We start from the raw sequence: 132,311 nt of genomic DNA, 5'->3' as shown, positions 1-132,311 counted from the left end.
ATCTCGTCAAATGGAGAACTGTCCGTCACATTCCAGTTTTGACTCTGATCGCTCCACACCTGTGCCTTCAGTGATGCCTGTTAACGGACGACTACAGCGACTATTGAAAAAACGCCTGGCAACTGTAAGGGCTCTTACATCTGGAAAACGGTCGCACAAGTGATGAAATGGTAATGACAGATGCACCAGTTTATGAACCAAATGTTATATAGATTCCAATATTTAAATAAAAGTGTTAATCATTTTGTGATTAACAAAATTTCAAATGTTAAAAAAGGGCTATACAAATAAATTTTGATTTGATTTTGATTTCATGCTCTCTACCCCTTTTTCACAATTTCAACACATTGCCCATTTTGTTTGTCCACATTGCTGTTGTGACATTTGTTATCAGACATGCTGAAACTGCAGTAGGCCTATCATTTAGCATATCTCGTCAGTCACTTTTTTACAAAACAGTGAACCTTTGTCCGGGAGACCTCATTAATCATACATCCTTACTGATTTGATCCTAATGACCACTTTGCTGGAGTGGTAACAACATGAAATAAATTACTTTTAATGGTTGAATTATCATGTGTTCAAAATGTATTGACCAGATAATTTTTTTAGAGGGTAGGCTAAATCTGGAGATTTCCAACGGACAAAAAGGGACGCGATTGTCTTGGTCGACCACTCTGTGGTAGAGGGTGGCTGGTCATTCAAAGCCAAAACTGGTCCGACTGGCAATCTGAGTGAGACTGCATCCCGTTACACTGTTTTGACGTTAGCCTCAGTCAGACTCGCTCACTGGCAGTGTGCACAATGTTGTATTTCACTCCACTCTTCACCAGAAACGTCAGGGAGGACTGAGTTTTGTAGATACGAGCCTGCTGAAGATAGCCAGCATCTCGGATTTCTTTAACCAAGCCTGTTTCATTTGTCAATTGCCTGAGAAAGCGACCTCCGTTAGCCAGGCTGGTTTTGCCTAATCACTTTGTCAGGCTATTCAAGGGTATCGGGGTCAAGTGACTGCGCATAGACAAGTGAAATGTAAATGTATTTGTCCAAAGGCCAATAGCCTCAAAAGGCTAATGTCAAGTCCTGCAATCCAGTGGCCAGAGATATATGATGACCTGATTGACACTCCAAGTGTAATAGACCGGGGAGAAGTTGGTCTTTTGCAACCGACATGCGCAGTTGAGCCTGCTTGACAGTTGTGTGACGTAGGGTGATAATTGGCGGGGCAAAACCCAACCTTTCTACATCACAGCCACCTATCTGTCAGATTACAGACAGTTGCATTCTGTTACTCAGCTAGTATGATGCAAAGACAAAGTAATTAACACATAAAACACTCAGAGACTGCAGGTAGGTCTGTTCTGATATCTGCAATAGATTTAGCTAGTGTTGCTGTTGTTGCTAAATTCAATAAATTTGAGGGGGCGGAGCTTTAGCACCTTGGATCTGCCCAGAGCCATAGAAAATGGCTATGGCTCTGGATCTGCCTAGAGCCACTCTGATCTGCCATAACCAATCGCTAGCGTTCCCCTTAACCAATTTGTTCACCACTACTGTAACAGAGCTAGCTGCCGTAGCTGAAAAATCAAACTGTTCCCGAACCCCGGGGAGGAAGGCCACAACATCATGGCTACCAACCAAACTCAGCAAAACTTGTTCTTTCTCCGGCTTTAGCTTATGGATATTTGGCAGCGTTGCCACACAGACCTAATGTGGCTTCGGTCGCATCTTTCTCAGGTAGAAAGTTAACCTGAGACATCTGACTTATGTACCTCATGCCCAAAAGCAGTACAAAGCAAAATCAAAATTGAGCGGAAGTACGTAGCAGGGCGGAACCAGGCCATCTTTAATACACTTTCAAATATAATACGTGGGGCGATAAGGACGTATAGGCTACTTTGTATAAACCAAGCCCCCACCCCTCGCCCCTTAGCTTGAAGCAACTGCCATGGTGGATGTAGGTGGTATTGCATTACGGTTAGGTTTCCGACTCTTCCGGTCGTTTTTATTCTATTAACTCGAGTCAACATTTACAGAACTATCTCCCCCAATATTTTGGGGGGGATTCTCGAACCTGGCTCATACTACTAACTTTTTCATAGAATAATTTTTAAGTAAGTTTGAGACCAATCCGAAATGGGTAAACTAGCACCCCATTTATTTGCTTACATCAATAAAAGTTGCCTGCAAACGCCCTCGCGGATACTAACAGGGCACGAGCACAAAAGTTCACATTGGCCGATAGCCGATTTACATGGAGCTGAATGAGCCATAGACTTATATTGAAAGAGCACAGGGAGAAATGGCTTGAGTTGCCTGCCTTTTTGTAGCAAGTTTAGCAAATCGTTGTGACACATAGGCCTACATGAAATGTTGTAAATATAGTTTATTCCCGTTATTTTCAAACAGATTTGATTTTTCGTAAAAACGTTCATGACATGATGGCAAATATATTGTGTTAAGCACGAGCATAGATTGTTGACATGTCTATCTGGAGCAAAGACGAAGATTACTTTAACTGTTACCACAATAGGAAATTATACATATTTAAATAATAGTCTTGCCTTCAGAAGCTTTTGTTAAACACACCCATTATTCTTTTTTTGATCGTGTCATCGAGCCAGACTGCTTTTGTGGGACAATGTTTCACCCCCACTTACATCTGATGGAAACGTCTTGTAGCCTATATGGTTCTATGAACATGCCCCTTTCAAAGGCAAATGTTCAATAAAGTATATTTTAGACACACTTCTCGAGCTTTTATTTATTACATTATTAACATGTCTTGTTAGATCACGTTATATCCATTTCTAGGTTGAGCATGTAAAACACAAGTCTCATTTCGACACTGATGTGAAATTAAAGGCAGTGTGAATTTTGTGGCATTTCGTTTGTATATAAAGTTGACAGTAAGCTATGGTAAGTCTGCATTATGGAAGATTTCAGTTACCAAAATAACTATTACGTTTTCTTTGCCTGGCGAGAACAACGACGGAGCTGTTCATGTTAACAGTTTATTTCATCCGATACAATGCGTTGTAAATCATACTCATATCACGAAGAAAAAAAGCAACATATGTGATGAGTTTCATCTAGAATAGCCCTATATTTAGCCATATAGCCTAAAAAAACAAGTGAAAGGAATACTATACAGTGACAGAATACATTTCCGTTAAGTTTGCATCATGTGTCTGATCCTTATCGGACTTGCACCCCATTCTGCCCATAGATTCTGCAACTGCAATGCCCACACGCTTGTAACCATATAAATCTATGCTCGCGACTGGTTGTCGCAAAGTATGACGTGTACAGCTAGTTGCAAGCGTGCACGAGGTCTCGGAGCTCGAGAAAAAAAGAGCCACTGTTTAAAGCTAGACCGGAAGACACGGAAGTGGAAAGATGGCTGCGTCCAGTCTCGCGCTCTCGCTTGCCTCACTGCGCCACTGAGCACTTTTCATAGAAATGAATGGGGACGCCATCTTGCAAGACAGAAGTAGCTGTCTCTAGTTATATTCAAGGGCGTAGGTTTGGTCTCAGACTTGGTGGGGACATCCACCCATCCGCGCAAATCGAGATGCCATTCTGTATACTATCCCTAAAGAACTAGTATAACTGTATAATCTAAAAATGCACTCTCCAAAAAAAGAGGCTGTGATAATGAGACTGTAATGCTGAATAACAACATGTTTTATTATCATAAACCTCACCTGAAGCCCTGATGCTGTTTCCTCATCCTGCTCTACATCTGGAGTGTTTTCATGCTGTCTTTCCTGCATACAAAATGCTTCATTCATTTTGTAGCCTATCCTATGGCTGGCAAGTTTAACCCTCCTACCATATTGTATACAGTTATTTGGACATTAATAATCAAATAATGATTCATTATATTTGAATAACCAACAGTGTTAACTTATTCACATTGCCAACTGTTTTTTCCAGCACCTGTCTAGCAATGCAGTGACAGTCCATCAACTGTGAATTTGTCCTAGGCTAGACTCCTAACCTTGGTTGAAAGATTAGCTACAGAAGCTAGGTTTAGCTGTAACAATATCCTGGGTAACATATAATATCACCAGTTAATACTTTTCCACAGTAGAATTTGCAGTTGAAAGCCTGGTCACTACCACTGCTAGTGAGGCTAGTTATTTAGCCTGACTTAGGCTACACTGCTTTTTCAAAAAGCTTCGTATGTCCCCTTTCTTCTTCTTGGGTGGAGGCATATCTAATCTACAAAGCACAAAAAGCGGCAAACATGTAGGCCTACATGCTGAAGGGAATATTAAAATGTGTTACTCTGGCCTTTTATGTATGTATTGTTGGCAGACAGCCCTGGTAAGTTAGCTGTACCGTTGTCGCCGACACACCCGCTAACTTGTCTGCGACTGCCAGTGCAAGCAAGCAAAGTAGCATATGCTTCTTCCCGTGCGTGTCACGTGTAAGATAACCCTCCCCTTCGGGTTTTCAGCCAATCAAATTATGGCGTTTCTTGTATTGTCGCGTCCTGGCCGTCGGAATCGATCCAAATAGAAACACAATTCGCTAAAATATTGGTGGGGACAATTTTGTCATTTTCAAATGTTGGTGGGGACAAGTAGACTACCTAGCGTCCCCCCCTAAATCTACGCCCATGGTTATATTAACTCTATGGTATAAACGAATAGCCTCTATAGACAAATAGTCTACACTCGAGAAAACTGCACATTATAGGTGTTGGCCACGCCAACAAACCACAATTCATTTCTATAACAAAACAACAACTAAGGCTGCGTGTCTGTCCACACTAGCCTACAGCAGAGCGGGCGGCGCGTCGGTTTCGAATTCACTTTCAATTAAACCGGGCGTTGACGCCCTCTCTGCTGTGGTGGACACGCAGGGTTAGGGCCTAATGTTATCTTAAATGACTCCAATAAATACAATTCATTCTGTAAGAACAGCAAAACATAGGCTAAATTGATTACGAAGTGAATAGCAAAGTCTACAAGTAGCCAGTTGCAACAATGCAGCAACGCGTTCACGAGCTGGGGGGTTAGATTTCGGCAAGGGGTGTGAATTCGGCATAACACCTGTTCTATCATTTAGTGAGACGAGAAGTGAAGACTGAAGCTTGACAAGAGGTTACCCATAGTGTCGGATTTACTGCTTCAAAAAAGTGAAAAATTAAGTGGTCCTTCGATTAAAGTAAGGTTCCTGAATATCTGTTGACAATTTTGTCAATTAAAAGTTGTAAATAATCAAGAAGTTTCACCTTATGGCCACTCGATTTTACTTTGTAACTATAAATTTAAGCCTTCAGCAAACTGTGCAACTGGCTGGCTTGGCAATGTTGTGATATGAATTGGGCATTTGTTTTCGTATTATTTATTGGAGTCTTCTGTTACATGGTTGTGTGTAGCCTTATACATATTTCGAATGAGAAATATTGACATATTTATTTAATGCGTTCTATCTTAATAAAAGTATGCCCGAATGCTACACATGATGTGACGTACAAAAACGTCATAATGGTGTATATTCATACTTAAATGAAACATTACAGAGCTACATCACATTTCTTCTGAACAGGTAGGTGAATAACTTGAAGCCTATTGTAAGCTTTCTCAGAAGATTTTCTCAGGCTATCCAGACAATTTTGTGGTTTTTGGTGAGTAATTCTTATTTACACATAATGTTTTCCATTTTTATTGTAATACACGTAAAACATAATTTTATGCTAAATTTAATCCACAATTTCGTTATTCAGTTACCGTAAATATTATGGCTGTACAACTAAGAAAATGTCCTTCAGATTCAAAATTCAAATACATTTAAAGCAAGTTTTGATAATAAATCAATCAATAAAGCTTAATAATAATTTAATGGCTCTGGTCGGTACCTATACAGACAAGAAATATGTTGCCAGTTTAAAGGACTGCTGGGCTGTATGGATTTCAAAATCAAATCTGTCCTACATGACGGAACGTGTAGTGCAGATGGGCCAAGTAACAATTATCGCATACTGTTGTAGTATAGTGGGCATTTGTTTCCGTATTATTTATTGGAGTCATCTGAGCTATGCTTGTGTGTATTACACATTTCTAATGAAGAATATTGACGTATATGTATTTTACGGACATACGTTCTGTAGAAAATTATGTCCGAATGCTACACATGATGACGTACAAAAACGTCATAATGGTGCATATTCATACTTAAGTGAGACATTACAGAGCTACATCACATTCTTCTGAACAGGTAGGTGAATAGTAACTTGAAGACTCGTATTGGAAGCTTTCTCAGAAGATCAGGCTAATCAGATTAGGCTAATTTTTGGTGAGTAATTCTTTTTTACACATTAATGTTTCCCCTACTTATTGTAATCTTACACGTAAAACATAATTGAATTCTAAATGTAATCTACACTTTCATTATGCAGTTACCGTCAATACCATCAAATACATTTAAAGCAAGTTTTGATATATGGATTTATTTTTGTATATTGTTGTAACTGACCACATCAGTGAAAAGAGACTCAAGGGTCAGTCCACAAATGGCCTGTAAATCAAACCTCAAAAGCATTGCAGTTACAAATGTTTAACGTTTTCTCTCTCTCAATTGCTTCAAAGCCAATCATTGTGACATGCCGAAACTAAACTCTTCCAGTCAGGTCAGCTCTTCTCTGATAACACTTTCCCATAATCATTGTTATTGGCCATAGCCTAATGCAGTGGTTTTCAGAGATTTGATTTATAAAAACTAATGATCTATCTGTGTCTCTAATGTAGGGAGGTGAACTTGATGGGACCACTATGCAGTCCAATGAAAAGGATTGGCAAAATGGGGACCATCTTTCTCTCCAATCATTTAATGATGAAGATTTTCTGGTAAGTCTTTGCATAGTAATAAGAGAAATGGATGTAACATATGATGGATGTAACATACGATGAGTTTGTATGAACTTAAACTTAAATGGTTAAACATAAAACATTGTCAAATACCTCTGAGTGACTGTGTCTATAATATAGGAAGTGGAACGTGGTGGAAACACTCACCGACCGACCGTAGATTATGATGACCTCTCTTTACGCTCAGTCAGCGAGACACATTTTCTGGTCAGTTTGTGCATCAAAAGCATCAAGGTACATTACATTTTGAAGATAGACTTTGTGAACAATATGTTCCCATCTGACTCACAGTCTGATGAGGACCGTGACCACCAGGAGAATCCACTTCCGGATAAACGCCTGGTATGTGTATGTGTGTGACAAAAGGTCAATTAATTGGCCTGTTTTTCTGTTAGTGCTGAATCAGCTTTTCCCCTCACCATATGGATCTTCACATTTTAACATGTTTCTCTCTGCCCTGTTCCTGCACATTGTACTTTACTTTTGGTCTCCCTAGAATCATGTTATGGATTTTGAAGCCCAGGCCCATCTTTCTTCCTCTGCGAGAGCTGTGACCAAGCCTTGCATCACTAATGATGTGCACCCCACCATGCTACACGATCAGAAGGAGCGCAACAGGCAGTTCCGTGTCGCAAGAGTGATGAAAAGGTTCCAAAAATCCCTGGTTTCCCTGGAACAGGACCTTAAGAAAACCAAGGCGGAGATCTTGAACACCAACGAGTACTTCAAAGAGATGTCTCGTGTGAAGAGCCAGGGACAAGGCCTGATGGGTGCGTCTCTAAGAAGACTCGTTTATAATGTCAGAGGGAGAAGGCTCCAGAGGATTCAGGCACAGAAGTATATGCGGGTCAGCCAAGATTTCAATGCACTGATCCAAGTGATCCAGAACGACTGCAGAGATGAAATCAATCTGTCGGGCCTGAAGGACTGGCAAAGAGAGGTTGAGAAGCTGCGCATGGCCTGCAGGGCCTGCACTGAGAGGGTCCAACCACCTGAGGTATGTAGTTCCCCACTACAGGTCCAACCCTCCCAGGAACAGAAGTCATCCATCCAACCCTTTGTAAGTAGTCAATACAGAGACTGTACATATTCATTTATTCAGCTATTGTTTGATCCAAGGTATGGCATGGCACTGTTTGTTGATTATCATCCTATAGAGCCATGGAAAGATCCCAGGTCCCACATGCCAAAAGGTGATGTCTTCTCTTGTCTCCCCAGGATCTTGCTGAGACAGAGCCCACTCCTGTGGTCCCCTTCACTATCGAGGATGCCATCGAATCCCCCCCTCAGACTCCCCCTACTCCCGAGGCCCTCCTCTTGAAACAGCAGCTTCCCCGGGCTTTGACTCCCCTCAACCATGTCACCGTCATAGTTGTGAGTCCTGCAAGGCCTGAGACTCTGCCTGCTGTGGGGTATTTACCCCCCCCTCGTCTGGCACCAATCCAAAACTTGAGCGCCGATGCAAAGAAGCTGCTCCAAGGAGGATTGGAAGAGCTCGAGCAAGTGAGTCATTATCATCATATGCATAAAGCATAAATACCAATTTGCACAATAATTGACCATAAATTGCGGACTAATGAGGCTGGAAAAGAACCATGATTTCATTGGTTCAATTTTTTCTCTGCTCAGTGAGTCGTCCATGTAAGCTTTTGTTCTGCTTTCAGGATGTGACAGAAAAGAAGAAGACTTGCAAAGGCAAGAAGACAACCAAAACCCAGTCGTTCGTTAAACCACTGACTGTGTTGGAAGTCAGTAACAAACAGCCAGAGGAATACTCTGAAAACAAGGTGGAGGAGGAGAAAAAGAAAAAGAAGAATGTGGGAAAGAGGTGAGGACAGATAGCAGAAAGGCTAAATGGAGGGGGTGGTAGAATGTGGGTAAAGACAGCAAGACCCTCATTGTAAGGATGTGAGAATGCGTACTGGTATGGTAGATCACATTTTATGTTTTTTCTTATGATTGACAGGTTTCTCCAGTGGCTGTCCAGCAAACTCTTGTGCGGCTGTTGTTCAGATGTTTAACAAACATCATGCATGCATATCCATGCTCTTTCTCTCTCTGTGTCTTTCACTACACAGAGATCATGTAGACATACACACTTATGATGTCAGCAGTTACACAACACTCTTACACACACACACACACACATACACTCTCGCTTTTTCTCTCTCTCTCTCTCTCTCTCTCTCTCTCTCTCTCTCTCTCTCTCTCTCTCTCACACACACACACACACACACACATAAACACACTCTCTCTTTATCTCTCTCTTTCTCTCTCTCTCTCTCTCTCTCTCTCTCTTTTTCACTACACAGAAATCATAGTCATAGACACTTATGACATCATCAGTTACACACCAGACCTTTTTTTCATATCACAGATGCTTGACTTAATATTGTTCTCAATAAAGTTATCATTTTGTGTTTCATTTGGTTTTGGTTTTTCATGGTTACTTGATCATTATTACTGCATTGCTTCATGTGGGCTTGCTGTAGTGGAGATGGGCTACTAGTGTTTTCTTCTGGGAGTCTCATAGCCTACTATGATATCCTGCTCCATAATATTCAAATCTCACTCAAACATACCTCAGATACTTAAGCAACCACAGATTGACCTTAATATTGAACAAGACAGTTTGTATTTTGTTGAACCCAGTCAGCTGCTCGCTTCTTTTGCAAGTGTTGTCTGCCATTTGTTAGAGGAGCAAACGCTGTTGCTGCTACTGCTACAGTGCTAACACTGCTGCAGCTGTGGTGTAGGCTGGGGGTACTCCGGTGATAACTAAACTCAGCCTGACAATCAGTACACACAGCCTTAGTTCAATTTAATTACGTTTAACACGCAATTTATACTTTTGCATTTAATTACTTGCTACATGCTTCGATAGCCAAACAACTGTCCTGGTGCACGTAACCAGGGGCGGTTCTACACGGGGGCCTACAGGGGCCAGTGCCCCTGTAAAAATGTCCCCGCCCCCTTCCCCCGTGGCCCCCCTGAGCTGACTGAATAATATATACATATTTTTACACGTTTTTCTTCTTCTAGTAGTCATCATGAAACTAAGAAGGGACATTGAAGCCTTTTTTCCCAAGTAAATAAAAAAGTTAGAGAAACATATCAAGGTATTTAGAGAGCTGAGGAGCTGCAAGAGGGAGAGCCAGAGCCGTTTGTATGATTTTAATGTAAAGCAAAATTAAAGTATTTAATGTTTAAATATCATTTGTTTCAGTTTTTTTATGTGCTCCTCTGATTAAACACTGCCCCCCCAGTAAAATTAGTCTAGAACCGCCACTGCACGTAACTCTGTCTTATTTCATACTTCTGTCGATCAATTTCTTATTTCCTGAAAGCCTATTGTGCATCCATTCAGCGACGAAAGTGTACCAATCTCCGTTTTTAGTTAATGTAATGTCGTTTTGGGTTAATGTTCTGTAGTTTTGAGTTAATGTAATGTCGTTTTGAGTTAATGTAATGTTGTTCCCATTCGGGGGAGGGTGAGCAAGTCATCCGAGATGGGTATGGCTGCAGCCCGCACCTTCCCGTCTCATGCCCTCCCGTCTCATGCCCAAGCTGTCCAACTGTTAAGTCTGAGGGTCAAAAATACTAAATCGCTAATTATTTTACGGATGGAGTTAAAGGCAAGTTCGTGAGCACGTTTGTTACAATAAATTGAACAACTTTTTATTTATTTATTATCAATATATTATTTGCTGACTTCTGGATGTTATTGTTCTGTCCCTGATGTTAACGCATATTTGATGAAACCTACGATGACCTTAATTTAAAACTGCATCATGTCCCCCCGAATATGTATTATGATTACGGCCTTGCTACTTCATACATTTCCTCTCCTGCACTGAATCTCTTCTCCAGCAGGAACAGTTCACTTGGATTGGAGCAGCTGGCGGCCGGGGCCCACCAGGGATGGTGTCATGCAAAGTATAATCTATCAAAAATGTTTTCGAGGGAAACGTGAGCAGTCGTACTAATTTTCTTTAAAAAAATAAAAGCCTACTAATAATAATTAAATGGCTCTGAGCGTACCTATATTATACATTCTCTGCGTATCAGACCGCAGACCGGCGATGAGGTCAATACACGGCTAGCATGACTACCCACTAGCCAATCAGAACGCTGGTACCGTCGTTGCAAATAATAAATAAATTGTAAGTTTACTTGCTGTGCCAACTACAATGAATCCAATTCTTGTATGTCACTTTTTAATAAAAGTGTCTGCTAATCTCAAAAAATACAATGTCTAAGAGTCTTATGATACATTTTTCATTAAAATATGACAATTCTATGAAGGTACATCTACCTCCTGGGGACCCAGACTAAGATCAAGAGCCATCTAACATGGAACACAATACCCAAACCCAAATATTCTAATTCATGTAATTCTTCAATATTAAATCAAACCACTATAACCACTCCCAAATTGTTTCAGTTTTTTACATTCAAATAATGATGCCTACACATTTCAGTAATTGTATAAATGCTATTATTGTATATTCTAAAAGCAACAACAAATCAACAATAACAATTGTTAATGACAAAAATAGTCTGATTTTAACCTTTTTATATTTAACTGAGACATCTTCAACCTCTCCTTCAGCCTGTCTGTACTCCCCACCTGCTTCAAGAAGACCACCACTGTCCCTGTGCCCAAGAACGCCCGATAGCACTGACTAGTCAAATCATTAATTTGCTCCTTGCTGCCTCCCACCCTGGACCCTATGCAGTTTGCGTACCGGTAAACAGGTCTACATACGATGCCATCGCCCTGACCATGCACACCACTCTCTCCCACCTGGACAAAGGAAAACGTCTGTGAGGAAGCTGTTCCTTGACTACAGCTCAGCATTCAACACCATCATCCCCTCCAGACTCGTCTCCAAGCTTGTGGACCTGGGACTAAGCATCTCCCTATGCAAGTTGACGGAGAGGCCACAGGTGGTGAGAATTGGTGACCGCACCTCCTCCACACTGATGACCAACACAGGCACCCCCCAGGGCTGTGTGCTCAGTCCTCTCCTGTTCTCCTTGCAACGCACAGTTCAAACCTCCTTGTTAAGTTTGCTGACGACACAACCATTGTGGGCCTCATCTTTGACAGTGACGAGTCAGCCTACAGAGAGGAGGTTGATACCCTGACATCCTACATTCCCATAAATGTCCATGTAATTGAGCCTTAACAGTGAGGTCCCCCCCAAAACATTTTTTTTGCTTTGACTAAAAGTGCCTTAAGTCATTGCTATGTCGGGATCATAACCAGTTTTGTAACTGAAATTTATAAAATCATAGTTATAGCACAATGTACATTCAACTCATTAGAAGTGAATTATGAGGAGGTTTGATGCAACAATGGAATAAATATGTTACACACATACTCAAGATGGCACACATGGTGAGTTGGATGAGCACAAGGGACATTCAATGCTCAAAACAACATGCCTCTATGTCCAAAATGCAATGAAATACAGTTGTAAAAGCCAAAGCATTAGTCAGGATTCTAAGAGACTGTTACTACCCATCCTTCAGTCTTTTTACCCCGTTGCCTTCTGGCCGGCAATACCGAAGCATTCGGTCTCAGTCTTTGCTGGAGAATAGTTTCTTTGTATTGTATTTTGTATTTATTTATTTGCACAAAATATTATTTAAAAAAAATAATGATATATCAACAATGGGTAAAAAAGGTGCAGGAGGAGGGAAGAAGCGTAGAAATCTTACACGAGGCCCTCTTCTAAACTAAACAACATTTATAATAATCAATAAGTACTAAAGAAAAATAGTTTATTTCCAAGGGCCATCAGGTTTCTGAAGGGACATTGATACACTCTCACCACTTTCTCACTAGCCACTTTACACACTGTCACTTTCAGCTACTGGCTGCACTACCAACAATATTGCACTAATTGTTACCCCACTTGTCTTTAGGTTAGGGTAGGTTAATACGGTTTATATAGGTTATTATGTGTAGTAGAAGTTTTGTATACTTTATTGTATATTATTTTGTATACGTAGGAGTTTTTATTTTATTATCATAGGTGTAATCAATGTTCAGAGTACTTATATGTTATGCCAGGTTGCTTTGCTTTTACACATGCAAATAGACAACACAAGCAAATTAAGAAAACATCTTCATTAATTTGACAACACATGCACATCATTCAAGGAAAGGTGCTGCAAATACATAGCCTAACGTTGTCATACTCAATTCTAGTCAGAATATGAGTCTGAAAACTGTTACGGTGTGGTACAGAGTGGACCCAAACGCAGTACAAATACGATTTAGTTAATTTATTCGGTGTTGTAGGGCTGTTTTGGCAGCCCCTTTGTCACTGGTCACCCAGACACTCGTCTGGGACAGTTGTTGATTTGCATGAATGCTAAAATGACAATCACACCTTGATGACACACCTCTGGAGAGGTGGTCTCAACAGTTGAAGAGGAAGGTGGACAGAGGAAGACTCTGAAATTATCATTAAAAGTTGTGTTCTTGAAAATAAGGTTCTAAACAGCTTTAAATGTCATGTTTGATATGCTTTTGTTTCTTATTTTGTGTGTTACATTCTAGTAACAATTTTAACACTGTAACATGTACATGTACAGGGTTTACAGAGTTTGTGCCTGCAGCAGACCAACATATGTTTAACATATTCCCTTGTCTTGCAAGGGCACCACTTGGTCTACTGCAGTCTTGATTAATGATCCAATTTGAATTTGTATGCGTTCGACAACTTTTCTGTCACATGACCGGTGTCCCCATTTTAGTCAGGTTTGGGTGTATATAGGAAGAAGTTTTTACCAATCACTTCGAGTTCTGTTTACGATACAGCTCCGGTGCGTTAGGCGCCTAGTCCTCATTGTGAATACCTTCGTTAACCATTGCTCTGAAGGTATGTTTTGTACTTGATGATATTTCATTATCATTGTATTGATTATCTTGCTATTTAGATAATAAACTATTAATGTGTGCATTTTAAAGTTACTTGTTCTCCTTGAAACGTATCTATCAAGCTACGGCGGTGAAAACTTTGATCTAGCCTGGTTGATGCGGCTAACTGATTATAAACATAGACTTTTGGAGTAGGTTTTAACTTAAGGCCTCTGAGTCACTTACAGTGGATCTCCACGCTCCGAAGGAATTTACCGGAGCCTCTGAGTGATTGATTACATATCCTACTAGGTCTACTATGGTTAAAATCCATATTATAGTAGAGATAAACGACTGTTTAGTGAACACGCATACTTTAGGGTCGGTGCTCTGATCAAGCAGACGATTTTTACCTACGTCAGAGTTTCATGTCATTAACTGTTTAGCGCTCAAGGTTACATGTAACGCACTTGTGCACATTGTCAAAAATTGGAGTCAGATATTAACGAGTCAATTATCTCCCTGAGAATCTAACTAAAGGTGACTTGTGGTTCCCAAGCCAGGGACAAACACCAAGCGCGTCTCTGGCCTTTCGATTCACAGCCTACAGTGTAGTCCTGAGTTGTGGTCTTGTTTGGTGAATCAGCGGGTCGGCAGGCAGACAGGGATTGGGTTCTCGGATGACGATCCTGGGCACAAAGAAAACAGGTTTACAGAAGGCAAGTGAATCAAGCAATGCTTGCGGTTTAAAAGCGCATACTACCACAGTAGCTGTGACAACGATCTGACGAGGAGTGGTTGGAAAGCCGGGTTGAAGTAGGCAGGATGATGAGGTAATGGGCAGCAGGTGTGTAGAGTCTTGGCAGGATAATCCAGGTGAACCAGCAGGGGGTGAAAAAGGGACAGGAACCAGGCCGTGGCCGTAACAAAAACTCTCAGTTGGGCTGTGACTATGGGGCGTGTGTCAACCGAGCTCGTAAAACAAATGCCTCTTCGCTCAATTGGATAGACCTGCAACCAATCAGCGCAACGTAATATGTTGTTTGTTGAAAACAAATTCAACCCAAGCGCTCTTTGGTGACGTTGTTGATTAAGTTACTGTTGATCATCTGTCCATCATGTATAAATCCCGCCCTAGCAATTTAATTGGTCCGCCCAGATCCTGGTTTTATGTAGTTGATCCCAATATGAGACCCTCCAGACCCAACTTCCCGACCAAATCTTTTTGTGGGCGGAGAGAAGTTGGGCTGGCAGCCAGGCTAGGATGAACCCCTAACTCAAGTCACATTAGTATTGGTACTGTGTATTGTCAGACACTCCCTAAGCCCTCCCCTTTTGCGTTCCCGCTCTCGCACCATTAACGGAGAGACTCATAAACCGTGTTAAGGTCAAGATGTTGATGTGATTGATGCCAAATAAGTGGCTTAGATCAGAGACCTCTGGCTTAGATGAAACATAGAACGTTTTACCACAGACTACAATTAGAGACTGACTACAGGAAGATTTCGTAGAAGAACTGTTGGTTTATTTTGAACTTATCCTGGCTGGTTTTCCCCCCACCCCTGAATGCCGTGCATCGACAGCTAAAGGGAAGGATCGAGGTGTGCCATTTTGCTGCGCAAGCCTGTGTTCCATGGACTGACTGATTCCCGCTAAACAGTAGAACGTTCTCCTCTGGACCATCTCACACAGGAGCGTGGTAGGACGGGACTTTGCGATCAGACAGATTTTTCCCCTCTCCTTTTTGATATTGACATCAGCTCGAGCTTTATTTTTATTTTTTTATGAGATCTCAGGTTTAAAGACATTAAATTTGTTTTGGTGTTGGATCCAACATAGGGTGATTGTTTGTATATTTCATGTGTATTGTATGGAAAAGTTGTCATTGATTTTCTGCATTGAATAGCATATGCCACCTGTTTTATTAGTGGTAGTTAAAGTATTCATTGATATTTCATATTACAAGCCATAAATTCAATTGATGATGATTTAAGATTCCTGTTGCCATTTCACTCACGGACACTACAGCACTACATTATATATTTTAACCGTTACTATACCACACTGAATGTTCTAGATAATTGAACTTAACCATTAAACTTGACACAACATATCCTTATCAGCATCCCCCCAGACTACGCAATACATTTAAAATTTGAACCTATAGTTAAATATAACCCACACACTTGCATATTACACACTTTTATTATTTTCTTTACATTTATCCTGAAATGATATATGATGTATTGATACTTTTTTAAATATAACTTCATACCTTTTGAAACATTATCTGATTGGTTTGCTGTTGTTATCGTGGGTTTGGGTGGATATTTTGATATAATTAAGCACTACTGCAGTCCTCCTATATGAGCCTAGAGATAACATACCCCTGAGTGAATCTAGTGACTGATATTTTAGAGTTCCTTAATAATAGTGTCTACCCAGAGTCTCTTTGTAGACACAGGGTTACACCATCTAAAAGTTGAGTGTTCTGGCATTATCTGTATGAAAAATATTATAGAACAAAATAAAAATGCCACAGGTGAAAATAATGTATGTGAAAAGAGGGACCGAAGTGCTATATTTTCATATATGTAATCTACCACATATTTATAATTACAAATATATCCTGAATCAATGCATATGTCTGTAATAGGGTTTACCCAACAACCAAAACATTTTGAAGAAAATAAAACATAATAAATGATAGATTTACACAGCCTCAGATGGCACGATTCAGTTTATTGTCACTGTCAGCTGTCTTTTGTCTAAAGCAATGCATAAAGCTATGACTTAAGTTAATTTAGATCCCCCCCCCTTTTTTATGCACTTTTATGCACATCACATTTTGATTACTACAAACAGCCTGGTCAGCCCCAATACCATTGATTTAGATTGTTAATAGCTTTGTATCGTTTCTCCCGTCTAATGTAGTCACATGATCGACATGCATGTTCTAGTCCAAAATACCATCCCTTAACTTTATAGTTTTTCCTCCAGCTGTGGTACTTCATGTACTCTTCATCATTCTTGTCAAGGAAAAGCAGCCGATCTGCCAGTTCCTTTTGATTGGGGAAGTCATCCACATGAAGAAAAGAGTCCACTGGAATGAATTCCTCATAGTTTTGCCTGGATGGACCCAAAACTACTGGGACAGCTCCCAAACTCATGGCATTGTACAACTTCTCAGTGATGTAGTCTTTAAAGACAGAATTTTCAAAGGACAAGTAAAACTTGCATCCAGAAATGATTTTTGTATAGTCTTCGTTGTTTACGTATGTTCCAAAGTGTCGTCCGTAGGTCTCTACTTTGACATGCTTACTCAGCTCATTGTAGACCTGAACTCTTCTGAATGATGGGTGCCAGTTGCTCACAATCCAGCACACTAATTTATTCTTCGTTGACAGCTCAAAGTGTTTGTCCACAGCTGTTACCTCGACTAAGGATCCATAAGGAACAGGTACAGAAGAATCCTGTCGATAATTTGAAGTCATATTAAACAGGTTATCCAATTTGGGCCATCTTTTAGAGTTGGCAGGTGATTCAGCATTGAACCACACCCATTTCTGAAACCAGGGACGTGGATTTTGTGGCATGTTTCCCAGATCTTCATGGATGTCCCGGTGATGAAAGAGGACTCCATGTGCATTCTTATAAAGGCTCTTGTTGTCTGTCAAGCGACAACCTTGAACATTGAAATCAGCACATGAATGAAGGTCAAAAGATTGTCCAAATGGCCACATCCAGATCAGGAGAATAGTGTTCGGCCCTGGATTGTCATCTCTGAGAATTACTTGGGAGTTCTGCTTGCCTGTCTTCTGGGGTTGTGGTGTGGTTTGGTCTGGGACCTCAGTCTGACTCCCCTCTCGATTCAGCCCATCTTGGCAGACACAGATAGCTTTCTCATTTGGTTCTCTGTCCGTGCACAACAGTGAGTTGATGTTGGGTTTGTAGTACGTAAAAAATACAACTAAGGAGCACACCACCACAAAGCTACAAATCAATGCAGGCTGTAGTACTGTCCTTTGGGAAGTTGACTTGATCATGTCTGTGTGTCAGAAAATACAGCCATTATAATACATCAATTACTTTAAACAAAACATCACAATATTGGTTAATATTTGTGCAGACGGTGAGTGATATGGAGAAATTAAGACTGATGCTATGTATTTGGAGTCAATTATGTAATCAAGTAGGCCTAAGGATCAGTATCCTTGGGTTTTTGACATTAAGAACTACACTGTTTACCACTAAGTGGCTTGATATAATACTACTTTTGATTATCAACAGATATATTATAGCATTGAAAAAAATGTGTGGTACAAACATTTATTTTTGATTGTTAGTCTATGGTTTGAAATGGAAGGCTTTCTACTTTATCTGGACTCACATAGACATTTCTCTGACATGCTATACTTAGGAGGAGTCAGGTTTATAGTGTAATAGAAAATTACTATTCTTTAAGATGTCTATAATATTCTTTGGCCTAGAACAATTATTGCTGAGGTTTTAACTTCTGTAAAAATAGCATAACCTTTTAGCCCAAGACAGTATTGCTTAAGTTTCCGTATGCTGAACAAATGCCTAACAATTTGACTGTTTGACCCTGGTTATTTTGCCCATACTCCAGGGGTTTTTGCTAACAATTTCTGCTTCTGTTGTCTCAAGCACTGTTTTTTAATATTGAGCATCTGTATCCAGTTCTGCAACCTATTTCCCTTTTAACTTTCTGTTATTGAACAGTTCCTCTTTTGATAGACATGAACTATTGAACTAATGATGTAACTGTCTGGAATTACTGTATAAAAGAGTGTTCAGATCATCTGCAATCCTGCTGCTCGACAACGCCAATTGATGAAGAAAGTGTTTTGTCCGTCTCTTCATAAACGGAGTGACTAAGTTCAGTTGAGTTCTGGATTTTAATAAGTATTTATCAATCTGCAGATTGGGAGAGAAAACCAGACCTCTGACAACCAATGACAACACAACACCAGGCTTAGGTCTCAATCATGTCTCTCTCGGCTCTTTTATAGGGCACAAGAATGTAAATATAGATAGTGACAGTCAGGCAGTAATGACATTACAACAGTCTCAGAGAAAGAGATTCACTGCTCCACAACACATGACCACTCAGACTAGAGAGTTCATAGTTGGAGCTCTCCTTGTAGTCATGACAAGGAACATTTAGCCAGTACTTTCTCCTGATCCGGAACATCTATTAACCCTGACACAATCTATTCTTATTAATAGCAAGCTTACATGACAACATACTAACTAGTATCCATGACTAGTTCTATTGATTAGTGAATAATGTAAGCACACAGGAAATCGCAATTTCTTCCACAACACCTTTAGTGAGCCCTTCTACTCCAGACATCATTTATGATCCTGTTTTAGAACTACTCCTTCTTGCTTGCAAAAATAAACAGATAAAGACCAATTCTTCTGACTTCAGACATTCAATCATAGAAAATTCGACCTCAATAGTTATGGACTTATATTGAGTCTTGGACAGAGATAGTATCTCACATCCCAACCAGCGGCGTAACAATGACTTGCCCGAGTGCAGATCTCACCAACGGGCCCCTTAACTGACCTATCGTCAGACGAAATTATCGAGTGTTGATCTTAGCGAGGCGCATAGAAATGTACTTATTATCAGTGTTGCTTCTGAACACGTTCATGAACTCGCTCATAATTTTTGTGAACGTGAACTGAACGTAGTATTACTGCCTGATGGACGATACTGCAGTGGACGCATTCATTCTGGTGTCTGTGAATGGCACGTTCACTCTTTTTAATTTCGTTTAATAAGGTGCCAGATTTCTAGAGACTTCCAGGCAAAAAATACACCGTTATCAGTCTTGGGTCCAGGGTTACCCAACCTGTCATTCGCTTTCTTTCTTTTCCTTCCTTCCTTCCTTCCTTCCTTCCTTCCTTCCTTCCTTCCTTCCTTCCTTCCTTCCTTCCTTCCTTCCTTCCTTCCTTCCTTCCTTCCTTCCTTCCTTCCTTCCTTCCTTCCTTCCTTCCTTCCTTCCTTCCTTCTATTGTCTATGCATGGCAAGTGCGAGAACGCCGAATTGCGTAGAGGCTGAGAGCGGTATTGCAGACGGCAGCCACATATTGAAAAAAAGAACTGAACTAACCTAGTTCATTATTTGGAGCTTTCAACTTAGTTCAACATTTTGAATTATGAACTATGAACTGAAGTAGTTAGTTCGTGTAGAAAGTGAACTTTCCTAACACTGCTTATTACAATACACTTTGTGAATTGATTGGTGGATGTTTGATTATATTTTTGTTCGCTAGATATGCTGGCTTAATATTTAGGGTTAGGGATATAGCCTATCTAGCTTTAGCTATTCCAACAATATCCTGCACATTGTTTTCAATATCTAACCTGGCTGCTGCCTTATGCATATACGTGCATTTAATTACGTTTAATAGACATGTCTAAATGCATTCAATAAGCTATACCAGACAGTAAATTAGCCTACCCTGGTGGCTGAGTTTCACTCATTGCTGTTGGGCTGGGGGTCAGAGGTAGCGTCCTCTTAAACACCTCGCCACAAATCCAAATGAAGATAATTTTGCCAGTTTTGCCACCCTTTCATCCTGCTCTTAGTGTTCGTGCCGCTTCCTGCAGCCCCTTTTGTGTGTTGAATGAAGGGCATGGGGTATACCCCATGGCTATAGCCCACTGCAATTACTCAACATGCAACGCAATGCAACACAACAGGATGGCAAACGATCACAACAACATGTGGGTGGGCTATAGAATCTTTGACAACATATTACCCAGACAATATTAGGCTACTTAATAAAAACGAGATTTGTTTCATTCAGCAAAAGGCAAATGAGGCTAAATGAATTATTTGCTGTTGTTAAGACTGACTATTGTTAAAATGTGTATTGGACAGGTGAGAATAACTGACACCATAATGGAGAAATGTTTGCGAATTGATCGGACTGGATCATATCTTAACCTTTCTGTGATTTACGCGGAGAGTTCTCTCTCGAGATCGAGGACGGGCCCCCTTTCGCCACGGGCCCTAGTGCAGCTGCACTCCCTGCACTCCTACTCCACTGATCCCAACCTACATAAATGACATAAAGTTCATTCATGCATGACATTAAGTTCATTTTGCATCAACAAAACAAAACCTTGTAGTTGCAATCAAATAATTTCAATTGATCCTTTTGTATAGTCCGCTCTATTATCTCAGCTGAATATATATCTATGGGCTTTTGTGAACCCCTTTGTGACATGATTGCTTGTAAAAAGGGCTATGCAAATACATTTGATTTGACTTGATTTGAATAGAAGTTCCTCGATGAGTTGTAAATCAGTTGCTATGATGGTAATGATGTACTTTGTACCCACAATGTAGGCCTACTTTTAAAAGTTATGGATGGTACTGTCACATAATGGAACGTGTGATGATCAAGCTATCTTGAAATGGCTAAATAATAACACAAAACTGGTCATTCAGTCATTTAAAATGCATGGTGAACACAAACTATTCTAAAAAAAAGTCTGACTCCTATCGCTCCTATCAAAGTCGGGCCCATTATGCAGAACAAAAAGGAAGTTGATGTTGACATAGAAAAAACGTGAACCTTGGTTACAGTTTTCCAGGTGTTTAGTTATTTAGATAACTGAATTAATACAATAACAATGTTTGACATAAAAACATTTAATCATAAAGCCCAACATTTGAAGTTCCTGACCTACTTAAAATATACAGTATATCAAATCAAATAACTCTACCAAGTCATTAACTCACCTTACCAGGAAGTGTAGAATTGAAAATTAGGGTGTCACACATTATTTCAGTAATGCGTTAAGAGCACAAGAGATGGGAATATTCTCACTTCCTCCTGAACAACAGAGAGGTGTGGCCTGAATTTATTCAATTGCATCACCAGGAGAACAATGTAGAGTGGAATTTTACATACAACTTATTTGGCTAGTAAAGCATTGTTTGTCTTTCAAACCACCAGCTCCCTTTCATTTAATCCTGTCGGAACTAGTAACACATGAAGAAAAGTAACCCAGACTGCCAGGAATCAAGCCCACAGAAAAGGGAAATTGCTTACCTGGTGTACTTTCCTAGGGTATACAAATCAAACAATGAGGCCACTGCTTTTTTTTGGAATGACATTGTTTATCCCTGTTCTGTATATCATAACCAAATAGATCAATTGTGCCTTTTTGTACATAAAACATATAGTCTAAAATACTTTAAAAATTCAAAGCAAAATATATTTAATTATGGATATGGATGGCTTTAACTCGTGTCTTCCGGCCCTTAAACAGTTAGGCCTACCAGGTGGAGTAGTGAGCTATGACAGCAACGTGTATAGATTAACACTTAATAGAAATGTAATCTCCTCTTAATGTTAATATTGTGTTATCGTGTTCTTTCCCTGACTGATGGTGGTTACTTCAAGCCTGGACACATTGGACTACCTAAGGTAAGTTATACCCCTAGAATAGAGTGCTACAGTGCAATGGAAAGGCTGTAATTTGGCTGTATGTGGTGTAATGGCAATACTGCAGGATAAGTTAATCTTCATTGTGAAGAAGCTCAATGGATGGTATGTTGAAAACTATAGAGCTTATGATCTCAAAACATCGACAGGCAAGGAAGAGGAACTTATTGAGCAAGAACAACTACATGATACATACCCACTGGCTGACAAAATTGGAGAGATGCATTTTGTCACATTGAAAAGATGTCCATGTTTAAAGGGTGAGACCTCTGAATGTATTTTGTTAAATGTGAAAACGAAAGCCAGATGCAGACATTACTATTGTTACAAAACATTTATTTTATACGATAAGCCAGAATGGTGTTTCAATCACAGGTGCTCTTCATGATTTTACCTGCAAATACTCAGAGGGTTAAAAGATGGTCCTCCGGCCTTCGGAGCGGTGAGAGACATGATTGAGACCTAAGCCTGGTGTTGTGTTGTCATTTATTATCAGAGGTCTGGTTTTATCTCCCAATCTACAGATTGATAAATACTTCCAGAACTCAACTGAACTTAATCACTCCATTTATGGAGATGGACAAATGACTTTATCATACTCCTATTGGATTTTCCTAACATGTTGAACCTTACTAACTGCTTGTTATCTCTTCTCAGACAGCCATGGCTGGGTTGACGCCTGCTAGACTGAAGGTGATTTTGGGGGAGAGGAACATTGAAAAACGGACTCTTCCAAATGCCATACTAGAGTCAGTAGAAGACTTGCTCAGAAAGATAAAGACTAACTTTGGGTTGAAGGGCAGCATCAGACTGCAATGCATGGACCAATGACTTTTTCAATCTGTAGATGTGTTTAATATTGTGTCTATGTGTCAGGTTGAATAGATGTTCTGGGTCAGAAGAAAGTACAGGGTGAACGTCCCTGAGAGCTGTAAATTAGTGTGCTCAAGCAACTTCATGTATATTCAATTCACAGCTCCTATGATCACTCTCAAGTTGGTGAGAGTCATCAGAGAGATCATAGGTGGGGCTCTCCCCATAGTCATTACAAGGGACCTTCACCCTGTACTTTCTTCTGACCCAGAACATCTATTCAACCTGACACATATGTAAGACTGGGTGTCAAACCTGCCCCCACCTCTCATGTGCTAAAGTCTGGAGTTACTGGATGGTCTCAACTTGATGGCTCTCACACCCCTTTCAAGATTTGGTCTGATTGGTTGTCCTTGTGTATAAAGGGAATTGTACTGCATTGTTCTGTGGATTCTTCTCCTGAGACCTTCTCCTCAGTTCTCCCTTGTTCTACTGTCCTACTCCTTGCTCACCTCTTGCTTTCTCTCTGATTTACAATGATAATGGTAGAGTAGGTAAGATTTAAAGCCTTCATTTTGTAACGTTTGCCTTGTAATTGATTTCATTCATTTGCACGGTATAAAATGCGTCTGTAATTTTAAGCTTACTTTGACCGTTAAACTTTGATTTAACCCATAGAGTCAAATAACTGTAATTCTATTTGTATTGGAAATATTTGATTCATGCCAATACACTGTTCAGTTTCTCATGTTCCATAGGGAAATTGGTTTTGGTTGTTTGGCCAATATTTAACCCCCTACACAACACAATATACACAATCTAGTCTTATCAATAGCAAACTGGCATGATAGACATACTAACTAGTATCCAATGACTATCCAATCCAATGATTGATTTGTGAAAGTTATATTGATTTGTGAATAATTTAAGTACACAGGAAATCCCAATTTCCTCCACTCTCTACAACAAGTGTGTTACAGCTGATAGTTCAAAACTATTTTTTGTATAAATCTCATTGCCCAACTGTTGGAACTTTCCCCAGTTCTGAAACTTATGGACATTTGTTTTACATTATAAAGATTCTACATTTAAATGCAAAAAACCTGTGTCATGTGTTGGATCGAAAGCTGTGTTGGTGAGAGGTGAATAGACGTCAAGCTTTTTTACATTTATGTAATAAAGTATAAAAAAACTCAGATTTGCAACTACTTCATTTATGTGTTACCAATTGAAGAAATTCAATTAAGTTGGTCCAACAATTCTCTTTTTACAGTGTAGTCATCAGTCCTTTTATATATATAATTGGCAGAGCAAGTTAATGTGTGTTAAGGTAATCTTGTTTTTTGCTCAATTGATATGAACAGAATAGAGTTAATTGTTTTACTGTGTAACGCTACATACATATCAATATAATTCAGTATGTGAGACCAAGCACACATTATGAAGGAAAAACAAAGGAAGAAACTCACACGTATATCATTTTTATTGATTCAAGGAGAAAAAACTTACCATAGGGAAACACATTTAGGACTGACATGTACAATCTGAAATATACATACTTAATCAGTTTGATGCTTCAGTACAAGTGAATACTGCTGGCTTAAAACCTGGTACCACTAAGACCAGTCACTGAGTATCATTACTGTGACCACCAAAACAAGATATGGCACTTCAATGCATCCTATGTAAAAATTCTTCCGTTTATTCAGACATCTTCTATGCCGATACTTCACAAGATTTTAGAAAGTTTATTGTAACATGACACAAAAATAGAAAATTCTGGTGTGCTTTCAGAGTGGTAGACCACTGGAGAAAATGGGATGTGACGTGGCAGAGTCCAATACCAAACTTCTTCTGCCAAAATGTTACCTGATGTAATACAAAGCTAGCACTGCTGTTGTAATGCATTGCAAACCATGATCGTAACTTTTTTTCATTTTGACTACTGTCTTGTTCAGTCACAAATCAGCATTTGTTCATAACTGCTGCCAGTACCAAGTTGCATTTGCAGAGTGTAGAATATATTTGAGTGCAATCTATGTTGAAAACAAGCGTCACCAATTTTAAAGGCAATTATTAAAAACATTTGTTGTGAGAGTAACAATATTAAGTACTGTATAGTGTTGTTGAGGTGGAGTAATATTTTTTTATTTAACCAAAGTGTAGCAATGTAGGTGCATTTTTTTTGCCCATGAAGCCGTGGGAAAATAATGGACGAATAAATGTAATAATGTGTTCTCGTATGACACAATTATAGGCACTCACACTGCAAACACACATCCATGGCATGAACGCACACTTTTTCTTTCTTGCTCCCTTTCCTTTTCCTCCTCCTACTAGATTTCTCACACCCACTCAAATAAACAAATCCAATCTCCAGGCTCATTTAAAGTGGTTAGAGTCTGAGACAAGGCAAAACAATACTACTGTAACTTTACCACAGGAATCAAGTGAAAGTCCTTTACAAGGCTAGAATGGACATACTGTCGATACATATTCAAGTTACATAATGTGAGTAACAGTTTGAAACATCCACAATCACACTACAGTTTTGTGAGTCACAGGGTAAAAAAATAAAACTGTTCTACGGGTGCTGTATCAAATTAACATTACAATTCAAAAAATCTTTAATACAGAAAAGATACGCACTGAACATTTGACACACTCATGATTCCCCAATGGGTGTGAGAGCACAGTTCTTTGATGCTGGGATGTACAATATTCTACGTTTCCAAACTATGTTCATCCTGCTTCATCTTCATGTTCCATGACTGGAGCCTCTGGCTCCATTTATGCTCTCCTTCAACACACTTTGCTCTCTTCCATTTCAACCACTCACACCCCTCCAAATTAGGGTCCTGAGTCCGGGTCTCCCATTCCTTTCCAACCCTCCTTCCCCCCTTCACTCCTGGCCCTTGCTTTCTCCCAGCAGCCAGTACGTGGTCATCTTGCCTTTGCCCTTCATCTCCACGTCTCCCCTCAGCTCGAGCTGGAAACAGTTGAACTCCTGCAAGACGTCCTGCGTGGCCGCTGACACGTGGATCTTCAACGCTGCACAGAGAAGTTACAGTTTCATATCACCGTTCCTCACAAGAAGTTCTTGCTACGAAGCTAGCAACGTTTCCACCCTTCTGGTTTTGCTATTCTTTTAAAAAAGAACAGTCAGGTGGCTGAGCGGTGAGGGAATCAGGCTATTAATCAGAAGGTTGCCAGTTTGATTGTGCCAAATGACGTTGTGTCCTTGGGCAAGACACTTCACCCTACTTGCCACAGGGGGAATGTCCCTGTACACACTATAAGTCGCTCTGGATAAGAGCATCTGCTAAATGACTAAATGGAAATGTAATGTAATAAGGCCTCAAAGTACTACTCTTGCTTTGTACTTTATAAATGTAATCAAACAAATGCTCTCACATTCTACAGGCCTAGTCATCAGTTGACCTTAATGTTGAGTGCTAATGCTCAATCAAGAGAGAAAAAGGATACTGTGTAATAATTTCTGCTTTAAGGAAAAATCATGAAGGGCTCCTTACTGCTAACAGTCTGAAGGACTGCCATATTGGATTGACTAGCACTTAAATAACTAGAGAATATTCCATCGTTTTGAGCGTGTGTGTATGCTTGAGTGTTAGTGTGTGGAATTGAAGGGCAGCGTTATTTGAAGAGGCTGTACCTTCGCCGTTGGACTCCATTCGAGAGGAGGTATTGACTGTGTCCCCAAACAAACAGTATCGGGGCATCTTCAACCCTACTACACCTGCACACACTGGACCTACACACACACATACACACACACACACACACACATACACACACACAAGGAGTCAACAGGAAAGCTGGAAACATTGAATCATTTGAACCTTTCAACAGGTCGACCACGCTTTTGTCTGGACAGTCCGTATTCACGTTGCTGCCAGACGCCCTTACCGCTGTGGATGCCAATTCGCAGTTTGAGTTGCTGGTGAGGCCGGTGGCGGATCTTGAACGTGCGTACGGCGTCCTGCAGCGCCAGGGCCATGCGGGCGATCTCGCGCCCGTGCAGATTCCCGTTCCTCACCGGCAGCCCTGACACCACCATGTAGGCATCTCCGATAGTCTCCACCTGGGGGCGCCAGAGAGTCATACGGACGACAAGGGCGCAACATATCTCAAATGCACTGATGCAGTTTGTTGACAATAAATGGCTTTCAAATCATTTTCTCAGAGAGGTGGACTATATAAATAGTCCTTCTGTTTAATTATATTCAATTACATTAGATTATTGTCTGATCAAACCCCATCAGTGAAGAAGAATCAGAAGATATTCAAGACCACAGGAGAAAATAGATGTTTGTCGAGAAACAGAAGAGAAAGAAAAGCGTGTCTGTTGAGAAAGACTGCTGTTTTACCTTGTAAACATCAAAGTTGTCTATGATGGCATCAAAACACGTGTAGAGATCATTGAGCAAGGTCACAACCTACAAAAAAAAGAACAATTTGAATCCCCAAAATCTTACAAATCAGATATTAGGTGGCTCGACACACAAGGAAGCGCGAGATCAGGCACGCTGAAAGAGAAAGAATGACGATTTCCGTCAAAAGAGACATAGCGGTTGTCACATCAGTGGGTGTCTGTGTGTAATCTTACACGGTAGAGGTGTGCAGTCACTCCAGCTGAGCGTGTCATGTCATGGCCAGTCTCACCTGCATGGGTGTGCTCTCCGCAGAGATGGCTGTGAATCCCACGATGTCGCTGAAGTAGATGGTGACAGAGTCAAAAGCCTCGGCCTGCACTGTCTCCCCTCTCTTAAGCTGCTCCGCCACGGAGCTGCAGGGACCAAATCACAACCGTGTGAGAAGCGTGCGTGCTTGTGATAGCCCAGGTGCAATGCAAGTGCTATATCGCGGAGCCTCTTACTAGCAGCTGTGCGTGAGAATGTGTGCGAGTGTGAGAGTGTGTGTGTGTGGACCTACTGGGGTAGTATCTGGTAGAGCAGGGCCTCAGCCTTGCGCTTTTCCTCATGGTAGGCCTGGGTCCTCTCCTCCACCAGCTCCTCCAGGTTGTTGGCATACTGCTCCATTCGTGACAGCAGGTTGTCCAGGATGTTGGTGCTGCACTCCCTACACACACACACACGACAAAAATCAGCTTTTTATCATCTAGAGCTAAGTTGATGTAACCAAATTATACAATAATCCAAGGTATGATTCTTGTGATATTTGTAGGTTGATATTTCTTAGCAATGCCAGTGGCATTAAACTAAACTTGTACGGTTTGTAACGTGGATTTTGACAAACGCTTTTGAATGAGTCAACCTAGTTTCTAGATGAGTAGCAAAGCAAGAGGTGTTGATGCACCTCCATTCTGTGTAGTAAAGCAAAGCAGACGGTTATGCCATGTGGCAGCACCGGCAGGCGGTGCATCCTGGTACCTGTTCTGCTTCCGGAGCAGCAGTTTGATCTGGTTGAACTCAGGCCTCTCGGAGGGCTCCTCGGCCCAACAGCGCAGCATGAGCTGCCCCAGCTCCTCGCTGTGGCTCTGGGGGTCCACGGTAGGCCGCAGGCACGGCCACTCACCCAACACCACCCGGTCCACGATCTCTGAGAAGGGAGGAGGCAGGTGGAGAGGTAGGGGTTGGCAGGTGTGGGGTGTGTGTGTATGGGGTGGGGTGGAAGAGAGGTAGGGGTTGAAGGATGGATGGTGTGTGTGTGTTTGGGGGAGTGAGAGGAGAAGTGGGGGTTGGAAGAAGAAAGATGGGGTTGGATGGTGGCCAGGGATAAAAGGATTGAAGAGGGGCGGAAGATGGATGGAGGGGTAGGTGGGCAAAAGTTATGTCAGGGGGAGGGAAAAAACAGAATATATTTGGGTTGAAAGGGAGTGAAGATGAGTAATATCTGGTGGGAGTAGGTACATGTTGTAACAGCATCACTTTGCTCTCATCCCCCCATTTGAACATCTGTTGGTTCACTAAGTGGCAAACCATATTTATTCACAGTTCAAATAGATATTGTAGGTATCCAGTGGCTGTCCTTTTCTGAACAAAGTAACAAAAATGTGTTTTTTCACTTTGTACCCTACATCAAATGCACACAATAAATAAATAAATAAAAATGGCCCTGCTCCAGCAAACAATGAAAAGCTCTCTGGAGTTGTGATCTGTCATATGGATCTTTTCTTCCGCTTTCATCATTTCCAAGGAGATTTTGTTATCTTTTGATTGCGCCAGTTTCCTTCCTTTGACCTCCCTCGCTACAAACCACTGCTTGTTAACCTCAGATTCGATTGAAGGACTGTGCTGTTCAGTGTGCGTGCGTGCCTGAAGAGCAAAGTGTGCTTGAGGTTATCCGCTACAAGACGATCAGGAGGATTTCGCGTGGCAAATACGGTTTGCTCTGGTAATAACTCAACCCATTGTCACTTTGTAGCACTAGTGATTCAATCAAGAAACTTCTGAAGACAATGCACACCCACGAGTGAATGTCTGCCTCAGCCTACAACTCATGTCATGTATGCTTGAGTACATACAGTTCTGTCAGCATGAAGCAGTCATTTGTTTATGCATGTATGTGTGTGTGCGTGTCCCCCCACCCCCTCCCCCTTTTCCGGAGTGTGACAGACAAATTCAAATTGCAATCTGAGTCCTGACTGTCTGTCAATCAACGTTCCATTAATCACATGGCCAGGTGTTAAGACAAGCAACTGGTTTGCTCAAATCTATGTGTGTGTGTGTGTGTCGGCGTGTCTGGAAGTCTATGCATTTGACAAAGGTATTGCTTGTGCATGTGTATGAGTGTATGTACTGTATGTATGTACAATGTTATTTGTACTTTAACAACAGATGTGTCAAAGTCCCCTTACCTCAGAGGCAATAAAGTTGATCATATCTTATTGTTTATGTGCGTTCAGTATGTGAGTGTATACATGTGCCTACCGTGGGAACCGTGTGTGTGTTTGAGTGTGTGTTTGAGTGTGTGTTTGAGTGTGTGTTTGAGTGTGTGTGTTTGTGTGAGCGGCGTGCATCACAAAAGCGTGGAAAACAAACAGGTCACCTGATGCGTTAACTACCATAATTGCACAGCAATTGTGCTTCACAGGAACTCCCCGCCACCTCTTTATTTCCCGCAAAATTAGTTTTTGTTGCCTAATTCTGCCAATTTAGCCTGTACATTTATATCTAGACTCACAGTACATTAAGTAATTTCACATTTGGTCTATTAGTGACACCAACTAGGACATCATGTTAACTCCAATAGAACTGTAAGCTCAACACTCTACACTAGCAATGGTGGACCCACTGAACTACCTTGCTCAGGGCATTTTGTAAGCCAGAAGCTTTGCGGAACATGTATTAACATACACAGTTAAGGGTTTGGACTATTCTGTCTTGACTGCCTCTGTAGAAGTGAACAGACGCTTTCCTTCAAAGACTGTGAGTGTGCTACCAGGGGCTTCACCTTTGGGGCTCAGTGGCTCCCCCTCCAGGTAGAAGGCTCCGCGGCGCAGCGCCACCTCCTGGACAACTATGCCGAAGCTGTAGACGTCAGCCTTCTGGGTGCCGGCCGGAGGAGGGCTCTCCAGCCTCAGCAGCTCCGGGGCCATCCACAACCTCCCTGGAGAACGAGAGGAAGAGGGAGAGGGGGAGGGAGGGCATGGTGGGGAGAGGGAGAGGGAGAGGGAGAGGGGGAGAGAGAGAGAGAGAGAGAGAGAGAGGGAGAGGGAGAGGGGGAGGGAGGGCATGGTGGGGAGAGGGAGAGGGAGAGGGAGAGGGAGAGAGAGAGAGAGAGAGAGAGAGAGAGAGAGAGAGAGAGAGAGAGAGAGAAAGAGAGAGAGGGAGAGGGAGAGGGAGAGGGAGAGGGAGAGGGAGAGGGAGAGGGTTGGAAGCTGCTGATGGGGTCATGTTTATCTTTCCGACCAACAAAACAAAACAAAAACAAAAATCCAATCATGTTGCTATTCGTCTATTCGTCACACAGTTAGTGCAACTGCTATCGAGAGAGGGTATGTATGGAAATAGAATCACATCTATCTTTCTATGAAGCTCATGTATAGGAACTGAACTGTCTCTCTGTCTCTCTCTCTGTCTCTCTCTCTCTCTGTCTCTCTCTCTGTCGCTCTCTCTGTCTCTCTCTCTGTCTCTCTCTCTGTCTCTCTCCCTCTCCTCTCTGCCAGCCAGTCTGCCTGTAATGTGTGTAACTCATTCTGTGAAACTATGGCAGCTCTCCTAAGACAGTTGAGAAGCTGCGCTGGAGAGACCTACGGGCGTAATAGGCGTGGGCATCTTCGTTGTCGCTCTCCGTGCGAAAGCTGGACAGGCCGTAATCAGTGATTTTCAGAACAAAGCGGTTATCCACCACGCAGTTAGAGGACTTGAGGTTGCCATTGGAGACTATCACACTGTTGTGGAGGAAGGCCATACCCTGGGGAAGGGAGGGACAGATAGAGGGAAGAAGGTAGAAAGGGAGGTATAGAGAGAGGGAGGGAGGGAGAAAAGAGAGAGAGAGATTGAGAGAGTGATAGAGAGAGAGGAAGCAGAGGAGACAGAGAGCGGTCGCATGAAGAGAGAGGGGGGAGAGAGAAATTAGATAGAAGGATCGAAGAGAGCGGGATTGAAGGACGCATGGTGAAAGAGCAAGGGATAGATATAGCACAAAGGGAGGGGACAGATTCAGAGGTTTAGACTTATAATTCAAAACTGTACAGCCAATGGGAGACGGCCAAGCTATTAGCCTTGAAAAAATGAAAATCTTCTACAAATTACCAATGAAGAAAACATAGTTTTGCTGACAATGTGAAGGATTGATCTGTATTAAGTTTCTGTGGTCTGAGGGAATAAGAAATGTGTGTAAAATACATGTGTACCCAATACTGAACTTTGAAACACAAACAATTCTTGTGCAAGATAGCATTACCTTCAGTGTGTATGCTTGGTTGTGTTTGTGTGTGTGTTTTTGCCTGTGGGGAAAAATACCTTGACAATATCGTTGATTAAGGAGTATCTGAACATCCAATCCAGGGTGATGCTCTCGTTTTCCATGATGTCCTGAAGGAGAACACACATGGAACAATCACCTCTGTCACCTTCCGTTCAACAAGGATGGTCAGAGGTCAGGGGTCAAATACCTGCAGGCTGCCCCGGGGGCAGTACTCCGTGATGATGCACATGTTCGGGGGGTCGATGCAAGCGCCGATGAAGCGGGTCAGGTGCTCATTCTGGACATCACGGATCTGGTGAAGGAAGATGTTGGGTAGAACAGGTCAGGCACACACACACACAATGCTGGTGAATCAAAACAGGTACACACACAGGGATACAGTACAGAACGACAAACACAATTAAACACAATGTAACGCTACATAGCACCCATCATAAAACTCACATGTTTTAATTCAAACAGCACGTTTCTTGTCAGCTCAATCCGTTTCTTGTTGATGTACTTTATGGCTACAATATTGCCCTGCAAAAAGAAAGGACATATTAGATATCAATGATATCAAAAGCTATGGCACACACACACCAAAAGACACACACACACACACACAGGATCTAACCTTGTAGTAGCCTGTTTTGGCAAACACCTGGAAGTTTCCGTCTCCTGTCAGTAGAGAACCATAGTTGGAGCCCCTCTGAAGAGTAAAACACATGGGAACATGGTTGCAGTATGAGTTTGTGTGTATGTGTACCGTTTGTGGATAATCTCGAATGGATGTGTACCACTGTCGGTACAGGACAGAAGTATGTTTATATTGAAAGGAGAGATAATAACTGTATAATGTGTGTGTGTGTGTGTGGGGGGGGGGGTATTCCTGTGAAAGTGCGTGTGTGTGTACTGTTCATGTGAAATTGTGTGTGTGTGCGTGCCGACTCACTAGAGACAGCGTGAGTTTGCTCCCAGCGCTTCGTAGCACCTTCTCTAGGTTGCTCATCTGAATGTCTTCCCAGGAGATTCTCCACAGCTGGGCCACCAGTTCGTTCTCCAGCTTCAACCTCCTGCATGTGTGTGTGTGTGTGTGTATTTGTGTGTGTGTGACAGAAATGTACCAAATACAAATCAACAGGAACGAAGAACATACAATGGGATTTGTCATCAAACCCATCACAGACATCTGTCCGATCTGTGGAAAGATCCTACTCACCTGAAAATGAACACTGTGATCGTGAGGATGATGACAATGATGAAGAACACCACAATAGACACCATCTGGTGGATGGTTATGGTTCCTTGGAGAGAAGAAAACACAGTGACACACTATGCGTGTTCAGTGTCTCAGTCTCATAAAAGAGACTCAAAGTTTCACTTCAACACGAGGCAGGCTTGGGCACTGACTTGTGAGGCAGTCAGGGTTGTCGTTCATGAAGCCGCAGGCAGGTATGTCGCGGGGAACAGCGCCCCCTGGCCACTGGATGACCGTCCCCGGCACAGGCTTCAGCTTCTTCTCAGAGCCGTTGTACACCAGCACGATCTGCCATCAGCACAACCAACATGGTGAGGATTAGACCAACATTAGTGGCTGGCTTTATGGTTACTTTATGGCTAACTTGACTGTGTATACTGTACATTATGGATTGAAAAACAACTGAACTGTAAAAAAAAAAAACTTTGTCTGTAAAACCAAAGCTAACTTTTTTTGTCCACAATACAATATAGGGATAATGATTATTGAGTCTACTGGTGAGCTACTCTCTCTCACACAAACACACACACACACAACCAGCACTCTAACACGCACATGCACACAAAACCGCAAACTCTGTCTCTCTTCCTGACAGATCAATAATTAACTTCAGAGTGTTTGTGTGTGTCTGGGTGAGTGTGTGTGAGATTGTGAGTGTGTTTGTGCAAAAGAGGTTCTTGAGTTGAATGCACTTTATATCATTTAATTGAAAAAACTTCCTGATTCCAGGCACCATTAGAAGCATCAGAGGCCCTTTTTGTCATCTGAGTCATGTCATGTTACGAAATTACTGAAAAACACAGTTTCGGTCCAAATGTTGCAACATTTCTCTTTTGAGAGCAATATCTAATCCGATTTAATTCACAGGAGTGTCTGTCTATGTAGAGAACCTACAGCTAACTGGAAGGCTAAGCTGTCTTCTTGAGTTGACAGATGTAATTATTCCATCTGTGAAGCACAAACAGACTGTGTAGTAAGACTGGCACACGGATGAGTGCTATAACCCTTGACTTATGCTAAGAAAAGAAGTGTGTTTGAGTTTGTGTGTGTGTGTGTGTGCTGTAGGTCTGTGCAGGGTGAGGTACCTGGAAGGTACTGAGGTTTGTGCCTGCCATGTCCCACAAGGCAAAGTTAGTCTCTCTGTCTCCGTTCTCATCAATGTGGACCAGTCCTGTCACACCTGGACAGAGGGGAACAGGTGACAAGAAGAGGCTTAGGGAATGAGAGAGAGACAGAGAGAGAGAGAAGCCGATCGGTCCGAACCAAAAAGCAGAACGCTCACAGATGAAACCTTCCATCCAAGGAGCTACTAGGCACCTATAATTACGGAACATTACCACAGGAGCTCAGATTACCATTTCAAAAGAGTGCTGGGTGGAAGATGTTAGCAGACACGAGAGAGTGAATCACCTTCACCGGCTAATAACACAAAACGCAGCGAGGTGTAAAAGGGACAGCAGCACACGTAAACAAACGCTGTCGTCAATAAAACATCTCTGTAAGTGGCGGTGAATAGGACACGCACCTGTGTTTGAGATCACACAAAGCAAGTAACACACTGTGGAGGCCTTGTGTTATGAGCGCAAACACACACACACACACAGGCACATATCATAGAGATGAGAAGTCTTTTGTCTTGTTGCCAACCCTCCATCTTCCTCCCCTTGGCCCGTTTATCACGTGAAATGGCAGGGTTATAGCTTTCCCATCATGCATATCAAACCTAGGGGCTCAACTATCTAGACACCATTTAATTTCCTACCCGGATAACCATCCGGTCGTGTCCCAGTTAAGGACCACCAGGGCACCAGTAACCTATTGAGCACACACTGCAAGGGGTGTCTTTATGTCGGAGAGAGAAGAAGTGACATTTGCGGAGTTGTGACTAAGCCATTAGCAGTTAGAAAATGTCAGACCTAGATGAGGTTATTGCAGCCATAAATAACTGCTGCAGGTGCTGTGGCTGCCAATGAGGGTGTAGGAGATGAGACGTCAGCGATATGAAGGGCTTGTTTAGACGGACATGGGGGCGGTAGGGAGGTCACACACAGAAACACGGCGGTGCATAAACACACACAACGTGTATTTGAGTGCACACACTCGCTTACAGTGTTTGCACCCACGTTATTATTAGCATTCATGATATCTGCACAAGCAAACACAATCCCCTTGAAGATGAACACACACCTCTGTCATTACACAAGCGACTCAGGTTTAAACCGACACTCATTGGCCATAAAAAAATGAACTGTCTCTCACAGCTGACTTCCCTTTTAGAAGAGGTCTCACACACAGATGGGCAAATGATTAACAATGCTGTTTACGTTTAGGTTGGTTGGTTGGTTGTGTGGTTGGTTGGAGGTGTTTGATCGTCTGGGGTTGTGTGGCAAGTGGAAGTTGCGGTGGTGCCGGGGGGGGGGGGGGCGGCGGGGGTATGGGGGGGGCATGATTTAGCAAATACTTAGCGGATGTAAAACATTTAGCATTGACCAGAGAGTAATGTGTGCGCTATAGTAGGTAGATGATAGATGATTTCCAGGAATACGTGTAGGTGGGGAGGGTGGAGGGGTACTGGATGGGCGTGCACATGTTAACTCAACTAGGACTGAACCCCTCCACGACTGCAAAGTTGCGGAAAACTGCTGCAAAATACGCAACTCAATAATAAATACAAATACTGACGAATACTTACTAATTCCTCCAACCATACAGCCACCGTTAAACCCTCACCGACATGTCAATGATTTACTTTAAGTTTAAATGCATAATCATAATCAATTTGAATAACAATATGGTGGCATTTGTTTCTTTGTGGTTTCCCTGATGTAGATGAACCTAGCTGTGTTAGCTCTCCCTGCTCGGTAAGGGACTTGGGTTACAGCCTTCCTTTGTGCCGCAGAGAAGTGAGCCATAGGGGGCATTCAAAAAATATTCTCGCAATCAGAGCAGGACTTCACCTCTCTGCCTGGAACTAATGCCAGCCCTCAAAAGGTGCTGGAATTGACTGTCTTACACAATAGGTGCTTTCGATTTCATGTCGCCTGCAGCCCGGCTGACTTGAAGCAGCCAATGGCATTCTCGGCTTCAAGTCGGCGCTGCATGAATCAAACACAGCTAATGACAGTACGTCAGGGAGAAAGTGCATGGGGGCAACATGGAGCTAATTGGCAACTGAGCAGGGGATTATTTCAGCCTCAAATCTGATCTGTGATCAAGGAAGTCTTCATTGTAGCATGTTGCTCTGATAACAGACCAACAGTCTCTTTGGACTGCCACCGGCAGAGAAAGGGGCCATTCAGCCTTTTTAAATTTGATTTCAAAAGGACAGGAAGTGAGAAGCAAAGGTGGAGCAGACAATAATTAAGCAGGAGATGAATGAAAACCCCAGTAGTGTGGGTATACATGTGTTTCTCTGAGTGCCGTTTGGCAAAAGGCACCTGAGTCATAGATGCAGTCTTGAACATTTAGCTGACTTCAGTTTAACGATTTACTGGAGAACATGGCTATGCATAACTGTAACTAGGCAGACTGTACTGTATGCTCCATGTATTATAGTGTACACCAGAGAGAACATGCATGATATAAAGTGTACTACAGCACTAGAAGTATGCTCAAAAAATGCAAAGTCACAATCCTAATGAATTTGGGACACTACCCACACTTAATGCTTATATGTATTGCTCACATTTCTATGAAACAGAAGGTTCCTGATTCAATTTGATTCATTATTAGAACCAGGTGTGCTAAATTAGTGCTGGAGCAAAAACCTACATGTATATAGCTCTCCCGGAACAGGGTTAGAGACAGGGTCATCAGAGTTTCCATACCCAGCAGTAACTAATGGAACCACCTCAGATAGTCCTAAACCTTCTAAAATGAGCCTGAGATACGTTCTCATATAGTATAGAGCATATGCAACTCAGCTGTGTGAAGGATTAACAACAGCTTAAAACAATACATTACCACATTTTCAGCTTGCCTGGCTAGCACTGTCTCTCATCAGGAAACATTTTATAGAAACAAATAGTATAGAATAGAAAATGTTTTCCAACACGCAGGCAGACATTTTCCTTTGGCTTTGTCATAAGTGATACCTGCTGGATTTACTTTGAGTTTGAGCCGAGCAGAAACGACTCCATTGCTGACGTAAGGTAAGATGTTATCCATTACTTTGGCATCAAGTCGTTGTACTGAACTAAGCTGAACATAGATCTGTGAAAAGACTGCAGACACATTTACAAGCATCAACACTGGTTACGACCTTCCATTAGTTAATGGACCAGGAGCTAAAGTGAAAAGACCGCCGCTGTAACCTGATCCCTCCACCTCCTCTTTGTGCTCTCTGTCTGATGCATACACTACCAGACTTCGCCATCCATGTCCCTTTCTTATTGTGATTATCAATTCATACTATATAACAACAGAGTGAAAACCAACCTATTTTTCTCTCATAGCGCTCCCTTGCTATGTCAAAACAGGAAGGATGAATGAGTGATAATAACTTAATGCTCTGCTCTGTGGTTATACCTCTCAGAATTCTGATGCACACTTATCATTATCTAGAGGCTACTCTACTCTAAGGCCCCGGAATCATTTAAATGGAAATGGAATTACATTTATATAATGTGTTTACTACTATGCATCATGTAGTTGTCCAGCTCTGTATTCACCCGCTTTACAGAGCTGTTCTAGCCCATCCTTCTAGCCCAGTTCTTTATAAATGATAGAAAATGAATCTCCACAGGACACAAGCTCCACTTCATTTAATCCTGTTGGAAGTAACACATGAAGAAAGGAAAATAAACCCAGACTACCAGGAATCATGCAGTGACAAGCCCACAGAAAACTAAACATTCTGTCATTTTCAGGGGACAAAATGTGAATTTCAATCAAAAGCATCCACTCAACAGTCCCCTCCATAGCTGGGCAGATGTGCTGTATCTCAAATACATTTATACCTGGACCTTGTTAAAAATAAATAAAAGGAAGAATGCTCACAATATGCTGGCTTTAATATTCACTCCACGATCTAATGTAAAATTCCTGGGATGAAAGATAGTTTGGCAGGGTTAAGCAACAACAAAAAACACACTCTTCAAAGGGAGTGTGTACGTGTATGTCTGAGAAGGTATTCTGGAGTTATGAATGGAACGTGCAGGTGGCCTTGTCCCTGTAGGCCAGAAGGTCTTCAAGCTTCATTACATCTGTTCTCTCCTGAAATATCTATTGTTTCGCTTCCTTCGCAACAACAGTGGACAGACTTTCCCCTTCAGAGAAAGTGACTTTATAGCAGCAGATGCAATTCCTCGAAAAATGTGTATGGTCAGTAGACATATTTCAGCAACCAGTGTATCATGGTGTTGGTCTCTGCGAGGGGTGTGGCAAACCATCAGGTCTCATGAGAAGAAGACCCTTTGGGAGAGGGGGTGACATCCTGTCTTCTCACCCTCAGGGGAGGACAGAGCGACGGAACAGTCTTTAGTCAGTGTACTTAATGGATCCTGAAAATATCCTCAACGTTTGCTGAAATGGATCTCAGTGAGAATCCAGATTGGAATCACAGGCAAATGGGCAGGACGCAATATTGAAAGAGTAATTAATCGTCGACTAAGCTCTGGTGAGAACATCAAAAAGGCCTGTAGAAAAACAGGGCCATTTGTTTTGCTGGAGTATGTGTATGCATGGAGAAGCAATGAGATGATTAAATGTCACGGACATTGTCTAACCATCAGAGCTGGTGTTCAGAAGGTGACTGCCAACGGAAGACAAATATACTGCCTTCACACAGACACAATAAGATCATAACATTACTGTATTCATTATTGTTGATGCCAAATACATTCATTCATTCACCCCATACTTTAATGACAATGTACACACTGGCAAAATGTATGTATCATGGCAATGTGACATGAAGAGCATGAGATGGATTGCTAGCTTCACAAAGCAGGTGACTTCATTCACTCCCTGTGTTCTATGGGCGCATCACCGCAGTTACATGTCTTAGGTTGCGTTCAAAAGGATGTCTTTGGTTAAGGTTCGGGTCAGGATGTTTGTGTTAATGTTATCTTTACACAAGAGAAATCATAAATGTTCAAGCCTTTACATCATACAGATAATGTTTGACCAGACACTAAGGAAGAGGCACCAACTAGAGGATGGTATGTTTATGTTATGGTTAGTTGGTTTTAAGTTTAGTTACCATTTATAAATGGGTCTCTTTGTGGTACTGGTTCTATACACGTTGCTGGTAAAAATCTGTATGGTATTTCTGATTTTTTTCTGAATTCAGTCGGGGCGTTATTGTTTCTCTTCAGGCTCTAAGAACGCCGCCGGTTCCTAATGTAGCAAACAGCACAATCCCAGTTATGTACTGTAACTAAGGTTTGTGTCTTACCGTTCAAAATGAACATCCGGCCACATAAGCCAATGATAACCCACAGCTTTTACCACAAGATAAAAGTTGAGACAAGAAGAGATGACAAATTAGATTGTGTAGGCTTACACCTTTTAAAACGTTGTTAAAACGTGTTGACAAGATAGGGAAAGAGAAAGGGAGGGACATCACTGCAATGGCAATCGCAGCAAACTAAAGCTTTAGTTCAGGAGGGATTTGTAGGTTCATTCCAAGGTACAGTATAAATGATTGATTCTTATGACTCCAAATTTAAAACCAGAGACCAAACACCTCCCATCTACTGTCGCCTACAGACCACACAGTAGACTTAAAGTGACAGACAACCATGGTGACAGAGAGCTTAAAGCTTATAGCTCTGATGATGACAAGGCATCGGAAATACAATCCTTCCATTATCAGGCACACCCAGGCCTGGCTACAGAGCAGAGCCGAGAAGAGCAGTCGCCTTCTGGGCAGCAGAACAGCTTGACGCTAAAAAGGACGTACAGTGATGGATAGCAGGGAGCAATGAGAGGGTTGGGGGGGGGGGGAAGCACATTGAGAAAGGGAGATATGGGGGCCAGGGTAGAGGAGAGAGGCTAATGTCAGAGAGAAATTGACAGAACTGGCTCCTGTTCAAATGGCAGAGGGAGCTCTGGTTGCCCCTGATTAGATTTCAACTCTATTTTAGGTGTTTTCCTGCAGACTTTTTGTTATGCAACAGGGAGAAGAGAAATTGGAGATCCTGGTCACTGGTGAGGACAAGAATAGATGGTTTCGGAATGACAGAAAAGCAATAGGAGGAGAGACGGTCCGAGAAAAAGGATGATGGGGGGTGACGAGGGGTCGGGAAGGAGGAATCCCCTGATGACAGGAGAGCAGGTGAGACCAGGCGAGGGAGGACAGATGAGTGAGTCGCCAAATAACTGACATAAACGACAAGGACAGAAAAATAATTAGAAATTGAAGGAGGCTCAGAGTTATAAAAATAGTACAGGACGAAAGGAGGAGAGGAAAAAGAAGAAATGAGAGCAACAATGAATAGCAACGGGGTCAGACAAACAAGGCAGCGGGAATCTGTCAGGAGAAGGAATTAAGAAAAAAACCAAAGTTAAATTGTAAAATAAGAAGTATCAGGAAGCTTCTCTCTCAATGTCTACATTGTCTACCACATTTATACAGATTTCCACCCAGAAAATGTATAACTTTTAAATCAAAATTAAGTTAAAAAAAAAGTTTAAATTCTATAACTACACCCAATTTTGGCATTGGAGTGGTACACAAAACCAAACAGGAAATCCTTTTTGTGTGTGCAATAAAACATGCTAAAAGCCCTTGGCTTGCTATTGGCAACGTTTGGACGGGCTAACCGAATGAGTACCTCTCCATCTGCTTTTGGCTGCAGCGGATCTTGCCCTCCGGCTGTCTCACTGAAGTGTTTACCTCCTCTGTTTGTCTGCTCATGTCCGGCTCGTTGTGATTGAGGACCGACACGTGGTCATTTGAAACTGAGGTCCGCAGATGGGATGGAGAAAAGAAGAGGAGGTGGAGGATCGTAATGGAGAACAGATGGGTGGCATGAAAAAAGACGGCAAAAAAATTAGGTGAAAGGGAAGAAGATGGGGAGAGAGCGGGAGGAGAGCAGGACAAACAGTACAAACCCTCACCTGAGTTCATGTCCCTGTCACTTCTGTTACCTCAAGAATGAACACACAGTGACCACCTGACAAGTGACCTCCCAAACAAGTTTAAGCCATCACCCGTCCCTTCCCAAATCCTTCATACAGTGCAGCCTTCTCCTTCCACCCAAGTGACTTTCAGACCTGGTGCCTCTCTCCACAAAAGATCAACAACCAACCGCTTTCCTAAAACACAAGCACACACGCTCTCAGTCCAGGTCAACAAAAGCTACTGGAGACTGTAGATGGAAAATACAGGCTATGGCGGCTCGCCATGCGCTGGTGACGGCAATCTGGCCAACTCTAGTGAAACTCAAAATGTAGAGTGGTGACCTCATGGTCAAGTGTTTGGCCTATGATCAAGTGAGTTCAAGAAGAGATAGCAAATGAAAAGAACATTTAAAGACAGCAGTCAACTGTATGAAGTGAGACAGGGACAACAGCATGTTGGGTTCTTTATGACTGCATTGATCACCAGAAAGCTGAATGGGATGTGTGCTTTGGAAACGTTACAGAGGTTAGAAGTTAGTTGACATGGGTGGTATTTATCAAGCTTTGAAGCAAAGGCTAAATAGTTACCGTTGCTACTGGACACAGAACCTCATTATAACTCAAAGCACTATTTTCAGGGCTCACAAGCCAAAAATTGCCCAGGGAAATAATATAAATGACATGCCTGCCACACCATTAGAGTTAAACACACACACACACAACCACTCCAAGACATCTTTGAGACAAAACACAGACCACCATAAAGTTGTCAAATATATGCTGTGTAACTGCTGCACAACCAAATGGCTGCACCTCAGATTTTGAGAGCTTCAAAGTCAACAATCATCAGCCATCTCCCTTCTGACGGGAGTGCAGTCCTATGTGAAAAGGCAGATTTTTATTTACCATGAAAATTAGAATAAATGTCTCAAACTAATAGAATTTGAACCAATTATTTAATCTTGTGGGCACAAAGACAGACCTCCTGGGCTGAACACGTCTATTATTTGTGAGTCACACTGCATGGCCTTATTACTGAGGAACCAGAGAATATGAATTAATGACTGTCTCAAATATAACCCGAAGTTCCTTTACAGTTGTATCTTTGACATCAATGCAAGTAGTCCAATTTCACTGTGATAAAAGGCCCTGTCCTCTAGTTATATAAATACAACTTGCTATTTAGTACTATCGTGACTTGCATATCATTTGTTAGAAGTAAAGTCGAATCTTTTAACAAAAACAAATCAAATACTCAAACAGGCTGTCAAAAATGTGACTTCTCAAGTTGAAACAGTGAAGTCTTAACATTGGGTTACAACACATTCAATACAAATTGGGAAAACCACAGTTTATCCATCTAACACGTTGTTCCTCTGAAGCAGAAAGATACTCGAAACAACCACCCATGCCATCACGCAAAGGAACAGACTCAAATACGCACATTGAGGATAAATGCACAGATAGGACTATTTTACCCAAATCAAGCTTGATAAAAACTCTAAATGAGGATGCAGCTCAAAGGACTGACCGTGGTATGTGCGATTCCACATCCGTCTGGTCACAATGCTCCCTACAGGCTTGGCCCCCGAGGCATTCATGGTTTCGGTCAGGGCGTGGATGTACAGCATCAGGCCGTCGTAGAAACCCCCAGAGATGATGTTCATCTGCCAATGAAGGGAGACAAAAGTAGTATCATCTTCTGTCTCAAGACACGCACCTGTCCATGTCCAACTGTCCATGTCTTTCCTCATTTTCTCCTCGACACGTTTGAACGATGTGCTTTCTTGTCCACACCTATACAGTGGATTTATATTCTCATCGTATTGTGTATCACAGGGATGAAACTGGTTTATTCATCTTTCAAACTGTTTCCAAATTTCAAATTTGCTTCCCAACTTGTGTTCTAACGAAGCTCTCCATTTGACCAATACTTACTTATCTTTTCTTTCTTTCTCATTCTCTAGCTGTCTCCTTGTTTAAAGATTTCTTTTTTCTCCATCATGTGTATCTTGTGTCAAGTGCCCTAAATATAATAGAACTGAGCACTCCAATCAGAGAATGGTTGGATTAAGCTCTCAGACAAGATCATCAAATGCTGAGTCAAACATTCTGAAAAATAAACAAATCACTCTGAGAACCCTTGAATATTTAAAGATTGGGCAAGTTTATGTGGTATTGTCTATTTGCCATTGACAATGACATTGAAAAAAAGCTACCTTTGAAGACTTGTATGCCCTTTATATCCTGCAATAGAACACATATTTCTAAACCCTGGGATGATGCGATGACTATCTACGATGTGGAATTAATTGGTTTTGAAGAGGTGTCAAACTGTTTTGTCGGAAAAGTACTATATTGCGTCTTTACTGTCTCATTCTAGTATGAAATTACAACCCAACACGTTTGGATCCGTTTGAGTGTGTGTGTCGAGGGGGGAGAGGGATGGGAAGGATGGGATGACATGGCCTGTCTGGTCTGTCCAATCTCGTCAACACAAGGTCTGTGTTTTTCTTCAGCCTCTTCTCCTGAAGTCTAAATTGCTAGTGACGCCACTTCTCAATTCGCTTTTTGAAGCTGGAAAAGCATGTTTTGAATGGAGAGAGGCTGTTGTGTATGGAACTTTTATTTCCTAATGCCACATTTATTTATTTGAGACTTTTACAGAGTTGCTCTTCCATCTTGAAATTGTCAAACCTAGAAATGTTTACCATGACAAACAGTTGCTACGTTACAAGAAACAAGAAACCAACCCGATTGGCCAACGCTCGCGTTTTCACGCTCCTCATTTACATAAAGTTGAGAAAGTTGAGAAAATCCAACTTTCGATGCCCCGCTCGCCTTCCCACAATACCCTACGCGAGCGTCGACGCCCCGCTCGCCTTCCCACAATGCCCTACCTACACCAGCGCCAATGCCCGGCTTAGTTGAAAATGGATTGGAAGTCGCCGCTCCGCGCCGCTCCGCTGTAGTGGACACGCACCGTCACACAAGCGAAAGCAATGTTTACAAAGGTAACTTTAGCGCTACCTCGTAGCAATCAAAGATCAAGTCCCCACACGTAGGCTACTAGGTCACCGCCATCACTCCCATTGGGAACAAATGTTAAAAAGGCAGAGAAGACACAGACATTAAGGGCAAAGCTTGTCTACATTGTATGCTTTTCGGCAGTGCGATGCCACTGTCACCCCCCATACAGGTAGCATAGCTATCTTGGAATGTAGATGTGCAGCTGCGTTGGTCTGAAGAAAACCACGCCCCTCTCGTTTGCATGTGAGATCGGAAATAAATACAGCACAGAAATAAATGTGGTGTGGAAATACATGTGGAAATAAATGTGGTGCGTAAAAGTCTCAAAAAATAAATAAATGTGGCATGTGGAAATAAAAGTGGTGTGGAAATACATGTGGAAATAAATGTGGTGCGTAAAAGTCTCAAAAAATAAATAAATGTGGCATTCGGAAATAAAAGTCTCAAATAATAAATAAATGTTGTCTTTACAAAAAAATGTCATTTTGAAATAAACAAATGTATTTATTTATTGATGTTGGTAAATGGATTCAGCTATATAATTATATAATGCTATATATATATATATATAAATATATTGGCATAGTTTAATTTTATTTTAATTTCAGAGTTTATTTCATAGCCATATTTATTTATGTATCTATTAATTTACCTATTTCTTTATTAATTTAATTGTGACTGACTCGGCGTTCCATAGCTGTGATTGCTGTGTGAGGATAACATGAGGGTATACTTTACAATTTCCAATGTACAAACTCAGTAAAAATGTTAGTTCTTGTAATAAACACTTTTCTCCTTCTCATAAAACATCTCATGCAGGATTTTTTTTTGCATTCATGCGTGTAGAAATTAGCATTGGTGGCCTTGACCTGAAAATCATCAGAGAATTATTGAGATCCTTCATTTGATCAAGTGTATAATAACAAGTGCCGTGCAGAAACATGAACCATTGAGAAGTAAAGTCCAAAGTAAAGTCTCAATCTAAAACAAACTGAGAACATTTAACCCGGACAAATGTCAAAAGTTACTTAATTATCCGAGGCCGACTGTGTTAGTTGTGTCAGTCTTCTCTCTGTGCGTGGTATGAAAGCTATCTGTAAGGCATCACTGATTCAGCTACAGATGTGCCGTTGATGGTAAAATGCCACCCTGCACCTTTGTGGCAAGCATAATGAGAAGATAAGCCCTGCTAATAAAATTTGCTTGCTCCTCCAAATTAAATTGAATCAATCATCCAGACGTTGTACACAAGCTCATTAGCCATTAAATATACTTAGCGCAGCATATGTCAATTTGTCAAAGGCTTTTCATCTGCGCCATCTACTTCTCTAAAAAGCACCGCACTCAAATGCAGACATATACATGGATTGCTATTTGTTGTTGTTTACAGTCGGTTGTCTGTCTGTATGAAAAAACGGCAATCAAAGTGCAGACCAAGTAAGTGCAACTACATGGATGAGTGAAATGTAATGACTGGGTTGAGTGACCTTTTATAAGCCACATTATTCTTGATGGTTTGAGCTAGTTTTGTAATGCTAGTGTTAAACAAGGTATGACATCAACTAAAACCTCTTAGCATTAGCATAGTGTGGGCTTTTGGCCTATTCAGTCATTTTAATAAAAAAAGCTTTAAATGAACACTCTCTTCGCCAAATGGGTAAACTGGGTACACTATCTAAAAGATTACATGAAATTACTGTATTTTATTTAAAAAAGATATAACTGGATTTTCAAACCATGCTTTATCATTTGCCGCAAAAGTTGTTCCAAACATCAGATAATCTAACCTATGCTTGAAATTAAACATCAATATTGTGTTCTGTGACATCTTTATAAATACTAATTTTGATCTCAATTACCCCTCCTTTGGATGGATACAGGAAAACAATCCTTCTCTCCTTTCACCAGCTCTTCCGCTGTTTTCCCAGCTCTCTTCATCCCTTTAACTTTCCCCTGCTCCTTTCCTCCTCATGTCTATTTCCACACACTTCCTCTCGGCAACCTACCCCTCCCCCTCCTCTACAGAACACACACACATGCACACACATACACACAAACCTCTTACCAGCGAGTCTTCCACAGTGAAGTTGAACATTCTCTTGGCATCTTTTTTCAGGTGGTGGACAAAATCTTTATACTCAGGGTTCTGTGGTTCTTGGTAGGTCAATATTTTCACACTCTGCAAATACAAGGAACGAAATGGAGGGTGAATGTGGTTGAATGTGACAAAATGATACAGGCATGTAGGCAATTAGTATATATCCTGTTTTCAATCATGTAAGGAATTAATGTAAGATTAATTCTCTGTATTAATCAACCAAGTCTTTTATTCTCAAAACATAACCAGATAATCAGTAGCCTCCAATACTTGGATTCAAGAAGGAAAACATTTGTAAAACTTAAGTAATGAGTCACAAAATCAAGGCTTTTCAAGAATCAAGAAAGTCTTACTTATGTATATTAAAAGACCAGCATTTTATCTGAGAAATAAACACACTATTTTGTTTCAAAATAATCCTGTTCCTTCCCAAACATGTAAGTGTTATTAGAGTCTGCCTCCTCTTATATTTTTTTGGCAAAGCAACCAGTCATCCATAGGATCTTCATTGAGACTCCCAATAACCTTCATTAAAACCTCTCATCTGGTCATTGAAAATGTATGTAGACACTGATCCACTTCAGTGGAGCAGAAAACTAAAATCTCTGAAGGTAACAATATAATAATAATAATACAAGTGAAGAGATAAGTCTCCTTAATGGGTTACATGAACTGAAGCAAACTCCCAGACACATTTGTCGGTGTTTAACAACCATACAATAAAGATTTTACTTTTGAACTCAATGTCATTTGAATCAAATATACTTTCGAAAAGCGTTTGCTAAATGAAACGACAGAAGACAGAGTTCTAGAGACATTTTATTTTACACATTTATTACAACACCCTTTTGCTTTAGCTTTTTATTTGAGAAGTACATTTCAAATCCACAGGACTGAGATGTCACTAACCCCAAGTAATTCTGCCACCTTTATCCCACTTTGCTCAAGATACTCTAGACTGAGTAACTTGCAGTGGAATTGGGATGAAAATGAATGCGCTCCAAGTTGGGTAATGAGAAAGAGGAAGGACAAAAAAACAAGATTTGATTTGTCATATAATCCAGCTGCCGGTGCACTTAACCCTGCTCCAGAAAAGTGGGAAAGTGAGAGAAATCAGACAATGATTGCTTTGGGGACCCAATGCTGGGTGGGAGAAACACAAGGTTGATACCTATGCAAACAAAGACAATTTGGAGGAAATTATTCACACACAAATCTGGGGCTTGAAAAATCTCGTTAGCCGCCCCTCTTACTAGTTTAATTAATGTCGACACGGTGGCGTCGAACAAGGATTCAAGCAATGTAACTTGCTTCTAACTGAGATTGCTACAGACAACAGGACTAAACATGAAACCCCAAATGCTCCCATACACAATGAAAACAAAAGTTGTTCCAGGTTCGGTACAAAGACACTTAAAACAGGGTAGCGTGTCTGTCACGCCTGGAAATTGGTTTTAAGAAGTGCCCCAATTCCTGTTACATTAGCTACCTGGAAATATCGTAAGCAATATTGTCCCAGCAAGACAGCAATTTCCAAACTAATGACAGCATTGAGTTTAAAACCACTGTTTCACCTAAGCTGTACAAGGGTACGCCATCTGAAGTAAACCTATTGGCATGCTGCTAAAACATTTTTGGAAAAAAAAAAAAAGTTTGCTGTTGCTGGTCCTGCGGTGAACCCACTTTAAAGACTGTAAGCAAACCAGTGGTTTAAAGGCTTGACCAATGTTACCGCATCTTCATGATTACTCTCAGGCTTGCCTGGCTTTGTATGTTTACAATACGATACTGTTGTGGTGGGAATCATTTCTCGGAATAACGAGTCAGCTTACAGGTCAAAGGTGGAACAAATGGTGGCCTGGTGTATGGATAATAATCTCTGCATAAATGTGGAAAAAACAAAAGAAAGATTGTGGACTTCAGAAAAACCAACAGGAACCATCTCCCTCCCATCTGCATTGTGGGGGCTGAGGTGGGAGTTGTCTCCAGCTAGAAACACCTTAGAGTATATATCAACGACAACTTCAATTGGAAAACCAACTGCGGTAGCCGGGTAAAAAAGGCTCACCAAAGGCTATACTTTCTGAGGAGGCTTAAACAGGCTGGTTTGGGAATCACAGTCCTTATATCTTTTTATAGTTGTGTGGTGGAGAGCATTTTCACCTTGTGTGTTACAGTGTGGTATGGAAACTGCTCTGTTACAGATAGGAAGGCCCTGCAGTGTGTGGTTAAGATGGCAGAGAACATTTTTGGATGTAGTCGCCCGGCAATCGTGAAGTGCAGGACTGGGGCTACCAGCATTATAAGAGACTTTTCCCACCCTGCCAATAGACTATTTGTCCCTCTTCCCTCAGGCAGGAGGCTGCGCAGCATCAGAACCAGAACAACCAAGTTAAAGTTTCTTCCCAGAAGCTGTCAGACTTATTAACTCTGCCACACTCCAGAACTGACAAACGGAACTTTTGTCCTAATGGTTACACTGCATTGTATTACTATGCTGCTGATTTCTGTATGATTGGTTATCTGTATTTATTGTACTTATTTATGACTAGTTTAGTTATTTATTTGTGAGTGGTTTTAACCGGACCTCAGTACCTAATTTTGTTCCAGCTCATGTAGGCCTACCATGTTTTGGAATTACAATAAAAATCCTTATCCTTAACTACTGTATAAATGACTAATCAAAGAATAAGGCTAATTTATAAAACTATTTAATTATGTACCTCTGGTCTCTAAAAATAAATCTACAGTATGTAGACAGTAAATGTTTTTCAACCCACATTGTTAACTCAGTTATTTGCTGAGTGGAGGAGACCATGGCAACACTGACTTGATTATCACCACCCTCCAACTTAATTTGAACATCCTTGTATTAGCATGAGCTTAAGGATTTCTCACCAAGGCAACTAGAATGACAGTCACTGCCTGTGGTCTTTATTATGCTGGGCTTGGAGGTCATCAGACCATGCTCTAACATTGATTAAACAGACTACCTGAAAGATGGGTTATTGCGACATTCCTGTCACTTGACAAGGGAGAAACTGCTGACTGACTGCTGAGCAATGATATTACAGGTTCCTTTGAGTCAACACTACCTGGTTCATTTGGAAAAAGCAGAAATCATAATTGTATGCATCTCTGGCTTTCTGAATCCGTACCTGGAAGACCTCCTTGGCGACAGCATCATAAGCATCCTTTCGAGCCCAGGGCTGAGCATGCTGGGATTTGAGGCTGTTCCCGAACACGTCAATGTAGAAGAAAACGTAGTCCTCCTGGGGCAGCCCCGACTGCCGGAAGTGAATCATCAACTGCCTGAAGGTGTCAGGGGAGCAGCACACATACACCACTAGGATGAGAGAGGGGGAGGGAGGGGAACGGAGGGAAAGAGAAAGATGGTATAAATTCAATAAAATTCAGCATTCAAATATAAAAAGATGTCGTCAATCTAATCCTCTAGACACACTTTTAAAACACCAGCGTTCCCATAACCCTACCATTCATTTGTTTTTTTTCTTCTGAAACACCGTTTAAAAGTCCAAAAGTTTGAGGGCAAATTAACATTAGGAGTGTGCCAGATTGACATGACTCATTTGCATACCCGGTCAAAAAAATGCAAGAAACAATATTGACTCAGTAGGCTTCCAGAGCACACAGTGCCAGTGATCACAGTGTGGTCTGTTTGCTGGAAACAAATGTCATTCTTAATACAACGCATTTGAAGTACAGTTCCAATTAGACGATACTTGCGCTGAGCCAGAATGTAAACAGCTCTCTACTGTAGGGACATGCCAAAGCCGCCCACTTGTCTGTCTCGCACCTAGACTACCATCTGCTACCTGTCACAGCTACTTCTGGCCACGATTATGAGGAGGGATGGTGACTCACCAGGCCTGGTGGACTTGACCTGGGGGAGGGGGTTGGGGGTCTAGGGAGAGGGAGGGGTTGAGGGGAGGGTCTACAAGAGAGATGAGAGGGTACACACGGTGTGTGACCTTAGGGTTAATTGTGGCGTGGAGCAGCAGAGCTGTCAGAGGACCCAGCTGAGGAGGTGCTCCATTGGGCCTTGATCAGGGGAGATCACAGCCAGACCCGGCCACCCTGACATTAGCTCTGCTAATGACTACTGGGCACTGAGGCAATGCCAGAGTGTGAACTGGGAGTGTGCTGGACCTGAACTTTATCTCTTGGTTGTAACCTTTACATGCAACCACACCAAGCTGGGTTGGCGAGGAGCCGTAAGTGATGGCAACGTGCTGGGCAGGAAAATGTGAAAGGGGACCATTCTGGCTAAGACAGCGTTAGGGATTGTGTTATGATTATGGTAAGAGTGTGCACATCACAAACCAAGGATTCATTATTTATACTTTTGCTCTTCAGCTAAAGGTAAGATTACAGTTGTGAAACATGTATTTCTAAAACTGAAACTTCAGTGTCGTGTCCCAGCAAACCTGTGTTCTGACATCCATCTGTTTTATATCTTGTCTCGTGTGGTACAGTCTAGCTTCACAGAACCTGGCAGGTTGGTTTAGGAAGTCTCAAGAGGCGAGATGACTTTCCTGCAGTCTGCGTTTCCTGGCTTAGCAAATCTATTGATTTAAGGTTTTAATGGCCCTGAGCAGGAAGCGAACAGTGAAACCACACCAACAAACCTTGAGGACTAAAAGAGATCAGAAACACCATACCGTAGGTGAGAAGAGTCATAGCCCAGAGGCTCTACCACATGATCCTAGGGTTTCCGCGAAGGAATATTATTTTAGCACTGTCTCACACCTAGTAAGCGCCTAGTAAGTCTTACACCTATGATTACGTTATTTAGAAGAATGTATTCAATTTCAATCGCAAAACATGAATACAGTGACTTTTGCATGAACTTTAAAGTCGCTGTGACCCAAAACCTACATGTGCTGAAGGACGTCACTGTTTGAAAAGCACAGATGGGACTTCTTTCACCAGACGAGCAGAGTTCAGGATTAAACCCTTGAAACTGAAACTCATATCCACTGGTAAGGGGCTGGGAGGCTGTTATGTAAAATGTATTTCATCTGAAAGATGTTTGTATTTGTGTGATTAACATAGTTATTTCAACTGGTGCCCAACATCCTTTTCAGCAGGAGATGAATACCAGTCCCTCCGTTATGGATGTCGAATAAATTATGCTTTTCAAATAGTAAACATCTCCAGCAGAGCCAGATACCAAAGTTCGGCATTCAAATAAAGTTGATTTTACTCTCTCATCCTTTGACTCAAATGATACGTACAACCTTGCTTGAAAGGAAATGGGTCACGAAAAGGAATGAGCTATTAAGAGGAATACAGAGGGGAGGAGGGGAGAAATTGATAGAAAAGAAATCGAGCCAATCTCCTCCGTATCGCTATCTTTTCATAAGAAGGTTACAGCAATCAAAGGGGGATTTTCTAGCAGACATCTGGGTTATTTCTGGTATTTTCAATCTCAGGTCAAGTCAATTCTAGGGATCAGGTGTTCTGTCACTCTTCCTGTAAGAGGTATCAAATGAATGCCACGTTTCCACCTGAGGGATTTGTAGGTGAAGGTCAGGCTTCTTGAGTGGATTCAGTCACACTTTGATGCTATAAAATAAATTCCTACAGACTTTGAACAATTCTGTCACTTCATCATAATTTGGAGATCCTGGATCTTTCTGGCAGGAATGTATGACAAGCAGGTTACACTGACTATGTAAGTTCTACAATACCGTTTACCTTTGATAAGACATGTATGAAGATGTTCTATCTCTGTACAGTTCACCCATTAAGAACAAATTATTTTTGTTCAACCTTTCTATGTAAATAAACAATTCTGCAGAATAATTTTGTCACCTATATAAAAAACATCGGTCTGGGTGTTTTAATTGGAAGAACAAAACTGTTAAAACTCTAGATCCAGGTGCATGTCATAAGCATGAGTTAATAAGTGATAATACTTCAGTAAGTTAGTTCATTTACTTAACACATTTCTATGTTAAGCATCTTATAGGGTCCTTATTACCTATTAACTAAGACTTACGAAAACACTAACACTCACTACTGTTATTAACACTTATATAGTCTTATTAACACGATAATAAGCATTTTATAAGGTCTGTATTACTTATTAACTAACAAGTATTACAAGCACCTGGTTCAAAAGTATTTCCCAAAAATAATAGCCTACAGACACAATTTGTGTCTGCTGTATATCCCTGGTGCTTGGATTAAGTTATACGGCTAACTGAAGGATCTATAATTGCATCATAATTACACATTTCTCATCTGATAGCAGACATGAATACTTATGAGCTAAATACTTTCAGTACCAGAGTCTGGATGTAGGGATGGAGGTTGGCCCTAGGCAGACTGTTGTGTCTGGGAGCATGGAGTTACTACAGCAAGTGCATGTTGCTACTCTAATTACATCTCTTGTAGTTCCCTTTACTTAATAGTATTTAATTAGGAATGCCTCTCTGCCAGTACTATCTCCCCATGTGTGTCAGTATAGTTACCCTATTGACCTCCAACAGTATATTACATATATTATTCTTCTTTTCCTCAAGAACACAACATATGGTACACAAGGCTACTATTATCAACAAGCCAGTTCTTCAGGGAACAAAGGAGTTTCCTTTAAAATAGTACAGGCTACACACAGAACTGCATAGAACTTTTGATGATCAAAGTAGGGAAAAAAAGAGTTGGAAGATCTTGAAAAAAGCTTTGTAACAAATTATGAAATAATGAGAGTAATGTTCAGCCCACACAAGGCATCTGTCACTTTGAAACAAAACACTCTGAATACTGATTCTCTCCGTTGTCTCTGATAACTATTTTTTCAGTCGGTGGGAGAAAACGGCTATTCCCTTTTTCCATCATTTAGCAAAATAGACCATTATCTTCACATAATCTCACTTCCCATAATAACTTAGAATGTCTAAGTTTCACAGTTGAAATGATAACAAGTGATATTTCAACACTGCTAATGCTGCAACATGAATGCAAGAGTTGTATCTAAATGAAATGCGAGAGAATGTAGAAAGCATCCCAGACCAAGGCCAATTTCATTTGTATTCTTTCAATCATTCTCAGAAGGGAAGGTTATATTTCGACATCCACTGGGACTTAAATGCGTAATGTGGACATAATGTAGTCTATGTATGTGTGTTGTGTGTACGCAGAAATGTGTCTGTGCACGTTGATGGATGGCCGGGGGCTTCCTGCCTTGTCTCTGCTATATGCAGACTAACAACCCAATCTCCTCTGTGACTCCCATCTTAATATGAACAGATCACAAATAGATTTCCATACAGTACCAACATGTTCAAAGCAAAGCCACAAATAACAACAAAAGTAATGTCGACCCCCTCCTCGGATGAGTTCTCGCTTCCCTTTACTGACAGCAGATCTGAAATCACTAAAATAACCTGCCCTGGGCTTGGATTTGGTGTGCATTCATGCAAATTAGGTACCACTAGTGTCTCCCAAAGGTGTGAAGAATCCTTGTCAGTGCTTCCCTGCTTCCCTTTTTTGCTCTTCAGATTCCAGGATATTAATTTTTAACTAAGGCCAGATGGACAGAGCCAAGGGAAAGGAGCAGGAAAAGGAAGGCTTGGGCACGGCCTCGTGGGTAGTTTAATTCAGCGTGGTCGCCTGCTGGCTCAGCAACCATGGCGACCGGAGATGAGATAGGTAGGAGTCGACCGGGGTCTTGCGTCACCTCTATTGGGAAGCCTCGGGGCTGGGGAGGTTCAAGTGGGGGAAAGGCTGATTATCAGGGGCCACCAAAGTAATAGGCCCTCTGACACGGTGCTGAAGAGATTTGCTTGCAGTGACACGTGTCGGGTGCTTCAGGATTTACACTTGTTTGTAAGTCTGGTTATGGTTACAGTAAGTATAATATTTTTCTACAATTTCTATCACAGTTCTTCTTTGGAGCCTGGGAATAATGTTTTTGGAGTTTACTTTTGTAAACACCACGTTAGCCCAAACAGGATAAACTCACTTACATGACTCTTTTCTACCTTGCTTCCTTCATGTTTTTGATTGCCTTTGTTGAGTGGCTTCATGTGGTCTGTCATCAGCATGATTGGAGCCCAATAGACCTGATTAGCACATCACTGTGGTGGTGGAGGTGAATAGAATGTTGAGGTTGATGAATGAAGTGCTTGAACGATTGTTGTTTATGCATCTAATAAATACAATACATATAATCTTTATTAAATGGCTTTGTTAAATACTCGTTTTTGATATGTTATGAATAACAAAATGCTGCTATACACGCTAATGGACAATTTTTTTGAAGAAGCAAAACATTAATTTGTTTTATCAATAAAATAATTCTTTGATATGTATATATTGTTAAAAAAAATTACTTTTGTTTGTAGCCGTGTAAAAACGGGATAACGAACAGCGATCTGGTTGATTGCAAAATATACCCCTTCAGGGCGTTTACACAACAATGCTCACTGTACATTATCCCATACATACAAACACTAACACACACATATACACATATTTGCACACACACGCACACATATATATATATATATATATATATGTGTGTGTGTGTGTGCAAATATGTGTATATGTGTGTACAGTATGTCCTCTCTTAGACATTGACTAGCCAGCTACCTGTATGCCATACATAATAATGTTGCAAACAACCTTGCTTGAAAGGGAAATCAATCATGTACTTCCCAAGCAAGAGAACATTTGACCTTAAACCCAGTTGTTTCTGGAAAAGAAATGTAGTTTCTGTCATTTAAAGTAATGTTTTTACACAGAGTTAAGTGTAGATAGCATAACTTAGCCATTATTGTATACTATTTTTTTAAGTGTTAATTTAACAGCATTTTACTCGTTGAGCGTGAGATTTACTCTCAGTGAGATGGACGTATATGAGTGTTCGTATAAGAAACACTCATGGTGTTAAATGAACACTCAAAATTTCCTGTGCAGGATTAATCTTAATCAAGTTTCCTGACCCAAATCTGCAATACAAGTAAAAATATATTTTTCAGCTTGACTTTTCTCATCAGCATACAGTAAATTAGTTCATAATCCGAATGAGGTTGACTACACTAAAATGTCATTAGGAATCTGGTGTCCAAGATAACAGATGTGTCGAGATACCAGATACGACTAAAGCAAAAAACTCGACAAATTGCCTCCACAGAATTGTAGTCGTCATGCACACCCAGTCCACTGGGTTTTAATTAGAGGCAGACCTTTAAGAAATTCCATGAATATGTCGATTGAGTTAGACTGTGAATGTGGTCAGGGAATAAAGCCTGTATATTGTACAGAGCACAGATGCTTGTGAATACCTCATGTGAAACCAAATGAATAACTGAAGACAGATGTCCAACTGACCAACCAAGCATTTACTTTTCCTTGTGACACTCCCCCATTTGCAGCCACCAGCTACTTTTCTAGTGACACACATTTCTTGTAACAAGATATATTGCAGTCGTTCTGTCATTAGCCTATCCCATCCTTTCCCTAAAACTGATGGAAAAAAGTCTACAATTTGTCAAAACATTCATTGACTTTAAGTCAAATATAATGCAAACATGCAGTTTATAAAGGCTTTGGACAAAAAAAATTGTCCTCTGTGTCCAATCAGACTTTCATTAGAAGCTGAATGCAACGATGCTCTGACTTGGCTTTGAGTGCCATGAACATTGATGATACCAAAGGAAAGAACATCCATCTTGCCTGAAGAGCTGCCCCACTAGGAAATACTTTTGGGAGTTTGTGAAGCTTTCAGCTCAATTGTGGTATAGATTTGTTTCCAAAAAGTTTTGATTGTGAGATACTGGTCTTTGTCAGTCTTCACAAAATCAACGGAGCATTGAACAGAGCGCGGTGTCTGTAGTGGCTGCTTGTAATTAGTTAAAAATTTGAAACAGGGTCAAAGTTCACAATCATCTCAAGGGCTTTTCGAGTGCAATCTCCTCTCCATTTCACTAAATGCAGGGCAGCTCATTGTCTCTCCACAGACAAATAACCCTGATAACCTAATCTCTAAGAGACACGTTTTCCCACCTAACAATCTTTTTTCTTCCACATTGTCAATCCTCTCCCTGCATTTTTGAGGATTCAGTCAGACATCATTTAAATGTCAGTGGGAGTAGCTCAGGCAGACATGGCTGTCAACCAAATCATGTGGTACAGTGCTAGTACAGTACAATTGTGTCTACCCATTCCCCAAACCAGTGTGGCCCCAGTGGGGGCCTGCTGTGATGTGTATTTATTTATTTATGGGGCTCAAGGGATGGATGAAGTAGAGGGGTGTGATTGGGTAAAGGGACATTGTGAAACATTTCTTTTATGTTGATGAATCCTGAGGAAAAGGTCACAGCACCGCTGGTGACAGGACATGGGTGTGTGCGTGTGTGTGTGTGTGACAGTCGGGGACAGAAGACAGTATCTCTCGCTGCAGACTCACACCCCGCTTAGTCCCCGAGGCCAGTTTCTCACCTCCTCACTTCCTTTCATTATCCATCTAACCAATCACAGCGTAAAAACTCATGAGAATTGGTGCTGTTTTGGCATTTTTAACAAGATTTTCACCTGGAAAGCACCACACCATAAAAGGTGAATCTGTTCTGATTCTCACTCCAGGGCTCAAAGTTTATAAAAGTGTGTAAAAGTGTTCTTACAAAATGATTTGGGAGGTTTGTCAATGACTGTTGATGTAATACAGTGCAGTCAGGCAGGCATGCTGCATGCTTTGATCATAAGGTACATTCTCTTCTTGTTTGGTTAAGCTGTATGTTTACAAAGACTGACAGTGTGACTTTGCATCCGTCAAATACAATAACATTTAGTTGTTGGTGCCACAGGATCAAGCTGATAAAAGGACAAGATGCAAGGTTCTTTTTATTTTTGTATTCTACACAAGCTTAGTGGCCTACTCAAGTTCAAAAACTGAATGTGTAACCCAGGCTGTCCATCTTATGAATAACCAAATTATTTCCTCAGTCATAAAAAAAAGAAGGAAAAAAAAGGTTACCGGTTTGAATTGAACCAGTGGTCTCTTTTATTTGCTCATATCTAGTTATATATGACTAATTGCATGTATACCACAAAGCAGAGGGCCCAGGAGAAATGATCCCAATGACGGATTCTGTTTATCAGGAAATACCTACTAATCTGATTTGCAGAACGCAGCTCCCTTATAAGGTAGCAGGGCCCATGACCTCTGTTAATAAATGTCTTTTAGTGAGACGTTTTTATGCCTCTGTGGGAAACGAGACAGTGAAGCTCATTTGGAACCAGTTGAAAAGCTACTATCTGTGGTGTGCGTGCTGGACTTGAAAAAGAAACAGATGAGTTCAGAGATAGCACAATCAGTTTTACGGTACATACTCTTAACAACCATTTGTAACCTTCCAGAATGCTTCCAATCAATGGAAACACTACAGTATCCACTTGAAAGAGTGTTTTTATATTGTTTCTAAGTGAGTGCAGTTTCCTAGCGAGGGATCTTTAAAAGGGCTCCGGAATAATAAAACAGACAGAGCCACAAAACTGCTGTATCATCTCCTGCCACAGATTTTCCGTCTGTTGAGGCAGTGAAGTTGCGGCGCTGTCTGGGCTCTGCCTCCATCGATTGAGTTCATATTTCTGGCTCAGGCTACTGGTGCAATGGTGCCCTGCAGCTAGGCTCACCGGCTAATGCCCCTACTTAACAAGCCTTGCAGAGAATCCTTCTCAGAGGCCAGGGGCCGAAAAAAGTCACAGGGGGGGAAATGAAATGGACAGACACACTGTTTACAGATAAACGGAGTGTGCTATTGAGCACACAAATACAATTGGACCTGTCAAACCTTGATATTTCTCCACTGGGCTTAGGTTGGAAGGAGACATACCACACTGACAACCGATGGAGAGAAAAAATCTCCTTTTATGAAAGGTCAAGATATGGGGAAAACAAACAACTTTGTGTGCCTGATATGAAACTGCATGTGTGAAGATCTATAGACATTGTGTGCCATGCAATGGCCTATTAAAATGACAATAATGGTATTGCCTACCTGGCTTAATAAAGAAATAAAGGGTTGTAAAATGCCTATGTTACCCTGATTAGATATAAATACCCCCCACACACACACATCTGCTATTTCCCATCCTTTTCATCGGATGAACCATGGAAACCATGGAAACCATGTCAAGAGCTTTTTGACCAATCAATGGTCCAGCCATTAATTAACCAAACACTTACAGCAGAAACTTTAAAGACACCCTAATCAGCTGGTTAGGATATTTGTACCCCTTGAAAGAATGTAGGAACATAGTATTGTTCAATGTCGATGAAGAGGAAGTTGTCTCATTGATACACCTGTGCGACAACAAACTCAAAATGTTAGGAATGCTATTTAAAGGAATACTTATTCTGAAATGTGGTCCAACTGAATGGTTTCCTGTTTGTACTTTGCAACTCACAAACTTGAAACAGGGAACATCAACAAAGAAGGACTCACCTCGCCCTTCCTGATGGATGTCGTGGACCAGTTCAGAGTAGTTGACTGGTAGTAGATTCTCCACAAACACTCGCTCCATGGTGGTTATGTTCGCATTGTTGAACTCCGTGTAAATGCCCTCCACAGCAAAGTAACACGGCCGGTCGTCTGCCTTGTGGTCACTGAACATAAGCAAAACGTGTTTTTCCCAGCCAAAGTGTTCAAAGATGTGAAGGGCAAACTTGCCCAGCTTCTTGTGCGTGGGACCAGTGTTAGTGATGGATGGGTAGAGGTTGGCGCCATCAAAGCCCACAGCTGGAGCGCCCGCAGTGACCATGGGGACATCCCAGTGGTTGGCGAATCGGGCCACGGGGGAGGCAGTGTAGGAGCATCCAGGCCCAATGAAGGCCCAGGGGTCGTGGGCTAACTTGAGGTCCACTGCCATGAGCGGGGCAATGGACTCCGAACAGATACCCTCCTCGTTCTCACTGTTCTCAAAGACATAGACCAGGTGATGACCAGGGAGGAGGGCTGGGTTGGCATTGATGGTTCTCCGGGCTCGTTCCAAAGCGGGGCCGACTCGTGGCCAGGCCCAGGGGTAGGCAGTGTTTCTCTGTGGAAGGATGATAGCCAGTGTGATGTTCCGGTGGTTCCCGTGTTCCTGGGCATGTCGTTGTGAGTGATGATGCCTTGAGGACTTGGACTGAACCCGCTGTAGACCGAGCAGCAGCAGGAGCATCAGAACCAGCTTGGTTCCCTCCTGACAACAGGGCATGCTCATCCTTGAACCAGAGATAAGTCAGTTTATCCAAATGACCTATAGATACACAGAGAGGAGACGTGCATTAAGCAGGTACATTGAGAACTTACATAAAACACATTTCCAATGCTTATTATTTAAACATCCAAGCCTAACCTCAAGAATGAAGTCATTTGTCTCTCAGTGCAGAGTTGTTTTTCTTTGTCATGGTTGAGTTGACTGTCACAACTTTGTTCAAGCGCTTTTGAGTGGCCTTTGCACCAAGGTCTAGAGATTATTTATTAAATTGCGAGACTCAAGGAAGCATCTGAACGCAAACCTAATTAAAAAGTGATAGCTAGTGCATCTGCCTATACATCTCGTAAATTCCTGTTGAAACAGATGTGTCCAGATGTCACCGAAACATGTTTTTGAGATTGCAGATATAACATTTATCTGACGACATCATTTAATTTCGGAAGTCCACTACAGCTTACTTGCCTGCCAAATAACATGCGGACAGAAAACGGACTCTATTCAATCGAGTGCTCAAAAGCGTCTTTGAAGTCAAGAAGTCGCAGTCAATAAATGATTAGGACTTGAAATATGTAAGTGAAAAATACTTTAATTAATCTGATTTACCGTACCTTAGCAGTGGGGTTTCTCCCATTACCTGGCGTTATCTTCCGATGTCCGAGCATTAGTTGTATCACCTTGTGACCGTTTTACGTGACCAAGAGGCAGAACGCGCGTCAGAATGCACTTTAGCCCAACACACACTCCCATGAGATGGACTATAATGTCTTTTCTCTAACTTCTAATCTTAAAAATTATCAATTTACTTAGTCTTTAATTAGACTTTTAAAAGACTGATCGAAAGCTTGGAACATACAAAATATGCTCAGCGGAAAGTACCAACACGTTATAAATAAACGAAATTAACCACTGAAACAAATAAGCATTAGAGAAGTCAACAATCTAAATTCCCAGTAGCCTACACACAAGGAAACCAACTGTATATCCTAAATCCATAAAAAGTCATTTTAAATTGTTTCAGAATAAAACTTAAAAGTCCATGAAAGCAGCCACATCACCTTTGGAGCATATTAAAGGTCCAGCTTTTGAGGAAGGCCTAAACAGAATCCAACAGAACCCGATGGAGAGAGAGAAAAAAGCTGAGTTGAGTTGCACACATGGATTGAGAAATCTTCAGCTACAGGTCAAAGACATAAATATCTTCATAGCTCAACATTTTTAAGAAAAAGTCATGATCTCAAGATGAGGTGAGGTTTAGTGATTCAGGATTGGAGTCCAGTTTTCACGCGGTGGAACAAGTCCTTGCGCTCTGTAATTTGCAGTGGTGCTCTGGGAAGTCTGTGCATTAGAGGCAGCATTGAATAGTCTGTGAAGACTGACTGCCTGGAGGAGTGTGCGCTATGTTCACTTCATTGGTAGCGTCTCGCTCAGGCACAGAGGCAGGCTTCCGTTTCCACTGGTGAGAGGGGGCAAGGAAAGGAGGAGTATGACTAGAGAGGGAGACACAAAGAAGCAAAGTGGATCTTTACAAATCAGTATATTCTCCCAGTCCTCCTCCTGTGCTTTTTTGCTTGATGGATTTGTCCATTGAACTCAAGATAGATGGGTATTATACCAAAGAAAAGCAGTTTTTTAAGATCCTTATAGTAATATTTATGTAACATCTTGAAAATTACTGGGAGTAAACTAAGAAAAAAACGCAGTTTCACCAATGTATATAGCAAACTATATTACACACATATCACATTATATTATTACATTCTATAACACATTACACATATAATACCAGATAAAACCTACTTTATTGATTATTGATAAAAACATTTACTGCTGAAATGTGCAAATCTTACAATCTGCTTCAATTGACACAGATACAGAGTTGTATTGTAAAGTTTATTTTCAGTCAGTTACATCACTGTCATGCCTGCAGAAGTTTGATCCATTATTGAAAATCCTTATTAGTTTAAGTAAATTACGTACTTATTAAGTACTTATGAGTGTAGCAAATTATATAAACAATCTAGATAAACCATAGCCTATTATGTGTTTATCGTTACTCAGTAATGTGAATACATTGACATGGAAACATTTTCAGATGTTAATTGACTGTACATAATAGCATTCCATGGTAGCATACTCTTCATTCTTGTATGTTATCTTCTCTGTATATAATGTGGGGTATAAGATTGCCTGTTCTTTTCTTCCAAGGCATGTGTTCTCTAAACCTTTTACTCACCGATGCTTAATGGATCAATGAAACAGCAAATCCATAAGCACAGTGAAAAGAAGTTCAGAGAACAAACAGGTTAGTCCTCTACACTGGGAGTGGTGGTGTAGGCTATTAGGTCTATATTTAGTGGTGTTCCGTTATCGGCGTTAACGCGCAACTCTTAACGCCGATAAAAAAAATATCGCCGTTAATCTATTCTCAAAGTTGGGTTGGGAGCTGGGTCAATACTACGCAAGGTATGATTACTGACTTCCACCTTGACATTTTAGCGCAGATGTATACCCAGCCAAATTGCACTGTAGGGGGCGAGAACGAGTCTTCGAACGTATGCCTTGTATATGAAATTACCACATCAAACGTCAAACGTGACGTGTTAACATGGATGCAGCAATGTTTGCTGCGGTTTGCTTCAGGGAAAATGTATTATTAAGAAGCTTCTCAATGGAAACCTCGACAATACAAAGGTTGTTTGCACCTTGTGCTATGCGGAATTCGTTTACTGTTTTTCCAGTCTCAAATACCACCTATACGCAAAGCATCTCTTAGCTAACGCGTAAGATGCCGGCCTGCCGGGTCAAGCGCTGATGTAGCGCAGGGGAAGAGTCGTCGTCAAAATACTGTGAGTGCAACCGAGGCAAGCCCGTCAGCACAGCTCTATCAGCCAAGCTAACTATCTCCTTGCTCACCTGGCTTGAGAAACCCGTTTTACTTACTTTTAGTCATTATTTGGGTACACATATTCTAAATGCCTTCGGTGGAATTCAAATGAGCCATTTTAATCTAGATTAAAGGTGACATGACATGAAAACTTCATTTTATGAGGTTATTTAACATTAATATGAGTTCCCCTAGCCTGCCTTTGGTCCCCCAGTGGCTAGAATTTTCGATAAGTTTAAACCAAGCCCTGCGTGTTCTTCTCCGCCTTTGACAAAATGAAGGCTCAATTGCGCTGTTTGAAAATCTCCCCCTAGTGACGTAGATAGGGGGAAGGTTACCTCCCCTTTCTCTGCTTTGCCCGACCAGATCATCTAGCCCGCCCATGAGGAACTGAGCTACCACCGTGCAAGGGCGAGTGCGATATCGGTTTTTCCTGGAGAGACATCATGGCGAGCAAACAAACGAAGCATAACAGTTGCTCAGTGCTTGGATATTCAAATGCAAGCACACATCTTTTTTTTGTTCCTTCATCCGAGCCTCTGCACAACCCCTATCTTAATTGTATTTTCGCTGGAAATGCGCCGACACAACTTCCCACAGTGTTGTATGTCTGCGTCAAACATTTCCTCAACTTGAGCCAACTCAAAGCTGGCCTTGCTGAAATTAAATTCTGGATCATTACTAAATCTCCTTGGTCAATCTACAAATCTACAAACCTTGGACAAGTAAGTTAACTAACGCTATATCATTTTGTTGCTTTACTGTATATGGTTACCTAGCTTGCTACCCTTAGAATGTGGCAGTAACATTAGCTCTGCAGCTAACAGCTGAGTTACTGTTGCTAACGACGTAAAGATAAATGGCATCAAGTGTGTGTGTGAATACAAACGCTGTAATGCGAGTGTTGTACACTTCTTTGTTATTTGGATAACCGTTCTGCTGTTGGTGTTATGGCTCGCGATATCCCCCTTTCTCCACATTGAAAAAACTGAGTGTGCACCTCTGCAAACCAGGGTGATCAGATGAGAATGGCTAAATTCTAGGCATTTTACAGCAACGGGGGCAACGAGCCATTGCGATACATCCTGTAAACATTGGCGCATGTTGCCGCCCCTCTCCTCCTCATTAGCATTTAAAGCTACAGACACAGAAACAGCGCGTTCTGAGGAAAGCTGATTGTGGGACTACTTGTAGTGGCTATAATTTTCCACCATGGCTGAATTTCGGGAAAGAGACTTCAGATACAGTATTAGGGGACAACTAAGGCCTATATAAAAGCATCCAAAAACAGCATGTCATGTCACCTTTAAGGCCAAGATTACAGTGAGATTAATCTAGATAAATAAAAAAAATCTATGCCCACCAATAACTATAATATACTGTATATGCCTGGTGCTGACGTGAATTTAAGGAGTGATGATATGTCTGTGTTGGAAGCAACATCTCAAATGTCTTTACCTAAACTCTGCTTTCTTTTACCTTTTATTATCCATAGTCATGACACATCCTTTCCTGTGTAAGCACTTTATTTCAGGTATAGAAATGGGATTGGAAAAAGATAACTCCACTGGCAGATGTAATATTCCTTGGCATCACGCTAGTTTAGTAAACTTACCAACGTAAATTGGTAAAATGTAATGTTTCTGTTATCACTGTTCTCCCCAAAAGATTCTGACTGCCAAAGCAGTTGGAAAAGGTTCCTGAGAGATAGGTCGATATATCTGACTTAGGACATTGTGATTACACCTCACATTTTATACCTTATATTCACGATTACTCTCAATCTAATTCAACTAACAAAAACAGCTATGCAACAGGAGCAGAAATATAAAAATGTTTGAATGTTGTATTACCTTTTTTTTGGGGAGGGGGGTAGAAAATCGAATCTAGTTCAAAAGCTAGCACGCAATCATACTCAGAAGCTAACTGCAAAACTGTAAGTCTGGAAAACTATCTAGTAGACTCAATGCATAAATGTTTCATTCCATTCCAGATGGCTTGAGAGCCACTGTGGTGACAATAAGATGTTTCTACAAAGAAACAGACGCCCTTCCCGCGTGGAATATGAAGAAAATGTTTAGTATACTTGTTTTAAAATACAAACATCTTGGAAACCTGGAGGGACATTACACTACACCCAACAGTGTTAGCACTAAGCATTCTTAGAATAGTTGAGGGGTATTTAAATAAAGAAAGCACAAAATATCATCCATGACCGCAATGTTGATGTAATAGTAATGGGGAATGTACTGCTTAAAGATAGGAATGATGTTGTTGTCCTCAAGTCCTCAACCTTCAAATGCCAGCTTGGAAATGTCAAAAGGGATTTTATGATTACTGTGACATTAGGTGACCATGCTACATCACATTTTCATATATGTATATACCTGTATATCCATGTATTGCAGATACCTCACAGATATCTGCAATACAGATAAACCATTTTACAATCAGTAAATCAAGACCAAAGAAAAAGCTAATGTTGAGGTACAGTCCAGTTGATACTGTGTTTTAAAATATGAAAATACAATACCATCATTCCATTCTCTAAAACAAGGCTACCAGACAAGGTTACTGATAAGCCCATGTGGTACAAAAGCAATCAGAAAATCTGTATCACGAGTTAATTTTGAGTGAACAGGTATCCCCATTTTAATTCACAAGCTTCCTATAAAAATGATATAAAATAGAACATTTTGAAGTGCTGATGTAAATATCTTGTCAACAGAGCCAACAGAGTGCTTTAACTGCTCTATTCCTATTTCCTATGAACAGGTTGTGTTTAGTCAGCTGGCAAATCAACAATACCTTAGGCATATTCACACACTTAAATTATTTAAAGTGAAAAGTTAAATATTAAAAAACCTCAGTTTGTTCATTGTCTGTGGTAGAATACATCCCCTTGCTCACTCACCAACAACACCATCAACCTTGATTCAAAAATAACATACACTCCTCCATCTGAATACACATTTCTGTACAAGAGACAATTTCCGACACCCATCACGTCAAAGCACTGATTACCAAAAAGGGGATAGTATTCCTCATCACTCACATCAAGATAAAGATCTCTTCGCCTGCCCTGACAAAACCTGAGCAATTATATGAGCCAGACACAACGTAATTGCAGATCGCTTGCGGCTCTCAGCTGATCCTCCGGTGCCTCTAACTGATGATGACATTTGTTTGCTTTGTCGCTGAGTAATTGAGTTCATTCATTAAGGCCTTGTTATTAAAGGTATACAGCAACACAACAGCCCTATGTCTGCTAAACTTCTGAACAACACAAAAGCAGAATTTTGTCCCAGGCTAAGCCCTGATTTGACGTTTGGACTATGGACAGTTTTCAGGTCAGCTGTGTGTACAGTAGCATCCACACAGAGGTCAAATAATGCATCTCTGAAAGCAATTGGTATATCTTTTTTATGATAAAATATATTGGCAATAACAATGTACAACATTTCTCAACTTCTGTTGAACTAATGAACTAATTGTGAAAGCACAACATTGGGGAAAAAACTTATTTTCAAAAGAGTCCTTCAACATTCAAGGCAAATATTAAAATAACCAGTAAACAAATGATTCACCCACTGTCTCATTATGGGGTGGCTGTTAAATAAAGCTTACTGTACAGTAACTAGTAATAAACTGTGCTAAGAGAAAAAACTTACGACTGAATCATCTTCACAAAATATTTAACAAACCTAAAAAACGTTATTTCTCGGAGCTCAGGAGAGGAACAATGCCAGTTCTAGTACAGTTGACTCAAGCCTTAGCCAACCCCCTGAAGCCAGCATTACATGTCCACAAGCATTACTGGGTGTATGGGAACATCACATGAAATCTACAAGTCTCTGCAACCCCAAGATATATAAAGTATTTAGATCTCACGCCTTCTAAACACATTCATTGTCACAAATAACCCCTTTGCAGTTACCGCACAATTTCAAGAAGCACTCCGGCTTAGATATCGACCAAAAACCAAGCCTTTGTACTGGCATGTCTATACCAGGGGTTGTTAGAGGAAACCGATAGCAGTTATCTTAATTGGTGTAATGTCACCTTTCTCTGGTGAAAGATCAGAATCAATCTTCGTCGGTCATGGTTTCCACTTCTCCATCTCTAACTTCACCCCCCTGCAGTATGAGTTTCACAAAGAGCCTCTTAGACGGTGGCCTTCACATGAAGATGGGGTCTGAAAGAAAATAATTGCCATGACTGTATTCAACCATAATTGTTGTGATCTGGCACTAGACATTTTCATTAGTTAGGGCAGTGGTTCCCAACCCTGGTCCTCGGGACCCCCTGTCCTGCATGTTTTAAATCAGAGGTCTTCAACCCTGGTCCTCAGGGACCCCCTGTCCTGCACATTTTAGATGTTTCCCTGCTCCAACACACCTGATTCAAATCAATGGGTCGTTATCCAGCCCTGCAGAAGCCTGTTAACGAACATTCATTTGGATCAGGTGTGTTGGAGCAGAGAAACATTTAAAACATGCAGGACAGGGGGTCCCAAGGACCGGTGTTGGGAACCACTGACTTAGGGCAAGATGAACGTCCTACTGCCTTCTTAGAATCAGATTCAGAATCAGATTTATTCGCACAAATAAGGAATTTACTATGGCAAGAAGGTGCATACTGTTAGCATATATAATCTCCATGAAGAGCCAAGATCTCCAGGCTGTGTCTGGGGACCCTCACCAAGGTCTTGGCTGTCAAACACACAGTCCTCCAGTTTAAAACTCACAAGTTTCATTGGATTATGTGCCAAGTCTTGTCTTACATTTAGTCATTTAGCAGACGCTCTTATCCAGAGCAACTTACAATAAGTACAGGGACATTCCCCCGAGGCAAGTAGGGTGAAGTGCCTTGCCCAAGGACACAACATAATTTGGCTCGGCCAGGAATCGAACTGGCGACCTTCAGATTACTAGCCCGATTCCCTAACCGCTCAGCCACCTGACTCCCTACACTAAAAAAGTCTTACACTAAAAAGCCTGTTACTGAAGATTATATATTAATGCGGTTTCATAAGGTTGAACAATACTCAGACTGTACTCTGGCACAATGCACCAACCTAACAAAAATACAGTTGTCCTCAACAGTGACAAGTACAAGGAGAAATTTAGATTGATTCTGCACAGTAGCATAGTGCAGCTTTGCAATTCAAAGAGTTCAACATGTCAAAAGGGTACACACTCCAGCGCTTTAGGGATTAAATCCCTCAAAGCAGTTTGTCAGGCCTTTCAGAGAACGGATCACAACCTTCACCCTGTTGGACCAGAGAATGCACACACACATTCTAAGATCAGATGAAATGTGTTTTGTTGCTTCCATGTAGGGGGTATACCTAATTAAATAAACATCAACATGATTTTTTCTCTCATAATCAAAACAAGGTCCTTTCAAGATTCTGATCCTTGATTGTGTCGTGTGCCTTAGTTGAAGTTTTGTATCGATTTAAATCTACATGCATTACAATTACAATTAGAATGTAAAGAGGGCATGGAGTGTATGTGGGTGTTTGAGTACGTGTATGAAGGGTTGGCTTGTGTGGAGAGGGAGGAGTTCTCTTCAAACCAGCGAGGGTACTTCACAGCCAAGGCACTCTGCAGCACCTTCACTTCCACTTTCAAAAAGGGAAAATTGCAATATCCGTGCCGTACACAACCGGATCACCAGATAAAAGATTGAAAAAGCCACTTTACAGGCCAAAATGGACACCCGTGACCATGGTGTCCACTGAGCTTGTCTCAAAGCAATCCCATACCAACATAGGGTTTACATTACACTATCCTGACATTTTCCTACTAATCACTGTTTGATTCGAAAGCCTGGGCTTCACAATTAAAAAAATGCTCCTTTTCTGTCCTTGTTTTTAATGTAACTATGTACTTTGTTAATGTTTAATGTTCTGTCTGTGAGTATTCCAAAGTACAGCGTACAGCTCCCATAACTTACTGAACATGTATTTGATTTGTAAGCAATACAAACACTGTAAAGCTAAATGAAGCCCTCCAAATAAAACAGTGCATGAGTATGCCTTGCAACGAACACACCTGTGTGTTATTATTGCTTGCTCACAGCTCTTTATGGTAAATGAAAAGATGGAGCCAAATGGAAACAAATCCAAACAGAAACAAAAACATTGCAGCTGCTGCTACTTTGCATGTTGAGTTTTCTGTGACACTTTGCAGACGCTGGAATTTAAGATGATAATTTCTGGGGATATATTTAGGTACATTATATGTGCCAACCCTGTGATTTACCTTCTGAGGGGTTCTATGTCATCAGGGCCTGAACAACCCTATTTCCCAGAGACACTCCTACATCCACTAAGAAAATAAAAAATAATGAAGAGAATATATTCCACTGAATCAAGTAATTGCTTGGCTGTCACAGCAATTTCAATGGTCCGTTTGTAGTGCATTGTGGCTTTATAATTGTGGTGGATTGTGGACAATAGCCTTCAGTTCTTTGAGAATGCCGACCAGGTCTGCTACGCTGAGCCCTGTTATCATGGTACCTTTCTTGTAGGAGCCCACCTGTCTCACTTCATCAATTATCTAATGAGAGCAAGAGAGAGGTATTTTAGAATCCCCACATAGGCTTTGATTCTATGATATATGTGTGCAGAACAAGTACGCACACAGTGCGTAAAGGACTTGAAAGGATATGTTTGTCAATGATGTTGATCGTTATTGAGACAAATTTCAAGATGGAAAACATTTTTTTAACATTTTCACTCACATGGAAAGACTTAGCAAACTGCCTAATTGCTATCCTATCTGTATCATTTCAAGTGAATGTACCTTGTTTAAAATAGGCTTCTAAACTATTAACACATAATAAAAAACTGAACAGTACTTGTCTACATCAACATGTCTCAAAGAACATGACACCAAAACCACATTAAACATTTTCATTAAACAATGCTGCCACCAAGTGGTTGAGTAGCATAACTCTGGATCATTCCCTAAATGCCATCTCATCACTATCTGCAACAAGCAAATGGTGTAGCAACGCTAGCCCGCACTGAAAGAAGAGGCACAATATACAATGAGCTTCTACAATTTTGTGTTCGTAATTGTTGAAATGTCATGATTAATTTAGCAGGTGTTTAAACAGTGTATTTACCTCGTCTTTTTTTTTTTGAAAAACTTAAAGGCACAAGTACAATTTCCTAACTTCATTGTGGGCGTTCTAATCACTCGCAACATTGTGATACTTGGTCAGTCTTACTATTGTGGTACAGTAACCTCAAGTAAATTGGCGTAAGAAGGTCAAGAAAAAAATAATCGGTTAGTCGGTTGTTTGGCGTACACAGAAATGTCCCTGTGGTAGAAACAATCGAGGTGATCACAGCTGCTGCAAATTTACACTTATTAATAAAAACAATAAAATAAAATGCTTTTAGTTCACAGTTAATAAAACAGAACCGGCTTTTCAGAATTGTTCCCCTTTAATAAATATACAAAGTGAAGAAATATGAAACAGGACACAAAGGTCATCACCACAAACAGGAAGATAACATGTTCTGTGTTGTGTACTAGACTGTTGTGTTATGCTTCAGATAAGGATATGTTTGGATTGCTGACTCTATTTATCTAATAGGCTTGCGGGCCAAAGACCGTTTATAAACACATGCATAAGATATGAGCTTACTTCCACTGCAAAACATGTCTCAAGTGATTGGGGTCCAGAAAGCCACATTGGTCATTGTTTTTCCCTTCATATAGAGTTATGTCCATGTTTTTCATCACCATGTAAAATAGACTACTAAATTGGTCGTTTTAATAAACACAATTTACCTTATCCTACAATAAGACGATTTATTCCCACAACTATGATAAGATAATCAAAATGTTTTTAAAACTATATCTCTTGCATTTCTAAAGGAAGACATGCTTGTGGTAGGTTTGCATATAGAACTGAATTTACACTTACAAGGTCAAAAATGCTATCATTATCCAAAATGTTTTAAACAAAAAATACAATAACATTTTTTGTGTGAATTTCACACACAATTTAGAAAATACCCTGTCAAACCATGACGACAAACGGTTAAAACCCTGCTCACACAAACATAGACCGCATTAAGGCAATGGTTATAGCAGTTAAATAGACTGCATGGGGTAAAGATCCTTACAACACAGCAAAATGCTGGACATAAATATGAACGCTCGAAAATGTCCATCATCCTGCACAATTTAGCTGCACCATGCAAACGGTTTACATTTCGTCAGCGTGAGCTGGTTTGGTGGGGTCAAGGTTTGTGCCTCCTTTGCCAGAGGTTGACATCAGACCCAAAGGCAAGGTTTCAGTCCGTCTGTCAACTAAAACAGAGCTGTTCCCTGGTTGGCTCTCCTCAAGGGCCATTCCCTCAGAGTCAGTGATTTCTGGACTTTCTATTGGCGGTTTGAGAATGCTGGCGATATCCTGTGAGTTTGATTTTCCAATGTCAGAGGGGCCTGGTAAAGAATTTGCTTGGATGCTGGGGTTGTCCACATCATCTGCTATTTGCAGGGATGAATCCAGATCGGTGAGAATGTTCCTAGAGATGACTGAAGTTTTGAAAATTGAAATCAAAATCACATTCAATTACCATTTTACTAGGTTATATTTGTATTGATAACTTGTCAACTATTAATGTGTTAAGCAAATTCAAGCTGAACTTGAGTATGGACCTATGTACAGTAAACAGAGATACTTGTTTTGTTTATGAAGCATATCTTCACATAGTCTAATAGTATAGAAATAATGATTGAACATAGGAGCTGCACTTGGAGACATGGAGATATAAACAAAATATGACCTCCTGTTGGGGCATAATCATCCTCTAAGACTGAGTTCCATCTGAAGGGGCTGTAGCTGGGGAAGAGGATGAGACCCAGCGAGAAAAGGATGATCTGGGGGACCACAAACAGACACGTGTAGACTACCAGTAGGTCGAGATCTTCAAGTGATGAAGATCAGACATTTAACACATAGGATCTTTATAATAATATGGTGTTTCATAAAGCCTACCATGATGCAGGTGCTGGTCTGTGCTGCTTTGGTGGCTGTCTGTTTGATCAGAGACTGCAGTCTACGCAACTGTGCCAAAAGAGACCTGCGTGTGCACACACACAGTTTTTATTTTTTGTACATATAATACTAAACGAAAAACTTAATATAATACTAGGCTGAAGGCGTACAAAGTTTAATTGCTCTCAAACTACACACTAACTGGCTGGAGGATTCCAGTAACACACATTCCACATTCCATGTAAAACTGGTTTGAGGTCAAAATATCCCTGTATATTCTTACATGTTGTGTTTCTCCAGCTGTTCCACTGTTCTTTGCAGCTCCTTGTTCTGAGATGAGCACGCTGCCGCCCTGAGAGAAACACACAGTATTGCTGACTGGACGAGTGCCAACAACGGGCCTGTCACAGTGACTGATCCCACTTCAGAGACACACTGTATCATAACTTGTACAGTTCAACTCTTACAGTGCAACAGAAAACGCAAGGAAGTGAAGCGTAGTGAAGTGCTTCATAGGTACAGTACCTGCCCTCCAGGCCGTCTACATATTCCTTCTTCCTGCGCCTGCTGTCCTGCGCTGATTGCTTGTTACGGATTTTGCGTCTGACTTTTTTCAGGACCCTCTCCTCTGCCTTTAAATTAAAATCAAGTTCAATGTTTCACTTAGTAAGGCGAGAATGTCCGTTTTGGAGAAGTATCTCATAAAGCGGCATTGTTAAATCGCTGACATTTAAAAAAATGTATATATGATTTTGTTATATCAGATATTAAGTGTATAAAGCATGCATGACATTGTAATTTATTGGGGCGTTGGTATCCGTGTTTCTTTCCAATCTCCTTCAGAGGGTCAACGTCTCACCTTGGTGAGGGGTAAGTTGTTGGGAAGAGAGATCCCTTCCTGATTCAGCAGCTTCTGTTCTTCCTCTGTCAGCTGCAGGTCTGGGTAAAGCTGATCAGGGGAGAAGAGAAAATTGGCTTCAGAAGGATCCACCCCACCCCCACTCCCCTATAATCCCATATACATAGACTAGATCACTCAAGCTTCCAGACCCTTCCAGACCCTTAGTTTATCTCAATACGATAACTTGTGTCTATCTTTCCTAATCATTTTGAATATGCCTCAGTCAGTAAAGAGTGGCGGACATCATTTTGGTGGAGAATCATCCTGTTTAGCATACAGTTACTGTCCCTTAACAGGGAGACTCACCAGTGGGCTGTCTGGACTGGAGGGGGCTGTGTTACAAGCTGAAGATGTCAGAGAGCTAACATGGTCATGGTTCAGCCGGATGGCAGATGCTGAAGGCAACTCGTTGACGATACATGAGTCTGACATAAGAATCTGTGAACTCCACTCATCTATGGATGGAATGAGATGAGAGACGAGATATGAGAGGAGAAATGGAGGAGAGCGGAGACAGGGTTGAGAGTTAAATTCCAGACTTAAATAAATTGTGCTGAAAATGTGTCAAACTTCAAGTGGCATTTAGTCAAACGCACACAAAAATGTTTCACCTAGTTCTATGGATATGACATCAACACTGTGTTGCTGTGGCTCCTCCTTTATGTTGCCCAAGGTGCTGATGTCATAGACAACCTGATAGATAGTTGTCGGGGAGTGAACAGGCTCAGCTTTAGCTACTGACACCGTGGTTTCGGTGCAGGGGTCTTCTGACTGGCTGCTGTCGCTTTCTGAGAGGCTCTCGTCAGGGGACCCAGAGGGAAAAACATCATTTGGGTTGATGGCATGAAGTACATCCTCTGACTCACTGTCTTTCAAACCCTGTTAGAGAGAGATATTTGGTAGTAAAATCAGTCTGAATAAAGTGACATCACTTATTGGAAAATGTGATTGATTGGTTCTTTGACCTTATTAAATCTTTTAAATGGGATGTTTAATTGTTCAAATTGTTCAAAGATCATCGCAAAAAGGTTGGATTATTCTTGAAGTATCTTTACAATGATGTCCTACAATAGCGCCCAGCTAACACATGACGTTGTGGCAACGTTGCCAGTAAGTGCTCAGTTAGTAACCCGCGACGTTACCTTCTGGCAACGTCGTGGCAACGTCGTAGCAACGTTATGAAGGGAATGTTGCCAGTTGGTTCCATGGACAACGTTGCCACGACGTCGTACCTTGGTCGGCTGGTTACGTTATTTTTAGATGCCGTGAACTATGGCTTACACGCAGCGTTCAACGTTCAAATTGGTGCTAACAATAAGTTCATGACTTCTAATTGCAGATGCTGTGATGAAGTGGAAGACGGGGCTGGGAGAGAAGTACGGTGGCCCACGGGTGCACACCACAGCAACATTAGCGAAGCAAACGAAAGTTGAAAACACAACAACATTAACACACAACACAACGACATTAACAAAAACGAAACATTTATAAAAACGCTACATTTTAAAAACTACTACTACTAATCTACTAATCTACTACTTACAACACAACAGCATTGGTTCACACCACCAACATCAGCCGAGAACACCGCAGCATTAGCCGAGAACACAACAGCATTAGCCGAGAACACCCAGCATTATCCGAGAACACCGCAGCATTAGCACAAAACACAACGACATATGCAGAAACGCTGCATTTCAAGTTCACATCAAATCGTTCTCCAGACCACTAGGGCAGTGCATGCAAAGTGGGGTGTTTTACCTGTTGTTGTAAAATCTAGTGAAGTAGCCTAAATTAACTCTATGGGACCACGCTTACGTAGCCTACCTCTTGGAGGTTTGCTGTACGTAGCCTACCTCTTGGAGGTTTGCTATCGAACACAACAGTAAAAAATCTTTGAAACTAAGAGAGGGCGTGCATTTTGTAAAACATTAGATTATAATTAAAATATAATAAAACCAACTTTCATTGGTGAATTTAAGTTGTGTTCTTGTTTGATGTTCTTGATTTGAATGACTTCAAATTGACCGGCTATCAAAAAGTTAGTTTTTATTTTGGTGAGAACCCAACTAATTCCACTTTGCACTGCCCCTAGTGGTCTAGAACGATTTGGTGTGAACTTCAAATGCAGCGTTTCTGCAAATGTCGTTGTGTTTTGTGCTAATACTGCGGTGTTCTCGTAGCCTGACGTTGTCATAATCATAATTCTAGTCAGAATATGAGTCTGAAAACTCCGTTGGGCTGTGACTACGGGGGTGTTTCAACCGAACTCGTAAAACAAATGCCTCTTCGCTCAATTGGATAGACCTACAACCAATCAGAGCAACGTAGTATGTTGTTTGTTGAAAACGAATTCAACCCAAGGGCTCTTTCGTGACGTTGTTGATTACGTTACTGTTGATCATCTGTCCATCAAGTATAAAGCCCGCCCTGGCAATTTAATTGGTACGCCTAGATTCTGGTTTTCTGTAGTTATTCCCCAATACGAGTAGCCTGACGTTGTCATACTCATAATTCTAGTCAGAATATGAGTCTGAAAACTCTCCGTTGGGCTTTGAGTAGCCTACGAAGCGTGTTTCAACCGAACTCATAAAACAAATGCCTATACGCTCAATTGGATAGACCTACAACCAATCAGAGCAACGTATTATGTTGTTCGTTGAAAACGAATTAAACCCAAGGGCTCTTTCGTGACGTTGTTGATTACGTTACTGTTGATCATCTGTCCATCATCGTATAAAGCCCGCCCTGGCAATTTCATTGGTCCGTCCCAATTCTGGGTTTTCTGTAGGCTAGTTGTCCCCAATACAAGACCCTCCAGACCCAACTTCCCGAACAATTTTTTTTGTGGGCGGGAGAAGTTGGGCTGGCAGCCAGGCTACAATACGAGACCCTCCAGACCCAACTTCCCGACCAATTGTTTTTGTGGGCGGGGAGAAGTTGGTCTGGCAGCCAGGCTAGTGTTCTCGGCTAATGTTGCGGTGTTCTCGGCTAATGCTGCAGTCAGAGCCTGTTTAAGGAGAGCCTTGCCACTCCCTATTAAACCCCATTGTACCGAATTTGGCTGCAGTTCCACCAGAGTTCCACTTGGGATGATCGCGAGCGAGTGCATGTTGAATGGGAGTCTATGGAGCTAAATGGCTAAATTTGTCTCTTTCGCCTGATTGTCGTTGAAAAATCTCCGATTTGATTGTAGTTTGTGCATGTTCAATATGGATTATAGGTCGAAAATTGAATGAACGAGTACTTATGTCCTTTTGATTTCTTACATGGTGAGTCGTTGTTGCCCATAACAAGCTAGCATTCTGCTACTGAATGCTGATTGGTTAGTAAAGGACTGATACGACCAGAGCTCCCGCTTGATGGCATCCGAAGCGGAATCAGAAAGTCGGAGCATTAGCAACATTAGCAACAACATTAGCAAGCCAAAACTCTTTCAAGCATGTGTATTGACAGGGAGAGCCTAACCTGTCAGCTGTGTTGTCGATGCCCTGAGAGAAAAAAGTAAGTGACCAGAGCTTGCTGTCAAGCAGTAGCTCTGGTCGTACGATGTGTATGACGTCAATGACATTTTCAAAAGCTTTTTAGAACAGAAAGGCGACTTTCAAAAAATCGAAAACCCGGCAGTGTGTATTTTTTTGGCCTCCCCTTTCGAATTCAGAATTCAAATTACTGGACAAAAAATTACATCCTGAGAAAAGTGGATTTTGAGGGGTACCGCTCCATAGACCTCCATTCATTCTGCACTCGCTCGTTAGCGCCCTCACATGGAATTTCAACCAGTTCAGAACCCGGAAGTTTCCCGAGAGTGGCAGTTCTCTCTATATTAGACATTCTCTGCTGCAGTGTTAATTTACTTCACTAGATTTGACAACAACAGGTAAAACACCCCACTTTGCATGCACTGCCCCTAGTGGTCTGGAGAACGATTTGGTGTGAACTTGAAATGCAGCGTTTCTGCATATGTCAGTGTTTTGTGCTAATGCTGGGTGTTCTCGGCTAATGCTGGGTGTTCTCGGCTAATGCTGTTGTGTTCTCGGCTAATGCTGTTGTGATCTCGGCTAATGCTGCGGTGTTCTCGGCTGATGTTGGTGGTGAGCCAATGCTGGTGTGTTGTAAGTAGTAGATTGTTTTTAAATGTAGCGTTTTATAAATGTTTCGTTTTTGTTAATGTCGTTGTGTTGTGTGTTAATGTTGTTGTGTTTTCAACTTTTGTTTGCTTCCCTAATGTTGCTGTGGTGTGCACCCGTGGGCCACCGTACAATATGGATCCGTATTGACCGGCGAGGAGGGCAATACGCGGCTGGCATGACTACCCATTAGCCAATCAGAAAGCTTGTACCGTCGTTGCCATATAGCCTAATAAAGGTTAGTAATTAACGTCGCAGTTAGGCTACTGACTGGCAACGTCGGAAAATTACGTTGCAAGGAGGTTGCGGTTACGGACTGCCAACGTTGGTAAATAACGTTGCCACGACGTTGTGGTTACGGACTGGCAACGCCACAAGATTACGTTGCGGCAACCTTCTGGCATCCCACATATGCACGGTAGGCCTACCGCAACGTCGCAAAAGACGTTGCTGCAACGTATGTTGGTCATCACGTGACGTTGCGACAACGTAAGGGCAACGTAAATGTGTTAGCTGGGATGCTCCAGCATTAGACTGGTTGGATTATGTTTGCTCATATGGTATGCATTTCACAAAGGTCATGATGCAATAACATAGCCTACACATTGTGGATCGATTTTCCATTCTTCCAAGATTTTCTCTGACGCAGTGTAGATTACATCGGAGCAAGAAAATGGGGCATCAAGACTCCAGGTGTCCCCTGCGATGATCTCTTCCTCTCTGTTCTGGAAAAACATCTCTCCGTTCTCTGCATCCATGTCCTTAAAAAGAAAATAGTCTTAGCCTCTGAATGCAGTCCAAGTAATACCAAAATTAGTCTAGTCTGTCAACTTTATGCATTATTTTAATATTTTAGCTAAAAGCTAATAATGTAGTGGTGGTGGTGATTATGGTAGAGCACTAGATAGCGTGTCAAAATGTCAACAAAGTTGACAGCCCTTTCTGGGACCACTTTTACATATTATTTCGCAAGAGGATATCAGCATCCTGGTATGACACACGTACGCAAACACGCCCTCTCTCGCACGCACTAAAACACACATGGTCAAATTTGACAGGTAGGCCTATGTGTAACTTATCAAGTCCTATATGATCAATATACAAAATAGTCTTAGCAACCCGTGCTGCCGTGAGTAGGATACCTAAGTTACGGTATGACGTTGTCTGACAACAAAATAAATAAATTGCCTTAATTGTACAACATTAGTGCCTAACCCAAAGAGCGTTTAAAGTTATAAACCCCCAAATCACACCACGTCAACATAAGGATCCCTGTCAAGCCGGATAAACAGGAGTTACATTGTATTTAGGCACAGCTTCTCAAGTATCAGCAGGATCAACTTACTTGTAGCAATCACTCTTTTAGAAGCGATTACTCTTCCGAGTGATCGGACCAGACATTCCCAAGTTATTTCCTGTGGAACCAAAATGCGAATTTATTTATATTATGCTCTCATTATTTGGGGGGAAAACACAAGACAAACTCCAGTAGTCCAGCTGGCAATTCTTTCGTAAAACGTCAATCATTCAAGTGAGAACGTCGTGGCGTCATCGGGTCGCAACTATATTCTACCGCTGACACAGCTACCATAGACATAATAAAGATATGCAGGCTACAATCTCGATATCACTTAAGCCTTTAGATTTTTGTTGAAAAAATATTGGCCTATTTTAGAAGAAGTCAAATGGATCTGACGTTGCTCAACAAAATCCTAGTGCTTATCTCCAGGGGCTACGAAAGTCGTAGAACCTCCCACACACTCGCCCTTGATTGGGCATTGTCAACCGAGTAACCAATAGACTTCAGAGTGGGCGTAAAAATAGGAGACGCGTTCAGAACCATTGTAGTTTGACCAAGTTCTTTATATCCTATATCAGTGTAAATATTCATACATTTCATAAATATGCCTTATACCACCTTTAAGATAGGTTAACTGTTAGAAAAAGCAAACACAAACTACATGTCAGATAGCATTAAAACGCATTGCTACACAAATGCCATAATGATTAATTTTTATGACATGATTGCATCCCGTGTTTCACGTTTTTCTGTTGTGAGAAGTTTGACCTACAGACCCAAGTACTTTACAACCAAGAGAACGGAAGTCCACAGTCAAGTCTACATTTTTTTTGACTGAAAGTACTGCCAAACAACACTTTTTCTGCTCCCAAGTTCCATTTTCATATTTCTGTCAGCCTACTGCATTGAACGGTCCACCTACGTAAACACCTTCCTGTAATCAACGGCGGCGTCATTATGTCGATCAACGTAGCTCGCGTAGTGCAAGCGTAGGGTTCGGGTTCGGTGGAAAAAAATTCGAAGGTTCGGCCGAAACCGAACCCCTCCCCCTTTTTTTTACTGTTAACGTTAGAGGGAGAGAGCTTTGCTACTTCACAGGTGCGTTGTTAGACCCTTTTTACTGGGGCACGTGCCCCAGTATAAATCTGCTGTACCCCAGTAAAATCAAAAGTTTGAGTTTAACAATTTACTTTATTAGTCAATGCATTCATTTAGATTGATAATCCCTAAAAAAATAAACGTAGTATCCCAATCAACGCTTTTAAAGCAGTTTAACCTAAAACACAAACCGATGCATTCAGAATTCCATGTCAGCTTGCTCTTCTGAGCTTGCCAAATGCAGCAGGTACACAGAAGTCCAGGGGCCTCATGTATAAAGGATTGCGCAGCTTTCATACCAGAAGATGGCGTACGGCCAAAACTCGAAAAGTACCTATGCACAGAAATATTCACATGTATAAAACCGGTCGTACGCCAGATCCTGCGCACCTTTCCTTTATAAATCACAATCAACGTGAAATTGACCACACGTGAACGAGCCACTGACCCCGCCTTGCCTCCTCCCATAAATTAATATGCAGATGGACTATAAATGCGCTCCTGAGGTCATTTATTTATCTGAATTACCGTATTTCTTCGAATAAACGCCTTCCTCGAAGAAACGCCGGACCAAAAATGAACGTTAAACGCCGCAGCGTTTATTCGAAGAAATTCGGGGACTTTGTGATCTAGGTTCTGACAACAGAGGTGGAGGCGAGAAAATGTGTCCTGTTTGGCGGCCTGTCATCAGGTATTAGTGACAAAAGATAGTCGGCAGAGTGGAAAACTGTCACTATTTGCGCCCTTACTTGTTTTTAACCTGCAGCACTTTGAGATTTAGCTAAATGTAAAGTGCATTACAAATAACATTATTATTATTGTAGGGCCATCAATGCTGTGGGTTCAGAGAACCGGCCCATGACAGAAATTAGGAAGAAATGGTCCGATATAAAACTTTAAATGAAGAAACGAGTGGTGGCGCATGTAACAGCATGGCAGCTATAGGGTTAGCGTGACATGCATTTCCTGAGTGATTTTGTCGTTCCTTTGACATCCTGAAGTTTAACAGAAGTTATTAAGTGGTGGCGGTATAAACAGAAGGCTATATAGCATTTCCCGTTTTGGGTTTGTCATTTTGATGTGATTATCCACATTAATGATCAAACTTTTAGTTTAATGTTTTTGAATAGTCAACGTCATAAACGTAGGCTATAGAGGAAACTTTATTTGTAATGTTTGGTGAGTCTCGCATGTTACAGAGCCAGACAAGACTTTGCGTATGGTCCGCACATTCTCACGTCTGCTCAAAAGTTTCCGTGAAGGCCCGCACATTCTCACGTCAAGTAAATCTTTATACATCATAAAGTGTGCGTGAAAACCAGCGTACGCAAGCTTTTTGTGCGTACGCAACGTTTATACATGAGGCCCCAGGTGTCGGACTCGGCACACAAGTCAGAATTGATAGACAAAGAAAACATTACAAAACTAAATAGTTTCTAAATGAAAGGCCTACCAATTATGTTATTGTGACTAAAACATAAAAACAATATTACATGAAGCTCAAAAAAACAGTATTTGCGCTCAAAGGAATGCGAAACAAATGTGCGTTCACGCATTAACTATTGATGTCCCTTTCAAAGCTGATATCAAACTTGCATCCCTGAACTGTAGGCTATATAGGGAGTTGCTATAGCCTAGAAAAAAAGGGATATGAATAGGGGCCTGTGCCCCAGTAGAGTTTTATGTCTAACAACGCCCCTGCTACTTCACAAGAGTAGCCTTTTATCTCTTCAGTCTAATACGACTCAACACTGTCAGGGTCAAAGTATTTGGGGTAACATGGGAAAACAGAAGAGATCAACACAGAACTGATTTAGCAAGAGGAGTGGTAGACAGCTAATCGCTTCTCCCAGTCTGTGTACAACTCCCTATTCTAATCTGTTATATACACGTATTTTAACATTAATTCATGTGTCCAAACCCTTGTCCTCAAGGCCGTAGCCATCAACATTGGGGTGGACGAATTAAATTTGTTATGATAATTTCAGACAGCGTAGGTGGTTGCTTGTCGTAGCGTAGCACATTTATATTTGTAATTGTATTTTCATATCAATATCTTGGGGGGACGGGGGATGGAGGGGGGACGGGGGGGACCACCACAATCAGCCACTTCTGAATTACAAAAAATGACGGTTGCTTCTGTGCCAGACGTATTTACTTCAATGTATATGTGTTTTTAGATTAATTATAATCAATATCTGTTTTAGAAGAATAATCAATTAAAAGTAGGTTTATTCAGTCTTATGTATGAAGTCATTTTCACAGTCAGCTTCATGTGACATGGTCCTCTGTCATCCATGACACTTAGGCTACTAATCAAAAGTTTTATTGTCAAAAATACAAATAATACAGTGCATTAGGCCAGGTAGCGTTCACAAGTTTGGCAGGGACAGAATTCATGGATTTCATGGGGATGCAATGTAACTTAGAAGAAATCCTGCGTGGTCCAACTTGAATGAAACAGGGATAGCCCCGCCTACAAACTCAACCTCACCATTGGGTCAGCTGACTTGCCAGACTTTTGATGGTAACTGAGTCATCACTTCCCGTAGTGGAGGCAATTCCTAGCTTTCGGCAGTTATATTTCCCACTGAAAATAGGTTTTCAGGTTTAGCGATGGAACCGTAATTAGAAAAGCTAAAGTGAAGCCTATGCTCTTTCTAATGACCGGAGATATTACTTTGTTAAAATTCAAGGGACGCTGACACTTTTGAGATATACGCCACGAGCCTTTCCTCCAAGTTTCTAAAAACTTGGACGTGTTGTTTTTTCTTTCGGATGAGGAATAATTACATGTGCGATTATTTTTTAAATCGTATCAGGTATGTACGTTTGACAATTTTATCATCCTAGTCTTCTTAACTCAAACAATTGAGTCAAATGAAGTGTCAAAAAACTCATGTTCAAATTTAGTTTGACTTCACTCATTCACATTCACTCTATGCAGGTTCTACCAGCTTTTCCCTTCTAAGTCTAACACATGGATGGCGTCTGAGTGTTACCTTGTATCTTCACAGTCAAAAGTGCCAGGAAGATGGCTCTCCAAAAAGGTTCCACCCCTGTACACTCACAGGGATGGGAATTCGAACTGCAGAGTAACCCGGCCACTGTTCCAGGCCTGGAGATCAAACTGGGAGCTTTAGTAATGCTTCTCTCCACCACTCTGCTATGTGGTTTCATACCACTGTGCATTGTCAGAGGAGCAGGGAGATGCAACGTAGACCCTGGTGAGTTATGCTATTCATCTGTTCTGTTTGGAGAACCTAAATAAATAAGTGATTTTAATAGAAAATCGTTGTGAGACACACCTTAAGAGCATCATATCATTGTGCATACATGCTGAGATGAATCAATGAATTGGAAAAGAGGCTAATGCCTAATTGACTGTAATAACTAGATACTGCTTTGAGCAGTCATCTGAAAACACCGATAAGAAGTGTAACCATGAACTGTCTGTGACATTTTACAGCAATGCGTCACAGAGTGCTGAGTTTGGTGAGCTGCTTCGCAGGCGGAGTGTTCTTTGCCACCTGCCTCTTGGACTTGGTGCCTGACTATCTAACTGACATCAATGATGCATTCCGTAACCTTGGCATCACAGTAAGAAATCTATAATTTTTCTACTTTTGAGTATTCAGTACAGTATTCATCTTTATCCACTGTTCCATAGAGATGACGTCTAGCACCTTATTGGTCTTAAAATCACATATATCAAATCAAAAGCACAAAAAGGGTGGATCCTCATACAGTATATCAACCTATCCGTAAACTTGAGTTTTAACTCAATGTTCAAAATATATGGGTTTTGATGGCCTTACCCTTATTCCTTTTTCATTATTGACCGTATCCCTCAACACGGCCAAGTCATGTCAGATCAGAGACAAAGCGCAGCACTCTGGGGTTCTGACACCGACTCAACACTATCACTTACTCAACCTGATGACTGATTAGCTTTGTGAGTGACTCATTCAGCTGTATCAGTGTTGTGCTGTGTGTTTAGCATGTCTTTCTCCCCCTTTTGTGGCTTAGCATGAGTCCTTGACTGTAAAGCATCTGACTGATTTGTATTTGATCTCATTATATTATTTTTCTAATGTGAAATGTAAATTTCCTTCCATCCAGCTCCAGTTCCCTCTGCCTGAGTTTATCATGGCAATGGGGTTCTTTCTAGTCTTGACCCTGGAACAGATAGTCCTGGCCATAAAAGACCAATCACCTGCTCACTCAGAGGAGAGACGAGCCCTATTGGTGGACCCAAGTGTCCAATCATATGACAGAGACAGTCCAAGACAGCACCATCACCACCATGGTAGGGATGAGTTTGGGGGCTCCAGGAGTTCAGAGGAGGGGGTCCATCTTCATGTGGACCTCAACTCACATTCAGCCATCCGGGCCTTCATGCTGGTCTTCTCCTTGTCCCTGCACTCTGTGTTTGAGGGTTTGGCAGTGGGCTTGCAGGAAGACAACCAACAGGTGTTAGAAATATGCCTAGCTTTGCTACTTCATAAGAGTATTATCTCCTTCAGTCTGGCCCTCAAGCTGGCCCAGGGCCAACTACGACGGGCAGCAGTGACAGGCTGCATCCTGATTTTTGCTGTGATGTCCCCATTGGGCATCGGGGTTGGCATTGCCCTAACCGAGACCAAGTCTTCCCCCCAACACCAGCTAGCAAGGGCCACTTTAGAGGGCCTAGCATCAGGCACCTTCATCTACATCACCTTCATGGAGATCTTGCCCCATGAACTGGGCTCCCCTAAGAATCGCATCCCCAAGGTGGCGATGTTGCTTACTGGGTTTGCAGTGGTCACAGGCGTCCTTTTTATCAAACTGTAGGTAGTCCTGAACTCATGTCTACCAAATCTGAATAAATTAAACTAGGATGCGATGCCAAAGAAGAAAGAGAATGCAGATTATGTAAAATTTGTGTTCTTCAGTATGGGATTAGAAAATGCTACAACCACATTGCATTGTGCAACACAAAAATGCAGATTTGTCTTTCAGAGATTATACAAAAATCACACCTGTAATACTCAGATAAAATAATGTGGATACAGTATTATTTCTAAGGGTGAAACTATGTCTTTTGATATAATTATTATACTTTTTTCCAATGTACTTATTGTCAATTCGAAACAATCTATTTTTATGACCAACAGCCAATTTACAACAATTGTTCCATGATAGTTAAATAGCCTGAAAAAATATCTGAGCAAATAATTAATATATGTATAATATGTTAAATTAATGTGTCTTTATGATTTTTTTGTATATGATTTATATGATTTGTGATATCTTTATGTCCAGTGCATTTGTAGCTACAATACAGTTGACATGCACAATGTAAATGCTGTATCAATTGAATGTGTGGTCCTTGATTCGTTTTCATTGTCTTGCAATTTGTTATCATGTAGGTTCATTATCATTGTAGCCTGTCCTCACTGAATAGTTGATTAAACGTTTTCACTTAATACTCTTCCTACCTTCTAAATTGTGATATACCACTGTTTATGTAGAGTATGGCCTAAAGGTAGCCTAAATAAAACAACTTTATTCGCGAGGTTGAGTGCATTCATCACCTCGACCGGTTTGAAAACGTATAGTCGTCTGAGTAATATGACATTGTGGTTTTAAACAACTCTTAGTTTTGATGCGATCTCTTATAAGCAAGGAGAAGAACTAGGCTACATGCCCAGAGATGGCGTGTGAGGGCGCTCTCACATTTCCCTCCCCTTGCCCTCCTCCCACACAAGACGGATCATCTCATTGCGCGAAGCTATTCAGCAACTGTCGGCAAAAATGTCTGCTACGGCGGGTGCAGGCGGTTGTGGACCCGGTCCAGGACCCAATTCGGGTGCCGGGACAGCGGCTTCAAACCCACGAAAGTTTAGCGAGAAAATAGCTCTTCATACCCAACGTCAGGCTGAGGAGACTGCTGCTTTTCAGGAGGTTATGATGGACATCACTTCTACGAGGGTAAGCTGGAGGAGGCAAGAGAAAAGCTGTGAGGAACACGGGCCTGGGGGGGGCTTGTCAAGTCAAGAATAAAACTGGTCGCCGGACCGAGGCAGGTCTTCCAAAGCTGATCACTAGCCAACTAGCTAGGCGTCAAGCCTACCATTATCTTCACACCTGGGCATATATTTGATAAGTAGCTAATGTCCAAAAAATACCAAGACGCTGAATTTTCGAAGTGATGCTCACTGGAGTGATCCAGCTAGCTTCCATGTCACACGCAGCTAGCAAGCCGTGTTCTGTTTACGTTGTGTTGTAATAATAGTAGCTAGCTAACTAATTAGCTCAGGATTAATGTAATACTGCTTTTTGGTAGCAAACCAGCCAGTACTGTACAGTAAAAATAGCATAGAGAGTCAGCGTTGACTATTTAGTTAGCTACTATTGTGGTTTAGCTGGCTACTTAGCAGGCTATCTGGCATGTTTAACAATGTTAGCTCGCTAGCTGGCAGCTGTAATCAATCACCGACTCCGTTGACGTAAAGTTAGCCTAGCTAACGGTGGCTAACGTATAACTGCAGTTAGAGCTAACTCCAGGTGTAATAACGTGACACTAATATTTAGCTTGTTTTTGTGTGTGGAAAAGCACTTTTTCGGGAGGTTGGGTAAATGGTGTTTGATAAGATTATCCTGGTTGCCAGCACCGAAATGTTGAGCTAAGTTGTAGCAACAAGTGGAGCTGAATAAGTATTGACTGGATTGGATGCCCAGACAGCACCAGCAAATGTGGCTATCTGTGGCTATGCAGCTATATGGCAACATAAAAGTGTTTGTCAGCTATAGTCTCAGGGGGCACCAAAAGTTATCACCTTGTCGGGCACGATGCTAATGAGACGTTTGCAAATGTCACAGTTTTAAGGACTTAATATAGCAAGTAAAAAAGTAGTAGTATATATCTGTGGTTTATAACATGGGCAATTAGCAAGTTTGCTAAATTACCTAATTTAGTGTGGTGAAGAAATGACTTGGAGAAGAGGAGGGGGTGAAACCAAGCAATGCGGTGAAGAGACTCATCCTCCCATAAATCGCATTGTTGGCAGCGCATTCAAGGGCTTTATTCTCTTACTGGCGCATCCCCAATACTCTCACCCACCCACCTACACACACCACCACCACCACCACTCCTTTCATACATGGTGACCCCCCTTTGCTGTTCCAGCACAGTCACTGCTGGGAATTTCTTTGAGACCCTGTCCTTTACAGCCTCCCCTTCTAATAGGCCTTCACTCTTTACTGCAATACTGTGGGGGGCTGTCCAATCAGCCTAATAGCAAAGGCGAAAGGCACGTCAGAAGGGAATTGCTACTGGTGAGGGGAGACTGAGCACCTTACAAAACCTGTGTGTGTGGACATGCCCATGTCTTTGGATGTGCCACTGTCCTGGCTGTTTATTATTGCTTAAACGGAGGGCCTGTGTTAAGGGAGAAATTGCTCATGTTAGATAATACATTTAGAGAGGATGGGCAAGGCGCTTTATTTGTCTTCTTTGTATCAATGTGGTTGGTTGGACAGGGTGTCTGTCTACAATGCGGAGAAACGGGGTGGCAGACTTTTCCATTTAGCTACATTTTCAAACCATTCCACATAACTTTGGTTTGCTTGTCTTGACACAAGGGGTGCAATATGTTTATTGTTCGCCTTAAATGACAGGTAAATCGTTTTTGCATATCTACAGGAAGTTATTAATGAATTGTAAGAAAAAGAGATGATCTACTTATACTATCAAGAGCGTGTTCATGGGATTAACTATTGGGCCCTCCCACAGTCTAGTCCTGACATTTTAATATGTTGATAGTGCAGATATAGCCCAGGGCCAAAGGGTCACATTGAGAGATAGACAAAGCAGCATTTTGTCACTGGCCCTCCCCCATGTAAATGGATTTTATAAATTCCATTGGAAAGGTCTACGTTTATTTTGTTATGTTTTTTTAAGAAACAATGTTTAAACATGATTGACATGTTTAATGTCTTGGAATAATTAAGTCGTTCCCCATTCTCATAGCCTCATGCAAAAATAAAGACCTGCCTTAATAGTGTTTTGACATTGGTACATAATCACAGTTTATGGCAATAACTTGTAATGCATGATTTTATAATCATCCTATTAGATCTATTCCCGCTTCCACTTGTGAATTGACTACAGTTGTCAACTGCTACAGCCTAATTCTTAGCTGGCCAGCTCTAAGCTCTGCAGTGTAATGTTGCTTCATCTCAGGGCTGAGACTGTACCTAGCAGTTTACCAAATGTATTCTTAGTAGTCAAGGTCACAGGTCCCGCTGTCTTGCTTCAGCAAGTTGACTCTTTTGTGCTACATATTAATGTTGAATGAAGATTTGGTTGAGAAGAATATGTTGGCCTACATTCTTCAATCGAGACTACGGGCCCTGTTTTGTAATATTGTTTCTCTCACTCCTTGTCCTTCCCTTCCCGCCCTCTGTAGATACAGGCTCAAAAAGTGCGCTTGGCCAGAACACAGGGTCCCTACTATGGTGGCTCCCTACCCAACGTCAATCAGATCGGCAGAAACACAGGGGACTTTCAAGTAAGAACCGAGCTACAGTACCAACCTGTTCCTCCTCCTCTACTTTATCAGCAGCGTTTCATATTGTTTTCACTTTTTTATTGGTTGTGCGTCAGTAAAGCCAACATTACCCCCACTTGATATAAAGTTATTGAACAACCCTCCCTCCCTCCCTCCCTCCCTCCCTCCCTCCCTCCCTCCCTCCCTCCCTCCCTCCCTCCCTCCCTCCCTCCCTCCCTCCCTCCCTCCCTCCCTCCCTCCCTCCCTCCCTCCCTCCCTCCCTCCCTCCCTCCCTCCCTCCCGCACTCCCTCCCTCCCGCACTCCCTCCCGCACTCCCTCCCGCACTCCCTCCCGCACTCCCCCCGCCCTCCCTCCCTCACTCCTGCCACCTTCTTCTTTTTTTTTTTCTTTCTCCTTTAGGGGTCGTTCCATTCTAACCTGGACTCGAGCCGCTCCACGAGACACCATGGCCTGGTGGAGAGAGTCCAGAGAGACCGCAGGTTCATCTCCCCTGTGCGTCCCTACAGGAGACAAGTATCCTTAGGCATTAGCACAGACCCCCAAGAGACCACACATACGCACACGCACACACACACTGGGGCCATAACAACTACATGAAACCCTTAACCACAAACAAGAGTATTTGTCAAATCTGTTTTTTTTTCTTTTGTCAGTTTGTCGCACATTAGTCTTTTTGTTGTTGTTTTTAATAGCTTTATACTTTTTTTGTGATAGCAGGACATTTATCAAAATTGGCAAACATAATAGCGTCACAATGCTGTTAGGAACATCAACAAGTTCTATGCCTTTGGATCAACTTTGTGCTTCTGGTGTTCTAGAAAGCGAGACCAAGGCTGCAAGTTTTCCCAAAACATTTGTTGTTTCAATTCATTTATAATTTGTATTTATTATAAAACAAACCTCTTTGTATTCCACACAACCTGTATTAATATTGTTCATGTTGTCGGATTTTCTGGTTGCTTCCTTTGTCCCCCCCCCCCCCCCACCCCCCATAATGCATTTCTGTGGTTTCCTTGACCCAAGTTCTTCTCAGGTGGACAGCTCTCCGTACAATTCTGCCTACCTGTCCCCTCCCCCAGACCCCAGCTGGAGAAGGTAAGGATTTAAATCCATTTGTGCCCGGGGACTAGGCTGTCCACGGGGATGCCAGTTTGCTTGTTTTGTGGACGCACCAAGCCTGGTTGTTTGTTCCTCTACTATGTTTGCATTTTGCAAGCTTGAAGCTCAAGATAACAATTCATAACAATTTAGTCAGCATTTCTTCCTAGGCCTTTCTTGAGTTGCCTCCCAGAACGCAGTTATCTTCTTTTCAGTAGTTTTTTTTCCTTCGTTTTTCTGGCTTCCGAATGCTTTCTATCTTTCTTTTCCTCTTCTACTTAATGGCATCAAGGATATTTTTTTCCCCTCCTTTAATCCTTAATTCTTGACCGTCCACTTTCTTTGAACTCCTCCTCCTCTCAGATGGAAAAGACACAAAGAGAATCAAATAAAAATGCATTTGTATAGCCCTTTTTACATTCCATGTCACAAAGGGCTTCACATACGCCCATATAACTGCCCCTCTGCCAACCTAAACCCTCAAGGAAGACAAGGAAAGTCATACAGCAGGGAAGTGTCAATGGGTGCTGAAACACCAACATCCAGTGTTCAACTTGGGACAGAGTTGGTAAATGTCAGTTTAAGCAGACGTAGCCACAGGGCTGGGGACTGTGATCGGCGCAGCATCACAGGCAGGGGGATGAGGAAAGGGACCGGTGACCCGCTGTTGTCCGTCAGGGAGACTGGTGACTAGATCCAGCTTTGGCAGACTGTCACAGATCAATGTCCACTGGCGACCAGGTCCAGCGTTGGCAGACCGCTGACCAGGCAGATGCTGACAGCTCAAACCCCCCACACCAAAGAGAGGTGTGGAGGGGGGACAGAGAGAGGAGAGCCACTAGTAACAGAAACAATAACAGTAACAATATACAGCAACAGGTTTACTTTATTTGTAAAATAAAAAAGTCGGGCCTCCATGGACATATAGAAGCTTTATTTGTCATTTAAAAGTTATATATAATACATATACAGACAAACACACACTTCAGGTTTACATTAAAAGTACATACACACACACAGCAGTCGTAGAACTGACTAAACAAAAAAACGTTTTTAAACTAACTTTGAATGTCGAAACAGTATCAGCCTCCTTAACTGAGACGGGTAATTTGTTGCAGAGAAGAGGTGCTCTATATAAGAACGCCCTGCCTCCAGCGTTTAAAAAAATAATAATTTTGGGAACCACCAGATAGTCTTGGGATCTTAGTCTCCTTACGGGGTTGATAGGGTGCAAGAAGACCAGAGAGGTATAGTGGTGCCAATCCATGTAGAGATTTGTAGGTTAGTAGTAGAACTTCGAAATCAGCTCTGGCTTGGATAGGGAGCCAGTGTAGAGAGAAGAGAGTAGATGTTATGTGATCATACTTTCTGGTTCTGGCCAGTAGTCTAGCAGCAGCATTTAGTATTCAGCATAGCAGCATTTCAATAGTCTAGCAGTAGGCTTTGACCTGCAATCTGCACCATTTTAAAAAGCTCACTCTATCAAAGAAAAAAAAGATGATGCTGTTTCCAGACATCTCACAAAACACCTGTGACGTAGAAATGAAAACGAAGGCTGCCTGAAACCCCATTTTATCTGCCCAGCCGGCTGAAATGCTGCGCTTTGGGAAAATGGCCGCCATCAATCAGGTGAATGGAGTGGCTCGCAGATCACTGACCATGTCAGCAGAAGTTTGCTCGAATTCCCCCAAGATCAGCACGGAAGGACAGCAGGCTCGCAACACTGACAAAGAGCCTTGTAAATTCCCCTCCACATAAACCTGACTGATAGGTTGAATCTGTGTTCTGGTTGCCTAACCGTAGAATAACTTTTGTTACGTAACTCTGGCAAGTCTCACAGATGCATTTGAATCACACTTTGCCACTGTAAAAATGCATACACATACACACACTGCTAGCTAATACTTGCTGCATACTTGCATGTGTAGAAAGCTCTGCTCATTTACACACTAAGACTAGATCAACTGTTGTCTGTTAGTGCTGCCTGTGTCCGCCTACATCAGCGGAGTACAAGGGTGCATTCCAGTTCCCGTCCTTGCGCTTTTTTTGCATGCTTTCTTTTTTTCCCTCCCTCACTTCTTCATCTCTCTCTTGCGCGCCGTTCTTTTTCCAAGCCTACGTTTTCTTTTTTTTTTCTTTTTTTTTTTCTTTTCTTCTTCTTTGTCCTTTTCTCTTCTTTTGGAGAATAACGGTCATTTGTTTGTGTCGATCGTGAAAGGAACTGGTCCGGCAACTTCCCTGGGGACAAAAGCCAGTTGTTTCGGCTGCCCACCACTGCACTCAACAGGTGACTCCCTCCCCTCCTTCCTCTCTCCATCCCTTCAGTCTCTTCTATACAACCACTTGGTATCTATTCCCTGACCCGAGGCAGGAAGACGCTCCCAGCCAAGGCTGGCGTGACATGGAGCTGTGTTGTATGGCTACCAGGTTGAAGCGACGGGAAGTCGGGTCTTCTACAGTCTAGGCTGAAGTGGAGTCAACACTTTTTTTTGTGTGTGTGTTGCACAGGGGGTGTTGAGATCTATACCATGGATTAGGGTTCGTTGTAGTTGGTTCGATTCTGTTTTCTATGTATTTGGATTTCTCCCTCTTATTCACTCCTCCCCAGTAGATCCCAGGGAGTCTTTGAAAGGAGCGAGCCCTGGGTCGAGGCGGAAAGAGAGCGGGAGGCTCTCGCCCGGCCTCTTTTGCCTCTCCACGCAGTTTCTCCTCTCCTCCCCTCATAAAACAACTCTACTCTGGAAGCAGTAAGTAAGATGAAACCTTTGTCCCTGTGCAGGACAAACTCTGACTCGGCACTGCACACCAGCGTGATGAACCCGCCTGCAGGGGACCCCTTCAACGCCGGCCACAACCTCACCCACCAGGGCCGACACATCGGTGAGTACATCCAAATGAGATACCCTCAACTCATGAGGAGGGGAACGTCCCGTATCTTCTGGATACACTCGATGGAGCTCAAGCTAGCATATTTTTGGGCCTTTTCTGGCCCTCTCAAAACATGTTAAAACATGGATATCAGTGAGGAGTGGCTACTCTCTCTGGAAACTAGGAGACTGAAAATGACACAACTTCATATTTAACCGCCAATTGTGGAACTAAAAACAACTAGAAGCACAAATGCGTCTGCTTCATTTCATAGCAGGCCACATAAATGTACGTTGTTATTTTCAGTTCCTTTGCTTGGAAACATGTATGAAAGAACTGTGTAGTTAGAACTATGTCCAATTTGTTATACAAATCCTGACTGTGTTGTCTGTCTGGGCTACTCTAGGTCAGGGAGAGGGAGAGGGCCGAAGAAGTAAGTCTGACAGTAAGACTGACAATGTCTACTGACACTCTATTGCCTGTTTCTACTATACACACACACAAAACTGCACAGGGACACTATCAAAGCAAGGAGTATCAGTTTAACTGTGCGGACAGTCATTTTAAAATTTGATTTTTGGTGTGCTTGTCCTTCAGTGTTCCCTTACCCAGTTCCCCCCATAGAAGAGAATGTTCTAGACGAGGGAAAACTCCTCAAGCCTTGGGACACAAAAAAAGTAAGAACAAATCAAATACTCAACAGCAACCATACCCACTATGCACTGTGTTGTATTTGCACTCTATTGTTTAGTGTAAAATGAAGCACATTCATTTTGTTTTTCGGACACTACTTTTTCCTCACGTTTTCTGTAGTTGCCGCTCCTCTCGTCACGTCCCAAATCCTGTGAAGTTCCTGGCATTAAGTAAGTCTGACGCCTTCGAAAGAAGTTTACATCTGTAGTATTTGTTGATGTGGTAATTATCCAGTTCCATAGGCCCCAGTGCAGTAGGGACACCTACTCTGACCACCAGCCTCTCTGCTGTGTGAACTGCTGTGAATTCTCAAACTCAGTCCATAAGTTAAGGGTGTTTGAGACTTTTGAAAGGCAAGGCCTTCCGAGGGTTGATTAAAAAACCAAATCTACGTATTTGGTATGACGCATATCCACAATTATGAATCCCCTTCAGCCCCATTTGTCCTTCATTTTTCATATTCTCCTCTTCCTTGTCGTCATCTTTGCATGTCTGACACCGAGAGAATTGACTTACGACAATTCTGCACTCCCATAACCTCCCTGTTGTCTCATCCCCTCCCCGGCTCGCTCCTCTCTCTGTTTTTCGTCTACGGCTCCATCCACGTTCCGTCTTCTTCGCCACATCCCTTTTTTTCTTTTGTCTTTCCTCATGCCCTCGCTCGTCCCCTTGTTTCACATCTCTGTCTCCGTGTCTGGCCCTCCGTCTGACTTTGTGCGCACGCTCTCTAGTACATACTGTACTGTCCACGACTTGAACAACAACCTATCGCGACCTTGTAATCTCGAGCCTGTGTTTTCCAACCCCCCCCCCCCCCCAACCCACAGTATCTTCCCGTCCCCGGACCAGCAGTCCAGTACGCCCCACGTCCCCTCAGCCCTGAACACGGGCGGCTCCCTGCCGGACCTATCCAGTTTGCACTTCCCCTCGCCACTGCCCACGCCGCTGGACCCGGACGAGCCTGGCTACCCCTCATCCCTGAGCGGCGGCAGCAGTACAGGCAACCTGGCCTCCACCCTCACCCAGCTGGGCATCAACGCCAGCAGCTTCCACCACTCACCAGGTGAGAGGTTATGGGGTGCGTGTCTGTGTTTTTACGCAAAAAAAAATTTAAACAAAAAAATATATATGTGTATATATATATGTGTGTGTTTTGTGAGTTTGTTCAGAGATATTTTTACAGAGACGTTTGAATATGTGGGGATTTGTCGATAATAATGCTCTGAGCATTACAGTTTATGGCTGTCCCTTTCGCTCTTTAAACATTTCTGTGGATGTTTGGAAAGAGTGAGTGTGAGGAGTCTGAAAAAAAATAGGAAGGGAACTTCACGTGGGCGGCAGCAAGGTGACTGGGTGGCTGGGCGGATGTGCTGTTGGAAAATGTTGCTGTCCTTTTATCTCTTTTTGAGGTGACTTGGCCAATCACACACAGGAAGCTCCTTCACAGCCACCCACTGTTGTTAACCTCAATCTAGCTTGGGGCTTGTCTCAACAGTCAAAGGTGACATCCTCTTCTAGTCTTCTCACCAAGTCGCCTTCCTTTGCTCTGAACTTTGGCTGTGCACTTGGTGTGTGGGTCGATGTAAGTAAAATGGAGTGTGACCTGGGAGATGACCTCTGCTCTTGTTCTTTCACATCAGTGTGCAAGAGGGCTTAGGGAGGGAGGAAACTAAGAGAGACAGATACTGTAGACTCTTGAGACGCATCACAGAACGGTCTCAGTTCCGGAGTGAGCTTGTTTTAGCCTAAGTCTCACCTGATGCTATCGCCAGGGGAAGAGCTGTCTCATGCAGACTTTTTAAGAGCACATTTTCATCTTTCCTGGAGCTACTAACTAGAAACAGGCCATTTTCTCCTACAGTATATAGCTGCCTACTTTCTCCTCATTCAGAAGGACAATAGGAAGTTTTATTGTTGTGTGTATGTAGGAGACCTGTCGATACCCAGTTCTATTTGATTACCAACCGTGTATGTTTACTGAATTGCCTACAATTTTATTTTAATATTTTTCATGGATTATCTAAAATCATTTTGTAAAAAAGTGTGTTCTGAAGATCTGAATCAGAATCGTGTTTAAGCGCCAAGTAAGTGGTCACAAACAAGGAATTTACTTTGGTGGGCAGGTGCATACAGTGAACATTTAAACATAATGAACAAAATTAAAATGTAGAAAATGTACAATAAAATACTAGGGCTGCACAACAATACTTAGATCGCAGAAACGTGTCTTTTCTTTATTTTTGACTGAAGAGGGATCTCTTTTTATCTTTTCCCAGGTCTCCTGGCATCTCTTCAGGGAACACTCAGTAACCCCTCTCTGCAGTCATCACTAAGCAACCCAAACATCCAATCATCTCTCAGCAGCCACTCCTTTCCCAACTCCCTCAGCTCCACCTCCCTACACTCGTCCCTGAGCAACCCCTCCCTCCAGTCCTCCCTCAGCTCCTCCCCCTCCCTCCAGTCCTCCCTCAGCAACCAATCCCTGCACTCCTCTCTCAGCAACTCCTCCCTGAGTGGCCAGTCACTGCAGTCAGCGGCCAGTAACCCCAGCTACAGTAGTGGAGTGGGTGGCTCCGGCTCCTGCGCCTCCTCCTATTCACCAATGCTTACTGGCCAGGGCCAGCCGCCACTCAGCACATCTCCAAGGAGACGGGCCCAGCTCTCCCCTTTGATCTTACCCATGGGAGGGGAGTCTCGGAGGCACCATTCCAAACAGTTTTCGCCAACCATCTCTCCCACCTTGTCCTCCATCACACAGGTATTGGACTAAATTGAACAATGGTGTTGATGACCAAGGGATGGGACGAGTCTATGCGAGAGTCTGCTAGTACACTTAGAAAACAGGGTTTATGGCTACACAAAATGTTTTGTTCAGATCACTTGCCTCAATTGCTTCAGAACAATTGACCTTCAATAACAGTTACCCATAATTGCTACAACAGGATATTGAGGCTCCCCTTCAACTTTGAAAAGACAACATGTTTGCCAGCCACCGTGCTGACAATAGCGCTCTCTCCGCTTTTCCAGGGCGTTCCTCTGGACACCAGCAAACTGCCCTTGGACCAGAGACTGCCCCCTTATCCCTTCAGCCAGTCCCAGCAGCACCAGCCGGCTCCTCCAGGCTCCCACCAGGCCCAGCAGTCCGGCCTGCCCGCCTCCCAGACAGGCCAGCAGGCCTCCATGGCCATGCACCCAGCAGGCCAGCAGCAGCAGCAGCAGAACCCGCACCACCACCACCACCAACAGCAGCTGCACTCACCGCACCAGCGCCACCAAGCGCACCAGCAGCTGCACCTGCACAACCTCCGCAACAGTCAGAACCAGCACGGGCAGCAGCACATGGGCACGGTAGGTTGGGTCTCTTATCTGGGAGGGGCCCATCGGCAGATAAGTTGAGGTTAAAGAGCCAGAGGTTCTGTGAGGGGAGTGGGAAGTGGTGAACTTTGAGGATGTTGTGCGGGGTGTGTTCCATTTGCTCGTGTGTTGGTTGGTGTGGTTAGAGCAGAAGGAAATGACAAAATCACAAAACCGACAAGAGTGAATACTATTCTTTGACTCTATTACCTGTAATTACTTAATTACAGTAAGTTGCTCTGGATAAGAGCGTCTGCTAAATGACTACATGTCTATTCATTGCAGAGGCAGCCAGCTCTGCAGGTTAACGCCACCCAGGTCAACTCCCAGAGCCCCCTGGAGCAGAGTGTGCAGAGCCCCCAGTGCCTGCAGACTACTGAGCAACAGCAGCAGCAACAACAACAGCAGCAGCAACAACAACAGCAGCAGCAGCAGCAACAACAACAGCAGCAACAACAACAGCAGCAGCAGCAACAACAACAGCAGCAGCAACAGCAGCAGCAACAACAGCAGCAGCAACAGCAGCAGCAGCAACAACAGCAGCATCAGCAGCAGCAGCAGCAACAACAGCATCAGCAGCAGCAACAGCAACAGCAACAGCAACAGCAACAGCAACAGCAGCAGCAGCAGCAGCAGCAGCAGCAGCAACAGCAGCAGCAGCAACAACAACAGCAGCAACAACAGCAGCAGCAGATGGAGCAGCAGAGACAACAAAGTGGCCTCCCTCAGCTACAGCAGATCAGCCAATCCCTGGCCACAGACCTAGGGCTATACAACGTGAGTGCCCCCCCCTTCCCAACACTGCCATTGACCTATTACAACCTCTCTACAGTCAGCCACTTCCTCTTTCACTTCCTCCTCCTCCTCTTCGGTGCTTGGAGAAATGGAAAGCAGAGGGTTGTTGTTGTTGTTGTTGTTGTTGTTGGAGCACCTAGTGTATCTGAGCTTGTCCTTTCGAAAAGTGAATAAGTGTGAATTAAAGGGGTCATTTAATGATTTTATAGGGTATTTCACACTGTTCCTTAAGGTCTCCGATTAGGGTATGTAACATTGGTTGAGCTGAAAATGGCCCGGGTGCTGTTCTATGCGCCCTAATGCATCCTGTGAAATAGCCCTGGAATAAAACGAGGTTTTCTCCCTTTTATGGTATGCTCATGAATATATAGATAAACTACGCGCTGATTGGTTGGTTTTCAACGAGCGAAGCTGCGGAGCAAAGACGCAACATGGCCAAACATGCATTGTGAATTGTAGATTTACATGACAACACAGGGTATTTATTCGAATGCAACAGTCAGGAAAATGAAATGACGTTAGCCCCAATGCCAATAAACTAATCATCACATATTCTACCTATGCTAGATACAGGATACGTTAGCTTTGCTAATAACTGTTAGCGACAAATGGCAGCGATTAATTAGTAAGATAGATTTAATGAATTGTAGCTTCAGTCCAACCAGTGGCGGTCTTAGCACATTGGCGCCCCGGGCGAGTTTTTCACTCAAACCACCCCGGGACAAAGAAATCTCGTGCCGCCCCCTACCCCGAAGAACCGAGTCAGTAAAATGATCCGAAATTCTCATCACTAGTTTATAATCAGATTTACAAACGCAAAGCTCCCATTCTGGTGGGGTGCGATTTATAGCAAATGCGTCTTGTTTTCCCAAAAATACGGCACTGCATACTGTCATAGTTATTCTCATTGCAATAAACAATATGACATCCTTGGCTTCTGAAAGACAGATTGTCTTCACATTTTCATGTAACAGGTAATTACATGACTCATGAGGCTTTAATTGAAGTTCTATTGAATCCTGGGTAGTAGGTTGGCTTTGCATGTCCAAATATTGCAGGTATCACTCCATAATTTCATCGAACACTGGAGCAGATTTGGGCGGTGCTCCGAGGTGAGTCCGGCACCGAAAAGTGAAAGGTCGCGCTGATGTAATGTGGAAGCCATATGAAACCAGATAGTCTCCTGCCATGTTATGCACGTCTATTTATAGAGACTTGCCGAGGAGACCGCCATTGTCCGCCGAGTCACACTGACATTCAAACCGCTGTTTAGCAGGAAAATGGGCCTGCGGCATGGACTGTCAATGAAATTCATGTGTCCTCAAGAGACACTAGCCCGTAAGTGGTCATCTGCAGTGGCCTTTCGTGTGAGGATGCCCCAGTGTTTTGTATTCAGGGGAAGATGGAGGGTAATGGCAGTAGTATTTAACACTAAGGCAGGGCTACAGGGGTTGCCTGTGTTGGTGGGAAATAATCTATGTAAGAGTTTGCTCTCTGTCTATTACTGAAAATTTGAAATGTTGTCTGTCTCATCCTACTCCCACAAGCACAAACAGTTTAATGTAATACTTAAACTGCCATTGATTTAAGTAATTGACAAAGTACCCTAGATTCTTGACTGTTGCCTAATAGTGTTACTTGAAATATTGTTTGAATCTGTTCCCACTATGCCGGCAACTATTCCTTGTTTGTCTCACTCAGTTATTTTCTAGTTATAGTCCACGTTCACACGACGACAAGTTGTCTGTTGTTAATTTCAGGACACATTACTGCTGAACTCCCTGATCGATGACCCTTACCTAGGTCTACAGCTCTCATCCAGACAGAACCAGCAGGTAAGGCTCAATCCAACCACCTGTTTCAAATCTTCACATATTGGAAATGTTAATCGGTTTCATTTGTGAATAAAGCCATGGATTTGTCCACTTTCAAACAATGGCTATACTGGAGATCAGACACAGATTGGATTAAACTACTTTGTCATTTTCATAACACGCTCCCAACTTGAACCCTTGTTCATCTCCCCACTGGGATGCACCTTATACCAGTAACTCCTCCTCCTGCCTTTTACACAGCTACCTAATCAGTTAGAGAACTGGAGTCTCCCACTGTCTAACATGAATGCCACCCTGTCCCAGTTCAACATGGATACCCAGGGGGAAGGCCTGTCATTCAGCCATGCTCTGGGCTTCGGCTCCATGGCAGGGAAGGGCCAGGAGGGCCCCTACTCCTCCCACCAGGGCTCTCTGGATCCAGGGGACCAGCAGCTCCTCAACAACCAGAACCAGAACTACGGGGGCGAGGGGCGGCACAACGTTCCCAACATCATACTCACTGGTAAGTCTGTCCAGGCTGCCTTGTTGGGGTGTCGTCTTCAGAACAGGCGGCATCACGGGAGGTTTTGTTCATTTAGTTAAGTACTTCTACTAAAAATCTTAGCTGTCACTCGAGCCTTGTTCAGAAATGGTGTTAGTCTTTGACCCTTTTCACTAGTGACTGAACGAATTTGACAGTTGGTAGAAAGGCAATTTTAGTTCTGTGAGGTAATCTTCCTCCTTGTCCTGCAGGAGACTCTCCTCCAGGCCTGTCCAAGGAGATTGCCAGTGCCCTCTCCCATGTCCCAGGCTTTGAGATGGACCCGTTCTCCCTGGACGACCCCCTCAGGATGGATCCCCTGGCCCTGGAGGGACTGGGCATGTTGGACGGAGACCTCATGCTGGCCGACCCCGCTGTGGAGGACTCCTTCCGTTCGGACCGCCTCAAATGACCCGCCACCCAGCCCTGCACTGCCTCCCCATCCCTTCTGGAGTTAATGTGTTTGGGGTGAAGGGGGCAGAGTGGTGTAGAAACTCCCCTCTTCTCCACCAAAACGTAGCCAACGGAGGTGACGCAGATTGGATGGAGCCCTGCTTTGCTAGACTCTCTCGCTGGCAGTTGACCAGCTACAGGATTTGCAAAATGGGATCCAAACATTTAAGAGATTTGGGTTCATTTTGGGCAGAAAATCCACTTGCCCTCTCTTTGTTATGGAGCAACTGCAGATTAGGTTATTTCTGCTACATTCAAGCACTTGTTGAAAATGCTGTTATGATGCTTGAGAAGTCAAAACTAAACTTAACAAAATAGGCATTAGGTTGTACGAGTCTTATCTGCATGGTAACTAAATGCACTTGGGATAATGCAAACACGCAGGGATCACGCATGTGATGTCAGCTTGATATAAAAGAAACAAGTCAGTTGCACTTCTTAAAAATCTTATGATATGCATTTGTCAAGCCAGGCCTTAACTATTTTTTTTGGGCTTTGTGTAGACTGTTTTCACTCCTACGCTCTAATTAGAGGCCTGGAGTTACTGACCAAATTTGCCATAACTAATTGTAGAATAATAATTCTACTTCATGAACCATTTTTTCCTTGTTCTCTTTATCGCTACCAGCAACTGGCCAGCCAATTGAGAATTGGGCCTTTTGACTTGTCAAAAAGGTATTATTTTATTTAGGCTAATTTGTGGCCAACGTTTCAACAGTCATAGAAGTCATACAGAAATCAGTGTGACCAAGCACCTATATTTCGGAGAGTTTTTAAAAATGAGTTTAATATGTGGTCATTTTGTATATACATAGTTTTTTTATTTTTATGGAAGATCATCTCTAGCCATCATATGTAATGCTTCTGTCCTTTTGTTTACATACTTTAGAAGAAAAAGTAATCTTCATTGGACATTGACACCACATGATAGCCACGGATTCTCAAACCGACTCAATCTGGTTATTGACCAATCAAGATTTGAGTAGATTTTTCAGAACCAGAACTCAAATGTTTTTTCTCTCAGCTCTGTTTTGCTGGCCTATCTTATCCATTATTTTGCATATACAGCTTGTTTCAACATGGCAGCTGTAGTTCCTTCAACGCTACTTTTTTCTCTCTGCCACCTGGTAATAAGTCTGGATATTGTTTGTAAGCTTCAGCTGTGGAACCTTTGCTATGTACCTTGTGTGCCTGCTATAGCGTCGGCACCCTTTTTAGAATATACACCTGCTCCGGATAATTTGTTAGAATAGAGTTTGAAAATGAATAGCATTTAAGAAGCCCCTCCCTTCCTTCAGAAGAAGGATTACATTTGAAATTATGAAAGAACAAATGGGTTTTGGTGTTGGTGTGGGGGATTACCAGAGGTTGGGGGGTAAAACATTTAAACGAGATGTTTCATGTGGTTTGAAGTAATTTGAATACGCAAGGCTAACTAAGTTGGCGACCGCACAGCTGTATTGTGTCCTATGTATTGTAAACGCTGCAATCCCAAGGTTGTTGAGCTTTAGTGTCTGTTTTAGCCAGATAATCCTAGTCACTGTGATTGATGCCTCTTAACTCCTCCCACCTCCCTGCATCTGCTGCACCCGTCTAGCCACAGTATGGGCCGTAGCCAGAGTATAGCAACATATTTTTATGTAACAGTCGTTATTACTATGAAGAGGTTTTATTTTTTAATCAAAGGAGGTCTATATGTATATATTAATATAACTATGAGAGTATATTTAAGAAAACATGCCTTTTGAATTTAGCAACATCCCAAAACCAGTTGCATAATTTGAGAAGCAACAGGTTTTGAGCAGCATAGTCAGTTTGCCTTTTCAAAGGGTCTTGTGCATGTTGTGTGACCGTCCGGTTGCCGTCCAAAGCATTTTCTGGTAAATTGGAGGATATTTCAATGTTGCTAAAATTGTACTGTTGTTGTGAAATAATGCAATGATCCAAAACCCTTATTTGTTTTGTTTCCTGTCAAATGGCGAACCTCAATGCTTTTATGGCATGATATTTTTCTTTGATGAAATGGAAGCCCAGCTTGATATCAGCAACAACAGGAAGTGAGAATGCTTTAGATTAGATCATGTATCTAACAATCATGACAAAGATTGAAAATTAGGCTTAATTTCCTGTGATGATCCAACATGTATGTAAACTTGAGATTTTAAAGCTATAGACACCTGTTACATTATTCATAATTGGATGCCACACAGCCTAAACATTTAGTTTAAATTGATATCGCAATAATATCAAGTTTCAAGTGATTGTGTTCCAAAGCAGTGTTTGTGTGGACTAACTTGGAACTGGTTGTATTTAGTATATAGAAAGTGGATGCCATTACACTGTAAACAATCATTTTAACCATGTGACTTTTAAACATAATGGTGATATGCTTGAGTGTTGGTTGGAAAGTTTGAACCTTGAGAAACTACACACCACTGACCCTATCCAACAGGTGTACTAAAGATTTTGCATTGTGTGCTGAAGTCACAGCTAGCATGATAGGTTTGAGCTATCACTGTGTGTCCCTTGTGCCTGAACTCATAGCTTGCTGATTGCCATTACGTTGGTAAGGGAAGCTTGTTACTGATAATTATTATGCATTTTGAATATTGCTACATGGGGGGGGGGGGGGGGGTGAAATCCAATTACGGTAACTCAATTGGGAATTTGTTACAAGCTTATTTGCATTGCTTAGTCCTGTGTTTATTATTGTTATCTTTTATGTTCTGATTTATATGATACTGCACTGTGGATCATTCCCAAACAAAACAAAATGTGTTTCTGTGAAGTGAGATTCAAATTGCAACAACAAAAAAACTAGCGAGATTTGGTTTTGTCCTACATGGTGTGTCTTGAGTCCCGCCTGTTTTTAAAAGTTATCCAGATGGGGGAAGTACTTTTCAGTTTTGGTCTGAAGGGTATTTTTATGAAGTTATGATTAGAGTTTCAGAGTCAGTGCCGGTAGCTGAATCTTAATGTGAGAAACCATTGATAACCATTGATATCCACTGTCACCTGGTGTGAGAACAGACTTGAAAACGTAGAGAATTTTATAGTTTATTTTTCTGCACTTTGCCATTTGGAAACCCATGAGTATCTATATGGGAGGCTTACATTTGGTTGTCCTGTGTGAATTGTTTTGGGTTGAAATGTTTGCTCTTTAAGAATTTATTGTGAATATGTGACAATGTTACACCCTGCCTCATTGAAATGTAGCCGTCACTTTGCCAATTGTTGACGCTTTTTTCAGGTAATTGTCATGATGTGTATTCAACAATACACTGCCAAGTTTCTGTTTAAAAATCGTATTTGTCTCAATGCAATTTTAGTTACTGAGAGAGAGGGAACACTAGGCTTCCCGTTTCCCACTTCTACATCTGAGGTATTCGGAATATATCTTCATTACAGTTCTGGCATTTAATCAAAGCATTTTTCATTGCTTTTTTTTAGCTCTGCGCTTACACATCAGCATCTGCCTGTTGGGCAAAAAACCTGGGATTTGGGGAACACTGCATGGCAACAGCACTGTAGTGTTGAATTCTGCCTGTAGGGTGTGCTGTTGATCAGCGTTGAAGTGTGTGGAATTTGTAAGATGGCCATATTTTTATTGATGTTATTGTATTAATTACTCTCATAATATTTGTTTTGTTACCTTGTAGTTCTATTTGCTCATGTTTAGGGTCAAGAAAATAAATGAATATATGCATTTTGCTTTTATTTCAGAGTAAGTCATTTACTTTTTCCAACTTGTAATAACCAGGGAACCCATGTGTGTTGTAAATAATATTCTTGAACCATAGGTGCTTCTTAAACCTAACAAGAAAAAGATTTTTAAAAGACTGTACCTTCACATTATTTTACAAAAAATAAAGAAATTCGAAAATAGTTTGGCTAAAGCTTCTTGTGGTGTTTCCGAATCATTATTTTCTACTCTCCTCTCACCAAAACTTGATGAATGAATCCAGACAATAAGAAAGATGTATAAATATCAAATGTCCAGAAGAGGACAGCTGTAAACAGAAGGCAACAGCTGCATGCATGCGAGAAGGCCATCTTACTGCAGCTGTCTAAGAAGGGCTTGATTGTGATAATAAACCGGGTAATGCCTGAATGGAAGAAGAAATAACCTAGTCTAGGTCTACATTTGAAAATTACATGGCGTTCTTTCTGTCTGAGCTAACACTGGTGCCGCACGAGTGTAGGAGCTCACAGATAGAACCCCTCCCTCTACTGCCTCACCAACACAGCAGCAGAAAGAAGCGGACTGATACTGAAACGGTATCTGCACTGGCTCAGAATTAGAAGTCGACCTCCATAGTGCACAAGACGGCAAACATGGACATCAAATGTCTGAATGTGACTTAGCCATGACACTTAAAGTGTGCTATCGGAATTGTCAGCAAGGATTACAAGGTAAGAGAGCGAATTAAATGTGTTGTAATATTTTGTTGCCTGCGCGCTTTGTGACGCCAGTTATTCTAGCTACGCTAGCTAGCAAGCTAGCAGCATACTACTACAGTGCTTTGAAGCATTGGGAAATAACGCCGGTGCATCAGCGATGAATTTTTTAAATCCCACCAGGCTTTTGATGAACAGAAATGACTGGACAATCTAGAAACTAACTACGCATAAAACCGTTATGAACGATACAGTTGTTGTCTCATGGCATAGGTTACCAGATTGGTAATATACCAGCAAGCAAGTACTGTTAGCTAGCTAACGTACGGTAAACTCAAGTCTTCAGCCAACCGTGCCTCTGGCATGCTCAACACAGTCAGTTCGTTGCCTGCTAACTCCGTTCGGAAACGGGGGTGTGTAAGCAGGGTATAATTATATAAAGAATTTGAAGTATTTGCTGGCAAGAAAGGGCCATATGTTGTTTCATTTTCGATCCTATGCATATTTCTTTGCACGACTTACTGTCAAAAAAGCCTTTTCAGATGCTGTAATGGAATCTATACTATAGCGACCAATGACTAATTTTACATATTGACTTGTCATGGTCTGGGTTTATCAACAGCAACACAGAGGAAAGCACGATAATTTTTCCACGATGATGTCACAGGGAATTTCTTTCGTTGCCCCACTTGTGCAAGTTCTCAAAAAATGTGCAGTATTGTTGTCTATGTTGGGGAAATACCTTTCACAGGAAAGTGTATTTTTTTGAATTGTCAACTAATCAATGTTGTTGTTGTTGAATATCTGAATTCTAAAATAGGTATTTTCATAAATGTTTAGTATTTCTAAGCCTTCTGTGACAGTGTCATTATGCCAGTTAATTAAGTAGGCCTCTTATCAGCTTGTTTGCAGTTTTGTTCAACCACTGAACAATCATCTCTCGACTAGAGACAGTCTCTCTGTTTGACATGATGCGTCCACTCAGAGAGAAACAATCATTTTGAAAGTGTTCACTGTAGATGTGTTGGACAAAGGTTTACAGATTGGATGAAACTGTAGAGTCAAGGCTAGATCAATACGATTTCACAGAGATAAGAGAAGCACTGGCGAGGAACAGATGACTAAACCTGTCATGAAATGAGCCGCTCAACTACACAAAACACATGGCCTACTTCTAAAGACACCAAATGTGTTGATCTCTGCTCTTGAAGACAGTAACTCACACTGTTTTCAAACCTCTAGCCTGATACTACAGGAGTCGTGTAGCTGAGATTGAGATCACTCTTGCTGACATGCCACCTCTTGTTCCACCTTGGCAACTTTGCTATAAGTACTTGCAAACAAAGGAGAATGGAGCGTCAAAGCGATTCCAGCAATTTAAATTTGTTGACTCGTCTCAGACAAGAGGTGCAATCGGTCATCATATCAATCTTTTAAATGTCAAGTCAAAATGTCATTTCCCCGTAAAATGTTATTGACCTTCACGGTACTTGCCATAACTATACTCAATATCTGTACAAGTTAAAGTGAGATGTAACGTCCATTAGTTAAGCTACATCCACTTCTATTTATTTATAGATGGTGTATTCTCCAGGCCTGGCTTTTATGTCACTTCTTAGCTACAAACCAGCTTTTCAACATTCCACCTTTTAGTGTTTACTTTGCTTCTCCTATCATGTACCACTATCTTTGCCATCTCATCTCAGAAGTTGGTTGTTTTCTGTGTGAGGGAAAATTTCATTGAAGACTTAGTTTGGGATAACACAGTTAACCTTGCTATGTTCTGAAATGAAAGCTGAAGTTGTTTTGAGAAGAATAACAACAGTTTCTCTTCAGAAGTCATTTTTAAATTGGTCAACTCTGAGCCAAAGCTGTCTGACACCATCAAAGACTGTCCTGACTGCCCAGTCATAATCTTAGTTCTGCCCTATCGTAACCTTTGGCTTTATTTCCAACTCATTCTGCTGTTCTCAATACCCCTTAATAGCTTGGTCCTATTTCACTTCCCCTAATGTATTTAATAGCATTTACTTACCACCCTATAGCTGCATATACAGGTGCGGGGAAGGTTAGGGGTGTGTGTGTGTGGGGGGGGGGGGGGGGGGGGGGGGGGGGTGAAGGAATAAACCTTTCGCAATCCAGGCTTTGCTATTGAGAAATGGGTCTTCATTTATTGAGATATTCTTGTACAAGATTTCTTGCCGTGGATCTTAGTTAGAATGATCACCATGGAACATTAGGGTCCTGCTTTATGTGGTGTTACAAGGTCCCAGGTAACAGAGTTTCCAGCAGAGGTACCTCCAGCTCATAAATGTCTGACAAAGAAAGTGAACTTTGTGGTGGAGAGATGTGAATGACAGTTATAGGATTTGGTTGGTCTGGTCTTGGTTTGGACATCATGCCGCCCTGTAACAATTGTGGCCCATATTATTTAGACTGTAGTCAAACATATGTCTCTGAAGAGATTGGCAGTGGCCTTTCTGTCTGACTGTCACTTTAACTATGCTCTTGGTTGCTCTTCTAGGCTTTTTTTGTGATTTGGACTAGATTCTCCTGACACTGTTGTGTTGTTCATCATAAGCCAAATCTGTAAATCAAAGATCACAGATCATCTGTCATGGATCAATCTCATGAAAATGTAAAAGGTTTCAACGCTCTTGAGTTGCTGTAGCTCAACAGCCGTACAGCCCTGGGCTCCATCGGAAAAAAGGGACAGCCTCAATAATCTATTGCCATCTGGGCTTGATGCTCCATATTTTCATATTAACTTAACACTGATGTACTATCTAATTGAGTCATGACTACTGTAATGTTCCACTGTATAAATACAGTTACTTTGAAAGAGCAAATCGGAAGTCTTTAAATTGTATGTAAAATGTAGGCTGCATGGCATCTTCCGAGAAGCAAAAAAGCGAAGAGTTTGGGGCAGCAATGCCATGCGTTGCAAGACAATGGTTGACCTAGTGTTAGTTTTGTTGGCACTGACCATGGAGAAACAGTCCAGTTTCATCGCATGCGGCCACTGCACCAGCGTCATTTATAGACCATGCTCGCATCTCTGCGTCAGTGAATAACTATATGTGTCCACTGAAACTGTGTGATCGTCCAACTTCTGCCAGCTAAAGCAAACCTGGCAGCCGCTGCAAATAAATCATCCTCTTTCTGTCCTGCTCTTTGTCTTCTCTCCAACATCCATCCCTTTAATCCTCCTCCGCCTTCCCCTTTTTTCTTCCCACTTGATGACTTAGCAGCTTTCGGCGTATACCTCTATCTAGACACACACGTGCGCACAAACACACATATGCACAGATCCTGTTTCTCTGTGAGTCAAAATCCCATGGCAGCAGTGTGTGCTGTAGGTCACTCACTCCTCCCTGACTCCTCTTCTTTCAGTGATCTCTGCCAGCTACAGGCACACTTTCACCTGCATTCAGCATCGCGACAAGTCTCATTGCACCAGAAGAAGGTGCCAGGAAAAATGACCATACCTCCTCATTATCATTATACAATTTAAAAGTAGGATTTTAACGTCATGGGCGTTCTGTTTTTGAGTGTTATCCAGATAGACACACTGAACACCTTACACTTTCTCATAGACCAGACACCTTGACTTTCGGCTTTGCTTACCTTGACAAGTGTAATCCAAAGCGGCAACGAGGTTTAGTCGCATCACAGACGGTGACATTTTCTTCAAGTTGATTGGAGTGAGCCCTTCTTTATCTGGACTGACCTTTTATTAGTTAAGCATACAGGCCTAGCATGCAGGGTGGGCCTATAGACTCATGCTCATAAGCTGACAACTGACAAACTGTCATCTTCACACAAAATGATGGGGGCTTTGTTTTCTACCTGGGCAGAATCCATGTCGCTTGGGGAGTCTAAAATGAAGTGATAAAAAAAGAAAAAAAAAAAAAAAAACCTTACTTGGCGATAGCCTCATTGCAAGGAGTATTTATAGCAACTTCAGATGTTCTAATCTCCAAAGTTTCTGCCGTCCTTTTATTACCTCAATTTTCTAAAGTTAGGGCTGCCATATTCTTTGTCTGTTAGCACCATTCTCACAATAGGAAAAGAAACCTCGAGGTAAATTCTCATAGTGGATCATTGTTGATTAAGTGAGATATTGAGGCAGGGATGGGTTTCATGTCACGTTTTCAAGCAGAAGCAAAGAGAAAGGAGAGGTGCCATAGAAGCAGTCGAAGGGTCTCTTTATTAGCGAGCGGTAGTGAGTGTATTTCTGAGTAGGTTTTAAATAGCCTCGCCTGTGTTTGAAATAACTGTTTCTCATTAGTGCTGCTGACTGTCAGAGGCAGTGGGACCCACGTGTGTCTACAAACCCCACCACTGCTGAATGAAGGGAATTTCAACAGAAAAACACCCAACATTAAGAGGGTAGATGAGGCCAAAGTCTCCGCTAAGCCCGTTCAGTGTTGGCCTTCGGATGAACCCAGGAGAATTTCTAGAATGTTCATTAAACTCAGGAGGCTGCTGTCATCTTTAGTTGGTGAAGACAGCGGTGTTGAATTTCAACACAACAGTGTTGTGTTGCTGCCTGGTAAACCAGCTTGTTTGAGCATGTCCGAAAGCCTAGTTCTGTGTAGAGGGGATTCTTGACCTTGTTTGTTTGGTTATGGCCTGAGAAAAAGAGAGGGCGCGAAGTGGCAAGCAGGGGACATCCCTGTTCCTGATGGCGTAATGTTACTGTGCTCAGACCGTGCACACTATTGACTGGGCTAATGTATTTCCCTATTTGGTTATCAGTGCCAGTCTACCTGAGGAATTATGGCACACTTTATAGTGGGGGGTTTATGGTCTAGATGTGCAAATAATGTAGTGTAATGCATGGTGGACAGATTTTGGTCCTGCCATTTATGCTATCTGTCTGCTATATATATAAAACATATGTTCTTTTCCAATATGTAGAAACTAAAAATTTGCAAAACTATTCAAAGCGGACAAACAATATTCTTAAAACAAATTTAAATGTATTTCATATTCTAAATGAAAGAATAGCCTCTATAGAGTAAGCCACTCTATACCCGTGTCTCAAAATATCTCTGGCTTTGCTGTGGGTGGAACTCTATGACACAGGCCTTGTTTATCTACCAGGGCAACAAGCTATTTATGAGTCTGCGCTGAGTCACGTTTTGTTTCAGACATGGGTGTACAGTGTACCACCACCACTCACAGTCTGAATGGACTGTGTTGGAGCCACAATTCACTTTGCATTGATTAAGCACCTAGATGGGGTAGCGAACAGCCTTTTTGACCACAAACAAACAACCATAAACTCCTGTATTGTAGAATAAACAATTCAGGATCAATTTTGTTTGCACTGAAAAAGCCCCAGGGAGTATCAATATTATTCTTTGGGAATTCTAACTCGCTGCGTTTGCTTTCTTAGATTGTGAGACATTAATCCCCTCCAGCTTGATCAGTGTCTATTTGAAAGGAGTACTTCTGTTATTTAGTTACTATCTTGAGAAAATGTAAGCCACTATAGACTGGCATTGGCTTTTGGAAACGGGTGTCTGAGTTTGTATAGTTAAACCGTTGGCTGGATCCTCCATCCATAATTGAGGGTTTTAAGTCAAGGGAAAAGTGCTACCCCAGCCCGCTGCTGGGCACTTGTCTGGGTGGATTCTTTCAAAAATGTACAAACGGCCACATAATCATTTGATCTTGGACGTAACCAAAGAACCCTGCCTGCATGGAACTCCCTTCTAGTAAGTTACAGCTTTATGTCGAGAGAGCTATCGTCTAAGGTGCTTTTCTGTACCACACCATAACCCCAAACATACAGTTTTAGGTCATGAAGTCGTTGTGCGTGTAGTACTACAGTTGTGAAACAGCAACATGTTGACCTAATATTTCTCTTAAAAGTCTGATCTCTTGGCCCTACCATACGCTAAACACATTGTTGCTGTTTTGGGTGGTTGTTTTAACACGGCTTTCCATAAGACAGGGTTTAGAGTAGGATTATTTGACTTAACGACAAACCCATTTTCCAATGAGCTCTACAAACAGAAGACAGCCTGAGAGTGAAAGAAGTGACAGCATACTCGCGAAACACCCATATTTCTCTGGGTGGCTCTCGTGTCAGGAGTTTTTGCGGCCAGCGTCTGACATCCCTACTGTTGAAACAGACTGGTAAGATAATGCAGTGTCTCACAGTCGTGACAAAGCTGAAGATGATGCCACGTTTTGTTCACAACTCTTCTTTGTACCTCTGTGTGTGTGTGTGTGCTCGTGCGTGCGTGTGTGTGTGCACGTTGTGTGATGTATGCACCGTCTGACACTGTCACGTGCTGACCCTGGCCACAAAGGGGTCGTTGTAGGCCAGCCGGACCCCTGTTTGGAGTGACATCGTAGCGAAGCCCCTGACTTAACTTGAGCATCAGCGTCCCACCCACCCACCCACACACGCTAACACACACTCTTTATCTGGCTCCATTGTTCTCTCACTCTCCCTTTTCTCTCTGTCTATCACTTACAAATAATACCTTCTCTGTTTCTCCAGCTAGAGTTGAAGGTTAGGCTCAACAAAGGAGGTTAGTTTGTCAAGAGCAAAGGCATTGCCTAGCTCTAGCATTCATATCAAGGAGCCTTGGAGTTTTTTTGAGAGTTCTTTGAATTCTTTCCGGAAAAGTCTCATGTCAGTGTGGTTTCTCCGCCAATTTTTGCTGGTTGGGAAAATAGTCAGTTATTATCGCCTAAACAATCATCCTCTATTTAGGTACATAAATGACATGAACTAGGTGTTGCTATATATTTGTATTATGTTGTATATTATCTCCTTATTCCTCTACTGTTACCATTATACAGTAATTATCTGAACCTTGGAGGTTGTGACTAGCATCTCCATGGTGCTGGCATAATAATGTGTGAAATGACAGGCTAGAGACCCTGCCGTGTGTGAGAAGTGCCAAAGAGAGTGACTAGTGCCAGACGGGGGAAGGAAGGGTGGCAGGGGAAGATTGCTAGATGCTAAGCCCAAACAGAGACTCTTTGTCCAGGCTGTTGGAAGGCTGAGGAGTCCTTATCAGCTCACACCTGGGAAGATGTGTGTGTGTTGGGGCGGGTTCACCAGCTGTAACACCCTTGCTTCTCTCAGTTCGAGGCCAGGGTGTGCTGCTTGCGAACACGCGTGCAGTACATCTCTATCGCTCACCTACCTCACAAGATGAAAAATAGTCTAACCTGCCCGCCTCTGAACACACACTCACACATACGCCCACTCACGCACATAAATTCCGTGCCACAAAGAGATTTGTGCACTCACAGCTTCTTTATCACTTATATGGGGTTCGAACTCCTCAGAGCTGTTTAAAACTCTACTTTCGTCGGTTGGTAGTGTATTGACAATAGACGGAGGGGAAAGACTGGTAACAAACGAGGAAACCAACTTGTGATTTTTTTACAGCGACACTAGTGTATGTGGTCATGTCCTGTGTTACAGAAGCATCATTTGAATGTTTGAGGATGATAAAAAATATTGTGGTGGTCCAGGGGTATGGAGGCTCTTGTAGTTTCTCTCAAGGTTGTAAAGACTATTGGAATCTCCTCAAAGGTTCTTGCTCAAGAAAATGTTCAAAAGTTCAAGATAATGACATTCCAGAATTATATATAGCCTATATAATATATATACCGTATATTTTTACATATGATCTTTAACGTAGGTCCCTGACTCCCGGTGCATAGCTTGTTTAAATGTTATATAATGTCATGCCTCTGGATGTTTTTTTGATGTGAATCACATGCAACCTCACACAAATGTAGTTTCAGGTGTGAATGCTGTAGGCAAGGACGGAGAGATAGCAAAGGACTCAAAGCTTTACAGAATGGTATTAGAACGTAAAGCTGGGAGCAATGTTTTCTGATGACCAAGCTTCAAGCCGCAATTGCACTCAAACCCACCATGGTCCAAGCTTCTGGCTCCAATGTCCGGCGTAGCAGGCAGAGGACATGTTCTACTGCCCCTCATGTCTGCTCTTGCCAGGGTGCTGTTCAGCTGCTGATGCCCTCTGAGGTATCCATCGCCCTGTCAGGGAGATACCCCCATTAGCTGGCGCTCATCTCTCCCTCTCTCTGTCCCTCTCTCTGTCCCTCTCTCTGTCTCTCTCTGTCTCTCTCTCTTTTTCTCTCTCGTCTCCATCCCCCCTCTCATCTCTGCATTGCAGTGAGCGTCATTCAGGAAACTGGATGTGGTGTTTAGAGGAGGGTTCTCAGTGGTGAAACTGGCAGCTTTCTTCATACGGGTCTCACCCAGAAACACTTTTTGCTGCAAATATGTAAGACTGTGGTGTATTACCACTGTGGTAACAATGCTAATCGTGACAGGATTGTGTCAAAGGTTCTTGTCAAGAGGGTCACTGAACCTTTGTCAAGCTTGTCCTGGCCTTCGCTCTGTCTCCCTCACTTTCTTCCTTTCTTTTTCTTTCTGTCTCTTATTTATTTTTCTCGTTCTTTTTCTCATTATTTCAATTTCTTTTCATGATTTGGGCTTGTGTATGAGTCCCCATTTTCCTGCTAGAAGGTTACCACACACAAAAAAAACATAACAAAAATGGATAAGGGAACTATCCGTGAATAGATCAGCAATTTCTTAACATGAAGTGTGACACCCAGTTTTTTTGTTGTCTTGGCAAATCTCTATGCACACTCCTCTCCCTGCACCGCACTTACATTAAGCTTAACCCTCAGTGATTTATTGATCATTTTGATAAAAACATAGTCTGGACCGAGAATGATGCATTTCATAGTTTCCTGTGGGAGCCTATTACCACAAGAAGTCACTGATGTTGCCTGGAGATTGAGCAGGAAACAGACTGCCAGTGTCTTATTTCCTGTTTGCCGGTTAACCTATGAAGCCGGAACTTCCAATTTCCTCTACTTTCGCTCTTTTTCAAGGCCTTTTCAAACTGTCACACGATCACAAACTAATACGACACAAGGCTCATTCAGTTGTTGACTCTTTCTAACAAGACCTGATACTCAGGGAACGCAAACAAATATGTATTTTTTTCCTCAGATTATTCTGAGTGTTCATTGATTTGAGGCCTATTCTATTGTCGCCTCACATACTCCTCCCATTTTTGGCAGGTTGACCTAGTAATGGTGGAAGGCCCTTATTCAACGCCATACTTTGCTTACTAATCATTTCCTCCTGGGGGTTATACATCCATTGGATACATCCACTAAAAGCAGCAGGGGGATTACTGAGAATCAGTATACATGCTCTTAATTCATGCTCCGTCAGTGCTCTCCCTCTCTTGTGTTCTGTTTCGTGGTCGCCCGCCCACTCTCCTGGTCTCCGCTCATGCTCAGTTGTCTCTCATCTCGTCCCCACCGTCTCTGTCTAGAAAACCTCCCTGGTGGGCTCTCTCACCCACTCTCTTTTTTAATTTTTCTCCATCTCTCCCACTTGGGTCTTTCTTCACACACGTGCACACACACGTGACTCACAGGACAGGAAGAAGCCAGCTGATGCACTAATAAAAAACCCTTACAATATGGTGGAGAGGTTAGCGGGCAGGGAGGGGGAAAGACCGTGTTACATAATAGGGTTTGTAGCAGTGAAAAGCCTGTGTCTGACACAACAGTGGAATCCTGTGTTTACGATCATCCTCACCACAGCCTCGTCTCATCCTAACCCCACCCGCTTTGGTTGGTTTAATCACACATTGATTTTGTGAACATATTCTGTCCTCTCTCTCTGTCCCGCGTAGCAGGCAGAGGACATGTTCTACTGCCCCTCATGTCTGCTCTTGCCAGGGTGCTGTTCAGCTGCTGATGCCCTCTGAGGTATCCATCGCCCTGTCAGGGGGATACCCCCATTAGCTGGCGCTCATCTCTCTGTCTCTGTCTCTCTCTCTCTCTGTGTCTCTATCTCTGTGTCTCTTTCTGTCTGTCTCTCTCTGTCAGGGAAATAAGCAGGTGATTTATATGCTTCAACAATACTATCTATAAACAACCCTGCTACACAGTCTATTTACACATAACTATAGATAAGTTATCTCCCTCCAGGGGAAGGGGGGGTTGTTTCATGTCAGATCGGGAAGAGGGGGGGGGGGGCGAAATAATTTAACAAATAAACAACAAACAAATAATTTGTGCATATGCAGGTAGCGACGCTAGTGATAGTAACTATTTAACTGGTCTGCTCCATGACGCCGGGTAGCGTTAAGTAGCTAGCTCCTGAGACTTCTCACCAAAAGAACATAGGGGAACCTTCAATTAAGACATGTCCGTAGGAACCTAGCGAAAAGTAGCCTCAACTTTCCTAGAGTAGACCTATAGCTACGGCACTAATGCTGAAGGCTAGCTGATATGGTTGTCGTCTTACTAGAACGGCGTATATGCATCGTTGCTAACGTGTGCTGACGTAGTGACTGTGTGTTTATGTGAGAAAGACTCGTGAGTGACAGAGACGGAGGGAGAACAGGGGAAAGGAAATGTAGCTGAACACGCTGCGTGTTTAACGCACCATAAATTAGCCTATGTGTGGGAAACACTGCCTTACACACTCATACCAGTCTTGCTAATGTTACTCATCTGTGTGTAAATGCGCTTGTCAGTGACTGGCTGTATATCCTGCATAATTCAGCTCCTTGTCTGCTTTGCATATAATGGTTCTCTGCCCACCTTTTGCAACCTCCCTCCCCCCCCCCCCCCCCCCCCCCCCATCCATCCCCCTTTTCTTTTTCACTCCTCTCCCCATCTCCTTTTTTTTCCAAATATACACCACACTTTTTGCCCCACTATCTTTTACCACCACTTTGAACTATTTCTAACCCAACCGCTCCTTATTTCCCCCCTCTTCTCCCCTCTTCTCTCTCTGCTCCCCAGCTGCGGGCAACCAGGCGGCATGACGGAGGAGAAATGCCCCCAGCTGGTGGACTACTTTGTGGTGGCGGGGCTGACGCCCGGGGTGTCGTCAGCACCCCTGGACGAGGAGGGCCAGCAGCGGGGCGGACGGGCGGTGGAGCCCGTGACTGACCTGGCGGTGATCGCCCGCGGCCTGGGCGAGGAGGTGCCCGAGGGCTTCACCTGCATCGAGAAGACCCAGGCCGGCCACCCGGCCGAGCTGAGCGCGGGCCTCATCAACAACCCGCACATGTACCTGTGCTACCGCCGCGGCCACGACAAGCCCCCCGTGCTCGACCTCGGGTGAGCAACGTGCCTCGGGGTTTTTTCGAGGGGTCGCAATGTATTTTCTCGTGGCGTTCTGGGGAGACAAAGCCTCTTTTTTAAAGGTCCCATGACATGCTGTTTTTGGATGCTTTTGAAATAGGCCTAAGTGGGCCCTTAATACTGTCTTGGTACAGAATTATAGCCACTATGAGCAGTCCCACAATGAGACAGTCCCACAACTGTAGCTTTAAATGCTAATGAGGAGGAGAGAGGCAGGGCAAGGTGGAGGGTGGGGGTGTGCTGGCCTGTGTAGAGACAGCAAAGTCAAATGTATTACTTTGTATATATTCCAGGTGCAATAAGATAGAAGCTAAGAATGTTTAAGCTCGTCTGATCACCCTGGTTTGCAGAGGTGCACACGCACAGTCATTTCAATGAGGGGAAAGGCGGATATCGCGCGCGCCATTACACCAACAACAGTAGAGTGTACACGTGTACAACTTTCGCGTGAGTGTGTATTCTCACACATACTTGATGCTATCTACCTTAACATTAGCAACAGTAACTGGGCTGTTAGCTGCAGAGCTAATATTACAGCCATATTCTAAGGGTAACAAGCTAGGTAACCATATACAGTAAAGCAACAAAATGATATAGCGTTAGTTCATGGGCGGGTCAGATTCTCTGGGCAAAGCAAAGAAAGGGCAGGTAACCTTCCCTCTTATGATGATATGAGAGGAACATTTTCAAAACTGAGCGTTTGAACTTTACATTTTCTCAAAGGCAGAGAAGAATACCCAGGGCTTGTTTTACACTTATCCAAATTTCTTGCCACTGGGGGACCAAAGGCAGGCTAGGGGAACTCATATTCATGTTAAATAACCTCCTAAAGTGAAATGTTCATGTCATGGGACTTTTAATTTGAGGGTGACACAACCAATTCAGGGACAGTCCAATGTCCACTTTTGTAAGCTTGTTTGGTTTAACAGGATGGAACCACTGAAAGCACCATCAACAGTCCCACAGGAGACAAATTGAGATGCACCCATTAACAAGACCCCCCCCCTCCCCCCAGGGTCCTCTACGAAGGCAAGGACATGGTGAAGCAGGGCTGGTTCGTGATCGAGACCACCCCCTACAGCCGCTCGGCCAACCTGAGTTCGGGGGGGCCGGCCGCCCACCGCACCTTCCTGACGTACAGGCGCGCCCCCGACTCCCAGGTCCTCCACACGCTGGGCGTGACGGACATCTCCCTCCTCCTGCCCAGCAAGGGAGAGGTGGCCCCGCACACGTTCTGCAGGGTGGACAAGAACCTCAACACTGGCATGGTGAGGGACGTCTGCAGCTTCCCACTTTAGTTGTCCCCCCACTGTCTAAACTTGAATTGTCTTGTCTCTCGGCTTAGTAAGTCCTCCGAGTGCCGTTATTTACTGTCGTCGTTCTTTCTTTCACTCTCACTCTCTTTGTGTCTCGCTCACATTCTCCCTTCTCTTCTTGTGAGCAGCAGTGCCGTCAATTCTGGGCAGCAAAGCATTCGTTTCCTCTCCCTGATTCATCTGTCGCCGTTTCATCTCAAGTCCTTCTCCTTTCTCTCGCTCTGTCACCCTTCCTCTTTCACTGTTTCCTATTTGGGTCTTTCTTCTCCTTTCGAATGATTCACATTTGAATTGGCAACCAGGTGGACTGTCGAGAGTATCTCACTGTTATTGTGTTGGCTTCACAGTGGGGTCCAGCCCTGTATCTGTGCTATAAGAGAGCGGTGGCCAAAGCCAATGCCCTGGTTTACGAAGCAGGTGAGCGTGTGTGTGTACACGTACAGATATAAAACCACTTGGTGAAATTGAATCATGGATGCCTATTAGTCACTCACTATAAATCTAAAGTGTAATTAACTAAGATGCTGTGTGTGTTTGTGTGTGTGTGTGTATAGCTCTGATCAATCGGTACCCGGAGGCCGACCTGGAGTCGTTTCCTCTGCCTGAGTCGGTGCCCATGTTCTGTCTGCCCATGGGCGTGACAGTGGAGAGCTGGCCCCTCAACACCAAGTACCAGCTGCCTGTGTTCTCCACCTTCGTCCTCACCAGCGCCTGCGGGGACAAGGTCGGCACCCCCCGCCGCCATTCTCTCACTCTCTCGCTCTCTTTTTCCATTCGTCTTTGTCTTTCCTCCTCTATATCTCACTCGCAACACACACTGTAGTTGGCATCGACTTTTGTGAACGTCCAGTGGCATTAAAACACTTGAATATGTGAATATTAATCGTCTATCATTCAGTAACAAAATAGCGACCTTTTTTTCCAAGTTTTTTTTCCCATATGCCTGTAAGTAAAATCAACTTTGCATGGTGCTAACGCCGGATATGCTATGCTTCTCAGCCCTCGCCTCACACCAAGTGTCCCTCTCCCGCCCCCAGGTTTACGGCGCCGCCATCCAGTTCTACGAGGCGTTCCCGCGCGAGGGCCTCTCGGAGCGGCAGAGTGTGCGTCTGGGCCTGTTGAGCGTGGTGGACCGGCGTCCCATCACCAACCGCATGCTGCAGGTGAAGAAGAGCGTGTGCGTGCTCTCCCACTGGCCCTTCTTCAGCGTCTTCCAGAAGTTTCTGACCTTCGTCTACCGCTACTCCATCTCCGGCCCCCACGTCCTGCCCCTGGAGAAGTCAGTGGCTGCCGTTTTGGCCGATGAGATTTTGACCTTGACATTTATTTACGGTGGTTTTTGTTTTAGGAAGTTGTTTTAGTAACAAACCCTCTGTGAGTGTTCTCGTTATGACTTCTGGGGAGAAACATGTTCATGGTGATGAGCCTGAACTTGTTTTAACACCACATGACCACAAGTGTTGTTGGATTGGTCGACACATCAGCGTCAGTCTCTCATCTGGTTGTCGTGTTTCCCCAGGCACATCTCCAGCTTCATGCACAACGTCCCATTCCCCTCCCCTCAGAGACCTCGCATCTTAGTGCAGGTATGTGGACACCCCAGGAATGTAGCCAGCCAGGCCCCGGCTGCAGATAGGCCCCTTCTTCTTACTCTTGATGTGTTATCAAGTCTGTTACTGTCTGGCATGACCCGATCAAAGGCTGTTCGAAAAGTACCTGTGCTGTCTGTGTGTTTTGTGTTTGTGCGTGTGCTGTCGGCATGTACGTGCTTGTTTGTGTTGCCGTGGCAACCTCCCACTGAGCCGTACTTGATATGGACCCAAGTAGCGTTGTGGTATTTCTTACTTCCAATTCCACTTCCTCCCCTACAGGAAATGGGCATGAAGGTTGTGCAGACAGCTGGGTAACACCACCCAATCCAAATTCAGTCAATCTCTCAGCCACTCATTTCATAAGTGTGGGTACATTTTGTAGTGGAAGACACAGGTGATTGTGCTGTCTTGGTACTGTAGATTAATCAAATGATAAACTGGGTTTTGAGTGATTCAAGATTAACTTGACTGTCCCACAAAGTGGACAATGGGCTTTCACCCATGAGCAGTGATTCATGAATGGACATTTAATCATTCGATATCAGTTAGGTGCATGGAAATCAATTCAATGAATTCTCGTAATCCGATTGAGGGAAAACTATGGAAATCAAATCAAAGCATGGGTGAATTCTCGTCCTCAGATTGAGGGCAAACTATCTTCTGCCATTTCAGTTTGTCAATCAAAAATGTTAAATTGCTCGTACTGCATCTCTTTCAGCTGTCGCCGTATGATAACCTCCTTCTGTGCCAGCCAGTCTCCTCCCCCCTACCACTAAGGTCAGTTGATGAATAGTCTATTAGTCTCACGCAACTTTGTACGTTTGTAGCGGTAAGTGGCTTCAGTTACAGCAAAAAGCACACGTGATTCAGTTGTTTATGTGCGAGAGGAGGAATAAGTGATGGATGTGTGCGTCTGGGCAAAGCCCGACTTGCTCCCGAGAGATAGATTTGAGTGCTTTAAAATGGCATCAAACCCATCTTACCCAAACCTGTTTCTCGAGCCGCCAACCTGGATGAATGGAACACAGCCGAAACGATTGAGCAAACAAACGACTGAAAGAGCCCAAATGACATCGTTAGAATGTGACGATGAAACGGGGGGCCGTCCTGTTTTGGGTGGGCGGGGTTCTGACGGCGTTCCTCCCCCTCCCCCAGTGGCGCCAGCTTCCTGAAGCTGCTGCAGAACCTGGGGCCGGAGAGCGCCTGCTCCCTGCTGCTGGCCGTGCTGACGGAGCACAAGCTGCTGCTGCACTCCCTCCGGCCCGACGTCCTCACCTCCGTCAGCGAGGCCCTGGTGTCTGTGGGTGTCCCCGCCTCACAGCTCTGCACACACACACACACTCGCACACAGTACCGTGCAGTCGTCTCAGGCGTCCAAGACTTCTCGCGTGAATATCGTCTGTCATTGTACATCATCAAATGTCATTGTACAGGACTGTGCGTGTCGTTCTGCTGGGGGGGGGGATGTGCGTTAACGTCCCCCCGGTCTCTCTCTCTCTCTCTCTCCTCCAGATGACGTTCCCCCTGCGCTGGCAGTGCCCGTACATCCCCCTGTGCCCGCTGCGGCTGGCGGACGTGCTCAACGCCCCCATGCCCTTCATCGTGGGCGTTCACTCCAGCTACTTTGACCTCTACGACCCCCCAGCCGACGTGGTGTGCGTCGACCTGGACACCAACACGATATTCCAGTGAGTATTCTCAAAGCGCGCCACACTCTGTGAGGCCCTTGCATTCCTCAAATAGGGTGTGAAACCGTGCCGTGTTGCTGCGATAACATGTTAAGCTTAATTACAGTTTCAGGATTGTTTATAGTTAGTTTTTTCTCTCTCTCTCCTTTCACAGGACAGAGGACAAGAAGCCGCTGTCATGGCGATCGCTGCCTAGGAAGCATGGCAAAATTCTGTTCAACTCTCTCACCAACTTGCACAAGACGCTGGAGAAAAGTGAGCACAGACACAACTTTTCACAGCTCTTCCCTTCTCTTGTCAATATTCTTTGTTGTTTCGATCTGGTGCGCTTCCAATTTTCCAATCCGTGGCTGCAGAACAAATGTAAGGGATAATTTCTCATGCATTATGGAACCCTTCGTTTCAAATATTCCGTTGAATAATTCATAGTTTGGAACACGGTCTTCGTCTTCTGGGTTTCATCTCTCTCTCTTTCTCCCCCTCTCTCTGCCCCTCTCTCTCTCTCTCCCCCTCTCTCTCCCTCTCCCTCTCACCCCCAGTCTGCACCCCGGGCCAGGAGGAGGCCACTCTGGAGTACCTGCTGACGGACTACGACCTGATCTACGGCCGTCAGAAGCAGCTGGAGCTGGAGATCCAGGAGGCCTTCCTGCGCTTCATGAGCTCCCTGCTGAAGGGCTACCGCACCTACCTGCTGCCCATCACCCAGGCCCCCTCGGACAGGACCACCGACTGCAGCTCGCTCTTCAACCTGCAGGGTCCGTGTTGGGGGATGGGGGAGGTTACGGGGGGAGGGGGCTACGGGTGTGTGTGTGTGTCTGTACTGGGCACGAGCACCCCATGTGTATGGTTGCCACTCCCATGGTCAAATAGATACAGACCTCCAGATTGTCCCATTTTGAGGGAAGGAACACTGCTGTTCCTGCCTTTCCTCGGCAGGCGTCTAAATCGTACCCTTCTCCTGGTCTAGGGTTTCTGAAGTCTCGTGAGCGCACCCACCAGAAGTTCTACATCCAGCTGACCAGGACCCAGATGTTCTCACAGTTCATCGAGGAGTGCTCCTTCGTCAGCGACCGGCACGCCTGTCTGGAGTTCTTCGACGAGTGTGTCCAGAAGGTCTGTCTGAAGGGATTTTGCACGTGTCGCCCTTTGTCTTTACTTTTTCTTGTTCTTTTTAGGTACTGAGAGTGTGTGTGTGTTTGTGAGAACATATTCATTGTCATTGTTGCGTAATGTCGTGGTAGAATTGTGTATCCCAAATGGATTCACCTCAGAGGTCTATTTTGTATTTGAATTGATCACGGATATACATTCATCCTAAATGTGTCATGTATGTCTATATCAGAATTTCATACTGTTTGTGTGTGTGTGTGTGTGTGTGTCAACTGTTTGTTGGTTTGTTGTGTGCTACCGTTTGTGTGTGTGTCTGTGTGTAAGCAGGTAGATGTGGAGAAGCCCGAGGAGGTCCGCCTCATAGACCTGGATGAGACGCACAGCGGAGAACACACAGTCTTCATCATGCCTCCAGAGGAGCCCCAAGAACCAGACGGCTCGGAACCTCCTGCTCTCTACAGGTACACACACACACACACACACTGAATATCCGCTGGACACCTACGCGGCAAATTCCGCCCAGCCGACACATGGGCGTGTCTGGTGACCGGGCCTCCACTGTGTTGTTGCAGCTACGAGACCTTCCCTCCTCTGAGGCCGGAGCTGTTCGACCGGCCCCACGACCAGCTCCGCGTCCCAGCCAAGGGCAGCGCCCCCAGCAGCCCTGCCCCACGGCGCACCAAACAGGTACCCCCCCCCCCCCCCCCCACCACCACCACCACCCGACACCCACTGGCCAACAGCATCACGCCTACCAACACGGAAATGTTGTGTATTATGAGTATAGGGCCTTTAAAAATATATGTTTTATTCTATTGTTTTGTTTTTGTTTTTGTTAAAGGTTTTATCGAAATAGACACAGAAAACAAGTTATGATTGATGATTTAAGGTTTTTAAGACTTGGCTAAAGCCACTTTCCCTGAATTGAGAATAGGGAAGAAATACTTTGTCTCACAATCTCTTTGTGGCCTTCTAATTTTAATGAATATACATATTTTATCATTCATGTAATATTCAAAGCCCGCAGGCATAGCGTCTCTGTGTATTTTGGGTGAGCACCCCCATGACCGCTCGGCTAGGAGACATTTTATTTGGGATGTGCTGCAAGACTAAAGGACCGGTGCTCCTGACACAGATACATACTGTTTAAAATAACCCATTTTTATGAAGCTTCCGGAATGTTTCGATAACAACTCGCAAATGAGTAGCATTTACCGGCGAGCTCGCCCCTCAGTAGTGACAAAAGCCCATCTCCCCTCCCCGTTCAGGAGATCAAGCTGGCCCAGAAGCGGGCTCAGAAGTATTCGGCCGTGCCAGACATGTGGTCCAAATGCCTGCTGGGCCACTGCTACGGCCTGTGGTTCATCTACCTGCCCACCTTTGTGCGGGCGGAGAGCGCCAAGGTGCGCGCCCTCCACACGGCCTACGAGGTGCTCAAACACATGGAGACCAGGAAGGTGGTGCTACCGGACGAGGTGAGACGCCCTCACGCTAACCCACCATAACCAGACCTCCAGCAGCATGCTCACGCATGGTCATGTCTCGAAATTCCTCAAAGGTCACACCAGTGGTAATGAATGTTATTGGTCAGTGAAAACAAAATGCCCTTTGTGTCTCTCCTCAGGTGTGTTACAGGATCCTGATGCAGCTGTGTGGTCAGTATGGCCAGCCCGTCCTGGCTGTGAGAGTCCTCCTGGAGATGAAGAAAGCTGGCATCACACCCAACACCATCACCTATGGCTACTACAACAAAGTGAGACTTGACTGTTCTCTGGGATCCAGTCTGAAAGAGGCTGCCTATTGTTCATTGCATGTGCTGCCAGGTCGTGGGCTTTTACTTTGCAGTGTAGCAAAAATTGTAAATACAGACTGTACAGTAAATAAGTACAGTTCCTTGAATACTGTACTTTCCTGAAGCTGAACGTTTTGATATGCTCCCTTAGTACGTCAGTTTTTTTATGGTCTGCTAAATGAATACTATCTCAAATGTAATATTAAGATTGTTAGTATTATGTTTGGTCGATGCTGACCGTCTCTCCTCTGGCTCCGCCTTCCCCCCCCCAGGCCGTGCTGGAGAGCAAGTGGCCCTCCACCAATCAGGGCGGCCGTCTGCTCTGGGCAAAGTTACGCAACGTCTTAATGGCCGTGGCACAGTTCCGACGGCCAATCAGACAGCGGCAGAAGAGTGATTCGGTTGGCTCGCGCTCAGGTCAGGACTTTGATCGGATAAAACAAATTGTGTTTTACAATTATCATTAAAATGTATAGCTTTTATGCAACAGTTGTAGTTAAAAAAAATGCTAGGTTTTTATGCATATACTGCGTCTTTCTAATTAGATTTAGTGATGAACAGTCAACAGCAGCCCCGCCCCCACTCCAGCCTAATTCGTCAGTCCAGCTGGAGTGGCCTGAGTGAGAGCTCCAGCCACGAATCCCTGAGCGGTTCTATGGTAAAGAGCAACAGCCTGAACAGCATGAGAGCCTCCACAGACAGTAAGTGACTGAAACATTTAGTAAATTACTCAAGAAGCAGCAAGTTCCCCATTCTTTAATCATCACATAAAATAAACATTTTCTCTTCCAGAAAAATCCACTCTGAAGCTATCGAAGAAGGCCGTGCTACGGAACACGGGGACCAACAGCTCGAGCACCGCCTCGTCCCGTAAGCCCCCCGTGGGGCCCAGGGACTGCTCGACCCCTCCTCCCCTGCCCCCTGGTGGAGTCCTGGTGCGGCGCAGCCAGGTGTGCCTCTCCAACTTCTACAAGGAGTGTGAGGAGACGGCCGACCCTGAGCCTGACTGCAGGTGCCAGCCTGGAGAGAGAGACAGCCGGTAAGAGCAGCACAGATTAGTGTAGATGATAAATGACCATGAAAAATATATATACTGTATATACTGTGTTTGTGTGATCATTTATTTTATATATATATATATATATATATTTGCCATTATAATTGATAAATATAGTTTCTGAATAATGACATTAAGCAATACACTAAACATGAAATTATATATATATGTATATGTATATATATAATTACATATATAATTATTATGTAGATGGGATATAAGGATAATATATAGACATAATAATTCTATTTGCCATTATAATTGATAAATATAGTTTCTGAATAATGACATTAAGCAATACACTAAACATGAAATTATAATATAATCTTCTACTCAGTTTGTGAATACAAGTGTTCAGTAGTGTCTGTGCCAGCAGCCCTCTGAAACACGCCCCCTGCCGTGTGTGTGTGTGCTCCCCCAGGCCCCCGGGGCCCCGAGACACTGCCAGCAAGAAGACGCTCGACGAGAACTACAACCACGTGTCGTCACCCAGCCGAGGCGGCCTGGCCGGGAAGCTGCAGCAGCTGCTCACGCCCACGCGCCACCGGACGTCTGTCCGACGGGCCGCCAGTGTGGACGACCGGAGGCCCGGGGCCGGGGGCCCGGGGGTGCGCAGGATATCCGAGCAGAGGCAGTCCCGCAAGGCCCAGGTGGCCGAGACCCTGTTGAAGGCAAAGGAGAGGCTGTACAACGCTACCTCAGAGGTGTGTGTGTGTGTGGGGAGGGGGGCTGTTTCACTGTTTTGGGTTATGCAAATGTATTGAAAAGAACTTTGCTGCCAGGAAGTTGTGTGTAAAGGCTAGTGGTTGTTGTAGCGGACATCTCTTACCGTTCTTTTCCCACCACCTCTCCGGTCCTGCAGAGCTCTCTGTCAGTGGGGAGTGACGTGGACCTGGCTGACACTGCCAGTTTGGCCTTTCCTCTACGCAAGTCCTGGGACGCCAACCAGGAGGGGGCAGGCCTGGAGGTAAAACCACTAACACTACAGCATGCCAAGAATCTCAGGATATTTTTTTTTTTGTGCATTATATTGTATTGTTATAAAGAGTATTTATGGTAGTACTACTATTTGAATATAGATGTTTTTGTAGTAAATGCATATAGGGCTAGTAGTAGTTCTGTATTCAAATTGTCTCTCGATATACACTGGTACTTTACCCCCGCTGAAATGGTGGTACACTCCAGTTGTCATGCCAACGTGGCGTTACATTCAGGTCCTGACCCCATCCTGACCCCACCCCGTCCCTCCCTGCTCAGGTGTTGATGTCCAGCTGCTCCCTGTGTCGGAGCTGCGACTGCTTGGTGTACGACGAGGAGATCATGGCCGGCTGGACGTCCGACGACTCCAACCTGAACTCCAGCTGTCCCTTCTGCCTGTCCACCTTCGTCCCTCTGCTCAACGCCGAGATCTGCGACCTGGGGCCTATCAACAGGTGTGGCCCTCCGTCTCCTCCCACCCCCATCCCGCCCTCTCTCCCTCTCTTCGCCCAATCTTCTAACGAATCTAAATACGCCTCGCGCCTACCCACTCCCCTTCACCTTGGCTGTGCTGTCGATGTTCCAGCCTGGAGCGCGGTAACTGGAACACAGAGGACGAGGTGGGCGGAGCCATGAGGCCCCCTAGCGACCCGGAGGCCTCCCTGCGCCACCTCCACAACGGCGTGACCGACGACTCCAGCTCGGAGACCAGCAGCTACTCAGAAAGCAGCAGCACCACCATGGTAACTGTCTGTCCATCCTGGTGTTCTGGGATCACTGTGGACAGGGTTATACTGGACAGAGTTGTACTGGACAGGGTTGTACTGGACAGGGTTGTACTGGACAGAGTTGTACCGGACAGACTTGTACCGGACAGGGTTGTAATGGACAGAGTTGTACTGGACAGAGTTGTACTGGACAGAGTTGTACTGGACAGGGTTGTACTGGACAGGGTTGTACTGGACAGGGTTGTACTGGACAGAGTTGTACCGGACAGACTTGTACCGGACAGGGTTGTACCGGACAGAGTTGTACCGGACAGAGTTGTACTGGACAGGGTTGTACTGGACAGGGTTGTACTGGACAGACTTGTACCGGACAGACTTGTACCGGACAGGGTTGTACTGGACAGGGTTGTACTGGACAGAGTTGTACTGGACAGAGTTGTACTGGACAGAGTTGTACTGGACAGTGTGTGGAGTACAGTTCGGTTTTTACATAGGCTTCATTTGTGTTACAAGTACATTTTATAGTTCCACATGCTTTACTTCACTAAAGCTTTTGGGCATCTGTCAGATGAGGATCTGCATACAACATCTCACTGGGTTCCTTCATGGTTTCTTCAGGGTTCTTCGATAGGGGGCGCCCCCCAGGTGACGGTGGCCTACCTGAGCCCCCTGGTGCTGAGGAAGGAGCTGGAGAGCCTGCTGGAGAACGAGGGCGAGTCGGTTCTGGCCCAGGCCCTGCTCCTGGACAGCCACTCCATCATCTTCTGGAACCTGGTCTGGTACTTCCAGCGCCTGGGTCTGCCCAGCAACCTCCTCCAGCTGGTCCGAACCTCGCCATTGGCCAACCAGCTCACGCAGGTGGGATTAGTGGAGAAAATTTTTTATTCTGATGCGATCTTTGACTTCTAGCTCTGACATTTTTGATTGATTAACTTGTTTTTAATACATAAGATACCAGATACTTTGTGACAGACTGTAAAGTTAAAAAAAGGTTTTCCTTCGACAAGTCTCAACAATAAAGCATTCATGCTCATTTAAATACATTTAGAAATGCACACACACACCCCCCCACACACACACAAAATAAAGAGCCACTTCGGAAGTTGCACTGACAGAGTAGCGCCCCACTCTGATATCACGTACTACAATGTATCATGTACTATTAAGATCCTGTTTCATTTTTGCCTCATTTCTCTTCTCCTGTCTGCGTAACTCAGTCGGAGAACTCTTCTGTGAGGGTGCGGCTCCTCTGGGACACCCTGGTCCCAGACACGGACCACTGGCCTCCCCTCTACATCCTCTGGAGGATACACAGTAAGACCATGCAGCCCTCCTATCAGACACAGCATCTGTCGAAAGACTCTCGGGGTTGGGTCATTCTTGTGATGTTCCCCGTCTCTCTCTCTCCTCTTTTATCACCCCCCGTCCTTTCCTGATCACTGAATGTATTCCACCCCCAGGTGGCGTGCCAATGCGGAGCCATGCTTGGAGGAAGCACAACCACCCCTTCACCCTTAGCTTCCTGGAGGAAGTGCTGCGCTGGGTCGGCATGAACGAGGTGCACAAGGCTGTCACCCTCTTCCTGGACACCGTCAGCAAGCAACCGGGCACGCCCAGGATACAGAGGTGAGTGGTGGAAATGGCCCCTGAGTCATCTGAGATCCTCCTTCACATATGTGTGTGTGTGTGCACACACACACGCAATCCTGCCCGGGTAGTTTTCTGCACATCTTCCCTTCTCTCTCTCCTCTACATTTCCTGTCACTCTTCACCACTCTTCGTCCAGATAAAGCAAAATGCCCTCAAAAGTTTTTTTAAATAATAATAAATAAACTATACTTGGAGGATGAACAAATGGTTAAGTCTGTATGTAATCGGTCTGTTTTAGGAGTCTCTACAGGGAGATGCTTTTTCTCACACTAGCTGCTATGGGCAAAGACCACGTGGGTAGGTGACACGCCCAGATGGAAGTTTTCTTTACGTTTACAACGTCCTTGTCACCTCCTGTGTCGCATCACTTGTTTTTTTCCTCATGTCTCCTGTTTTTCTCTCCATCTCTCCTCTGCGCCCGCCAGCTGCGTTTGACAAGAAGTACAAGTCGGCGTACTCGCGGCTCAGCGGCACCCTGGGCCGCGACGAGCTCCGGCGGAAGCGGGCCCAGCCGCCGAGCCCCAAGGCCGTGGACTGTCGACGGAGCTTCCTCCTCCCCCTCGAGTGTTGATGTACCCCCCCCCTCGCCTCCTTCCAGCCTGGAGACCTTCACACAGACTTGCACCTGCCCACTCCCTCCAGCCTGCAGCCTGCAGACCTCCACCCACCCCTGCATCCCCCACCCATCCGATGCTGCTGACTCCAACTCACTGGAGCACGGCTGCCCTGCCCTCCGGAGGAGCAGGGTAGAGGAGGACGAAGAGGCGCTCGCTAGCTTCAGAATCCAAATCCAACTGCCTTTGTTCGTTCCTTCCATCTGTGACCTCTCTGCTGCCCCCTGTGCAGCCTGGCTTCCAGTCTTCACTCATACACCTCACTAGGTCTTGTTTGTGTGAACCCTGGGAGCTCAGAAGTCTATGAATATCTATGCTATCCCGATCTTGACTTTGATTGACGCATCAACAGTCTCTTGAAGCCTCGCTCTCAGCTACAAAGGTCATATACTGTAGGTCAAACTAAACACATTTCATACAGCCCAACCCTAATCCTAACAAGGCCCTGATGCTTAACTGCCGTCTATGCATATTACTGACCATGTTCTATAATCTGCGCCGCCTTGCTTTTAAGCAGGATGTTTCCTACTGGTGGCAGCCAATATCAAGTGGACACTTGGGAGATCTGAAGTGAAATTGGGCTGTGGTTGAAGTTTGGTTGTGAACTGCACACTGAAAAAGATCCATAGCGTTGTAAACAGACTTCTAGCACTTTTAGTTCACAACAGTGAAAACCTGGGAATTTGAGGACAAAAACACCTATGTCACTCCATGTTTTAGTTGCCCTCGACTGGGCCTTGGTGAAGTTGGTCTCAGATGAGACTTGAGCAGCGCGACTTCGATTGGAAGCTTTTTTCGGGGTAAATATGTTGACTTTGAGCGGGGAAACTCCAAGGTGAAGGAGCATAACGGAGGTCAATGTCTTAAAAAATAAAATAAAAAATGACGGATGACATCAACAGGAAGCACAGGACCAGGCATGTGTCTGTGGTATGACAGGTGACAGACACGAGTCTGTCTGACGGTATGAGGACTTTCGACCACAGATGGTGCTCCTGTTGTGGGGAAGTCAGAACCTCTACCTGGTCGCCTGTCTGCTGGGTGGAAAAGAGTAATGCAGTCCCTTTTTTGGAGGGAATTTACAAGAAAAAGATCCTAAACACAGTGACTTGTCAACTTTTGACAAGCAATGATGTGCTGGACAGACGTTGGTTGAGTCAACGGCGCGCAGGGAAGGAACCAAACAGAGGCAAAGGCATTTTTCCCGACACCCATGCATCACAAAACACGCAAAGGATGTATTGTTTTGTTTTTAAAACTCCTTGTTAAAGATTTATGGCGTGGCTGACTCAACTTTGTGTCAGGCTAGCTCAGTCAGAGGCTGATGAACTTTTGAAAGCGAATGATGTAATAATAAATATAAAAACTAGGAGCGAAAAGGTGGTATGTATGACGTGACAATGACATGTATGATGTTGTGTGTTTTTCCCTGATTTTGCTCATATTTACCTCATTTCGCATATTTTTGAGTGATTTATTTTTTCCTTGACTCGTTTGTTCACAGGGTCAGATTTGATGTTTAGGGCCCAGCATAACTGTGAAGGACTTTAAATTGCTTGCCATCACCGTCTCTCACAAAAGCACACAAGTTAATAAATCCATAAATCACAGTCAGCTAAATATTAAAAGATTTACTTTTTAGAGGTGTTTTGTTCCCCATGGATTCTTTACCTGCCAGGTTGCTGTCTTCATGTACCCGTGAGGCCTTTCTCCTGAAATGTTGACCTTTTTTTGTGGTTCAGCCTTGTGTATTCAGAAGTTCTCTCAAGTGCAAAATAAAAGAATATAGGATTTTCATATTATTTCTATCTTCTACAACGCTACACTGTAATGCCAGCTTTCTCATCAAACCTGTAACTTGTTTTATTAGCAGAGTTGTTTTAGCGGAGCATTAAGAGAGAATGCCTTGTGTTCCAGTTTTTCTCCCTTCCTGTATAGACTTGCTATTTTCCCTGGCTTCCAGCAACATTGTGAAGTAACTAGTTGGGAAATTGCAACGGCGCTCATATTGCTTAGTCTTAAACTGAGGTTGAACATTGAAAATGGCAATGATTCTAATGTTTACTCATACATACTTCTACTTGTTCAGCTGTACATTTGGGATGATTTTTACAAGATTTGTACGAGGGCAGTTTGTACTGACACAACACGGGTTGTCTTGTGTAGCAGTGAAGTACTGATTGACGCTCGCTGTAAGCAGTCTTGACCAGCAGAGGGCAGTAATGACTACTGCAATCAAGTCGGAACAGAAGGCAACTAATTCTTAAGGATTATTATGGATCCAGTCATGGACGGGTAAAAATAAAATGTGGTCCTATTCAGAGCAAAATGCTGAGATTTATATTTGGAAAACTAGAAATCTGCTTACATCCTGGGACTATGGTGTTGATTAATCTAGTTACTTTACTCAAAAAGAGAATAAGGAAGTTAGGCTGAAGAAGGGAGAATGAGTTTCCACTCATAGGCATTTTCACTAGTAAGGCCACTGTATTCAATGCACCGGACTGCAAATATAAGGGAAATTACCATTTATACTGTTGTTTACTTGTCCTGGCTGAATGAACAAAGGAATGATGAGAAGTCTATTTAAGATTTGTGTTTGCTGTTGTAATTTATATGGCTGTGAATTGTAAATGTTTTTTTATGAAAATCTAAAAAATACAGACTACGCAGAAACCAGTTTGTTTTATGTGACTTGCTTGTCTTCACACATCCCAAAAGCTTTTAAACAGAACTTTAAGTCTGTCTTCAGGCAACAAGTCGTAGTGTCACTGACTTGGTAAACGTAACTTTGTTGGTGGGTTTAATTTAATTTGGCTTATCATTCCAATACATACACAACATTTTAACACCAAAGGAGACGGTGTGTTCAACATGTCAGAATGCAGAACGTGTTCATCTGCTGTGGTTGAACAATTACTGCTCAAAGCAAGCTGCTGTATCAAGCTGGGCTGGTGATCCTGTTACCCGTTCTGAAGCACAGGATCTGACATGATCTGTTTGTCAGTGATGGGGTGGATGGTAGTACATTTTACATCCCATTTACATGTATTCATTTAGCAGACGCTTTTATCTAAAGCGACTTCCAAGAGAGCTTTACCAAAGTAAATAGTTCACTGATCATAACTAGATAGATCCAAAACATTGTGGGTAGCCAAAACATGAAGCATACATTGTGAAAAGCAAATAGGTGCCAGTGGAAAAAACCATAAGAGCATGTAGTTAAACGAGTTACAATTAAACAACACCCTCAAAAAAGTGCAAGAGTGTACCTGTAGAAAAAGCAAGCAACAATAATATAACTGACAGCGAGCAAGTTAAATCAGTTACAACTAACCAACAAGAGCAACAAGTCCCTCAATAAGAGTCATTGTGTTCCTGAAGAAAACTAACATCAGGTCCAGCAAGTCATTCCTAAGTACCAAGTGTGTCTTAAACCTTTTCTTGAAGGTGGGGAGACAGTCAGTGTCTCTGAGGGAGGTGGGGAAGTGATTCCACCATTGGGGGGCCAGACATGAGAAGAACTTAGGTTGGGAGCTGGCGCTCTTGAGAGGTGGGACCACCAGACGGTTGTCAGTAGAAGACCTTGGTGGGTGGGAGTGTAAGGCCGGAAGAGAGACTTGATGTAGACGGGTGCAGTCCCGTTCACCGCTTGGAAGATCAGTACCAGGGTCTTGAATCTGATACGGGCGTTGATGGGTAGCCAGTGGAATGAGATGAGGAGTGGGGTAACATGGGAGCATCTCGGTAGATTAAAGACCAGGCGGGCTGCTGCGTTCTGAATCCTCTGGAGAGGGCGGGTTGCGCATGCTGGAACACCGGCGAGCAGCGAGTTGCAGTAGTTCAACTTGGAGAGGACAAGTGCTTGGACTAGCAGCTGACTGGATTGCTCAGACAGGTATCTCCTGATCTTCTGGATGTTGTAGATGGTGAATCTACATGACCGGGAGACTGCAGCAATGTGGGCAGTGAGGGACAGCTTGTCATCCATCGTAACCCCGAGGTTTCTGGCAGAGGAAGAAGGGATCACCGTTGCAGATCCCAGGGTGATTGAGAGATCGTGGGTGATTGAGAGATCGTGGGAGATGGAGGCTTTGGCCGGGATGATGAGAAGTTCTGTTTTGGCGAGGTTCAGCTGGACATGGTGCTTGGTCATCCAGGTGGAGATCCTAGCTGAGAACCCTGGATCAGTCGGGGGGAACAGGTACAGCTGTGTGTCATCAGCGTAGCAGTGGTAGGAGAAGCCATGGGAGGTGATGATTGGTCCAAGTAAGGTGGTGTACAGGGAGAAGAGGAGGGGTCCAAGGACAGAGCAGTGGTGACTGACAGGAGGGCAGATTTTGTGGAGTGGTCTTGAAGCCTGATTGGTTTGGGTCAAGCAGATTGTTCTGAGAGAGAAAGTTTGACAGTTGGTTAGATACAGAGCGTTCAGTTGTTTTTGAAAAGAAGGGTAGCGGCGATACTGGTCTGTAGTTCTGGAAGACGGCAGGGTTAAGGGAGGGTTTTTTGAGTGGAGGGGTAACTCTGGCCTGTTTGAAGGCAGAGGGGAAGGTGCCGGAAGTAAGAAAAGAGTTAAGGACATGGAGAAGAAAAGTTATGATGGAGGGAGAGATGCTTTGAAAGAGAGGGGAGGGGACTGGATCAAGGGGACAGGAGGTGGGGTGAAGAGAGAGAATGAGGTCAGAGATCTCTGCCTCAGACAGGGGAGAGAAAGAGTATAGACATTTAGTTGGGTCAGTCATAGAGGGTGAGTGGGTAGGAAAGGACCAATAGTGGTGGTGGGTACTTCCACACTGGTACCAGAGCTGGTGCCTCAGAGCCATCAAATGCTCTGACAACAGCAGAACTACTTAGTTGAGTTTGGAGACATTGTTTGTTGATAAAAAAAATATCTCTTTGTCTTTTCTCTAGTCTTTTATTCCTACATTACACCCCCCCACCCTTCCTCCATGACTGCCTTAAACAGGCCCCCGTTTCCTGCCCTCTCTCTCAGTCCATCTTCCGGCCCTTTCAAATCCCAAATCCGTCCGTAATA

At 43.0% G+C, this 132,311-nt stretch overlaps 7 protein-coding genes across 12 annotated transcripts; 4 read left to right on the top strand and 3 right to left on the bottom strand.

Moving 5' to 3' along the window:
• Positions 1–5,561: 5,561 nt before the first annotated feature.
• On the top strand, positions 5,562–9,225 carry LOC146300787 (uncharacterized). The gene is made up of 10 exons (XM_084669649.1): positions 5,562–5,641; positions 6,232–6,309; positions 6,603–6,643; positions 6,762–6,860; positions 7,002–7,088; positions 7,173–7,223; positions 7,378–7,941; positions 8,100–8,384; positions 8,546–8,709; positions 8,848–9,225. Exons 3-10 carry the CDS (start codon positions 6,617–6,619, stop codon positions 8,900–8,902), a joined length of 1,332 nt encoding a protein of 443 aa, XP_084525775.1. The 5' UTR covers positions 5,562–5,641; positions 6,232–6,309; positions 6,603–6,616; the 3' UTR covers positions 8,903–9,225.
• Positions 9,226–16,625: 7,400 nt separating this feature from the next.
• Positions 16,626–17,801, bottom strand: LOC146300786 (4-galactosyl-N-acetylglucosaminide 3-alpha-L-fucosyltransferase 9-like). Its single transcript, XM_084669636.1, has one exon. It carries the CDS (start codon positions 17,799–17,801, stop codon positions 16,626–16,628), a length of 1,176 nt encoding a protein of 391 aa, XP_084525762.1.
• Positions 17,802–24,529: 6,728 nt separating this feature from the next.
• Positions 24,530–64,051, bottom strand: LOC146300785 (atrial natriuretic peptide receptor 1-like). The gene is made up of 23 exons (XM_084706155.1): positions 64,012–64,051; positions 60,257–61,135; positions 58,892–59,687; positions 49,571–49,758; positions 46,380–46,493; positions 42,816–42,951; positions 34,303–34,397; positions 33,370–33,505; positions 33,179–33,263; positions 32,912–33,032; positions 32,594–32,668; positions 32,422–32,499; positions 32,165–32,269; positions 32,013–32,084; positions 31,302–31,461; positions 30,499–30,654; positions 28,476–28,644; positions 28,018–28,164; positions 27,748–27,871; positions 27,453–27,521; positions 26,992–27,166; positions 26,738–26,836; positions 24,530–26,115 (listed from the first exon to the last, which is right to left on the bottom strand). The coding sequence occupies exons 3-23, from the start codon at positions 59,649–59,651 to the stop codon at positions 25,967–25,969; spliced, it is 3,213 nt and encodes a 1,070-aa protein (XP_084562281.1). The 5' UTR covers positions 59,652–59,687; positions 60,257–61,135; positions 64,012–64,051; the 3' UTR covers positions 24,530–25,966.
• A 5,924-nt stretch (positions 64,052–69,975) lies between these two features.
• creb3l4 (cAMP responsive element binding protein 3-like 4) lies at positions 69,976–78,312 on the bottom strand. 2 transcript variants are annotated; one of them, XM_084706127.1, is made up of 10 exons: positions 77,936–78,312; positions 77,193–77,351; positions 73,072–73,339; positions 72,767–72,915; positions 72,419–72,508; positions 72,085–72,191; positions 71,843–71,911; positions 71,560–71,644; positions 71,348–71,441; positions 69,976–71,096 (listed from the first exon to the last, which is right to left on the bottom strand). In XM_084706127.1, exons 2-10 carry the CDS (start codon positions 77,346–77,348, stop codon positions 70,765–70,767), a joined length of 1,350 nt encoding a protein of 449 aa, XP_084562253.1. In that variant the 5' UTR covers positions 77,349–77,351; positions 77,936–78,312; the 3' UTR covers positions 69,976–70,764. The 2 variants fall into 2 exon arrangements, with proteins under 2 accessions (XP_084562253.1, XP_084562259.1); XM_084706133.1 differs by lacking the exons at positions 77,193–77,351; positions 77,936–78,312 and adding an exon at positions 73,426–73,878.
• A 2,857-nt stretch (positions 78,313–81,169) lies between these two features.
• On the top strand, positions 81,170–84,456 carry LOC146300783 (zinc transporter ZIP1-like). 2 transcript variants are annotated; one of them, XM_084669622.1, is made up of 4 exons: positions 81,170–81,810; positions 81,936–82,215; positions 82,458–82,588; positions 83,111–84,456. In XM_084669622.1, the coding sequence occupies exons 2-4, from the start codon at positions 82,023–82,025 to the stop codon at positions 83,819–83,821; spliced, it is 1,035 nt and encodes a 344-aa protein (XP_084525748.1). In that variant the 5' UTR covers positions 81,170–81,810; positions 81,936–82,022; the 3' UTR covers positions 83,822–84,456. The 2 variants fall into 2 exon arrangements, with proteins under 2 accessions (XP_084525748.1, XP_084525738.1); XM_084669612.1 differs by having other exon boundaries at positions 81,171–81,810; positions 82,006–82,215.
• A 286-nt stretch (positions 84,457–84,742) lies between these two features.
• On the top strand, positions 84,743–103,045 carry LOC146300782 (CREB-regulated transcription coactivator 2). Of its 2 annotated transcripts, XM_084706107.1 has the most exons (16): positions 84,743–84,961; positions 87,442–87,543; positions 87,944–88,057; positions 88,578–88,639; positions 90,861–90,929; positions 91,422–91,522; positions 91,917–91,943; positions 92,108–92,187; positions 92,324–92,373; positions 93,031–93,266; positions 94,480–94,961; positions 95,231–95,551; positions 95,843–96,334; positions 98,113–98,187; positions 98,491–98,689; positions 98,920–103,045. In XM_084706107.1, exons 1-16 carry the CDS (start codon positions 84,785–84,787, stop codon positions 99,117–99,119), a joined length of 2,787 nt encoding a protein of 928 aa, XP_084562233.1. In that variant the 5' UTR covers positions 84,743–84,784; the 3' UTR covers positions 99,120–103,045. The 2 variants fall into 2 exon arrangements, with proteins under 2 accessions (XP_084562233.1, XP_084562241.1); XM_084706115.1 differs by lacking the exon at positions 90,861–90,929.
• A 231-nt stretch (positions 103,046–103,276) lies between these two features.
• Positions 103,277–129,073, top strand: dennd4b (DENN/MADD domain containing 4B). Of its 3 annotated transcripts, none has more exons than XM_084706090.1 (29): positions 103,277–103,573; positions 114,407–114,727; positions 115,767–116,019; positions 116,415–116,484; positions 116,622–116,791; positions 117,105–117,346; positions 117,587–117,653; positions 118,378–118,436; positions 118,815–118,959; positions 119,172–119,347; positions 119,502–119,602; positions 119,887–120,102; positions 120,315–120,460; positions 120,785–120,918; positions 121,030–121,144; positions 121,726–121,932; positions 122,082–122,210; positions 122,522–122,666; positions 122,795–122,950; positions 123,042–123,288; positions 123,728–124,010; positions 124,169–124,273; positions 124,564–124,739; positions 124,871–125,027; positions 125,631–125,870; positions 126,230–126,326; positions 126,473–126,638; positions 126,901–126,959; positions 127,088–129,073. In XM_084706090.1, the coding sequence occupies exons 2-29, from the start codon at positions 114,426–114,428 to the stop codon at positions 127,231–127,233; spliced, it is 4,509 nt and encodes a 1,502-aa protein (XP_084562216.1). In that variant the 5' UTR covers positions 103,277–103,573; positions 114,407–114,425; the 3' UTR covers positions 127,234–129,073. The 3 variants fall into 3 exon arrangements, with proteins under 3 accessions (XP_084562216.1, XP_084562208.1, XP_084562222.1); XM_084706082.1 differs by having other exon boundaries at positions 120,782–120,918; XM_084706096.1 differs by lacking the exon at positions 126,901–126,959 and having other exon boundaries at positions 120,782–120,918; positions 127,088–127,180.
• Positions 129,074–132,311: the final 3,238 nt, after the last annotated feature.

This window comes from Hypomesus nipponensis, chromosome 2, assembly GCF_054491055.1.
Source record: "Hypomesus nipponensis isolate SF chromosome 2, ASM5449105v1, whole genome shotgun sequence".
Classification (NCBI taxonomy): Eukaryota; Metazoa; Chordata; class Actinopteri; order Osmeriformes; family Osmeridae; genus Hypomesus; species Hypomesus nipponensis.
This window is presented reverse-complemented; position numbering and strand designations above follow the sequence as displayed.

Bases quoted from the DNA above. Each gene is read 5' to 3' on its own strand.
- LOC146300787 (XM_084669649.1), top strand. From the start codon at position 6,617: ATGCCGAAACTAAACTCTTCCAGTCAG. The intron at 8,385-8,545 runs GTGAGTCATTAT...TTCTGCTTTCAG, and splicing joins GATTGGAAGAGCTCGAGCAA to GATGTGACAGAAAAGAAGAA. The intron at 8,710-8,847 runs GTGAGGACAGAT...TATGATTGACAG, and splicing joins AAGAAGAATGTGGGAAAGAG to GTTTCTCCAGTGGCTGTCCA.
- LOC146300786 (XM_084669636.1), bottom strand. From the start codon at position 17,801: ATGATCAAGTCAACTTCCCAAAGGACAGTACTACAGCCTGCATTGATT.
- LOC146300785 (XM_084706155.1), bottom strand. From the start codon at position 59,651: ATGAGCATGCCCTGTTGTCAGGAGGGAACCAAGCTGGTTCTGATGCTC. The intron at 34,398-42,815 runs GTCAGTCCTTTG...CCCTCTGTCCAG, and splicing joins GTGGAATCGCACATACCACG to GTGTGACAGGACTGGTCCAC. The intron at 26,837-26,991 runs GTAAGGGCGTCT...GTGTGTGTGTAG, and splicing joins GCGAATTGGCATCCACAGCG to GTCCAGTGTGTGCAGGTGTA.
- creb3l4 (XM_084706127.1), bottom strand. From the start codon at position 77,348: ATGGATGCAGAGAACGGAGAGATGTTTTTCCAGAACAGAGAGGAAGAG. The intron at 73,340-77,192 runs GTAGGCTATGTT...TCTCTCTAACAG, and splicing joins GGAAAATCGATCCACAATGT to GGTTTGAAAGACAGTGAGTC. The intron at 71,912-72,084 runs GTACTGTACCTA...TGTTTCTCTCAG, and splicing joins GTAGACGGCCTGGAGGGCAG to GGCGGCAGCGTGCTCATCTC.
- LOC146300783 (XM_084669622.1), top strand. From the start codon at position 82,023: ATGGCTCTCCAAAAAGGTTCCACCCCTGTACACTCACAGGGATGGGAA. The intron at 82,216-82,457 runs GTGAGTTATGCT...GACATTTTACAG, and splicing joins GAGATGCAACGTAGACCCTG to CAATGCGTCACAGAGTGCTG. The intron at 82,589-83,110 runs GTAAGAAATCTA...CCTTCCATCCAG, and splicing joins TCCGTAACCTTGGCATCACA to CTCCAGTTCCCTCTGCCTGA.
- LOC146300782 (XM_084706107.1), top strand. From the start codon at position 84,785: ATGTCTGCTACGGCGGGTGCAGGCGGTTGTGGACCCGGTCCAGGACCC. The intron at 84,962-87,441 runs GTAAGCTGGAGG...CGCCCTCTGTAG, and splicing joins TGGACATCACTTCTACGAGG to ATACAGGCTCAAAAAGTGCG. The intron at 98,188-98,490 runs GTAAGGCTCAAT...ACCCTGTCCCAG, and splicing joins CATCCAGACAGAACCAGCAG to TTCAACATGGATACCCAGGG.
- dennd4b (XM_084706082.1), top strand. From the start codon at position 114,426: ATGACGGAGGAGAAATGCCCCCAGCTGGTGGACTACTTTGTGGTGGCG. The intron at 116,792-117,104 runs GTCGGCACCCCC...TCCCGCCCCCAG, and splicing joins CCAGCGCCTGCGGGGACAAG to GTTTACGGCGCCGCCATCCA. The intron at 121,145-121,725 runs GTACCCCCCCCC...CTCCCCGTTCAG, and splicing joins CCCCACGGCGCACCAAACAG to GAGATCAAGCTGGCCCAGAA.